Raw genomic sequence first — 115,931 nt, 5'->3', positions numbered from 1 at the left:
ACGCTACAAATAAGAAAAAGAAATTCAAACAAAGTAACAAAAAGGTATTTCATTTACAGAAGCGCGAAAAATAGTAAATGACAGAACACCGAAATCATATCTCATATTCATCAGCATCAAATTCAGTCATTTCATCTTCAGAACCCTGTAATTCACAAAATCAGCCATTAATAAATACAAAAACAAATACTTTTACAACCCGCACAACAGCAGACCTTGACACCATAATTATAAAGAAAACTCACTATCATGCACTTCTGGAGATAAAAAAATCTTGGGAAGGAACTTCTTCCTCATTTCTTAAAAAGACAAAATCGAAAAATGTTTTAATGAAGGAAAAAAATACTAAAAGGAAAAATGGTAGCAAAAGCAAAAGAAACAAATAAAATCAAAGAAAAAGAAGAAATTTAAAACTTTAGCCATCTGATGACAATATAAGTGATATGGATGATGACAGAGTGGATTTTGTCCACACTCACAATCCAGACTATTTTAAATCAAAAATTTTCAAAAAACCAAAAGTTGATGTTCTCTTGCCTACACTCTTTCCATTTACTTAAGGCAATTTCCCTTTCCCGTTTTTAAATCTTTATATCTTATTTTGTGTCGTGGAGTTGCCGAGGCTACATGAATAAATCTTCTGAATTGACGGCCATTATAAACCAATACCATCTCTCCTACATTGCACTCCAGGAAACACCTTAAAACAGATAAGCAGAATATCCGGCATTACAAAATTTTCAGCAAGCATAATATTCAACAAATTTTCTATGGGCGCGGCAATTCTTGTCGCCACAGATATCCCATCCATGCAATTAAATCTGACCACTATTTGCAAGCTGTGACTGTACGGATTCAGATGCAAAATTTAATGAATGTCTTCAGCTCTACTTGCCACCTAAAAACAAATCAGTCAAACGGATCTAAACTTGATTTGCCAACTACCATCCTCTTTTATTATTTCGGGCGATCTTAATGGCCATAGTCCCCTTTGGGGAAGCACCGATTCAAATTCGCGTGGTCAGCAAATGGAAAAATTTCTTCTAGTTCACAATTTATGCATTTTAAACTCTGACGAAAAAACGCATTTTTATTTACCAACACGAACTTTTCATTCAATTGATTTCACCATTTTTTCTCCCTCTTTATTGCCTTTTTTTCAGTTTAACTTTTGACAATGATCTTTATAATTGCAACCATTCTCATTTAATTTTAACTGACCGTAGACACATTGCAACTAGTTCTTTCCGACAGACCAAATATGTATTAAATGCAGCAAACTGGCAAAAATCCACCTGTCTGACTAATATCAATTCAAAAATATTTAAATTATTCACTGTTGCGGAAACTCTGAAACCTATTATCGGCATTATAATTGAGGCAGCTGGTAGCTCTATTCCAAAGAAATCTGGAGTTCGTAGGAATCAAAACAAGCCATGATGGGATGCTAATTGCCAACAAGCATATAAAAGACAAAAAAGAGCCTGAAATATTTTTCGCCGGTATCTTTTTACTGAAAATTTTATCAATTTAAAAAAAATCTAGAGCAGAATCCAGAAAAATTCAACGACGTAGGCAAAGAATTTCTTGGCAAAAAGTCGTTTCTAGTATCACTTCAGCAATATCTAGCCATTATCTGTGGAATAAAGTTAAAAAAGCTCCAGGTGCTTCTCATTCCAATACTGTTTCAATTTTAATTCATAAAGGAAACACCATATCATCCACAAAAGGTACTGCAAATTCCAAATTTTTGACATTAGCTCATACATCAAGCAGCAAAAATTATTCTCCTACGTTTTTGAAATATAAAGAGAATGCAGAAAAACAAAAACCAAATTTTAATTCTCAGACTAATCTGCCCTACAACAGCGATTTTACGTTTTTAGAATTCCAATCATGTCTTGCCAATGTCTATGATTCTACTCCCGGTTTAGACAAAATTAGTTACTCTGTAATCAAAAGCTTAACAAAGGAGTCTAAAAAAAGCTTATTATATCTGTAAAACCGTATCTAGGAAGAACAATATTTTCCTCTTTTTTGGCAACAGGCTATAATAATTCCTTTATTTAAACCATGCAAAAATACAATGAATTCATCAAATTATCCACCCATAGCTTTGACCTGCTGTCTTCGAAATTTCTCGAAAGAATGATAAATGGATAGCCAATTTTTTATTAGGAGGCAAATAATTTACTTTACCCATCTCAGAGTGGATTTTGAAATGGACGGAGCACTCTCGATAATCTTCTTGCTCTCGAATCCGATATTCGCCTAGCATTTTTACAAAGGATGCACTTATTTGCCGTTTTTTTCGACGTCGGAAAGGCATACAACCGAACTTGGAGGTATGGAATTTTAAGCGACTTGCATTCTGTTGGATTAAGAGAAATCTTGCTATTTTTATTAGAAACTATTTAAAAATTAGAAAATTTCGTGTTAAGATGGAATCTGAACTTTCGGATCCTTTTAGAAGAAGGTATTCCTCAAGGCAACGTTTTAAGCGTCGCTTTTTTATTTCAAAAATAAATAATATTTTAAGGCAACTTCCACCTTCTGTGAAGGGTATTTTATATGTTGACGATCTGTACATCTTTTGTACTGGAATACATATGAATTTTATACAAATACAATTGCAGATTGCAATCAATAATGTTACTCAGTGGACTAATACTAATGGTTTTGCCATCTAAACATTGAAAACGGCTGGTGTACACTTCTTTCGGAAACGTAACTTTCAATTTGACCCTGACCTGAATGATGTGAAAATACCGTTTTTAGATGAAATTCATTTTTTTGGGCATTACCTTTGAAAAAAAATTAACTTTTCACCCTCACATAAAACTTTTATAGAAAAAGTGCGAAAAATCTTTAAATATTTTAAAACTATTATCAGCTACAGCTTGGGGAGCAGACAGAAATTCTATAGTTAAAGCGTACAAGACCGTTGTACTTTCCAAGCTGGATTATGGTAGCTCAATATGCGGTTCTGCTAGAAAAATCATTTTACAAAAATTGGACCCATTTCACCATATAGCTCTTCGTCTCTGTTCAAGAGCTTCAGGAGCTCTTGAATTAAGAAGACAGTCTTTGTCTCTTAATTATTATTTTAGAATCCAGTCAAACATTAATCATGCATTTCATGATTTTAAACTTCGCTTTTTTTTAGTTTGCTTGCAGGATGCCAGAAAATCATTCTTCCTGTCTTTTTTACAAGAGTTCGTAACATTCTTTTAGACTTTAATCTACTGCATCTCCATGCAGCTTCTCAGGCGGAAAATACTTTTCCCCCTTGAAAAATCCCTGAAGTGTTAGTTAGTTTGTGATTTTTTGGCGCAAGGGCCATATTTGGCCATGCTGCGCCAATAGTATGGCAGAAGTTACTTTTCTAATGGTATGGTGAATTATTTAAGTAAAAATCAAATGCAAATTTTAAAATATGAAGTGTTCACTATAGTAAACAAGGTTAAAAGTGTAAAAAGATTTGCTATTTAAATATGATGATAAAATCCAATTGCTTTCAGAAATGTAAAAATGTTACAATGGGGATTTTCTCCCACTAAGTCACTGATACTCGGACATGATGTATTAAAATAGCGTATTCGTTGATGATTGAAGACAGGGCATTCTGATAGTATATGAATAACCGTAAAATCGACATGGCACGTTGTACATTTGGGACACCCTTCACCAAACAAAAGGTGTTTGTGTGTGAAACGGGTGTGACCGACGCGCAGTCGAGTTATTTTGATATCATGCTCTCGCACCGGGAGATTCGGCCACAAATTGATAGAAGGATGAATAACCCGTAATTTGTTAGAGACCTGCAAATCCCAAGATTCTTGCCATAATCTGTGGATTAATTTGCCAAGGTGTCTTTTTACGTCTGAGTAGGGAATTGAACATTGTAATGAAATGGTAGCTGTCTTTGCGGCAGCATCGGCTAATTCATTGCCGTAAATACCAACGTGGCTAGGTAGCCAACAAAATAAAATTTCGAGTTCCCTAGCTTGTAGAGTCCACAAGTGAGATAGAATTCTTAAGGCTATGGGGTGTGTTCCATTCCGAGGATGGCTGAGAGCCTCAAGAGAACTCTTACTATCTGTATAGATACAGAATTTACGCGCAGGGAGATTAGAGATTTTCTCTACAGCAATCAAAATAGCCATCAGTTCAGTTGTCAAAACAGAGCACAAATTATTCAGTTTATAGCTGAATGCATCTTCTGCAGTAACGACACTACAACCGACATAGTTACTTGTTCTGGACCCATCAGTAAAGATGGGAGTGTAACTGGCATATTCAGTTCGGTGATAATGATAAAGTTGTTGAAAGATAATCGATGCATTAGTAGATTTATCATATGTGGAAAAAGGATTTAGATATGAAATTTGGGGAACATCCCATGGAGGAACATCAAAATTGGTATTTTGCTGTATTTCAACGTGTAAAAGATCTGAATCTACGAGAAATTGTTTTACCCTTTCGAAGAAAGGAAGGATATTAAAAGGACGTGCATTATACAGTCTCGAGAGGCCAATAGGAATTTTCATGCGACCAACTGGATGATTATGACAAGACTGCAAACGGAAAAAATATCGGGTATTTAACTTTCTACGACGCAGATATAGGGGCAATTGTTGACAGATTACATATAAACTCTGCACTGGCGATGTGCGGAAAGCCCCCGAACATATTCTTAAGGCAGAGTGGTGAACAGTGTCCAAACTACGCAAAACACTAGTTCGAGCGGAACCGTACACCTCGCATCCGTATCAATAAGTGAAAGAATCACAGCCTGATAAACACGAAGTAGAGATGCACGATCTGCTCCCCAGGATGTAGTTGAGAGGACTTTCAAAATATTGAGGGACCTCTCACACTTCTTCCGCAATTGACGGACATGTGGAAGGAAAGTAAGCTTCCGATCAAACACTACTCCTAAAAAGCGTATCTCATCAACAACTGTTATGTTAATACCACGAATATGAATTACAGGGTCTGCATGGAGGCTTCGTTTCCTACAGAAATGGACACAACGGCTCTTTTCAGGAGAGAGAGTGTGCCCATTTTCATCACACCAGTTTATAAGCTTGTCAACAGCTTTCTGAAGCTGTCGCTCAATCAAGGCCATGTTAGATCCCTGGCAAGAGATCTGAAGATCATCAACGTACAGAGTGCCAGTCACAGATGTTGGTAAAACATGAAGCATTTGATTTAAATGAAGTATAAAAAGAGTGACACTTAAAACACTTCCTTGAGGGACACCCTCGCTTTGAACAAAAGTCTGAGAAAGCGTTTGTCCTATCCGAACCTTAAAAATACGAGTTTTTAAAAAATTTTGAATAAAAACTGGCAGATTGCCTTTAAAACCCAAGTCAAACAAAGAGCGGAGAATACCAAAACGCCACGTGCGATCATACGCCTTTTCGACATCAAAGAATATAGAAACAAGATGGTTTCTCTGGACAAAGGCGTTGCGAATTTCCGATTCCAGAATGACAAGGTTATCAATCGTAGACCTTCCTCGACGGAAACCGCTTTGAGAGGGTAAAAGGTACTCATTCCTCTCTAATTCGTATACAAGGCGTGCATTAATCATACTCTCTAATGTTTTGCATATGCAACTAGACAGATCTATCGGTCTATAATTCAAAGGATCGTTAGAAACTTTTCCGGGTTTAAGAATGGGAACAACAATTGCTTCATACCATTGCGAGGGAAAACTTTGTTCGCACCAAATTCTGTTAAATAATCGCAAGATTTGCAAAAGAGAAGTTTCGTTTAAGTGGCGAAGCATGCTGTATGTGATCCCGTCAGGACCTGGACTAGTGTCGCGAGCCTGAGAAAGAGATCTCTTTAATTCCAATAACTGAAATTCACAATTATACGAGAGAGGTCTGCGGGTTTTGAAATTCAACCGCATATGCTCAGCTCGTCTCTTAGTCGCAAGGAAGGTAGGATTGTATGAATTGGGGCTTGAAATTTCAACAAAAGTTTCACCAATAATATTCGCAATATCAAAAGGTGAAGAATATGAATTATCTCCCCTTTTCAATACAGGGAAAGCAAACTCTTTATAAATGCCATTTGCCGCTTTTACTTTCCTCCATAATTGTGCGCTACTTGTTGCTGATGTGATTGAACTGATAAATTTCCGCCACGACTCTTTTTGACTAAGACGTCGGATTCGGCGAGCATTTGCTCTTGCCAGCTTGAATGCAATAAGATTTTCCGAGGTCGGATACCTGCGGAAAATGCCCCATAATTTTCTTTGTTCCTTATAGGCAGTCTGACAAGCGTCGTTCCACCATGGTTTACGAAATTTTCGTGGATATGTTGAACGTTTTGGAATTGTCACATTAGCCGCATTGAGTATACAATCGATGACATTTTGCATAGCATCCGTTATATTAAAAGAAGAAACCATTGTATCGGTAATCGAGGCATGTCTGGAGAATGCTTCCCAGTCTGCCTTTTGGAATATGTATGTCGATGGACTTTTAATCACTTTGCCACCATCAGCGAAAGATATGATCAGGGGAAAGTGATCGCTATTATGAAGATCATCTTCAACTGTGAGATTCAATGAAGGAAATAGTGCTGGAGAACACATAGCCAGATCAATAGAATGAAACGTACCAGTAGATTCGTGAAAGTATGTTTTTTCCTCATTATTGAGCAGACAGAGACAGTTATCAGAAATGAATTGTTCAATCTGTCGCCCACGGAGGTTAATACTGTCGGAACCCCATAGGGTACTGTGTCCATTGAAGTCACCCAGTAATATGAAAGGTGTTGGAAGCTGGTCGACTAAAATATTTAGTTCATCTTGGGAGATGACGTCATTTGGCGATAGATATATGCAGCAGACCGTGACTAAAGTTCTAATATGAACCTGGATAGCCACAGCTTGCAAAGAAGTATGTAAGTTTAGAATAGTGCTGGGATAATTGTTTGAGGTGAAAATACATACGCCTCCAGAGTTTGAGATATCGGTATCAATATCCCTACGCACGCAACTGTAACCCCGTAACTTCAGAGAAGTATCTGGTTTCAAGAGCGTTTCTTGCAATGCAACGCAAACGGGATGTGAAGCATTAATAAGAGCTTTGACGTCCTCTAATTTCGACCGAAGACCACGACAATTCCATGAGACGAAACTAACCATTAAGGAATAAGAGGGGAGCTGTTATCAGCACCAGTAGGCAGAGTTGCTGGTGGTTCGCAATTCATTTGTAAATCGTCATCATCCTCTTCAGAAGGATGGATTTTTAAAAGCTCGGTTCCTGTTGTTGAATTATTAAATAAGGTGGACAAATCTTTACCAGCCAGACCGGTTTTACCCAATTCCAGGGCAACCGATTTAATGGATTTAAGATCTTTAACAGAAGATCCTCGTCTTGCAAATTTCAAAGCAAGAGATTTCTGTGATGTAGACGCGAGTTTTTTCTTTTTACTTTTTGATGATGTTTGTTCTTTTATTGGACTAGAAGAAATGTGATCCGATTCAGTATCGGTAGTCAAGATAACGACTGGTTTCGTTTGTGTCCCTGATGCAGTAAGAGAGAGTTTTGCTGCAGTAGCATAGCTTTTGCCTTCTTTAGGAGTCTGTGCTTTCACAAGACGCCGAGCTTCAGGAAAGGAAATATTTTGTGCAAATTTCACAGAAATAATATCCTTCTCAAGCTTCCATTTTGGGCAGACACGTGAAAAAGAGGTGTGATCACCTTTACAGTTAATACATTTTTCCTTTTGTAAACATTCATTGCTTTCATGACCAGCGGCTGCACAACGGGCGCATGTAAGGGTCCCGCGGCAGTTTGTCTTTGAATGACCAAAACGCTGGCATTTAAAACATCGCAATGGATTTGGCACATATGGCCTCACAACCAATTTCAAATATCCAGCTTTAATTGAGTCTGGAAGCTTGGGAGAATTAAACGTCAGAACATGGTGTTTGGTTTCCAGGAGTTTACCATCACGCCTAATCGTGATACGGCGCACGTGTGTGACTCCTTGACTTTTCAGCTCCTTTTCAATGACATCCAGAGGTTCATTTAACAGCTCTCCACATGTAATTACTCCTTTAGAAGAGTTTAATGATTTATGGGGGGAGACAGAAACAGGTATAGTACCAAAGGTTTTTAATTTCAAAATCTTTTGTGACTGTTGACGAGATGACACTTCAACGAGCAACTCTCCTGTCCTTAGCTTACGGACATTAGCAACTTCGCCGACACTAGAGGTGAGGGCTTTCTCCACGAGAAATGGGGAAACACTTTCAAAGGTTGCGTTATCAGAAGAAACACGTTTTACAATAAAATAAATTGCAAATGGTTTTTCAGTTTGTTTTGGATGAATATGGTGCCCACTGAAGGGACCCTTCTTGCGAGGAGCCATACGATATTGCAAATGATTCAGGCCCGACGGCACCGCCCACCACGGAGCCCAACAAGGGAAGGCAGCCACCGGCTCTGGCCATTCCCAGCCTCGGCGCTTACCTTGGTGCTAGCCGGAACCTATACGCTCGGAGTTACCCCCGGGGACAGTGACCACCCTTAACGCCAAGCCCAAGGAGTAACCCCTTTGCTTGATCCCTAGCAGACTAGCCACTCAGGTGACTAGCTACCAGCCGATTGATGCACAGGGGACCACAGTACACCACCCGTCTTTCAAATGGGTTGCCACGCACGGCCAACACGTGGGACTTTGGCTGTCCATGAGAAGCAAGAAGCAAACAGAGCGGCGACAGCTTCTCATGGAGAGCCCCCTCGCTTGCCGTCGAGGGAAGAAAAAACACAGCAGAAAGCAGAAGGCGTAGGGGAGTGGAAACGTAAAGGGAGTATAGATCCCTGGGTACCTCGGGAGTGGGACACCCGTATTCACCTATAGTAGGTGAGCCCCTGAGGGGAATCCCTGAAGTGCAATATTTAAATCCTTTTTAAAATTTTACAGAGGTTGATACAGCTGATATTATTTTTCAAGAAAATTTCTTCAAAGCAGTTAGAATTTTCAAAATTTTAATCCAGTTTTTACAGACGGGTCAAAATTAACAGCTGAAGTCTGTTTTGCTGTGGTTTTCCTTCATATGTTTCTTCTTTTAAACTTAATTTATCCTTTTCAGTTTTTAACTGCAGAAATAAGTGGTTTTTTTTTTATATTTCTTAGAAGAAATTTATAACAGCCTGGATAAAAATTTTATCATCTACCCGGACTCACGTTTTACATTCTCTAAACTCATGTCATCCTCATCTTTTGGTTTTAAGAGTCTAAAATGTTTTTGATAAACTAATTTCTCGTAGTTATATATTTTATTCTGTTGCGTACTATCTCATGCTGGAATTTTAGGTAACGAAGAGGGAGACAAGGTTGCCAAATTGGCGACTACTTCAATCGCTGCTACTATTCGTGAAAGCGACATCAAGAAGCATATTAAAATGCTTCTTTATTCTAATAGGGAGAGATAGTGGGACTTTGAGGCAAACAACAACCTTCATTCTATCGAACCCCATCTACAACCTTGGCCCTCATTAGCGAATAGGACAGCAGATACTGTTTTAATTAGCTTACGCATTAAACACACTAGATTTATCCATATTCACTTGTTGTTAGGTCAACAACCACCACTGTGTTCGCAATTTCATTGTCAAATGTCTGTCCAACATATATTGTCAGAATGTCCAAATCTTAATGCGCAGCATTTACTGTTTTTTCAAGTCTTTCACTCCATTATCTCTTGCTTGATAAGATACCTCATGTCCAACTATTTGCATTTTTAAAGTCCATAAAGTTATATCCATTTATTTGAATCTTGATTTCATTTTAGTTCCTCCTCATTTTCCCTTTGATGAGTGCTTTAAAATGATATAATTTTATCTATTGTTTACTCAGCATAGTCAACATCAGGGCTCTTGCGCCAGAAAACACCAAACAAACAAACAAATTCAGTTGACAGACCAAGAAGTTTCATTAAGCATTATGAAAATTTCAATTAAAAATTATTTCTGAATCAAACTAAAAAAAGCACAATTGTATTTAGAAAGGGCTAATGCTACTACGACTAAAACACAGATTAAAATAACCTACTTAGTAAAAATAAAAAGGAATGAAAATAGAATCAAAAGTACAAACAAAATACATAAATCAGTAAATAAAAAAGAAAAGAATCCGGCCTGAAGACTTTCTCAAAGGTCACCCTCAGGATGAGATTCAAAAAATGGGATTTTTTTTCTCTGAGGGGTCTGACTTTTTGCACAACAATATTGATCCCTCGTGATCCGAAAATCCCCAGAAATTGAGGCCTAAAAGATACACCATTTTTAACAGAAATAAAACAATAAATTACAAAAAATACAACCTCCAATTTAAGCGAAAAGTACAATAACATAATATAAACTATAAAAGAACACTCACAAATAATAATTAAAACAAAAAGGAAAGGACATACCAGTAGCAGGTGAAACATCTACCAAATAAAGTCTCCCATCGTGTTCAATTTTGTTTCCCACGTCTTATAACTGTTCCTGCTTAGAAATGCCATAAATAATTGGAGAGTCCCAGCGCCATCTATTGAGTTAGTTAATATGTAGCGGAAAGTCTATATTTATTTGTGTCAAAAGATTAGAATCAAACCAACCCTTCTTTTCTTCAAGATTGCAGTAGTTTCTGGGAAATTCATTAGTAGTTAAGTTTTTGATGAGATTATTTGTTGCTTCAATATAGGAAATTTTGTTATTACAAACTCTTTTAATCCTGTTAAACTGTGAGAAAATTAAATTTTTGAAAATTTTGATTAGAATGATGATTACTAGTTTTAAAAATTTTAAAGTTCAATTAATCTATTATGAAAATTCAAAATGAAAATTATTTCGGAAACAAACTAAAATTATTAAAAATCAAAATAAAAAAGTACAATTGTATTTAGAGAGCGCTAATGCTGCTACTACTAAAACAGAGATGGACATAATCAACTTAGTAAAAATAAAAAGGAATCAAAATAGAATCAAAAGTACAAAAAAAAAAAAAAAAAAAAAAAAAAAAAAAAAAAACCGGCCTGAAGACTTTCTCAAGGAGGGGATTCAAAACAAGGGATTTTTTCTGTCTGACTGTCAAAGGGTCTGACTTTTTGTCCAACAATATTGACCCCTCGTGATCCGAAAAATGATAAATTCAACTGTAAAATGATTAAAATCAGTAATTATTATTCTAATCTAAACTCCAAAAATTTCAAAAAAATTAATTTTCTCACAATTTAACGGGATTAAAAGAGCTTGTAATAACAAAATTTCCTGCGTTGAAGTAACAAATAATCTCATTAAAAACTTAAAAACTAATGAATATCCCAGAAACAACTGCAATATTGAAATATTAATAAAAGAAGGGCTGGTTCGATTCTAATCTTTTGACACAAATAAATATAGACTTTCCGCTACATATTAACTAACTCAATAGATGGCGTTGGGACTCTCCAATTATTTATGGCATTTCTAAGCAGGAACAGTATTAGACGCGAGAAACAAGATAGAACACGATGGGGCACTTTATTTGGTAGATGTTTTACCTGCTACTGGTATGTTCCTTTCCTTTGGTTTTAATTATTAGTTGTCAGTGTTCTTTTATAGTTTATATTATGTTACTGTAATTTTCGCTTAAATTGGAGGTTGTATTTTTTGTAATTTATTGTTTTATTTCTGTTAAAAATGGTGTATCTCTTAGGCCTCAATTTCTGGGGATTTTCGGGTCAAGAGGGATCAATATTGTTGGACAAAGAATCAGACCCCTCACAGAAAAATACCCTTGTTTTGAACCCCTGCCTATGGGTGACCCTTGAGAAAGTATTCTGGCCAGATTCTTTTTTTATTTTGTTTATAATTTTGATTCTATTTTTATTCCTTTTTATTTTTACTGAGTTGGTTATATATATATATTCTTGGATTTCAAATGTAAAAATCTGTGTACTCATTACATTTACGACCTTGCCGAAGAACCCTAGTTTTTGCTGCTGAGATAGAGGTGACAGTAATTTTATTACAGGATATGCAATGAAGTATCTGAAAGACATTTTCAACGTGTTTCACATGCGTTGCAAAACCCATTATGTCAGTTCTTCTAATGTAGCAGAGTGATGTTCTGATACGTTAGAAAGAAAGGAATTTTCTTTACCTTTTTATGGTTTTGATGTATGAAAATTTGTAAAATAACACTTGTGTTTTTGAAAGTTTTGAAAGAAAATTTCTGATTTGAAGTTATTTCTTCTGTAAACTGCTGATGACAGTGTGATTTTTCTAACAATATGTCTTGTGCTGCAATTGATAAAATGGGTGCATGCATAAGAGGGAACAAATTATTGAGACTTAAATTTATGCATTTTATGTTAATATTTAAATAAAATTAGACCCTTATTTATTAAAAATGAACTTAATTTATTTCTTCATAATTTCATTCATCAATTCGTAATTCTAAAATAAAAAAATACTGCATAAAATTTAGTTTTTATACTTTCTATAAAGGTGCTTGAATAGTGCTTATTTTTTTAAAGATAAAATTAGTCTCCGCACCGTTATATAGCGTGTAAAAGGTTTATTGCGACGCGTTGCGATGACGTCACTTTGTAATTCTATAAGCAAAATAAAGAAGAAATTATATTTTTTGTTGTTTGATTGAATTCAATTTACAGCTGAGATATTGGACGCAATGATTATGTATATATATTGCACAATTATTATGTATATATATTGCGTTCTCCGTAGTGTTCAAATCCTTTTTCTTTAATTGGATTCTCCCCGATTCATTTATTAGTTGTCTTTCAACTTCCAAGTGTGTAAACTCTGCATCCTTCATTCTATAGAGTATTTGAACAAAGTGATCATATTCAGCTGGTAGTCTTCTGATAAGCTGCAGTGCAACCAACAGATCAGAAATTTCGAAGCCTGCTTCCTTAACTTGGTTTTTCTTTTCACTGACACGTTTGCAAAAAATACCGATCTGTTCTTGTTCTGGATTAAATCTTAGTTCTAAAAATTCATCGATTAAAACAGCTAATCGAGCTTTAGATATAGGTTCAAAGTTATCTCTTAAAATATTCCATGCTTCTTTCCCATCAGTGGTGTGCCGTATCAATGGAAGAAGTTTTCTTTCGACTCCCTGGTTGGTTGGTTGGTTGGTTGGTTGGTTGGTTGGTTGAGTGAGTTTTACTGGAGCAAGAGACAAATTTGGCCATACTGCGCCAAACTTATGGTGGATAAACAGGATCGTGGTTTAAAACATATGGTAATGTACTATAAAAAGTTAAAATTCTAAAAACATTTTAAAATTACAGCGAAATTGAAAAATAGTGAAATTTAAAACCTTTTTTCTTATCTGATTCCAATAGAGAAATTGTCAAATTTAAAAAACTATACAAAATATGCTTAAGAAACAATGTTGGAAAAAATTAAAATATCATTAGAGATGCAAACATATAGATAAAATTCAATATATATACACATTACAAAAGCAAATATAATAAATTTCAAGATGTGAATCTTCTAATGTTGAAAGCAAAAAAACAGCATCGAAAAGACAAAAAGGTAAGGTGCAAGTTCGCTACGAGTTATATTTCGTTGGAATAAGGTTTTTTTTCTTTTCTTTTTTATATTTAATCGAGGGAGGAGGACTTATAGTTTCTGGCGAGTCTTCTAAGTCCTCAGACATACGATATTCCAACATATCCCCATCTGATGCAGTGGAAGAGCTCATTTCCGCATCAGCATCAGATTGACTAGACTGTTGTAAATTTGCTCCTACTAAAGGAAGATTATCTATGGATTGTAGTGCCGTATCAGAAGAAGGTAATTTTATTTCAGCCGTAATTGGCTTATTACATAATTTTGGGTTTCACAGTTGGCGCAATTTGCGATGCAACAGTGGTGGGAACTTGGTGAGGTGAGGTAGAGTAAAATTTTGAAATTTTTTCAGCATTGATTAATGATTTTGTTTCCACAGGTGAGGCCTTTTTAAACTTTTTAGTGTGTGTCACTAGTTGAAAACCAGTTAAATCCGGCGAAGCTGAAGCATTGTCACTGATTGGTGCAACAGACACAGGTGAAAGATTTGGCAAATTAACTGGAATAGGAGCTCTTTGAGTAGATTCTAATGGTTTTAAAACCTTACCAGAAGATAGATCATTCAGATCCCACTGAGTGGATGTGGTAGCCGACATTTTTGTAACTGCAAAAGCGTAATTTATCCCAGCTGAAGGTGTTTTCGATTTTATGAGTTTGCGAGCTTCCTGATAGGAAATTTTATTTTTGATCTTAGTTGAAATTATTTCTTTCTCCTGTTTCCAAGCATGACAGTTTCGGGAAAAGGAAGTGTGCTGATCTTTGCAATTCACACACTTCTCTTCGGCAGTGCAGTTAGTACTGTCATGACCAGATTCTGCACAACGGGCGCATGTTAGAGTCCCGCGGCAAGAAGTTTTAGAATGCCCGAAGCGTTGGCACTTGAAACAACGCAATGGGTTTGGAATATATTCTCGGACAGATAGGCGCATATATCCGGCTTTTATGTGCACAGGTAATTTAGGAGAATCAAAGGTCAATACTAAATGTTTTGTTTTTAGGAGCTGGCCATCCCTTCGTATAGAAATACGCCGTACATGGGTCACTCCCTGATTTTTTAAATCTTTAGTTATATCTTCAACAGAAACATTTAATAGCTCTCCGCAGGATATAACTCCCTTGGAGGAGTTTAATGTCGGGTGGGGACTAACTTGAATAGGAATTGTAGACATATTTTTTAGCATAGCAATTTGTTTGGATTGTTTGGAGGATCCAACTTCAACTAGCAAATCGCCAGATCGAAGCTTCTTTATAGATTTAACCTCACCTACATTACCAGAAATGGCTTTCTCGACAAGAAAAGGGGACACATTATGGAAAGACCCTTTTGCATCAGATACTCTATGAACTAGAAAGAAAGATGGAAAATTGTTAGGTTGTGAAATCGAAATGGTGTTTTTGTTTTGTTTTTTGCCCATACGACATTGATGGGGATTCGGGCCCCGACGGCACCACCCACCATGGAGTCCAACAAGGGAAGGCAGCCACCGGCTCTGGCCATTCCCAGCCTCGGAGCTTACCCTAGCGCTAGCCGGAACCTATACGCTCGGAGTTACCCCCGGGGACAGTGACCACCCTTAACGCCAAGCCCAAGGAGTAACCCCTTCGCTTGATCCCTAGCAGACTAGTAACTCTGGTTGCTAGCTACCGGCCGATTGATACACCGGGGACCACAGTGCACCGCCCGTCTAATGGGTCGCCACGCACGGCAAACACGTGGGGGTATTTGCTGTCCATGAGAAGCAGGAAGCAAACAGAGCGGCGACAGCTTCTCATGGAGAGCTCCCTCGCGTACCCTCGAGGGAAAGAAGAACAAAGGAGACAGCAGAAGGCGCAGTGTAGAGTAAACATAAAGGGAGTAAAGATCCCTGGGAACCTCGGGATTGGGACACCCGTACTCACCTATAGTAGGTGAGCCCCTGAGGGGTTCGACTCCCTGATAAATTGTTGTGTAACACCGCTGCTTTCTCCATTCATACTCGAGTTTTCCTTTTTCTCTAGCTTCTTCTAGATAAGGCTTTTCTCCACCAATTGCAAAATTCCAACAGCCGCGATCCATCAACAAGACTTTCATGTCTTCTTTCCATGACGAATAGTTCGAATCGTCGAGTTTCGGGAACAAAAAAGACGAAAAATCTGAATTCATCTTTTCTTCGGCTTGGTAAAAATTCACAGCAATTAGTAGCACTTATTCTTTCAGTTCATAAACACGGATCTTACGGCAAAGGTTTTTGGTTCACCTGGGCCCATAACCATGTTGGAGTTTTTCTCAACAAAAATAGCAGAGTATATATAAAAAAACCCAGGCATTTAGATTAAAATCAAATTCTTTTAATGAAAAATTAAACGGTCTGCATCTTGCAGAGTATACAGCTACGGTATATACACACAGGCGGTGTCTGTTCTTTTTATTTAAAAGGAACAAACATCCAATGACAGTTCATCCGGAAATACAACGTACTTCCGGTTACAAAATGATTATCCAATAATGTTGCTTCTCTGGGACCGACCTCTGCTTGATATGAATATGCAACAAGAATTTCTCTCTCGCACACACACACACACACACACACACACACACACACACACACACACACACACACACACACACACACACACACACACACACACACACACACACACACACACACACACACACACACACACACACACACACAAGCGTTTCGTCGCTGAATACAACGTATTTATATTTCCTGGTCCAATGCAAACGTTATCTCTCCGTTGCCGGCGTTAAGAATTTTTTTGGACTGGTGTTCTTGCCCATCTCCCTGCTTCAATAAGCCTTCGTCATACTGTTGATGAATCAACGCTTACACCAATAGCTAATAATTCACTCTGAAGATCTGTACTTCTTTCACGAGGATGCATTTTACTATTTCGTTCAGGAAATTGGTCAGTCTTAGTTGTTGACTCGTGTTTGCGTCCGTATTTACTTTTTCGTTTTGGAGAAATTGTCTCAAACTTAGTTTGCTGATTAGTAATCCTAGAAACACTGGATTTTCAGACTCCAACTGCTGTAGCAATATCCCTCACATAGAAGTATGCTGCCTAAGTGTAACAATTCTCGTCTTTTTCCTATGGCACCTTAGGGGTTGGTTGGTTGGTTAGTTGATTTTACTGGCTCAAGAGCCATGTTTGGCTATGCTGCGCCAAACATATGTTAGATCAACAGGATCAAGGTATAAAATATATAAAATTTTAAAAATATTAAAATAAATATCTCTTAAGTACATAAATAGAAATGTCTAAAATCATTGGAAACAAGTACTATACATATGAAACACTTGAATAAATTTACGGCAAAGATTAAAAGGAATTAACCAAGTACATAACGTCATACAATAAATGTAAATTTTAAAACCGACAGATAACTACGAAATCGATAATTTTTAAAAACTAAGGTTGAAAAGAAGATGTATATTTATTTATATTTTGTTGGAATAATAATATGGGAGTATCTTTTCTCCCGTTTGCGTGTAGTAGTTGGTAGAGGCGGAGTTGGAGGACTAGTGTCTTCAGATGTATCCTCTAAGTTTTCTGACATATTATATTCCAGTGTATCACCTTCCGATGCACTAGAACACATTTCTGCGTCAGTATCCGATTCCTGACGTAATGGATCACTGGAGTTTCCCGAAGGGAGGTCAGCTAAAATTCGAGTTTCAGTATCAGCAGAATAAACAAGGGCTGGAGAGTTTGTAATCAAAGCAGCACTTGTTACATCATTCGTTCCAGAATTGCCCTCTACGGAAGTGGAAAGGGGAGGCTTTCTTAGTGAAGTTTTATGAAACTTTGTACTCTCTTTTTTATCCAAGTTCATCTTGTGAGATTCTGAAAGATGCGAGGTTTTATAATGTCTCGGTGCGTTATTAATATTTAGTTTTTGATTATCTTTATTAATCCTATAATCTTTTTTGAGCTTTTTCCTGTAATTAACTTTTTTGAAACCAGAGCAATCAGATGAACTTATATTAGATTCTGGGACAGTGGGTTGATGGATTTTCTCTCCACATGTACTGGGATTGAATGCTGCTATAAAAGATTCGTCATATCTAGGGCAGGTCTCCGAAGGTATGTACGATATTTTAAATCGAGCAGAATCGGATGGTAGGACTGCAGATAAGATCTGAGTGCTTGTGGTTCCGAATGTTTTATTCACCACAGATGCATAGCTGACTCCTGGAGGTGGAGTGCGAGACTTCACAATCTGTCTGGCTTCGATATAAGAAATATCTTTTTTTACCTTCTCAGCAATCACTTCTTTTTCAAATTTCCAAGCAGAACAGGAACGGGAAAAGGAAGTATGAGAATCTTTGCAATTTACGCATTTCTCTGGTTTAGTACATGCAGAACTGTCATGACTAGCTTCCGCACAGCGGGCACAAATAAGAGTTCCACGGCAGGAAGCTTGTGAATGCCCAAAACGCTGGCATTTAAAACACCGCAGGGGGTTTGGAAAATATGGTCTAACTGCCAATTTCATGTACCCCGCTTTAACTGACTCGGGTATTTTAGGAGAGTGAAAAGTGAGAATTAAATGCTTAGTATCAACTAGTTCACCATTTTTTCTGATTTTGATCCGACGCACATGTGTAACGCCAATTGCCTTAAAATCTTTACAAATTTGCTCTACCGGAACATTAAAAAGTTCTCCACAAGAAATCACACCCTTTGAGGAGTTAAGAGATGCATGTGGAGTAACAGAAACAGGGATAGTGCTTAGAGAATTCAATTTAAGAATTTGTTCTGCTTGCTTACGAGATGCTACCTCAATAAGCAGATCTCCTGAGCGTAGTTTCCGAATAGACTTAGTGTTACCAAGATTAGAGGATATCGCCTTCTCAACCAAGAACGGAGAAACAGTATGAAAAGTCTCATTTGTAGTAGAAATACGTTTCAAAATAAAAAATGTATCAAAAGATTTGTTAGATTCAACTTGATTATTGAAGTGTCCACTGAAGTTAGAAAAGTTTTTGCGGCCCATATGATATTTATAGAGGTTCAGGCCCAGCGGCATCGCCCACCACGGAGCCCTACTAGGGATGGCAGTAACTGGCTCTAGATGTTCCTAGCCTCAGCACTTACCATAATGCTAACTGGTACCTATACGCTGGGAGTCACCCCCGGGGACAGTGACCACCCTTAACGCCAAGCCCAAGGAGTGACCCCTTCACTTGATCCCTAGCAGACTAACAACTCGGGTTGATAGCTACCGGCCGATTGATACACCGGGGACCACAGTGCACCACCCGTCTAATGGGTTGCCACGCACGGCAAACACGTGGGGGTATTTGCTGTCCATGAGAAGCAGGAAGCAAACAGAGCGGCGACAGCTTCTCATGGAGAGCTCCCTCGCGTACCCTCGAGGGAAAGAAAAAAAAAGGAGACAGCAGAAGGCGCAGTGGAGAGTAAACATAAAGGGAGTAAAGATCCCTGGGAACCTCGGGATTGGGACACCCGTACTCACCTATAGTAGGTGAGCCCCTGAGGGGAGGCACCTTAGGGGCTCACCTTCTTTAGGTGAGTACGGGCATCCAAACCCCAAGGTACCCAGGGATCTTTTCTTATCCCAAGGGGTTTACTGTCTTTGGTACCCCTCAGGGGCCCACCTTCTTCAGGCGTGATGGACTTCAGTGGTGGATCACTAGGGACACCCCGAGTTTCCCTAGTGATCTGGTCTGCATTCCAGATTCTCCTCCTCTCAATCTGCTGCTTTTTGCTGTCGTTCTTCTTTCCCTCGATGGCAAGAGAAGAAGCTCTCCATTTGCCGCCGCTCTGTTTGCTACTTGCTTCACATGGACAGCCAAAACTCCACGTATTAGCCGTGCGTGGCGACCCATTAGACGGGTGGTTTACTGTGATCCCTGCTGTATCAGTCGGCTGGTAGCTAGCCACCTGAGCGGTTAGTCTGCTAGGGATCAAGCGAAGGGGTTACTTATTGGGCTTGGCGTTAAGGGTTGTCACTGTTCTCGGGTGTAACTCTGAGCGTATAGGTTCCGGCTAGCACTAAGGTCAGCGCCGAGGCTAGGAATATCCAGAGCCGGTGTCTACCTCCCTTTGTTGGACTCGTGGTGGGGTGGTGCCGTAGGATCAGAATTATAAACAATGTCGTATGGGCAAACGCAAAACTGCTCCCTTAAATGTGCAACAAATCGCATCTTTTACACCTTCAACGCAAGTAAATTTTCCAACCTTTTTCCTGATTAAAAGAATTTTCTCTGCAAATGAAACATTTCATTCCGTATCTCCATTTCTAGTCTAAAAAAGTATCACTAACCATCTTGGCGAAGTAAAAAGTACTAAAAATTTCGATCCGTTGATCTACTTGTTGAAATACAATCTCGAAAAAAATCGCAACAAATTGTAAAATTAAAATCTTTTGGAAGCATACCAGTTAATGTCTCTCCACACGCCTTCCAAAGCAATTATCTCTTTTAGAGAATTACTAAATGTTCCGTAAGAAGAAATTGCTAAAGAATTGCAAGCATAAATAGTGATCTACCCTTGATTCTCCCTTATTGTGAGAGTATATTTAAGTGGGTTACATGTATATTTCTGTTAGACCATATATGCCCAATCCGCTTCGTTGCTTTAAATTCCAACGTTTCGGTAATTCGAATACTTCATGCCATGGGACACCAACTTGCACCCTCTGTGCTGAAATTGGCCATGACAGTGCTGAATGTACCTCTACAGAAAGATGCGTGAATCGTAAAGAAGTACACATGTCATATTCGAGGAATTGTTCAGCTTGGCAATCTGAAAAAGAAGTAATTAATACCAAAATAAAAAAAACCTGTTTTATACCGAAGCCCGGAAACTTGTTAAATAGCAAACTCCTGTAGGCATTAGCTTTGCTTCTGTCGCTCAGACTAATGTTAAGCAGCCAATCTGTATAAACATACCCAAAGATTGAATTACTTTAGAAAATCCTCTTAGGAGCCCTAAAATACATACTATTTCAGATTAGTCTAAACCCTCGGCAACTCAAATTAAGCATACGCCTGATCCAATTTGTGATGTTGCTACAACTTTACATAATTCGTCTGATTTTCAAGTTGTTAAAAAAAAAAGAAATCAGTTGGTTGGGTGGTTAAGTTCTTTTGACACAACAGCCAATTCTGGTGATACTGCGCCAATCAAATGGAAAAAATTAAATTAAATAATATTAAAAGGTTCTTTTAATTAGATAAAAGTAAAATTATAAAAATAATCCAAATTTATTACAACGGCACTTTAAAAACTTTCATGAAATAAAGTAAAATTGCATTAATTACTGACATATGATTTTTTAAAATGTATATGAACCTAAATAAAATTTAACAAACCAATGCTGTGTAAAACTGTCTTCCACCAGTTCACGCATGTCTATGAAAACTAAATGAAAAAAGCGTAACCGTTGATTATTAAAAAAGAACAATCAATTTAAACATGACGTACACTTAAAACTGTATGGCATGTCGTACATGTTTGATATGGTTCACTAAATAAAAGGTGTTTTTGGATGATGCGAGTATAACCAATGCGGAGCCGAGTTAATTTAACATCGAGCCCACGCACTAGGATGATAGGTCGAAAACGAATCATTGGCTCGAGCGAATGCAGTTTGTTGGAAGTCTGTTGATCTCAAGATCGTTGCTACGACATGTAGACCTGATGAGCAAAAAATGTCTTTGCATCTCCATGTGGAAGTTCTTGCTGTAGAAGAAAGCTTGCCGCTTTTGCTGCAGTATTGCACTCTCTCATTTCTCGGCATTCAGACATGAAACGGAACCCAGCAAAACAAAATTTTAAGGGTGCAAAATTTCGATGATGAGAAGAAAAACCACGATTTCTAAAGTAACTGGATGTATTCGATAACTAAAATCGGAAAGAGACTACAAAGCACTCATAATGTCGGTATAAATTCAGAAATTGCGGGAATAGGAAGTCGAAATCACTTGAAGGGCATATATTATTGCAACTAGTTCAGAAGTCAGAACTGAGAATGATGTGGCCTGAGAGTAGTTATGCGTCTCATTTGATAACAAAATTCCTCTGCCGACATGTCTAATAGATTTTGATCCGTCAGTGAAGACCTCTGTGTAGAAATAATACTGACAGCGATGATAGTTAAAGAGTTGCTGAAAAATAGTTGGTGCGGTTGTGGATTTATTAAATCCTGAAAATGGATTCAAAAAATGAAAATTTTGGAATATCCCAAGGTGAGAAAGACTAATAATTAAAAGTCTGAATTACAACATCATGAAGTAGAATTTTAACTCTCTCAATAAAGGGAAGAATGTGAGAGGCGCGTGCACCATAAAGTCTCAGAAGACCAATTGGATGAGACAACTGGCTAACAGGGAATTTCGGTATCGACTGCACGCGGAAATAATATTGTGCAGTTAATTTCCAACTTCGCAAATCTAAAAGCATTTGATTGTGTCATACAGTCTTTCCACAAGTGATGTGCGTTAAGCACCAGAGCAAATTCTAAGAGCAGAATGATGCACTGTATCAAGTCTGCGCAAAACAGAAGGGCGTGCAGAACCATACACCATGCACCCGTAATCAATGCGGGATAAAATGACGGCTTGGTATATTCGGAGAAGGGATGGGCGATCAGCACCTTAAGAAGTATTTGACAGCACTTTTAGGATGTTAAGAGATTTTTCACACTTCTGTCGAAGATGTAGAATATGCGGAAGGAAAGTGAGCTTTCTGTCAAAAATTACACCCAACAATTGTACGTCATTATCAACGGGGATAGCGATTCCTCGAATATTAATTATAGGGTCTGGATTCATGTTTCGCTTCCGGCAGAACAATAGGCAACGACTCTTTTCTGGAGAAAGAATGTACTTATTTCTTTCAGGTCAGGAATCTGGTTTGTTCACTGTCGTTCAATCAAGCGCATATTACAGCTTTGAGCAGAAATCTGTGAATCGTCAACATTTAGTGTTCCTTAAACAGATGTAGGAAGCTGGCATAGAATTTCGCTAAAGTGAGTGATAAAATGTGTAACACTAGAACACTTCCTTGTGGAACACCCTCGGCTTGGATAAAAGGATCGGAATAAAAATTACCGACAAGTACACGGAAAATTCGAGAAGTCAAAGTTTTGAATAAAAACAGGGAGATTTCCCCTAAAGTCCAAATTAAAAAATGTATGAAGAATACCGTAACACCACATACGATCGTAAGCCTTTTCAATGTCGAAAAAGATGATTCCTGCAAACAAAGGCATTACGAATTTGGGTTTCAGGTAGGACTATGTTATCAAATGTTGAGCATCCTCTTCGGAATCTACTCTGTAATGGCAAGAGGCATCCATACTTTTCTAATTCAAACACTAGGCTGGCATTGACCATGCGCTCAAGCATTTTGCACAAAGAACTCGTCAAAGCAATTGGCCTGTAGTTCAATGGGCGAGCAGGATCATTTCTGGGTTTAAGTATTGGAATCACTATAGCCTCATGCCATTGTGAGGACATTTTTGAGGGAATCCATATTCTATTAAAAAGTTTTAGCAAATTAGATAGAGAGATCTCATTCAAATGGCGAAGTATATTATAAGTGATTTCATCAGGACCTGGGCTAGTATCATCGGCGTGAATCAATGAATTTTTTAACTCAGACTAAAAGGCCTATTATATACAATATATCTGCTAGCAGTGAAATTTAAACAATTTTATTCCGTTCGATTTTCAGTCACAAGGAATGTAAGACTATAAGAATCAACGGCGGAGACTTTTTAAAATGCCCGCCCTAGAACATTAGTAAATTCCAGAGGTGAGGAATATATTATATTTCTCGATTTCAACACAGACAGTGAAAATTCAGGATAAATTCCATTGGCTGCTTTGACTTTTTACCATAATTTTTTACTAGGTGTAGAATATGTGATGGAAGAAACGTATTTCAGCCAGGCTTCCCTCTTATTAATCCGTCAAATGTGGCGTGCATAAGCTTTGACTCGCTTAAATGCAACAAGATGTTCCGTTGTTGTGTATCTACAGAATTTATTCCAAAGCTAATTTTGTTTCTTTAAGTCGTTTTTGTTAGTAAATTTGTAACTGTCGCAACAAGCCTTGTTCCATCATGGTCTGCGGAATTTCCGTAGACGGAGTGCGCTCTTGGGGATACTTTTGTTTGCTTCTTTTAAAATGCAGTCGAGGACAAGCTGTACTGCAGCCGATACCAGTGTTCGTTCACCAGAAGTTGGCCCTTGGCTCCGCCCTCGTCACGTGGGATCAGACGATACTATTTCGATGATTTCGGAAGGAGAAAGTGATAAGTGTCAAGAAAGGTTGCCAACTGGCGATCGTTAGCTTTTATCCTTTTTTATATTATCATTTCAGTGAGACAATTGACGAATTACATGAGTTATTGACTAACATTCAACATACCACACAAAATGTACATCTTTTAAGAGATTTTAGCCTTAATTTGTTGTCTTTTTCTAGCTGAAAACAATGCTGAATAAAATCTTTGTTTTCAGCTGATCAAAATAAATAAATAAATTCTAGCCATAAGGATATTTATTTTATATTAGCTTGGCATATGCTGTCTGTAATGTAAATAGCAATAACACTAACCACTTCTTTTAAAATTGGAAAATATTTTAAAAATTTTTTCATTACTGCATACCAAATTATCAAAGAAAATTTCTAAAAAGAGATAGACATCAATTTTATCAATGCTACTATATTTTATAAAACAGTTTATTATTTCATGTTTAATCTGTGCACTATTAAAAATAGATAGTTCTAATTTTAAAATAATATACAATACTTAGTATAGTCAACACTGAAATTTTGTTGCTGAAGTTGACATTTCCATTTATAAAATTTATTAAAAGTTGCAAAAAATATAAATTTGGTTTAAAATATATTTTTCTTAAATTTGATAAATAAGTTACAGTTATTTTTTGGAATGAGACATAATTCAGAATCTAGTTATAATGAAGAATCCTGATTTAAATTATTTCATGAATAAAAATAGTATTTAAAAAAATTGCATTACCTTTGTAATATTAGAACTTACTAATAAATAAAACATCAACTAAGCATTTATTCATACTGCTTGAACTGATTAAATTTTATTCAAATGTTTCTAATTAAAAATAACCAAGACATTCTTAACAAAGGAAATGAAAACTGTAGGAATTAGAATTAATGTCCATCGTCATAACTATCATCAGTGTCATCATCATTAAAATTGCTCTCGGTATCAGAATCCGAATTGATGTTGAAAGAAATGTTTTCCACGACTTCTTCGACAATGCCGTCAGTTTCCCAATACTTTTTTTCAATGTGTTCTATATGTTGGCAATGTTTTTCCCATCTCAGATGTCCAATATTTATCATGGCTTCGGAAGCAAGACTTTCAAGACGTTGAAAATTCATGTCGGCAGTCGCATTTCTCTCTCGCACGTAACGTTTAACATCCGCCCAAATTAATTTTATTGGGTTTAAGTCACAGTGGTGTGGGGGAAGTCTCAAAACATCTGTCCTTGTTCTTTTAGAATTTCGTCAATGAAATTTTTTTTTTTCGCCACTTGCATTTGCAGCAATCAGTTCAAGTAACTGAACTTTTCACATTTTTTTTATCATATGGGATTTGCTTTTTTTCCAACCAGGCACACATTTTATCCTTTTTTGAGCTTTTTGTGGGTACGGGATCCATCACTTTTGTGTGATAAGCTGCATTATCCATAACTATTACCGAATTCGTTGGAATATTAGGTAGAAGCTTCTCAACTATCCATTTTTGAAAATTATCAGAGTTTATCTGCCCGTGATAATCTCCAGCTGCAGTTTCAGCTTTAAATATTAATCCGGAATTTGGAACGAAACCAGATTCTGATCCAGCATGAACCACAATCAGACGATGACCTGAGCTATCTTTGATGGCAGCGCCAATTTTTTCATCTCACCAACATTTCTCGAATGAAAGATTGCTGTCCAACCATGTTTCATCTATATAAACTATGTTTCTCTTTGCTTCTCGGAATTTTTTCATTTCCCTAAGAAAACGAAATCTCCAGGCTACAATGTGCGATTTTTCAATTAAGATCTGTCTCTGGTTTCTGCAACGTTTGTACTGAAAACCTGCAATGTGGAGGTATTTCCATATAGTTCCTCTTTTCCAAGGAAAATTTATTATTTCCTTCACCACGGGAAGCAATCGAGACAAAGACGGAATTTTGTTGTTTGCATAAAACTCATTCACAATATTTCGAAGAACACACAGATCAAAATTGTCCAATATTGCATTTCGAGTCTCGGGACGCTTTCGATGTTTCCCCGGCTTAGATAATTGTCCATTTGTAGAAATATCTTCATTTTTAATTCGCTTAATTGTTCTAAGTGAAACACCAGTCGCTGAAGCAGCACGTTTTTGGGCTTGGGAAAGGGGAAACAAAAGTGTTCCAGCTCTAGCCTCATCTTCACAAAATTTAGTAACGTTATTTATTATATTTATCTCTTTCGAGTGAATAGTTCTCCCTTTTAAAGACATTTTGCAGTTGTTTGCTTTGAAAAAAGCAGTTTTGAAATTTAATATATATTATTTATTAATAATTAGCTAGAAGAACGAAAAGTACGACAGCAGACGATAAAACAAAGTAAGTGATAAAGCGTAAACATTCGCCTTTTGGCGCGCATTTAGAGTTGTCTCATTAACAAGAGTGGAGGAGTTTACGCGTCTTCTCCGCGCTGAAATGAACTCTACCTCCAAGAAGGCTTTCCGAAGTGCCTTATCCTGGTGAACATAGAATATCTACGGTGTTAATCATTGCTTCGGTGATTTGGGACAATTTCTTGAAATAATCCCATTCTGCTCGCTAGAACCGGAAACGAGGTGGATCTTGGATCGCATTCCCACTATCAGCATAAGACACTATTACAGGTAAATGATCCCTATCATACAATTATTTTCAACAATAAAATTCATCAATGGCAAGATTACGGGGGAATATATGGCAAGATCTAAATTGTGGAGAGTGCGTGTGAGTTGGTGAAAGTAAGTTTTTTCATCATTGTTAAGCAGTCATAGGCAGTTATTATTAATAAATTGTTCAATTTGCCGCCCACGAGAATTTGCATTTTCCCATAAGGTACTATGATCACTGAAATCACCAAGTAAAATAAATGGCACAGGGAGTTGATCAACTGAATTGTCAAGATCTTGCTGACGAACCGTAGAATTGGGTGGTAAATAAACACAGCAGACTGTAATAAGTGTTAGCACATGAACTTGAACAGCCACTGCCTGCAACTCAGTATGGAGGGAGAGAGAAGTGCTCGGAAAGGAATTGGAGGTTAGAATGCAGACGGCCCCAGAATGCAGACGGCCTCAGAATGTAGACGCCCCCGCTTATGCGAGTCATTGTCTGCATCTTTTCGAATAGCATTATATCCCCATTTTAATTTTAGTGGAATATTAGTTTTCAAGAAAGTTTCTTGAAGACAGAACTAAGTGGGATAAAATTTGTTTAGAATGGTCCCGATTTCACTTAGTTTGGACAGAGTGCCACGACAGTTCCAAGAGACGAAAGTACCCATCAAAAAATATCGCTTGAGAAGTACTAGGAGCATTCGATGAAGTTGGCGATAAATCACAACTCATTTACAAATCATTATCACCCTCTTCAGACGAATGAAATGAAATGCGATCGGGACTTTTGGGTACGCCACAAAAAATGGATGATAACTCCTTGAGGACTATGCCCTGACTCGCAAGTCCCAGAGCGAGACCACCAGAGGTTTGGAGTCTGGGAAATAACTTTACGCCTAGTTTCTGGATAAGGAATATTTTTTTAAAATTTGATTGCTACTATTTGCTTTTCCATTAACCAACGGGGGCAAGATTGAGAAAATGAACTGTCGTTACCAGCGCAGTTCACACACACCTCTTGTGCAGAACATTGCTGCCTATTATGACCTTTTTCCGCACAATGGGGGCAAATGAGAGTTCTGAGGCAGTTGACCTTCGAAGACCGGAACGCTAATTTCGCATTTGCAGGTCCCGATTTCGGTTAGTATGAAGATTGATAAAACCTCTGCAAATGCGCTAAATCAAAACCAACGTACACATGAAATCAATTCTGCACCAGTTTCCGTCGTCTCCGAACTTGTGCCAGTAGATGATATTTCTAATGAAAAAAATTGATATTGTGTCATATACAGCGGAAGATACCATACATTATGACCCGAATAAAACTATTGAAGATACCACAACTGTTGAACAGTAAGAACCACCACCACCATTGCCCTTTACAAACCCCATATTTGTTGATAAACATACCCTTAAGAAAAATTAAAAGAAAGCCCAGTTCGATAGGTTAATTATAAAGCATTTTACCCCACATTAAATACTCCTGTCCATGAGAGATATTTAAAGAAACATAACGTGAGAAGTTTACAATAATTTTCTTATCCCTTTTATCTTCTGACATTGTTTTTCATTTGCATTTTGGATTTTTTAATGATTTAAACCATTTTCTTCCTTTTTTACCACATGCTCATTTTAACTAGCTTGTAGTTTTCTAGAGATTTGACAGTATGCCATTTATGATTGATCTTAAATTTATATAGATTTTAAAATACATTTCAGTTTTACCATTTGATTGGATCAGTTTAGCCAAATCTGGCGCTTACGCCATTAAATCCCAACCAACCAACCGTCTTTGGTAAATACGGGTATGGTGTTCCCGGGTTACCCTAGCGATACTTCTCTTATTTTTATTTTCTAATTTCCATTTTTATGAGTTGAAGTGATATTTCATTTCTATTTGTGTTGGTGTTTTGATTTCGATTTTAGTTGCATATTAAACCCATGTGTTGAGCGTACATGGTGACCCGTTAGGGGCAAAATGGGATCCTGGGGTCCCTTTGTGTTCCCTTTGACCCACACTGCTCCGTAAGTGGGCGACAGGAAGGAGACCGTTCCTGTCGATCGGCCGGTGGTGCGTTTTCTTTAGGAACGAGAAACCACTACTTGAGGGTTAGACCTGCAGTCTCTGTAGTTCCATATCCCAGTACTATCGCTAGGGCAAGTACCGAGGCTGGAGAAAATCAGAGCCAGCAACTGCCTTCTCTTGTTGGACGGGGGCGTACCGGGATGAACATCACTTGAAATTATGGGTTCCCAGAATTTTGGTTCTGACGGAGACATGCGTCCGTCAACCTCTCCTATAAAGGAATGTCATGTGAATGACAAATTTTTTGCAATAAAAAGAAACGATGGATCGTTTAATGCTATATCAGCTCTCCTACTTCATAAAACTATCCTAGCAAATGTCGGAGATGTTAAATCAATTTAAAAAATGGAAAAAGTTACTCTCTTGATTGAATTCAGCTACGAGAAACAGATTACACCCCTATTGAAAATGAGAAATATTGGTACCCATGAAATAACTGTTGTAGCTCATATTAATCTAAACCAATGGAAAGGAAAATGAGCTAGAAGTCAGACTTCTGCCCTCGGGAGCTCAGGGTCTTTACCCTCAGAAGCTACTTAATCCCCTTTTCCGTTGTAACGCGGGCACGACATCACCATGAAGCCTATATGCTAACTGCAATCAAATGCCTTTAAATCTGCGACTTCGGAAATTAAACGCATAATATTATTTCCGTATACAATCGATTCCGAAACACCCTGTTCATTTTTCTCTTCCAGTTGATCTTCGGTGACAGTATTATGCACGCCCCTCTCAGATTCTTCCCTTTAGAGAGAGAGTTAAAATTCTGCTGAAAGATTTCACGATGTTACAATTCAATCTATAAACTGCTTTTCTTTCCCACCTTGGGATATTCCTAAATTTTCATTCTTGTATCCGTTTTCGGAATTTGGTAAATCCACAACAGCACTTACTATCTTTTAGCAGGTATTTAAAGATCATCTCAGCCAGTATTTTTCGACACAGAAATATTCACTGATGGGTCAAATCTATTAGTAATGTTGGTAGCGGAGTAGTATTACCTACTGAGACATATAACTACAGTTTGCCCACATCATTCTCTGTTTTGACTGTTGAAATGGTTGCAATAACAGACGCCCTTCAAGTGATTTCGACTTCTTGTACACGCACTTTTCGTATCTATACTGACGGCAACAGTGCTTTGGAATCTCTTTCCAAATTCAATAATCTGATGCATCCGGTTGATTTGGAAATCCTGGTTTTTCTTCAATCCCTTGAAATGAGAGGATTCAAAATTCTATTTTGTTGGGTTCTGAGCCAAACCCGAGTACCTGTAAATGAAACAGCAGATGCTGCAACGAAACCGAGAGTCACTTTTCATCAGCGATCGCTTCCACATGGCGATGCAAAGACATGTTTTGCTCAACCCATTCACATTTGTGGAAACGATCTTCGGATCAGCAGATTTCCAATAAACTGCATTCTCTCCATCCACTGATTCGCTTCTGGCTTACCATCTCAGTGCGTGGGCTAGATATAAATTTAACTCGGCTCAGCATTTATCATACCCGATTCAGCCATAAACACCTTTTATTCTGTGAATCCTGTCCAATATGTATGACATGTCATATAGTTTTAAGTGTAAGTCATGTTTTGATTGATTGTCCTGTTTTTAATAATCATCGGTTACGGTTTTTTAATGCAATTTCCATAGACATGCCTGACCTAGTGGTTGACAAATCTCGCCCTAATATTTTTTAAATTTTTACAAACCATTGGTTTGCTGCATTATATTTAAGATTTTTTTATCCATTTGAAATCTTTTTTCGAATGTCAGTAATGAATAAATTTTAGCTTTTCTCATGGATGTTTTTTAAATGCCGTTTTAATGCATCGGCTTGCTATTGGAATTTTACCCTTTACCTAATTTAAAGCACCTTTTAATATCATTGAAATGCTTTTTTACTATTTGATTGGCGCAAAATGGCCAAATATGGCTTTTGTGCCTGGAAACCTAAACTACTAACCAACTAACCCAAAAGCCCGTCAAACTACCGTCGCATTGTTTTGACCTGTTGCCTTTGTAAATTACTTGAGTGTATGATGAATCGCAGACTAATTTATTACCTGGAAATAAATAACTTTCTTCATACATCTGAGAGTGGATACCTGGAAGGTAGTAGCACCATAGATAATCTTCTGGACCTTGAGACAGACACCCGCCTCGCAATTTTACAAAGAAATCACTTAGTTCCCATATTTTTTGAAATCGAAAAGGCATATGATCTGATCGGGATGCGTGGTGTGCGGTGCCGTCGGGTGTGAAACGGTATCAATGTCATATGAGCAAATCCAAGAGTTCTCCCTTTAGTGGGCAACACAATGCTTCAACTTCTGTACAGAATTTTCCGATGTTCTTTCTGATTCAAAGGGAATCATTGTTGTTGTTTTTGTTGTTTATAATGGCACTTGCCATGGATAAGCTCGCTGATGAAGTCAGCGATTTTAAGCCAAGAGAGCTTCTCTTGTTTTTAGTAACGCCAACTAGGGCCAAGAGTACGTCTTAGCTACTCGCGCATAACATTCGCTTGCAGAACCCCTTTTTGACAGCAGGGCACATTCACATATCTCACAGATAGAACAGATGAAGAACAACCATGCCCGAACTGGGACTCCAAACCAGGACGTTCAGATCACGGGGAAGACGCGCTACTCCTATGCCAGGAGGCAGGCAAAGGGAATCATAAAATAAAGAATGGTTTCATGGTGTGTATCCTTTATTGGCGGAGAAAGCTATATCTAGAAGTATTGGCGAGGTGAAATCTATAAAGAAACTTTGATCTGGTGACCTGCTGGTCGAAGTTAAAACTCCAATACAAGCGAAACATATTGTAAATCTGAAAACTTTATCAACGATTAGTTTGTCCCCATCCTTCATTAAATTCATCAAAAGGTATTATATCTTGTGGTGAATTATTCAATTTCCCAATAGAGGAAATTACTGAAAAGCTAAAAAGTCAGGGAGTGATCCATGTGCGGCGTATTAACAATACGAAAAGATTGTCAGCTCCTGAATACTAAGCATCTGGTATTAACTTTCTGTTCCTCTACTTTACCAGGGTATATTAAGGTTGGATATGTGCGCTTATCTGTTAGAGTATATGTACCAAATCCCTTAAGGTACTTTCAGTGCCAACGTTTCGGGCATTCGAAATCATCTTGCCGAGGGACGACATGCACCCGTTGTGCAAATGTCAATCATAACAGCACTATCTTCACTGGTAAAGAGAAGTGCGTCAATTTAAAGTGTGACTACACATCTTTCTTCCGAAATTGTCTTGCCTGGAAACAGGAAAAAGAAATAATATCAACAAAAATAAAAAAAGCAATATTTCTTATCAGGAAGCCCGCAAACTCGTTAAGTCAAAAATGCCTAATCCTGGAAATACTTACACTTCTGTTGCAAAAACGATATCTGCTACCATATCTACAGAATGGGATTTGTCCGATATCTCAACTTATATCAGTTCAAAATCTCCTGAATCTGTTACAATGGCATCTAATGAAGTTGACTTATCAAATCCTCCGTCACTGTCTTTTGTACCTGTTTCTGAAGATATTTCTGGTTTACCGGACCTAAATGGTTTTCAACTTGTGACTAACGTGAAAAAGCTTAAAAAGACCTGTCCAACTAAAGCAAGTCCAGTTACCAATACTGAAAAAAGTCTAAAAGTGTTATAGTATTTCTCCTCGTCAAATTCCCACTACAGTTTTATCACAAAATACTGTCTCAAATGCGAAACCGACGTTGAATACTAAGTCAATTATCTCGGCTCAAACTCAATTGCTTCTTTCTGCCAAAACTGCTCTACAATCTATAAATGATCATTCTTCAGGAGGAACCAGGGCACAAAAATCTCGGGAATCCGATGCCGATGCAGAGATGAGCACTTCCACAGGATATATTAGAATATATGTCTGAAGACTTGGAAGAGTCATCACAAGTTTTTAGTCCTCCACCCTCTACCAAACTTAAAAAAGAAAAGCGTAGATATATTATCCCTACGAAATACAAGAATTTGTAGCTTTGTGACAAACTTTTGCTTTCTTTTGCCCTTTAATATAAAAAATGTGTTGCTAATTTTTTTACCCAAACTCGTTTACTAACAAAGCGTTTTACCATTATATTTATATTGTTTTCACCTTTTGTGCTATATTTTTCCTTTGCCAAAAATTTGATTTTTAGACATGTATTTAATTTACCATTTTACAATCTGAGGACTGACAAAATGTTTTTTATCCATTTATAAAATTCACCTCGAAAAGTTTCAATGTTTTAAAAATTTTAACTTCTCTTATCCATCATGACCATATGTTTTATACCGTAAACCTGTTTATCTACCATAATCTTGGAGCAGCATAGTCAAACATGGCTCTTGCGCCAAAAATTCCCCAACCAACCAAGAGGAAGGTGTTTCTCAAGGCAGCGTTTTCAGTATGACGCTTTTTATTTTAAAAATCAATAACATTTTAAGATAACTATCGCCTACTGTGAATGGTCATTTATACGTTGACGACCTGTACATTTCATGTACGGTGATAAATGGAAATTTTATGCAACGACAAAAGCAGATTGCAATTATTATCACACAATGGTGCAATACTAATGGTTTTAATATTTCTACATCTGAAACTGTGGGTGTTTACTTTTGTCGTAAAGGAAATTTACACACTAATCCAGAAATAAAAATAAATGATAAAATCATTCCATTTTTAGACGAAATTCGGTTCTTGGGTATAACCTTCGACAAAAAGCTAACCTTTCTCCCTCATGTAAATTTATTACGGAAAAAATGCGAAAAATCTTTGAATATCTTAAAAGTATTGTCATCTACAGTTTGGGGAGCGGTTAGAGACTCTTTGATTAAAATATATAAAGCCACAGGTTAGATTACGGCAGTGAAATTTATGGATCTATAAGAAAATATGTTTAAAAAACTGGACCCTATTCATCACACAGCACTCCGACTTTGTTCCGGAGCTTTTAGAACATTGTCTGTGAAAAGTCTTTATATCGAATGTTACGAGCCTTCTCTTGACGTAAGAAGACAAATACTATCTTTGAGCTATTATTTTAGAATTCAGTCAAACATGAATAATCCATTTTCTAATTTTAAACTTCGCCCTATTTAGTGGGATTGTAAAAAGCTAGAAAGTCGTCCACACCAGTGCTTTTTTACAAGATTTCAAATCTTCCTTTCAGGAAACTCCTTAAGCTACATGTAACTCCACAGCTGGTAAATGGCTTTCCACCTTGGAAAAATTTTAATATGCAATTTTTAAACCCGTTCAACACTTTTAACAAATCTGAGACAACAGAAGTTATTTATCAGCAGATTTTCATTGAATACATATAGCAATACAAAGACTTTCTTCCAATTTATACCGATGGGTCAAAATCAACTAATCATGTCTCTTTCGCTGTTGCCTTATCAGATACAGTCATTTACAATTCTTTCCTTTTGTTCAATTTTTACGGCAGAAATACGTGCTGTTTTATATGCATTAGAAGAAATTTCTGAGAGACCGGAAAAAAGTTTATTATCTATACCGACTCTCTAAGTGCTTTACAATCACTAAAATAATTTTATTTTCGTCCTCATAATCATCCTTTGATTTTAAAAATTCTAGATATTTTTAACAAACTGACTTCTCATGATTTTATTCTATTGGGTACCATCTCATGTGGGAGTTTTGGGCAATGAGGAGGTAGACAAGGCTACTAAATTGGCAAGTCGACTAAATCTATCCCTGTAAGCTACAGAAGCACACTAAAATGCTTCTTTATTCCAAATGGTAAGCTCAGCGGGAAACTACATGCTATTAAACGTCATGTGCAAATGTGGTCTTTACCGAATCGAAAAGCAGACACAGTGTTAACCTGTTTATGCATTGGGCATACTAGATTCCCCCACCTTAAGTTGTTGCTTAGTGAACAACCACCTCTATGTTCTCAATGTGACTGTCAAATGTCTGTCCAATATATAATGTCAGAATGCCTAAATTTTAATACTCAGCTTTTGCTATTTTTTCAAAACGCGAACACTCCATTATCTTTGGTTAGACACCACAGGATCAAATGTTTACATTTTTAAAGTCTATAAAATTTTATGTCCTCATTTAAATCTGGTTGGTTTTTAAACAATCGTGTGTGCTATCCGTTTTTGATTATTGTACATTGATACGATTTTAACCCTAGTTTGGCACAACATAGTCAAAACCATGGCTTTTGCGGCAGAAAAATCCATACAAATCCAAAATCTCTCTTGATATTTATTGTGGTTTAATTGTCTTATTGCATTATTTGCAACACTTCTTTATGATTTTTGCTTTGCTTTTCTCATCTTTAATAGAAGATAAATTACTTTTCATATTTCAGTACATTATTTAAAACATACTTTTAAAAAGATTTTCAATGAATTATTTTTTTAATTTCTCCTCTTTAACCTTTAAAATTAGTCTTTTAAAATTTTGTAATTCATCATTACAATTATTACAGTATTTTTTAATCAAATTTACTTAAATAAACTGTCAAATGACGTACCTGTTATTGAATGAAAATTAAATGATATTAAATGATTAATAGATAAGTACTGAAAATTATCAAGACATTGTATTTTCATTGAGGTCATTCAACACTAGAGAATTTTAGATCTGTAATATATAAAGAAGTTAGTGAAAATTTGATTAAATTATCAAATTACCGGTATTATCAGATTACCGTTACAAACAGGATCAAAATAAATAAAGAGAAATAAACTCATGAACAAGTGCTCGCTTCGCAGTTACTCCAGGGTTCCTTCGAAGGCAGTTCTTTATGTCTCATATTTTAGAAGATGCTAATGAACTTATGATAAAAATAATATGAATTGTCTAACCGATTAGCAAAGATTATTGATTGTTATTTTGATAACTTGTACGCATATGTTCCGGTTTGCAAAAGTCATGAGGGATAGACTTTTAGAATTTAGAAACAGATTTATGTTGGTTACAAATGCGATTGATTAAAATTATCTTAATTATTCTCTGGATTGATCGTAACTTAAAACTTATTTTAGGATGATTAATGTGAAAATAATGCATAGAATTCGTAACCATTTTTATATGAAATATATAGTAAAACACTTTCAGGGTTTTTTAAAGCCATCACTTTGAAACAATTTTGAGATTTTCTTTTAATCATCTTTGAAACCAATCATCTGGAGAAATGAATTCTTATTTCCCTCTTCATTACCTATAGACAAGTTTCTTTAAATAAGTTTCTGTAAGTAAGTTCAAAGAAAAGAATGATTTTCGGAATAATCAAATTGTATAAAAAGCATTATTTTTCTTGCAAATAATTTTTTCTTCTAATTTGCATGTTTTTTTATAAATTATTTCATTTTTTAAAATGCCAATTTCAAATTGTATTGTTAAGTGCTTTATTTGACACAGGAAAAAACAACAACCGGCATTTAAAATGAAAGCGCAGTGGATAAAGAATAATTTAATATTAAAAAATTATCCTAATAATTCTAGTTCTAAATATAATTTTTATTTAAAATATGATTTCCTTTATTTTTATCCTTGATTTTATTTAATTCCCGAAAGTTATTTAGTTGAAAATATTTCGTTCTTTTTATTCATGTCAACCTTTTTTAAAGAATTGCCGAAGAAAAAGAGTATTAAAAAAATCTGCTACTTGATGTTTATGAATTAACATCTAGAAGGTGAAATAAAAGCACCCAAACCAAAGTAGAAAATTAATTCAGTTCTTATTTTCAAAAGAAATCTAAATGGTTAAGTCAGCTCAAAAATTATTAGAACGAAATAACGATACCTGAGATAAGAGTATAATCTCTTTCTAATAAATACATCCCTATAGTCATTTTTCTAATTAATAATGAATGCAACACATACTCCATACTACTTGCTTCCTGAATGAATAATGATGAAAAATAAAACAGAGCGGGCATAATAGGAAATATTTTGCATGATTATGGCGAAAACCCGCCACTTTCCCAAACTGGGTGAGCGATCAGACAATAAACTGTGGAGGATTTGCCCAATGAAGACAAATCGCCGTGGGATCATTGGAGCATAACATCCCATTGAACCTTTGTTAGCTTCTCCATAGCAACGCACGTGCCCGGAATGGGCAGTGAATGCCTAATAGTTGCTGACCAAGCTCTTGTTTTAGAGCAGATTGAGCGTCTCCAGGCAACACAATAGGCAATGAAGCCTTTGGCCTACTTTTGAAATTCAGTAGCCCCTGAGTCCCTGAGGAGAAGGTCCCGTGGCAGCCATCTGTACTGAATGAAACTCTTTCAAATCCCTCTGGAACCTGCGTATCCAATGGCTTTTCAAGCCGTTTCTGGACCTCCCGCTTCCTCGCCAAAGTGGCAAGGTTTTGGCTGCAACAAGTTCAGAGATGTCCAGGTAAAGTAAATGCTTTAGTGGTTATCCGCAGTTGGTACTGAAAAGAGCAAATGTTTTCAGATATTCAGTTTTGAGAAGTGTTTTCCAAAATGGTTGTATTGTCAGATGTAAATTTATTTTTTTTAAAACTATTCGTGGCAAATTTTCATTTTGAACCTTACTGTCATTTGATATTGGAAGATGGCGATTACTTTTCAGACTATCAGTATTAAAAAAAAATTATTGGAATACTTTCTAAAAAGTTCTACATGATAAATATAAGCATCAAAAAAAAAATAGAGTTGTCAGAAATAAAGTAGTAAAAAGTAGTGAAATGTTGTAGTTATTTATGTTTGTAGAATCTGAAGGTATGACTTTATTTCTACAATTATTATTAAGATGTTGCTAAAAAAATGAATTTGCTTTACATTTTTTGTAATATATATATGTATATATAGAATGCATTTGACTGTTTCCTTACCCAAAGAAATGGATTTTGAATATATATGCTGTATTAAAACTAAACGGGTAAATCGATGTTATTTGTAAAATACGAAGTATATGAGTCAGCGATGCTGCGAAATATTCAAGACATTTGTTGATTGGAAGAAGTCATCATTTTTATCTGTTCAATGGATTTGAAAACCCTCAAACATCGAGTTGTAGATTTGCTGTAGAGTGAGATATTGCTTTGAAGGAGAATATTTTTACTTTGGAAATAAAAAGGATTTTTCAAGGAAACAATAAAAGAATTTAAGAATTAAGCTCAATGATGATTCCATTAGAAAAACTGACTTTCCCCTTTTATTGCATCATCTATCAGAAGAAGCCATTTGTATTTATTTATAAGATTTCAGCTACTGGACAGAGATTCTAATAAAAATTTTTCATCCCGTGATAAGTAGGAAAAAACAAAGTAAAATCTATGAATTATTTATAGCAAACAATTAGTTTTGTCTAGTCTTCTGTTTTGAAATGATTCCTGTCAGTTTTTGCTTGCAAAATGAATTTTAATATTCTAGCTTAAAGCTATTCTTATTTAAAATTAAAGTTCAAACTCCATAGATGAAGAGATTAGGAGATTCTTTTTCATTTTGTCAATTTGTCACGTTAAGTAGATTGTGATATTTGTTATTAAAAGTAAACCCTCGATGGAGAACAATTTCTTTTTAATTCTAGAATGAAGTTTACCCACGGAAAAAAATTAATTGTTAAATAGATTGCTATAGAGAATAAAATTAGAAAAATCACAGCAACTTGCAATCAATTTGCATCAGTTTTGTCCTTTTATTTGTCCTTACTAGTATTTCAGTGTAATATTGATATAACTTTTATTAACTATCATAGTGTTCATGTCCCCTTTTAGTTTAAATTTGCAAAATAGTAAATTAATACTATATATATAAAACAAGTTTTGAGGAAACAGTGGTGGAGCTCTTTAACGATTTCAGTTCTTCATAATTTTAAGGAAATATTCCAATTTTTGGTCATTGCCCAAACCACGGCGAGAGCAATGCAAAGGATCAAATTGAAAGGTAGAAAGTATGAAAGAGAGAACCACGTGAAAATACCTGATCTTGTATAGATATAGAAAAGAATTTGTCGATACAATTCCGTGGGAAAAAATAATAACATGAGCAAATTAGATGTAAAAGTTGCAGCAAAGATGGAACTTGATTGATTAGTAAATTTTTTTCAGAACATTGATAGATTATATAAATTTTCATACCTTCATTATTGATAAGAAATTATAGCTTTAATGAAAGAAAATTATGAATCAAATAAAGTGATAAAAATGTGGTTATTGAAAACTAAAAGAACAAACAATATATTATAAAAACCGCTTTGGTTCGGATTGCTGTCAAACTGAGATGTTTATTTGGAAAAAATAGTAAAGTGTTTTGAATAAGATCTCTAAGGCGTGTTCTATCAAAACGGTTTGCAACTCCTTTAATTAAGCCTTTTCACTTCTGTCGATAAAAATGGTTTCAACGTTGTTATAAATAATAACATTTTTGTTTTAATAATAGTTCTTGAAAAATAGATTCAATCATAATGAAGGATATTTTTCATTAAAAAAAGGCTTTGTTACCTGGGTTATTTTGTACATAAGTGAAAACTCTACTCTCCAAAAATTTCATTTATAGAGTTAAGATAAAGTATTTAACTTATTGCACCAACTTTTGTTATGCCTTAATGAAAGGATCCATGAGATGAATGAAGTCCATTAAATACACTTTTTGAACCGATTACTAAGCAAATTTCATGACAAAGTTTTCTTTATCCCCCCTCTCTCTTTTTTAAAAAAATATTTTCCAAGAAATATATTTTAGTTATTCTCCGCACGATTTTTCTTTGAAATGAATCGTTTTTCGTCTCGGGTACTATAATGTTACAGGAATATGTTCTTGAAATATCGAGAACATATTCCTGTAGAGCAGCCGCCTTTCTAACATTCAGTCTGCAGTTCACTTCGAGAATTCAATGAAAGTAATAAATGACTTCCTATTCTGGAACTATTTATCGACAGCATTTTTTGCTCTCCTTCCGGATTGTGTCGTATATTTTGGCAGATATTTTCTCCGAAAGAAGTTCAGAAAGAAGAAATGCGTGTCCGAATAACCGAATTAAAATGCTGCTGCAGTTCGAAGAATATTCGATTGAAAATATCTCGCAAGTCATCTTCTTGGTGAAGAAAAAGAATATTCAGCTGTTAGAAAGCTATAACATAAATAAATAAAATAAAAGATGAATTTAAGTTGAGATGCCATATGAAATGTTACAATTTTTTGATTAGATATATTATTATTTCGTCCAGGGCCGTGCTTTAAAAAAATTGTTAGATGCTGAATATGGCATGGCAGTGTTCAAAAATGGCAAAGACAGTAAGAAATAAAAATTCACATTTCTGTGAATTACAAAAAATTATAAAATTACTTTGTATACACAACAATTTCTTGTGCAGAATCAAATGAAACGAGCCAAAGCATTTGCAGCATTTATTTTGAAACGTCTTCATGTGCAACTAAGCAATCGCTGATAAACGTAAAAATAAGCCATCAAGTTATCTTAAATGAGTCATACCTAATTAGATGATGCCAATATTTTTTGATAATTTAAATAACAAATGTTAAAAATTTATGAAGGGGTTGTTCTTCATAAAAATGTACTTAAATATCAAATTTTTGAACAAAAGATATTTTTAATGTTTACATTTTGTTATAAGAATACAATAAATATAAAAATTGTGTGATGTATCTAAAAGCTGTTATAATGCTCCTTATTAAAGAATGATTAATTGGCTATTTCAATTCTAATGGCAGTGGGTTTTGATATTTTGAAAATAATGGTAGAAATATTTTGTTTTGAAACTTCTGCTGTCTCCACGCCTTAACTACATTCAATATTCCCCGACATATAATTTCTAGGGCTGCATAATTAATCAGGTTGCTTCATCAAGCTTACTAGAGGAAATAAGAAAATGCGGGATTTATATAAAAGAATGTTCTAATTTTGTGGTTTAGAGATCTATGAATGCAAATAAATATAATAATTTTCATTGAAAGTGAATTTTTCCTGGTTAGTAAAACTGATATTTGAATGAGCTTCTTGGGTTGATTGAATGTGTTGAAAATAGATGAGAATGAGATTGAAATTTTCGTAATCGAAGTTAATTTCAGGTTAAAGCTGGCACGGAGTACAGTCTTATCCTATGTTCGCTTTTAAATTCGAGCATAGGAAGAAAGGCAATCCTTTCTGAGGGACACAGAGGAAAACCCTATCTCCTGAAGGTACGGTCTTAATCTATTTCCACACCTAGCAAAAAAGAAACAGCTTTCTCACACAATTTTATTTCGCTCTTTCCTTTCAGTATGGTAGAAAAGAAAGGGGGTCCCATGCTTATCGTTCAGTCTCACGAATAGATGCGATTAAGTGTGGGGCAGTCTTAGGATTGATTCGATCAGTCTCAGTTTTAATTAATTATATTAATGAATGTTATCTTATCTTTGTGTATGCTCACGGTAAGTGTGGGAATCTCTTTGACAGCATTGTTATCTAATCTGTGATTATATGAGTATAGTCTGTTTAAAGAATGAAGAGCTGGGTCAAAAGAGTGGAAGAAGTAAACAAGAGCGATATTAAATGAAGAATAAGTTGCAATCTAAAGATACTTGAGCAAATAATTGTATATATCACAATAAATGTGGCAATTTTGACTCCTCTTTGTTTGGACAGACTATAATTCATTATAAATGAAGCATTTGTTATTCATCTGTCTATTGCAAATGCAAGGAAATTATCACTAGAGGGTTTCTGATCTGAAGTTTATATCAGATATGAATCAAATATTGTTGAAGAAGTCATTGAAAAAGAATGGACTATTTTAAATTGAAAACTAGATTCATAAGAAGATATGAATGAAATGTTTATGCATTCATTTAAAAATGAATAAATATTTTGTTCTTTCTCAGCATTCATAATTGTTGTTTTAAGATAAAGCTGAAATAGTAAGATTAAATACCATGAAAACTCGAAGTGTCATATAATAATTTTATAATAAAATCCAACAATAGAATGAGTAGCCTTCAGACCCTCTTATCAATACAACAAATAAGGCATTCTCTTTGATTCCTTCTTCTCTAATCGACTCTCGGCTGTACTAGAAAAATAGACCTTAAGAGTCCTCTTAATCTTTTGATCGCTTCGAATATATCTGAGAAAAGAAATCATTATTTGGCGGTATGAGAAAGAGAATGCACTTGAAGCAAGTTTTACTAATATGGGATTTTCTAAATAAAAATAAATGAATAATAATAATAATAAAAAAAAACTGGTACTTCTCAAGTTTTGTTTGAATTTCATTGTTAGTAGGGAATTACCTTCGTAGATATAGGAGAAAACACTATTCATCATTCCATCCCAAAGGTTGCACACTTATAATATAAAAATGAGAAAAATTATACAAAGACAACAAATCATTTATAAAGAAAACTAAAAAAACCCTGCTTATTAAATTTAATAATAATGATGAACAGAAAACATGTATATAATAAACTATGAGCCAGAAGTCCTAGAAAGTCAAAATAATATTAATAATGGTACGTAAATATAAAAAAAAAATTAATTACAAAATAAAAAAAAATTTACCCTACAATATAAGTAAGCATATGATATATGAAATAAAATTATACCAAAGAAAGAATCAAGATAATAAATATTGGCAAGCCTCCAAAAAATGCAAATCTGAAACAGAGAAAAAAAAATTGAGCAATAAAAGAAGATTGGAATTTCAACAATTTCAATGGTCTACTCAAAATATTGAGTTTTACGCTTAAGTTTACAGAATCTCACTTCAATTCACTCATATGCTAAAAAATAAGAAAGAATAATTCCCGAAATGTAACAAATAGTAAAGACTGTAAAAGGAATATTCGACAATAAATAACAGTAAAACCATAAGAAACTTCTGATCCAATGAAAAACAATAGATACAGTGCAACCAATTTCAGATGAACAGATTCAGATCTACTTTAACGAACCTTATATTTAAGTAGGAAGTAAGAAATTCTTTAACTTTACTAGTAAAGTACACTAGAAGTAAGAAGTCATTATATAAAATGCAAAGATAATTAAGTAAATTATAGTTGATTAAGAAGAGAATTGTTTCAAGATTATGAGAAACGAAGCAATTCATATCCATCACCAGTCTAGATTCTACACATTATTTTCGAATGCTCCGCATAAAAAGACCATCATAAGCTTTCAATTATCCACTAGAAAAGTTTAAAAACATTCTTTTTTTATTTTCAATAACATTTTATGTGTTAAATAAATTAAAAATATTTATTACTGTAAATGAAAAAATATTTATACTTCGGTTATTTTTTGAAAAAAAAAAAAAAAAACTATAGTTCATGTTATAAAAATATGTATGTTTCTCTAAATCGCCGAAATACAACGATGAAAATAATGAACATGTCAATGAAAAATTCAATATAAATCAGCAAATGAAATAAGAGAAGTAAAATTAGGAAGCATCGAACAATAAACGATTGCTCAAAAAATTGCACTAAAGTAGATTCCTGAAGTTTTTTTTAATTTTATAGAGAAAGTATTGTAATCATAAAAAAAATTCAAACTCGATATTTTGATGAATCTTCACATTTTAAATCTCCCTGAGTTTGAAAAAAAACCCCTTTTTTTTTGGTGTTATGTTTGTCAGTTTGCGACAAAGACGCTTTGAGCTAAACATATGAAATTTGGTATACGGGTTTTACATCAAATGTGTAGATTTCTTTAATTGCAAAAATAACTATGATGCTTTATTTAATTAATTTTATTTTTAATTTCTTTAATGCTTAAATTGCAAAAGTTCACTTACTTCTTTTTCTTGGAACTGTCCTGCATGGCATCTAGTAAAAGAAATTATTAATACAAAAATTAAAAAACAAATTTCCTACCCTGAAGCCCGTAAACTTGTTAAATCTGCAACTAATCGTATTGAAAACATTGGAGGCAATTGATTTCTGATCCTATTCCCGAATACACCATCGCTGCCAGTAACTCTCAATTGTAAATATTGTTCCTTTGGCAACTGTTTCCATCAGGCAGACATCTTTGCTGAAACTGTGGATCCGTTCATTGTTCATGAACGTGAAACATCTGAGCCTAAGCCAAGTGAAATTTTTGTTTGTTTGTTTGGTTGGTTTACTGGTGCAAGGACCATAACTGGCTATACTGCGCCAAGCATACGGTAAAATCAGAATCAAGTTAAATGCCACAGGACTTGCATGAATTCAAAACTGTTACTTCTAAGAAAAGATATTAGGAAAAAGATCACAAGCAAACTTCTAACGCATTTTAATTTCCTCGACAAGTCTCTAATTTTACCTCTGTGCCAATTATTAATTCTTTCAAATCAGCTAATAAAATGGATGAAGCTTGAAACACTAACCACAGATGATGAGCCTCATCAAAACATTGACAGAATCAGCCCATGAAACACCATTTGTTCTGGAGCCTTCTACCGATTCCAACGCAGTTGATAAAACTATTTTTAAACAAAGGCTTCAAAAATGTCCAGTTGAATGAGTTGTCCTTTTTACAATGAGCCTTTAAGCGCCCCTATTCATTACAAAAAGCATCGAATTAAAACACTCAATGATTTTTTTTCTTTTCACTTGATTTTGAAATGTATTATTAATGTTATGACAATTGACCTTATTCACCTTTTAAATTTCAATAGATTATTTGAATCTTTTTGGAAAAAATCCTTTCCTGGATGTAATTTAAATTTTTAAAGACGCTGATACTGCTCATTATTTGATCTCTTTCACTTTATCATCAGAATTTATTTTAATTGTATGTGACACATTTCTATTAGTGCCAGCTGTTTGGAGCAATGTCGTCCTATTTGGCTCTTGCAGCATTAAATCTCAAATACCAATCAACCAAGGTGTTATATCAAAGGATGTTGTCATTTCCGTAAGTTGATGAAGGACCCATAAATCGAGTTTCTTATAGCCAAGTTGTTTTAATATTTTTGAATGCATGTATATTACACATGCAGTATATATATTGTATAATACTATACAATGAGCTTCTCTGCCATTTCACGTGTTGTGTTATGCCGATCTGAATGACCTGGTTCTTACCAACTTAAATTGGACGGTTTTGTATTTTTGAGTGAAAAATGAGCCGAACCAAAATGTTGTCATCTGCAGCACATAACTTTGCGATGCGTTCTTGACTTTTTTTGAAATAATAGGCCTTTTGCTCTTTCATTTTTAAATTGGGGTGAAAATGGAACTAATCAATATTTCAACTCTCCATTCCATTTTAATTAAAATGACTCTGCTAATGAAAGATGAACTCCTATAAAAATACTGCATCGAATTTCTTGACATTTTAAAAAATACTTACTGGAAATCTTTTGCATCACGAATGTGGCCTTAAAAATGCTTGAAAAGTCATTGAAGTGAACAAATCTTTTTTAGAATTATCAAAGCAAAACCAAATCCTATATCATACGTTGCTGTATCATTATTTTAAATGATATTTGAATGTATTGAAAGAAAATGAATATCATCTAGCCAAGAAATGTGTCGATAGAAACGATCTCAATAAAATGTCAACTATTTGCAGTCTTTTTTAGGAATTTTAGTTCCAATGTTGCAATAAGTTATCTTAATAGAGTGGTCCCAGATAATCATTTGATTCTTTTCTATTTTACAAATTCAAAAAAGAGTATTGTATTTTTAGCCACACTTTGTAAGCAACATACTTTTTCTTTAAGTTTATAAATGAATAGTAAAAATATATTTTCAATTATTACGAATTTCACCATCATATTGTTACGAAAATTTTTCTCCTACAATAAATACCGCCGATAAAGCGTAATAACTCAGCACATTTAATTGCTATAGTTCAGCAGTTTGTTTGCTGTCTCATCCTCTAATTTCTCTTATTTGTCGGCGACTCCGACTCCTCTCACACACACACAACTTTTGACGATCTACGCAACTTCTTCTGAAACCCACGACTCTCGAGTGCCTGTCTTTTATAGTTCCGGGAGGCGGGGCTAGAGTCTTCCAGACCAATCAGAGCGTACCTGGCTGTACCTCGGGTCTTACTAGATGGATCGTGAAACTTCTCGAACTTTCCGGTATTATCCATTTAGTAGCCAAACTCGCCAAATTCGTCGCCAAGCTCTCAGGTCATTTACGCGGCAGCTGCTCAGCACAGATCTTACAACGGTCTTTCTCACGATGACACTATTCATGGCCGAGTAGCAAAATTACAGATTTGTAACATTGCTCCCCTCTTTAAAGACTGACGTCCCGGCAGTCCCATTTCAATGCAGCAGCTGGCGTAGGCTTCCGAGCGATGTGATGATGTTGATTCATTTGGCGACTTCCGCACTTTCGAAGATGGCATCATTCGCTAATTTGGCGGCGACTAACGATCCATCCGAACCTTCTCAATGCTTTTGACACGGATCTCTTTGTCGTTTCGGATGGTACATCCAGACTTGATTCCGCTCCTTAAAATGCAGGATGTCCCATGGAGCCAAACATGATATCGCAACATAACTCTCCGAAACGAACTAAAGCCAGGATGGTAGGTTGGTCATTTTGAACTTTCTCCATCGAACCAACCGAATATCAGGCTGGTCCAATAGTGCCTTCAAGTGTCCCCTTGAAAGCCAGGGATTCGCCTTCATTGCCAGATCTTCCACGGGATATTCCCGCTCATTTCCAGTTCATTCTCGGCACTCGAGAACTGTCCACAACTCTCAGTACAGGATCCTTTGAAGAGCGCATCTGCCTTTGCTGGAAGGGTTCTTCTGCGGCGACGTAATTTGTCCGGATACACAGGATATTCATCGGCTCCTATTTGCATGACACTCCTCGAAAAATCCACAGCAAGGCCGGATTCTCGAGGGAAGTCGAGGCCGAGACTACAGGAATCAGCGATTCCACCCACGTAGTCTTCTTTCGTATCATAATGCAAGGAGACACTAAGAGGCTAGCTAAGAGGTTGTCCCATTGACCTTCGGGATGAATCCAGTCCAAACAGGGTCTCTTTAACACCTGCATTCATAGGCAGCACGGGTCGCCACTAACAGACCCGTCCAAACAGAGTTCATCTTCTCCATCCCCAAGTGTTTGCACCTTCGATTCCACTTCAGGGGACTCGTTCGGAGAAGCCTGTTTCAGCCCTGCAGATATTTGACAGTCTCCCTGTTCGTGCACCTCCTCATTGAACTTCGGTTCATCCTCCGGATGGCTAAGCTCCATTTCGGTGACACCGGTCTCCATTCGATCTTCAGTCTTTTCTTCCACTTGGCTCTCGCTGTTTCCTTCAATTTCTTCTGTGATATCATGGACGTCTTCGGTTTTGTTACTTTTATCTTCTAAAATTTCTTTCTTTAATTCATTCTTCATTTTCTCATATCCGGCTTTCAATTCCTCTTGTCCTTTCTTTATCTCTGCCATCATGGCAAGTAGCTCTGCAAATTTTTCATCCATTAATCTGTTTCAAGGCATACGCAGGAAAATCCAAATAACCCCACTTCTGACACCAAATGTTACGAAAATTTTTCTCCTACAATAAATACCGCCGATAAATCGTAATAACTCAGCACATTTAATTGCTATAGTTCAGCAGTTTGTTTGCTGTCTCATCCTCTAATATCTCTTATTTGTCGGCGACTCCGACTCCTCTCTCTCACACACACACAACTTTTGACGATCCACGCAACTTCTTCTGAAACCCACGACTCTCGAGTGCCTGTCTTTTATAGTTCCGGGAGGCGGGGCTAGAGTCTTCCAGACCAATCAGAGCGTACCTGGCTGTACCTCGGGTCTTACTAGATGGATCGTGAAACTTCTCGAACTTTCCGGTATTATCCATTTAGTAGCCAAACTCGCCAAATTCGTCGCCAAATGGTCACCAAGCTCTCAGGTCATTTACGCGGCAGCTGCTCAGCACAGATCTTACAACGGTCTTTCTCACGATGACACTATTCATGGCCGAGTAGCAAAATTACAGATTTGTAACAATATGTTTCATAAGAGAGGGGATTTCTAAAAATAGAAAGCCTTCTAGAAATGTTGGGAGTTTTTAAATCAATCTTCCAGTCCGATCAATACTTTTACCAGCAAATACAAAACCAAAGCATCAGTTTTGGCGATTCTACATACAGTGAGTGTAGCTTTTTGAAACTGTCATTTTTGCGAGTTCATTGGATTGAATTTTTTCAATAGGAAAGAATGATAAGACATTGTTTTCCAAATTCGAATAGATGAGAATGAATGTTGGATGAGTGGAAAACTGAAAATGGACGATTTATTGGTTATAAAATTTTCTGGGAATGAAAAATATTACAGGCTGAAACTAAGTCAAATATTTGCTATCATTGTGTAGTTATTTTAGTCAGATTTTCCTTAATAATTGACTTCACTTACTTTGTGAAGGGCTCTGGTGTCATTTTAAACTTGATAAATTATTTGAAAATTGATAAGAGACTTAAAAGTAAAGAAATTTGTTTTCTGAAAACCTAACCATAAAATTTAATTGCTAAATTAAATTTTACAAAGAAATTCCAAATGTATTCGGCGTTCAACGTGCAATATATAATTTTAAAAGTTATTTCCTTTCAAATCGTACAAAATCTGAACAATTCTTCACGAATGCTTTATTGTAAGTCGTTAAAGGAAGACCCGAGATAAAACGTCCCTACAGAAAGCAAAGGCCGTATATTCTATTCGAATGCAACATGAACTTTGTTGAAAGATGAATATTTAGGGTGAGTGAAAGCTGATGATTCTTTGTTTAGAATGTCAAGAGTTCTAGATTTTTTCAAATTCTTTGGATTTGGTTATTGAGGAGAGAAGGAAGTAATTGATTAAAATATGGAGGAGCTTCCATTATCCATCATTAATAAAATTAAGAAGAATCTATTTTCGACTAGTCTTTAGAAAAATAGCTTACAATCTAAGGCGAGAAAAATAGATTTCTACAGCCTTTTCATATACGATAATAATCCTGAGCATACAGCTCTAAAAACACGATCTTGTAACAATTTTTAATGAATGATTTAAGAAAAATGTCCTCTTCTGTCAACTGTCTCCAATAGCAGTGAATATTGGTGGGCAATTCTTAGATAAAATATTAGATCCAGGTATATTTTGAATGGAAACTACTAAAGAACTGTTCTTAAACAATTCTGAATCTGAGAGAGAGGAAAATAGCACGCGAAGGAAATTGAAAGCAGTTAAAGAATACCTTACTATTTAAGAAAACATTTAATATTATGCGCAATATCACAAGACGATGAATTTTGTACTCATGTGTGCAATTGCTTTCAAGTTCATTTGGCATGGTGCATTTCATTTGATATATTATTGTGCAATTTATAGTTCTTTAATCAAATCTTTTAATGCACAAATACTATCTACACCCATAGTACTTGTTCATTTTATATAAATGAAACAAAGCATTTCTCCAAAACTTCGCCATTAAAATTGTTTCCGTTTTTTACAATTGTACTTCCAGCTTCTGCTCGTGTTCCTGGATTTTTTTCTTGTAAATTTCGAAATATTTTAGAGCATATATGATAACAAACAAATCTTCTTCCAGATACCTTTAGACATAATATTTTGAGGATACCGCGTAATGTACAAAATTTTTGCGGAAAGACTGACATTTTTCTTCCATTCACGTTGAATATAGTAAAGTGATTATAAATTTCTTCAAACAAATTAAGGCAGAAGGGGTGATCTCCTCGAAATTTGAACGCAAAAAAGGTGCTACCCCCATCCCACTTAAAGCTGTGGATCTTTCATATGGCTATGAATGCCACGACTGCTCAGAATTTTATTTTCACACATAAGGGTTATGGGTTTATGAGGTTTAATGGCACAAGAGCCAATCTTGGCTAAACTGCGCCATACATATGGTTAAGAATAAATCATATCCAGCAACAAGAGTAGTATTTAAAAATTAAAACACAAGTTCAATGAAACTATAAATATAAGAAAATGCCTCAAATATGAAAACAAGATACAACTGATAAAAAATTACAAAGTTAATAAAAAGAGCGCAATTGAAAAAAGGATTAAGTTTATCCAAGATAAATATTTATCATATACACGTAAAAAAGCGAATATCTTTTAAAAAATTAAAAAGTTTTGGGTGGTGTTTTTCACCCACCAAGTCCTGCATAGTTAGAGACGATGACTGGAAAAATAACTCACGATGTGATTTAAAATATGGACATTCAATAAGAATGTGTTTCACAGTAAAATCTGTACTGCATGTAGGACACATGGGTTTCCTCTCTCCACAAATGAGATATTTATGAGTAAAACGTGTATGTCCTATACGGAGGCGGGTCAATTTAACATCCAACCCCCGTATAGGGAGTACAGGCCATAATCCAGTGAAAGGTTTGATGGTATGTAATTTGTTATGAACCTGTTCATTCCAGTTTGTCTGCCAAGTGGAATAGAGATGAAGAATAAAGAACTTCTTCGCATCACTGTATGGGAGATTTTGTGAAAGAAATGAAGAAGCAGCTTTTGCAGCACAGTCTGCTGCTTCATTTCCCGAAATACCCGAGTGACTCGGTACCCAACAAAATAAAATATTAAATGCCTTATTTCGAAGAAGGCATAAAATGTTCAAAATTTCTAAGGCCACAGGATGCATTTGATTGTCGGGGTAGGAGAGCGTCTCCAAAGCACTCAGACTGTCAGTATAAATAACAAAGCTTCGATTAGTAGATATCGAAATTTCCTGAAGTGCATAGGAAATTGCTATTAGTTCCGCAGTAAAGATTGAAAAACTGGTATGTAAACGATAGCTCAATATAGCAGATGGAAGTACAATGTCAAAACCGACATGCCCATCCGATTTCGAGCCATCTGTAAAAACAGGGATGAAAGATGAATACTGACAACGATGATAGAAAAATAACTGTTGAAAAACCACAGATGCTGTTGTGGATTTTTCAAAACCAAAAAATGGATTTAAGAAGGAAAATTCTGGCTTATCCCATGGTGGAAAATAAAAGTGATTAATAGAATTAATTGTGGAATTATTAAGGCCCGAGTTATGCAGAAGCGTTTCTATTCTCACACTGAACGGTGGAATGCAGGAGGAACGAGCATCATAAATTCTCCTAACACTTGCTGGAAGTGTTAATTCGGATATAGGGTGCTTCGGAAGAGACTGCGTTCGGAAATAATATAAGGAGGTAATTTTTTTACGCCTTAAATAGAGGGGTAGTTGGTGGCAGATGTTATACAAGCTTTCTGTGGGGGATGTTCGAAAGGCACCGGAGCAGATTCTCAATGCAGAATGATGGATAGTGTCCAATCTGCGCAAAACACTAGGGCGTGCAGATCCATACACCATGCACCCATAATCAAGACGGGAAAGAATGACTGCCTCGTAAATTCGCAGTAAGGAGGTTCGATCTGCTCCCCAAGAAGTTTTGGAGAGGACCTTCAAGATGTTCAAAGATCGTTCACACTTCTTTCTCAAATACAAAATAAGGCCGCGGTGGCCTGGTGGTAAAGTCTCGCCTTCGGAACCGGAGGGTTTCAGGTTCGGGACCCGATTCCACCGAAGAACCGTCGTGTAAGGGGGTCTGTTGCACGTTAAATCCGTCATGACCAAACGTCCTCCCGCTGGTGTGGTGTGGTGTGGAGAGGGGGGTGCCAGCTCAGGTGTCGTCCTCGTCATCTGACCGCGGTTCAAAATTACGAGGTCCGTCCCAAAATAGCCCTAGTGTTGCTTCAAACAGGACGTTAATATAACCAAACCAAACCAAACCAAACTCAAATACAAAATATGAGGAAGGAAAGTGAGTTTTCGATCGAATATAACCCCCAAAAATCTTATTTCACTCACTATGGGAATAACAATGTTACGCATGTGAATGATAGGATCGGGATGAATATTACGTTTCCTACAAAAATGGAGGCACCGACTTTTCTCTGGCTAGATGGTGTGTCCATTTTTATCACACCAAGCTACCAGCTTGTTCACAGCACTTTGGAGTTTCTTTTCTATAAGTTGCATATCATTACCTTCGCATGAAATTTGAAGATTGTCAACATAAAGACTTCCGTTAACAGACGATGGCAAATGGTTTAAAATTTGACTAAGATGAATAATAAAAAGAGTGACACTAAGGACACTTCCCTGAGGAACACCCTCAGCCTGAATAAAATAGTTAGAATAAAAGTTTCCCATACGAACTCTAAAAGTGCGATAAGATAAAAAGTTTTTTAAAAATACAGGTAAATTTCCTCTAAAGCCTAGATTAAAAAGTGTTGAGAGTATGCCATATCGCCAAGCACGATCGTAAGCTTTCTCTATATCAAAGAATATAGAGACAAGGTGATTTCTCCGAACAAAGGCATTACGAATTTGGGTTTCCAACAAGAGGAGATTATCGGCTGTAGACCTACCTCGACGGAAACCACTTTGCAACAGGGGAATGCATCCTTGTCTCTCTATTTCGAAGATAAGACGGTCATTCACCATGCGTTCGAATGTCTTACATAAACAACGAGTCAGGGCAATTGGTCTGTAGTTCAGAGGATTTGATGAGTCTTTGTTGGGTTTTAAGATTGGAATCACAATAGCCTCTTGCCACTGTGAAGGATACTTTTGCTCGATCCAAATTCTGTTGAATAACAATAACAGATTTGAAAGGGAAGCTGTGTTCAAGTGACGAAGCATATTATATGTGATTCCATCTGACCCGGGACTTGTATCATGTGCTTTAGATAGAGCCGTTTTTAATTCATACATTCTAAACTCTGAATTATAGGGAAAGCTGTTATGGATGTTAAAAGGCAGATGAATATGTTCAGCACAATTCTTAGCTGCCATAAAGGCAGGATTATACGAATCGGATGCTGAAACCTGCGCAAATGCATGCCCAAGAGCATTGGTTATGTCTAGTGGGGCGGTATATTTCGTATTTCCTGTACAAAGTATAGGAAAGGTAAACTCACTATACATACCATTAACAGCTTTAACTTTTTTCCACAATCGTTTACTTGGAGTTGAGGATGTAATAGAAGAAATAAACTGAATCCATGATTCCCTCTGACTACGACGACGAATAGAACGGGCAATGGCTTTGGCACGTTTAAAAGCGACAAGGTTTTCTGTTGTTGGGTACCTCCTGAAAATGTTCCATAATTTCTTTTCTTTCTTTCGACTTTCGTAACAAGCCCTATTCCACCACGGCCTACGAAATGTTTTTAGCCGAGGAGAACTTTTTGGAATAGCGCTTGCAGCAGCATTTAAAATTGTATCTACAACATATTGTACTGCTTCGGTAATGTCCGCAGTACTGACCATGGCTTCGGTGATATTTGCTAGTTGGGAGAAAGCAGTCCAGTCTGCCCGCTGGAATAGGAAACGCGGAGGACAAGGAATCGCACCGCCGCTATCAGCATGGGAGATAATAACTGGGAAATGATCACTGCCATAAAGATTATTACTGACTGATAAAGTGAGGAATGGTAACAGTTCAGGTGTACAAATGGCCAGATCAAGTGTATGGAAGCTACGTGTGGGTTCGTGAAAGTAAGTTCTTCTTCGCTGTTGAGCAGACAGAGACAGTTGTTAGAAATTAACTGCTCAATCTGTCTTCCGCGAGAGTTAGTCTTATGCGAACCCCACAAAATACTATGCCCGTTAAAGTCGCCTAATAAAATGAAAGGAGTAGGAAGCTGATCCACCAACTTGTCAAACTCTTGCTGACAAATAACATCGTGGGGCGGCAAATAAACGCAACAGACTGTGACCAAAGTTCGAATGTGAACCTGTACAGCCACAGCCTGTAGAGAAGTGCGCAGAGTTAGATGTGTACTCGGGTATAAGTTTGATGTTAGAATACAGACACCCCCTGAATGACCTGTTTCAGATTCGGTGTCTTTACGGACACAATTATAGCCGCGCAATTTAAAGAGATGATTAGGTTTCAAGAATGTTTCTTGAAGACCTACACAAACAGGATGAAATGTGTTAATGATGTTCTTAATGTCATGCAATTTTGACCGAAGACCGCGACAATTCCACGAGAGGAAAGTACCCATTGAGAAATTAGTTTCGCTTGAGAATTAGTAGGAGCAAGTAGATGAGTTGCCGAAGCTTCGCAACTCATGCGTAATTCTTCATCCTCATCGGATGGATGGAGTGACAGACGATCAGGACTTTTAGATAAGCCACCAAATATAGACGATAAGTCTTTGTGGGCTTTACCTTTAGTCGCAAGTCCGAGAGCGACTGAATTTTGTTTTGTCAATTTTTTAAAATTTAATCTCAGTTCTTTCTGTGAGAGTCCCCGTTTTGAAAGCTTTAACTTAAGAGCTTTTTCAGAATTTGATTTTTGTTTTGTCCGAACAAGTTTGTCAGTTTCAGGTGCATTATTTGTTACATTTTCCGTCTCAGAATCGGATGATTTTTCAAAGGTAGTAATTTGCGTGTTATATTTGATACAATTTGTACAATTACAATTTAGAAAAAAGGGAGTTTTCACGACAGAAGCATAACTCACACCAGGTTTGGGTGTTTGAGATAAAACTTTTTTCTTGCTTCGGGATAGGAAATGGATTCTTTGAATTTAACAGAGGTTATTTGCCTTTCTAGTTTCCAGCGTTCGCAGGATCGAGAAAATGATGAATGTTTGCCACCGCAGTTCACACAATTTTCTTCTGCGGAGCATTCCTGGCTATCGTGGCCTTTTTCTGCACAACGGGCGCATGTTAGAGTCCCGCGGCAATTAATCTTTGAGTGACCAAAGCGCTGGCATTGGAAACATCTCACAGGGTTTGGGATATACTGTCGGACTGGTAATTTAATATAACCAGCATATATGAATTCTGGGATATTTGGACTATGGAAGGTAAGGACAAAATGCTTAGTGGGAAGGAGTTGTTCGTTCCGCCGAATAGTAATTTGGCGTACATGAGTCACTCCTTGTGGTTTCAATTCCGAAGTGATCTCCTCAAGGGGGACATTGAACAGTTCACCGCATGTGATTACTCCCTTGGAAAAATTCAAAGATGTATGAGAGGCAGCGATTACTGGAATATTAGCCAAAGCTTTCAATTTCATTATCTGTTGTGCTTGCTTTTTGGTGGAGACTTCGACTAGCAAGTCACCAGAACGCATTTTACGTATGCCAGTGACTTCACCAATTGTTGCAGTGATAGCTCCCTGCACAAGAAAAGGTGACACAGAATTAAATGTTTCATTTTTATCTGAGACTCGTTTAATTAAAAAAAAGCGATCGAAACGTGGAAGATTTGTAATTGGAATAGTTACTTTGCGACGCCTACTGAAGGGAGATTTGGTTTGAGGTCCCATACGACATGAACAAGATTTCAGGTCCGACGGCACCGCCCACCACGGAGCCCAACAAGGGAAGGCAGCCACCGGCTCTGGCATCTCGTTATATAGGCTCAAAAACCCGACCAACAACTGCGACCTTCAAATTAGCGAACTAGAAATAGACTGTAAGATTTCAGGCTGGACTTCTCATCCCTCGGTACACCTAGAAAATCACCAGATTTCACTTGACGACGGAGGCTTGAGATCGGACCCGAATGGAATTTACACAGATGGATCGAAGACGGACAAGGGAGTAGGAGCAGCGTACTGTGTCTTCAACAATGGAGTAACTACAACAACTTGGGCAACAAAACTGGCCCACCACAATACAGTATTTCAAGCTGAGATCCTGGCCCTATACAAGGCCGCAGAATTCCTGAAGTCCACATCAGCAACATCTACCATCTACGTCGACAATAGGGCCAGCATCTTAGCAGCAAAAAATCCAAAATCCAATAACAAATGTGCCAGGAAAATCTTTGCAATACTTTCTACAAATGCAAACATAAAGATATCCTGGATTAAAGCCCACGCCGGATATGCAGGTAATGAGAAAGCGGATAGACTTGCCAAACAAGCTGCTGATTCAGACAGCCCTATTCAGCCCGAACCATACCCAATTTCATTCATAAAGTCCAGTCTAAGGCGAAACATGTTGGAAAAGTGGCAAACGGAATGGGACAATGGCGAAACTGGAAGACTCATCTACCAGCTTCTTCCAAAAGCCACTCAACAACTTACGCCCTGGAGAAGGGAAGAAATTCTCTTCTTCACAGGCCATGGCCCATTTCCCACCTACTTAAAAAGGTTCAATTTAGCAGACGAACCTTACTGCACCTGCGGCGAAGTGGGGTCACCACTCCACTACGCAACAGAATGCATTTTAACTACATCTTATCACCTAACGAAACCATCAGCTAACCTTCAACAGGTCTGGTTCTCCAGGGTAGCAGATAACTCTCTCAGCAGGGCCAAGATCAGAAAAATGGTTCAATTCCTGCATGAAGAGTCACAGCTGTTCAGATACTGACCACCACTCCTATAACATCGGAAAACCCATCTCACCACCTGCACGGCAAGACTTCCGCCAGGCCCGGAAACTCCAACAACCAACGCAGCGCATCCTCAAGCTCAGACAACTCCATTCAGTCCTGCATAGCCCATGACATCCCTGCTCCAACCCAACCTAAAACCAACCATTCCTGCTCTAACCCAGCCAAGTCAGCTCCTCACCAGTCTAACCGAATTCAGCTCACCTACTCCAATGCAACCCACTGCAGCTTAAAAATCTTTAACCCAGCCAACTACAACTCTGCCAACATCAGCTTCACATCATCAGCCCAATCACCATTACCTCCACATCATTAGCTTAGCCATCTGCAACTCTCACTCTCCATGTCCACCCAACTGTTTAAATAATCGTTAAGATTATAGTCGCAGGGGCATGGAGAGGTGTTAAGTGTTAAGCCACCGGCTCTGGCCATTCCCAGCCTCGGCACTTACCTTAATGCTAGCCGGAACCTATACGCTCGGAGTTACCCCCGGGGACAGTGACCACCCTTAACGCCAAGCCCAAGGAGTAACCCCTTCGCTTGATCCCTAGCAGACTAGCCACTCAGGTGACCAGCTACCAGCCGATTGATGCACAGGGGACCACAGTGCACCACCCGTCTTTCTAGTGGGTTGCCACGCACGGCCAACACGTGGGGTTTTGGCTGTCCATGAGAAGCAAGAAGCAAACAGGGCGGCGACAGCTTCTCATGGAGAGCCCCCTCGCTTACCGTCGAGGGAAGGAAAGACACAGCAGAAAGCAGAAGGCGTAGAGGAGAGCGAACTGAAAGGGAGTAAAGATCCCTGGGTACCTCGGGATTGGGACACCCGTACTCACCTATAGTAGGTGAGCCCCTGAGGGGTTTCACACATAAGAGTTGTGTGCTTCGTTGCAAAAAACCGGCATTCGATCTTTGGCGGGAATCTAGCATTTTTACTGAATCTAACATTCGATCAGCGGCGAGTAATTGCGGACACACGCTCGGAAAAATCGAATATGCACTTCATACTGAAACAAACAAAATTTGACATTCAATTGCAATTGTAGTCACAAGATGGCAAACTAAATTTCATCCAAGTAATTGCAGTTTTCAATTATCATGTTTACATACCCGAGAAAGCACATATCAACAGATGGTCAACCCCTTGATGTATTTGGTTACAAATTTGATACGTATCTATACTTTAATCTGTGTACTAACTTTCATCCATCTAGCTCTTTTCATTTTGTAATTATAGTGCTCACTTGTACTCGGATAGCTTCTCATGCATACTTACTCTCATTAGATTTCGCTTACAGATTTTGTTATGTTCATATATCAAATTTCATTTATCTGCCTCGAAGCGTTTTTGAGTTATTTTGTTCACAAACATACATAATTACAAGAATGTGGTTTTTAGACAGAGGGAGGTCTGAAACAGGAAGATTCATCAAAATTTCGAGTTCGAATATTTTTTGACGATTACAACATTGTTTCGTAAAAGGTAAAAAACACAGGATTTCTCTTGTTCAGCCGTATTCTTTCTTTCATTTTACTCGCTCTTGAACGCCATTCAGGGGCACACTTTCTTCAGGTGTGACAAGCTTCACCGCCCCAAGGTACCTTAATGATCTGGTCTATCTGCCAGATTCCCCTCCCCTCAGTCAGCTGCTTTTAGCTTTCTTTCTTCCTTCCCTCGACGCCAAGCGAGTGAGCTCTCCACGAGAAGCTGTCGCCGCTCTGTTTGCTTCTTGCTTCACATGGACAGCCAAAAAACCCACGTGTTGGCCGTGCGTGACGACCTATTAGACGGGTGGTTCAATATGGTCCCCGCTGTATCAATCGGCTGGTATCTAGCCTCCTGAGTGGTTAGTCTACTAGGAATCGAGCGAAGTGGTCGCTTCTTGGGATTGGCGTTAATGGTGGTCACTATCCACTGGGATGACTCTCAGCGTATAGGTCCGGCTAGCACTAAGGTGGATGCCGAGGCTAGGAATGGTCAGAGCCGGTAATTGCCTTCCCTTGTTAGGTCCGTGGTGGGCGGTCTGAATCCCCATCAAAATCGTATGGGGGAAAAATCTAACTTACTTCAGTGGGCATCTTACAATACTAAAACAAATTGAAAAACCATTCGATGCTTTTTTTTACTGTCAAGTGGGATGAAGAAACTTTCCATTATGTATCACCTTTTTTGGTGGAAATATCAACTGGAAGCATTGTAGAAGTAGCATCCGTTCGAAAACTTCGCTCGGTTGACTTACTTGTTGAAGTGTCATCGCGACAATAGTCCCACAAAATCCTAAAACTTAAATCTTTTGGACCAGTGCCTATCACTATTACTTCTCATGGTTCGATGAATTCCTCAGACGGTGTTATTACTTGCGGGGAGTTATTTAATGTTCTTTTGTAGGAAATGCTGAGAAGTTGCAAAATCAGGGAGTGACACATATCCGCTGCATTGCAATCCGACGAGATGGATAGTTACTTAACACGAAGCATCTAATTTTAACGTTTAACTCGTCAAAACTGCCAGATTCATAAAAGGCCGGTTACATTATATTGCCCGTAAGATCTTATATACCAAATTCTTTAAGATCCCTCAAGTACCAGCGTTTTGGCCACTCAAAGGCTAACTGCCGAGGGACTTTGATTTGCCCCCGTTGCGCAATAGCTGGCCAAGAGAGCACTGACTGCAAATCAAAAGAAAAATATGTAAATTGTAAAGGGGAACATAAGTACTTCACACGAAGCTGCCCTAAATGGAATGTTGAAAAGAAATTATAACAACTAAAATGAAAAAAGGTATAACATACCTCGAGGCTAGGTGTTTGGTAGAAAGGCAAATGCCTCAGGAAGGTCGAATTTATGATTCTGTGACAAAGGCATCCCTTGCAACGTCTGGAACATAAACAACGCGTGTTGTCATAGTATCTACCGTCTCTGATTCAGATAAACTCTCCAGTCCCAGAAAAGAAAAAACTTTAACAAAATAAAAGGAATTTTTTTTTATCTGAATTGCAAAAGGCTTTAAACTTTAAGCTTTCTAAAAAAAGGCAACCAACTCGGAGCATTAAAATCAAAGCGATCGCTTGCTCTTGATTTAGGGAAAGCTGGTCTTGCTACTAAAGATTTACCCTCATTGTTTGGAAATCCATCAACCACCGAGCCTTTAAAAATTCATCCTTCTGATGGTGATGGCGATTTCCAAATGAGCTGCGAATCATCAGCAACTAACCTTACTGGTGTTGACAAAATCCCTCCAGTTTTTTTCGTTTCATGGAATTGTCATGGCATTAGGACAAAGCTCATTGACATCAAAGTTCTCATTAATAATTCAAATCCTGTTTGCGTTGCTCTTCAAGATATATTATTGAAACCAAATGCTCACTTCTAGTTGCGCGGTTATAATTGTGTTAGAAAGGTTAACGAAACTGGTACATCAGCGATTCTCAACCTGTGAAGCGCGCCCCCCTAGGGGGCGCGAGCACACTAGAGGGGGGTCGCGAAAATATCCAAGATAAAATATTATTTAAAAAATTGATCAACTGACTGAAAGGAAAGCTAACATACACATATAAAACAAAATACATTTCGACATATTTAATAACTTATTAAAATAAAACAACTTACTAAATCAAAATTTACTTAATTAAAACATACTAAATTGAAAACAAATTTAATAATTATTAGTGACTTTCTTGGACCTGTCTTTCAGAGCAAAATTTTTCGAAGGAAGGCTTAATATTAGAAATAGCTACTCTCAGTTCTGTTTCTATACTAAGCCGAGATCTGTATTTTGTCTTCAAAGAAGCCACAGCAGAAAATCCAATTTCATAATGGTAGGATGTTGAAAATGGTAATAGAATGCGAAATTCCTTTGTTTTTAGTGCAGAAAAATCATCCTCTACTCCTGCCCAAAATTCAAATAGTGATTTATTACTAAATTGTCTTTTAGTTTCGCCACTTGTATTGTATTGAAGTCTATGAATTTTTCTTTCTCATGAATTGAGGGTCCTTCGGGAGTCTTATGAAATGAATCCCTAACCCACTCGTAACTTGCTATCCATTTGTCGTCAACAAGAAAATACCTTTTAAAATTCTTTTCCAGCATGACTAAATGATTTTCAATAGGTACAAAAACAACTTTTACATGTTCTTCTTTAGCCTTGTAAGTTTTAGTACAATCATCCGCATTTGCAAACATTGTTAGGTTTGTTTTTTTTTGCTTTAAATTTCTGTTAAACAATTCCAATTTTCTACAAAAAGCATTAACTTTATCACTCGTACACAACATAGGTCTATTTGCTTCTTGGAGTTGAAGATTCAAGTTATTTAATTTCTCGAATATGTCGACCCAGTAGTTCAATTTCATCACAAATAAACCATTGCGAAAATTCTCGGCCTCCAGTCTGTTTTCTTCTTCTAGGAAAATGGCGAATTCTTCTCTTAATTCATAAACAAGTTGCAAAAATTTTCCACGCGATAACCATCTTACCTCGCAATAAAATAGTGACGCTGAATGTACTGAACACATGTCTTTACAAAGTGCGGAAAAGATTCTCGATTTCAGGGGTATCATTTTTATATAATTTACTACGGTTACAACCGTAGTTAACACAATATTCAAACAAGGATTCATTTCTTTCGAAACCAAAGCTTCTCTGTGGCTCATGCAATGTATCCAGGCTCACTGAGGCAATTTTTGCTTTACAAGTGCTTGTATACCTTGGAGTCTTCCAGACATTGAACGAGCGCCATCGGTGCATATTACGACGCAATTTTTTCATTCTATGTTTGCCTCATTCATAAAATCATTTAAAATAGCAAATAATGCGAGCGCTGTTGTTTTGTGTTCTATTAGTTTGCAGAAAAGTAGTTCGACTACTGACATATTATCACAAAATCGAACATAGGCAATTAAATGAGCTTCTTTATTACTATTTGTTGCTTCATCAAGCTGAACTGAAAAAAAATTGTTCACGCGACTTCGAGAAAAGCTGATACTGTACATCTTCGGCTATATCACCAATTCGACGAGCAACAGTAACATTTTAAAGAGGTATGGACTGCAATTGTTTTGAAAAATTCTATCCAAACATAGTTTCTGCAATCTCAATTGCTGCTGGCAAAATAAACTCTTCACCAATGGTGTGAGGGCTTTTACATCCGGTTATTTTATATGAAACTTTGTAAGATGCAATTAAAGCTTTTTTATTCGCAAAGTTTCTTTAAAAAGGAATTTTTGCTTTTTGTATGATTTTAATTTTAATTCGAAGAATTATCTAGGTTTGTTGTACTAACTATGAAGGGTTTCCAAATGTTGTCGTTTAAGTTCATTAGGTTTCATGCTGTCTGCAGCCAACACTTTTGAGCAAATCATGCACATGGGCCTTTCTTCTTCATTTACTTCAGTACTGATAAACCCAAAATTTAAGTATTCTTGAGAATATTTTCTTGGTTTTATTTTCTACGCTCGTCTGTGTATTTGTTGGTGCTTGACTATCGTCTTATTCTCGCTTACTTTCGCTTAAAAATTTATCCACGAGTCTGCATAAATCTACTGCCGTGAATATTTAATAATGCAATTAACACGAAAACATATATAACATACACATTCACGATAGATTCGATAGCGATAGAAGGATCGACTCCAATGAGACTGGCAGGAATTGAAACTTGAGTTATCGAACATTTTCCTTCTTTCTATGAGAAAACATGTGCACTGCGCCTGCTCGAGACGGCATCGGTGGTGTGGATTCCCTTCCACAAACGTAACTTTTTGTTTGTTTGTTTAGTCGTGATTCTGTTTTATTTCTTTTATTATTCGAAAACATTTATTCCCAGTTTCTAAAAAAGTTTAGCTCCCCACGTCTAGGTTAACTTTCATTAACGCATTTTTCTACTTTCATATTCTTTTAACGTTATCTCCCTGTTTGGCTTTCATTTCAAATGTAATATTTAAATTTTCCCCGCTTTCATTCGCTTCATTTGTTCACCATCCGCTTGGCAAAATGCCACATTTGGTTTCTCGCCAACGTTGGCTCGCCTTTACTCTTGTTTTGGCAGTTAGTTAAAAATAATTTAAAAACAGAATCCAAAATACTCAATATGCATTATTGTTGTGTACATTTTATTGTAAGCGGGAGGCGCGATGAAAATTATGATTGAAAACTGGGCCGCGAATACTGAAAGGTTGAGAAATGCTGTGGTACATGATTCTTTGGTGAGTATTTCCCTCAATACTATTTTCGAACACTTTGTGTCCCACAACATCCGATTTCTCATATTCAGTTTCCTGCTTCCTTCCTCAGACTTTATGATGCTTGCCCCTCTCACATACTGCCTTTCAGTGGGAGGATAAAAAACATTGTATATTATTCGAACCTGAGCTACGTTACCTTCCAAACTACTGACCCCTTGGCTTTTCCTTCAAGAGAGGAAACCAGATTTTACCAGATTTTTCCTTCTTAATCATTTATCCGGCTTTGACAAATCTACAACAGCACCTATTGTTTTCCAGCAAATTTTTAATTTTCAATGCAATCTTTATCATTCCTACACACCGACGGTTCAAAAGCAGATGAGCATGTCGGCTGCGGAATAATTTTTGGATCTGCTGTTCGCAATTATCGTCTGCATAACTTTTGTTTAGTCTTTACTGCTGAACTGCCATTTTTTGTGCACTTCAGCAGATTGCACTTTCTGTCCAACGTAAATTTTGTATATATTCTGATAGCATGAGGGCCTTGAAAACATTTTCTTATTTTAACAATCGGATTCGCCCAGTTGCTGTTAATATTTTATCCTCTTTTCGTATCTTCGTAATATTATTTTCTATTGGGTTCCGAGCGATGTCGGTGTGAAATGAGTTGGCGGATAAAGCTGCAAAAGAAGCCTCTTCGTTTCTGCAGCAATCTCTTGTATATACTGATGCGAAGAGATCATTCTCTGATTTTATTAATCAGCTAGGGTAGAAAGACTGGGATACATAGGTCCATAATAAGTTTCAATCAATTAAAACTTATGTCGATTTGTGGCCTGCTCTACCTATGCGAGAGTTTGATGTAAAACTGACTCGTCTTCGCATAGGACATACCCGTTTTACTCACAAACATTTGTTGTTCGGAAATGAAGTACCGATATATGTCCAACATGTCGTGTAGACTTTACCGTTTTACACATTTTAATACAATGTCCCTCTTTTAATCATCATAGCAATCATTTGTTTTCTTCGTCATCATCATTAACACTTCTAGATTTAGTGGGTGAATATCTCCAAAAAATTATTTTTCGCTTCTAGAAAATCATTGGTTTTTATAATTCTATTTAGATTTTACTACCTTTTTAAATCGCCTCTGCTCCAATTTCTTGTTTTACTTATTAATTTTACATGTTAAATTTTAAAAGCATTGGAAAAATTAGTCTGTTTTTTTATCTGGCTTTTAAACTGCTATTGAATTGATTCGAACCATTTATCTGGCACAGCTTAGCCAAACCTTGGCTCTTGCGCCAATAAAATCCAACCAACCATTCTCTGGTGGAGTGTGCATTTTAACCTCTAAACTTTATCCCAGTACAATGCACTAATTTACAAACTGTGGCTATGCAGATTCATGTAAAATTCTTGATCACGGTCTGTTGCCTTTACCTGCCTCCAAACGAGGTTATTTCTCAGGACGATTTAACATTTTGGGTGATCAGCTTCCAACTTCTTTCATTTTGCTTGGGGATTTTAACGGCCATAGTGGGGGTTTGGATAGTACCAACTCTTGTGGGCGACAGATAGAACAATTCATTTCTGATAACTGTCTCTGTCTGCCACCAATAATTACGAAAAGACATATTTCCATGAACTGACTGGTACTTTACATTCTCTTGATCTCGCTATTTGCTCTCCTGCATTTCTCTCATTATTGAAGTTAGCAGTTGAAAGTGATCTACATAGTAGCGATCACTTCCCTCTTATCGTCTTTCATGATAATATTAATATGGCACAAAGTCCACCGACATATATTTTCCAAAATGCATATTGGGCTTCATTTGCTAAACGTGCATTATTGCAAAAACAATGGGTTCATCTGCCGATATTAGTGAGGCTGTCCAAAATGTCATTGACTGCATCATTAGGGTTGCTGACGCTTCAATTCCAAAACGTACCCCTTTTCTACTCAAATTTCACAAGCCATGGTGGAATGATTCATGTCGCAATGCCTATAAGGAATAAATAAAATGTTGGAGTATTTTCCGAAGGTATCCTACCTGCGGAAAATCTTATAACATTTAACACTATGGGCTCTGAGTCCCCGATATCGCCCCTTTAGACAGGGGCCTGACTCAGGCGCTTTGGGGCGGTTAAATGAGTTTAAATGTGCGCTTGTCAATAAGTACCTTTCCCCTCTTAAACTCATTTAGCCGCCCCAAAGCGCCTGAGTCCTGCCACTGTTTAGCGGGGTAATATTGGGCAGTTAGGTCTCATGGAGTTAAACGAGCAATAGCAAATGCTCGTCAAATCTGGCGCTGTAGTCAAAAAGATTTATATCAATCACCACTTTTATTACATCTACTACACAACTATGGAAGAAGGTCAAAGCGGCAAAAGGGATTTATATAAAATTTGATTTCTCTCTCTTAAATACAGAAACGGCTTCGTATTCCACGCCACTGGACATTGCAAATGCTATTGACGAAACCTTCGCAGACGTTTCAAGTTCTTTTTCTAATAATCCGTTTTTTCGTGCGATTAAGGAACAAGCTGAACAAGTGTCATTGAAATTTCGAACCCACAGAGTCCTTTCTTATAACTGTAATTTTAAGTTATTAGAAGTAAGGAAATCTCTTTCTCAGACTCGAGATACTAGTCCAGGTCCCGACGGGATTACATATAACATGCTTTGCCATTTAGACGAAACCTCTCTTTTCATCTCCTGCACTGGTTTAACAGAATCTGGAGTGATCAAAGTTTTCCTGAACAATGGTATGAAGCCATTGTGATACCTATTCTTAAAGCTGAACCACCCAAGGGGCAGACTTTCTTCAGGTGTGACGGGCTTCATGACCCCGAGATACCCTAGTGATGTGGTCTGCCTTCCAGATTCCTCTTCCCTAAGCCTACTGCTTTTATCTCTGTTTCTTCCTTCCCTCGACAACGAGCACTGAGCTCTCCATGAGAAGCTGTGGCTGCTATAGTTTGTTTTTTGTTTCTCACGAGCAGCCAAAAACCCATGTGTTGGGGGTGCGTGGCTACCCATTAGACGGGTGGTGCAATGTGATCCCCGGTATGTCAATCGGCTGGTATCTAGTCACCTTAATGGTTATTCTGCTAGGGTTCAGGCGGAAGGGTCATTCTCTGGGACTTGGCGTTAAGGGTGGTCAACGTTCCTGAAGAGGACTCTAAGCTTATAGGTTCTTTCTAGAACTGAGGCTAGTGCAGAGGCTGGGAAATTCCAGAGCCAGTAACTACCTTCTTTTGTTGGATTCCGTGGTGGGTGGTGCTGTTGGGACCTGAATTACTTTTATCTTGTGTAGGGTTAAATCTAAGAAATCTTCCTTCAGTGTACGTCATAGTCAACAAAAATTTTGCACGAACATTTTGACACATCTTTCATTGTCACACGAAAGACTTTATCTAACGAGACATTCTATACAGTCTCTACATTTTTAGTAGAACATGCTGTCTCTAAATATGTTGGGAAAGTTCCTTCAGTACGGAAACTTGGTTCTGGTGACTTGCTTGTCAAGGTCAATACCCCAAAGCCAGCCCAGACTATATTGAAAGTAAATAATCTTGGCCCCATTCCTGCTACCGTCAGTGCACATAACACACTTAACTTTTTCAGGGGAGTTATTTCGTGTTGAGGAAATAATTGAAAAGATTAGAAGTCAAGGAGTAACTAACGTTGGGCGTATCACTATATGGAAAGATGGACAAATTCTTAACACTAAACATTTAGTGCTCACATTTAATGCCTCCAAAATACCAGATTCTATAAAAGTGGGTTACATGAAATTGGCCTTCCGGCTTTATATTCCGAATCTCTTACGGTGTTTTAAATGTCAACGCTTCGGTCATTCTAAAGCTTCCTACCATGGGACTTTTACTTGCTACCGTTGTGCGGAAGCAGGCCATTATAGTACATGTCCTAACTGGATATTTGAAAAGGAAATCATCTCAGAAAAAGTGATGAAACAAATAATAAGCAGAAGCATAGTGAAATGTCAAAGCCCGTTTACCGGCACCTGGAATTAGCTATACAAGCGCGGTGCAAAAAGAGGTTCAAGCAAAAAGCACCCAAGTGGTCCTTGTGGTCTTACCTTCCATTTCCGTAGTATTTCAAGTATCACATATACCTTCTGAAACCTGCCCGAAATCTACTGAGGCTTTTGTAAAGGTGCCTTTAAATAATACTCCGAAAGAAATAAGTTTATCTAAATCTGGAGTTCCAGATTGTACTGCTGATCCACTAGATTTCTATAATTTTAAAACTGTTCACAATATGAAAAAAAGATGCTAATACTAATAGAAATAATTTGCCCAAAAGTGAGATGAAGGATCGAAATTTTACGTAGTGCAGCAACATCCAAACTCAGTTCAAATAATAAGCACATTTCTTAGTGTGGGAAAACTTCACCAAGACAAATTTTAAACACAATTTATAAAGAGGCTAACCCTTCCTCTAATTCTCCAATGAATAAAATCATAGTTCCTGATGAAGTTATTCTCGTGTTCATGATGACTCTTCTTCTAAAGGAGTTCCTTTAATAAAGGAAGCTGAAATTTTGAAAACAGATGATGAAATGAGTACTTCGGGTGCTCCGGAGGACATTCTGGAATACAACATTAGGGAGGATTTAGAGGAGACATTTTCAGATGTTAATACACTTGCTCCCCCACCTCCCAAAGAAAAAGAAAAAGAAAAAAAAACCCTTAAATATACAATTTCAATGAAGTACAAAAATGTATAACTTTTTGTCTATGCTTGCTACGTTTTCTCCTTTTATTCTAACAAATTACTCACCCCTCATGGGTTCACCTTCTTTAGGCAAGTACTGGCATCCCAACCCCGAGGCACCCAGGAATCTTTTCTTATCCCAAAGGGTTTATTGTCGGGTCCCCAGGTTTCCCTAGCGATACTTCTTTTATTCTTACTTTTCTAATTTCCATTTTTATATGAGTTGTATTGATATTTTATCTCTATTTACGTTGATTTTTTGTTTGGTATTTGAGTTATCCATTAAACCCATGTGTTGGCAGTGCATGGAGACCGTTAGGGGCAAAATGGGATCCTGGGGTTTCTTTTGCTTTCTCTTTGGCCCACATTGCTCCATAAGTCGGGTGGCAGAAGTGAGACCACTTCTATCAATAGGGTGGTGGTATCTTTCTACGGGAACAAGGAAGTACTTCTGGAGGGTTAGGTCTGCAGTCTTTGTAGATCTATATCCTGGTACCAACCCTAAGGTAAGTACCGAGGCTGGAGAAACCCAAAGCCGGCAAATGCCTTCCTTTATTGGCTCCATGGTGGGTGGGGCCGTACTGGGATGAACATCGCTTAAAGATTACGTGTTCCCAAAACTTTGGTCCCTACGGAGACCGTCAATCTCTTCTTTTTAGCACCGTATGTGTTTTGATAAATTTTTCGTTATTAAAGAGACTGAAGGCAACTTTAAAACAGTTTCGCTTATTTTGATACATAAAACCTTTTTGGGAATGATTGTTGAAGTTGAATCTATTAAAAAAACTAAAACTGGTAACATCCTAATTGAACTTAAATCCCTAGAAAAAACACAATTATTAAAAACATTGAAATAGATGAAATAGATGAAAACATTGAAAAACACTGTTACTCCTCATAAATCCTTAAATAAAACGTGGTTAATTCCTTAAATAACACGCAAAATCAAAATGTATCATCTGTAAAGAGAATATCTATTTAACGTGATAACCAGATAATTCCAACTAAGCATCTAATACTCATTTACAGTGTCCCTACACTTCCCAAATCATCTCGTATAGCCTACATAAACTGTCTCGTAAAGCCATATATACTCAATCCGTTAAGATGCTTTAACACATTCATCGCTACGGACGAATTAGATACAAATTCCATAAAAAAATAAAAGCAATTCTTCTTACCGTTGGCATTTTTTATGCAAATAAATAAATAAATAAAAAATAATTAAATGAAAAACAGCGAAGGCATTCTACATTGTATTAGAAGGTTCAACTTGTCTAAACGGGCATAAGAGATCAATTTTCGCACTCAGAAACCTGTAATTGGTAATACCTGAAAGACAAGATATCTCGTCTGTAGCGTAGAATGTGTTAAGTGCTCATAATTTGGCTATTCTATGGGAGCCTGTCGTGGAAAGGAAACTTACGGCAGGTGCTCAGAAATTGGTCACATTAGTAAAACTTGTATCTCTACCCTTTGTAACTGTAAAGCAGACAGACCATGAATCTTACTCCCGAAAATGTTCTCGCTAGGTTCAAGAGAAAGAAATTCAAATAATAAAAATCAAACAAAGAATTTTTTTTGCTGATGCGCGAAAAATATTAGTATTTAGAACTCTGAATGTTGGAGTATCTATCGTATTCCTCAATGTTGAACACCTGTCCACACTTTAAAAATGTAACAGATATACAAACAGAAGTTTCCCGTGACAATGGTAGTCCAATCTCATTACTTACAAAGTCTCCAATAGAGTACAGTAGCAAAACACATTCTAAAATAGAATCTGCTAAATCGATCCAAAATATAATACACTTAATCATTTACAATCACACTTGGTCAATTAGATCAATAAAATTAGCTGAGGTCATAAATCCAAACACTATATCTCGTATTCCTACAACAAACAATAAAAAAATGGACACACCAAGTAAATCTCCAAAAGGCTTCAAAGAAACAAAAGCAATGCACAAGACAAGACTCCAAACAGCGAAAAATAACTTAGATGGAGGAATAAAAGGGTCTATTAAAAAGTGAACCTTAACAAAGCAAGACTTGTTAAAGGAGTCCATGTTTGATGAAAATTTCGATACCGATAGCATTAAAATCCTTCCATCTGATGATGAAGCTTTGTCCACGTACGGGGAAAAATCAGTAACAAAACATAGTTTTTTCAGTATGGCGTTTAGTTTAATTCCTGGAATTGTGACGGTGTTAAAACTCACATTGACGATATCAAATCAGTTCTTAATAAATACCAGCCCGTCTGCCGTCTACAACAGACATATCTTTCTCCTGGAGAATCTATTAAAATGAAATATTACAATACGATAAGGAGCAATTCTGTCCAAGGCGCAAGAGCATCTGGAAGTGTTGCACTGTTAATTTCGAATGTTTTTCTCTTTATTGAGGTCTCTTTAAAAAGCGAAATATAAGCTATATCAATCCAGGTGCAAATCGACATCTTATTAACAGTATGTTTTACCTCTACCTCCTGTATACCTGTATATCTACCTCCTAATACGAATTACCAATTAGACAGTTTAATTTATCAGCTACCAAAGTCTTTTTTTCTCATGGGATATTTCAATGGCCATAATCCAATTTGGGGTAGCCCGGATATCAATGCAAGAGGGCAACAGATTGAGATTCTAATTGACGATCACTGCATCTGTATATTAAATAACAGCAATCCTACTTATTTTCATCAACCTTCCCGGACACTTCATACTCTTGATGTAGCTTTGTGTTCCCCCTCTCTAATCATCAAATGGAATCTTAAAGTAGAAGACGACCTGCATAACAGCGATTATTTTCCTATCATAGTATCGTATACAGATGATGATATTAAATCTCCGGAAAAACCAAACAGATATTTTTTCAGAGAGTCGATTGGCCTCGTTTCTCACAACTTGTTATACACTATGGTAGAAGAGTCTAATATAGATGATGCGGTTGATAAAGTGCAATAATTTGAGCAGCAGATGAAACCATCAGGGAAATTTGGAAAGTCTGGTGGAATGCAGAGTGGCGAACAAGTGACTGATACCCAACTAGAACGAACCTAATCGCTTTGAAATTGGCGAGGAGCAAACCAAACAGCATTCTTCACCTCAATAAATACTTCCAAAGAAATTTGGGATCAAAAGATTTTCTGGTAAATATAATGAAAAAATATCAATATCATTCTTAAATAAAACTGCAATAACCTTAGCCAAACGCTAGGGCTATTGCAGATACATTAGGAGAAGCATTTTATTTCAGTGCTAATTCGTATACACAGGGTTTAATTTTGCAGAAAACAAATGAAGTGAGCCATAAATTAAATTTTAACATCGAAACAAACGATGAATATAATTCTAATTTTATTTTAATTGAATTTAAAAAGGCACTATCTAAATCTCATGCGATTTCAGTGGGTCTCGATAATATTCATCTAAACATGAAAATCCTTTCAGAAATTTCATTACTCAATATTTTAAGGTTATTTAACAGAATATGGATGGAACAAAAATTTCTTAGTTCTTGAAGAAGAGCCCTGATAATCCCTAGTAAAAATAGACCCTAGTAAAAGTTCTGCCTTACTCATAGTTTATAAAGCTCTCATTCGTTCCAAGCCGGGTTACGGTTGCATTATTTATTGAGTCTGCTTCAAAATCTGTCTTAAGAGCTCTCAACACAATGCATCATCAAGGTCTTTTAGAACATACCCTATTCAGAGTATTTATGTATTAACTAATGAACCCTCTTTAGAGTTAAGATGAGAGAGGCTTGCTCTCAATATATTTTTTTAAATAAAAAGTAATCCATCGCATCCAATGCATTATAAAATTTTAAACCCCATCTATAGATCGCTTTTTGTGTAACGGCTCTCATTTACCCCGACAGTTGGTTTTAGAGTCGGAGAAATTTTAAGAAACCTTAATATTATTGACATTCCAATCTTGGACAAATCTGGCGAATTCCCACCTTGGGAAGATATTAAGCTTAGTTTTAGTGAGGAATATGAACACTTACCGAAATTCACAACATCCTGTTTAATAAACAAAACCTTATTTTATGATAATCGACAACGCTTTTCTAGATATGAACCTGTTTTTACTGATGGTTTTACAGACACATTTCCCGTAGGGAGAGCAGTTATAACAGGAAATTCAGTTATAGCTGAAAGATTGAATGAATTTTGTTTGTACCTCGTATATACAGGGTGGTTATAATTAAAGTTACCCTGTTTAAACCTACGTAGTGTCAGCTCTAGTGGAAGGATGTCGAAGAAATTTGATATTTAGGTTGTATGGATCATGGGGAAAAGAAATCTGTAATAAAAAATAATTTAAATTTCGGCCGATAGCTGGTGGTTTTCCTGTACGATAAAGGCCGTTATGCAAATTTAGAGTAGTTTAAAAAGCGAGTACTCACTGCTGCAAAGTCATTCTTCGCCATCCGTTAGAGAAGAAAGGAAGAGCTTTATTGATAAAGTTGTTTTATCAGAACAGCAGTAATTTGTCATCTGCACTACGCGAATATCGGCGCTTTAAAGACTTATGGAAAGGGCTATGTCCAGGCAGGCTTTGAAAAAGATGATTATTAAATCTGGAGAGTTGGGTGTGGTACAAGGAAAAAGACGGAAACGGATTTCAAATGAAACTGCGGAAGAAGTCGCTATTGCCGTGGTTGAAAGAGCGTCCGATTCGCAATATTCTTCATCAAGTGCTAGAGCAGAGGCACGCGATTTGTCCCACCCTTGGTCTACAGTACGAAAGGTTCTTCAATCCATTGTAAAGTGGTATCCATACAAGATCCATCACGTGCAAGCGCTGAATCTTGCAAACCCGGAGAAACGAAATCAGTTTGCTAGAAATTTTTTTAGCCAGAATAGCCGTTGACAAATCATGGCCTTGGAACATTTTGTGGTCGGACGAGGCTCTTTTTACCCTACACGGAGTTGTTAATACTCAGAACTGTCGCATATAGGGTACTGCAAGCCCTAATGATGTGCATGAACAGTCTCTACATCCTGATTACATTACTGTTTGGTGTGATTTTACTTCTGATTTCATTCTTGGTCCTTTTTTTTTTTTTTTTTGAGGAGGACACTCCTCATGGCTCTTAAATGTGTTCCGTTACGGGTGCCCGTTACTGCGACCTTCTTCAGCAGCAAGTCATTCCTGAGTTACAAGAACCAAAATGTTTAGGGACTACTGTCTTCATGCAAGATGGGGCACCACCTCACAGTGCTCGATCAGCGACGGCATTGCTTCGTGCCCACTTTGAAGATCAACGGGTAATTTCAAGAAGTTTTCCGACTGCCTGGCCTCTGCGTTCTCCGGACTTGAATCCCTGTGATTTCTAGTTGTGGGGAAAGATCGTAGTCCTGAAAGATCGTGTCTGTAGAGGAAGCATACGGACTCTGCATGAATTGAAAGCAAGCATAGCACGGCATTTTGCTGCAATTGATAGAGAAACTCTTTTCGCCACTGTTGAACACGCCATAATACGCTTTGAACATGTGCTTGATGTAAATGGAATGCACATTGAACATATATTGTAATTAAATAAAGTTTTTAAGTTACAAATTGTGTTTTTTGTTTTTCATGCGCTGCCTTCTCACCTGGCGGTTGAAATTTGAACTAATTTTTTTACTGCAGATTTCTGTTTCCCATGATCCTTACAACCTAAGTATCAAGTTTCTTCGACATCCTTCCACTAGAACGGACACTACGTAGGTCTAAACAGGGTAACTTTAATTATAACCGCCCTGTATAATGGCATTTATTTAGCTTTGCAAAAAATGAAACTTTTTAACACAAACTTTATTGTATGTACGGATTCGAAAATTCCTATTGAAGCACTAAAAATATAAATTCTGTCAGCCATCCTTTAATGCTTAAGTGTGCAGAGATGTTTCATTATTATCAAATAAGGTTATTGCTTTTTGTAGCATTCCTGGACATGCAGGAATTTTAGGCAACGTGAAAGCTGATCGGGCTTCAAAAACTGTTTCTCTAATACTTGAAAATTTTGTCCCTTTAAATGATGGTCTATAGATTGTCAGGGATTTAATGGTGAAAAAATGGCAGAATATATGGGAGGAATAGCAATCTAACAAATTACATGATTTCAATCCTTTTGTCAGACACTCGAATAAATTTTTTATATCGACGCATAAGAATTTCTTATAATGACGCATAAGCATTTACTTTGTTCAGAACTCCCTGCTACGTGCCTACGTTGCCAATGTATTCTTTCGATAAAACATATCTTAATAGCATGTCAAAATTTTGACATTAGCAGACTCAAACATTTTGGTAAGAAGGATATTACCTTAAAAGACTTGGTGAGAGAAAATCCCATTAAAACCCCTTTCTTTTTATATAGGTATAGATATAGGTATTGACAAAATCTTTTGAGTCTTTTTTTAGCATTTCAGTGAAAGTTCATCTAAAACACTTGTTTCATACGATTCATTGTTCCTTTCAATTGACAGTTTAAGAATGAAGTGGTTCTATTTTCTCGCGGCATGGTCAGATATGGCTCTCGCACCAGAAAACCCAACCCAACTAACAAATTATTTAATAATATTCTAAATATCAATTTCTTTATCTTTTTTGACAATTTTAGTCTTTATATTTTAATTCTGAGAAAAAATTTAATACTGGTTTTAAAAATTTCCTCATATTTGATTCTGCAGGTTTATTCGCTGAGATTCGGAATTTTACTTTTGTGTTAATCAGTTTTTTAAAAACTTTTTCATCCATGTTTTTATATCCATTGACGAAACTTTAAAATATTTTACATTTCAATTTCAGGTTTTCCATAATACCGTATACTTGGCGCAGTATTGTCAAATTGGCTTTTGCGCCAAAAACCCTCAACTATCAAACAACCAAACTTAAACCTGAGAAAGTTCCTACGAATCCCTCAAATTATAGGTCAATTGCTTTAAGTAGTTGTCTTTGTAAAACGCTCGAAAGCAGGGTAAATGCTCGTTTTCTCCATGAATTGGAGAAAAATGGGTATATTTCACCTTTCCAAAGTGATTTCTGTTGAGGATGTTCCACCAGTGACAACTTGCTTATGAATCTCAAATTTCAATGCATTCGTCCGGAGAAACCATCTAGTTTCTATATTCCTTGATATAGAAAAAGTATACGAACGTACGTGGCGGTATGATATTCACCTCACTTTAGACGATTTTGGTTTTAAAGGTAACTTGCCAGTTTATATTCAATTTTTTTTTTAAATTTCGTATATTTCGAGTTTGTAATACATTTTCTCATCCTTTTATCCAAAGTGGGGATGTTCCTCAGGGAGGTGTTTTGTGTCACCCTTTTTACTCTTCATATAAGCCAAATCCTTCATGTTTTACCATCATTTGTTTGTGAAACATTATGTGTGGATGATTTACAAATCTCCTGTCAAGGGTTCTAATATGGCTTCAAAAGAGCGACAGCTTCAGAGGGCTATTAGAAAACTTATTTCATGGTGTGATGAGAATGGAGACACGCACTCACCTGAAAAGAGCCATTGCGGACATTTTTGTCGGAAACAGAGTCTCCAATCTGATACTGTGATACAAATTCGAGGTATTGATATTCCAGTCGTTGAAAGATTCTTGGGGTTCATATTTGACCGGAAACTCACTTGCCTTCCTATATTCTTCATTTACTCAGGAAGTGGGAAAAATCCCTCAACATTCTGAAAGTCCTCTCAACTACAAGATGGGTTGGGGGCAGATCAAATTTCTTTAGTTCGAATCTATCAGTCTATTAATCTGTTAAGCATTTATTATGGATGCGAAGTACATGGTAAACCTCGTTCTAGTGTTCTTCGAAATTTAGATGCAGTACACAACAGTTCTTTGCATATGTGTTCGGGAGCCTTCCACACATCACCAGTTCATAGTTTGTATGTGGTTTGTCATCATTTTCACTTTACCTACGAAGCAAAAAAAAAAAAAAAGAAAAAAAGTGAACAATATTTTTTCTGCATTGAATCTTCTATCAATCACCCTGTACGTCGGGTGACTATACCCATTGGTCTGGAAAGATTATATAATGCACGTTATACTAATATCCTACCTTTTCGTGAAAGGATAACAAGGTCTCTTGTCAATGCAGATATATTAAATCTCCAAATTCATAATACTAGTGCTCTTGATTTTCCACCCTGGGATGTCCCAGAAATGTCAAATTTTAACCCTTTTCTCACCTACGACAAATCTACCAGTACTTCTATTGTCTTTCAACAACTCTTTCTATGCCACCGTAATGAATATTATACGTATATTCCTGTTTTTATGAATGGCAACTTGTCATGTGGGTGGTGCTGTCGTCATTGCTGACGACATAAGCAGCTTTCAATTGAGTACTTTGTGCTCTGTTTTTACTGCTGAACTGGTGGCAATTTTTATTGCTCTTGTGAAAATTTCGAATCTTCCTGATCATAAATTCTGCATATATTCCGATAGTATGAGTGCTCTGGAGGCCCTCAGTCATCCTCATATTAAAACACATCCCCTAAATATAGATATACTTTATCTTTGGAGAAGTTTGCAAACTTGGGGCTACCAAATTTTGTTTTATTGGTTACCTGGCCACGTCGGCATTGTTGGCAACGAATCTGCCGATGCTGCAGCAAAAGCAGCATCTACTTCTCTACAACGAGCTATTCCACACACTGATTTTAAAAAAATATATTTCACAACGTGTTTTTCATTTAAGGAAAAGAATCATGGAATTTGCAGATTTCCATAAACTGCCTACCCTTCAGCCTGACATTATTCTGATGCCTGTGTCCCAGTGCGTGAGCTGGACTTGAAATTGACTCGGCTTCGCATTGGCAATACTCCTCGCACTCATAAATATCTTCTGTTTGGTGAACGATGTTCCATCTGTATTGAATGTCTTTTTGACTGTCATTCATATTTTATCTGAATGTCCAATTTTTAATCTCCATTGATTATGTTTATTTGTTACATTATCTTCAAACATTCGTGACTTGATGGGAGAACATGCTCATCTAAATATTTTTACCTTCTCGAAAGAGATTGGACTTTTTCATTTTATTTAACCAGAAACAATTTTATCTCTACATTTTTTAGTTTTTGGAAATTTTTCTTTTTTAACACTTTACTGTATACTTTTTATCTTCAACCAGACGCAACATAGCCAAATATGGCTCTTGTGTCACAAAATTCTAACTAACTTGCTCTACATATTTTTAGAATAATTTCTGTCTTTCACTGAACTCTCTAAGTGCAATGAATAGAAACTCCAATTGCGTATTTTTATTTAACTTTAGACAAAATACATCATTTCAAAATACAACACTCGGATTGTAGATCTGTATCAAACATTCGTCATTAACCAAAAAGTTTCTATTGGATAGGAACATGAAAATTTGAGATTTTGAAACTCTTTTTTCACTCTCAATTCATTTGGTATATCCTCAGCCAAAGAAACCGGTTATCTTACAAGTGAAAAAATAATATGGAGAATCAGGCAAAGAGTTTTCCTGGACAAAAAAGAAAAAAGCTGATAGATGAGTTTTGTGAGTCAAAAGAAATTCATGAAATATGAAGCAATAAACATGCTTGATCATTTCTTACACACCTAAAGTTTTCATCTGGATATATTTTACTGCTTATTTTAATAGTTTACTGAGTTTTTTGTTGTTGATATTTAAATAGAAACGTTTCCGCTTACTGAATAACTGATTAAAGTAGAAATTTGTTAGATGCTACCTTTCGAGCTTATTAAAGCATAGAACAGAAATGAGTTGTAGATTGTAGAATTTGTTTTCATTTCAACAGATTGCAAATTTAATCTGGAATACCAACATTTAAAACGAAACATTTTAGATAATCTTTGAAGAAAATTATAAACATTTAAAAAAATCTAGACTAAAGAAATATTGAAAACAAAATTGAAAAATTTTTGTTGAATAATTCATTGGTAATAGTTAACGATTTTGATTATTTTTGGAAACGCAAACAATCAGTTCATTGAAAGTGGTTAACAGTTGCGTAAATACTGTTGATGAAAACGAATTGAATCTACTGGACAATCTGTTCTTTTTTACTACCGTTCATTTCTAGACTGTTCAGTCTTATAACGAGGCTTTCAGTTTTTATATTTATAGATTTTTTATTTCATTTTTTTTTTTTTACTGATAGAGATACAAATATCTGAAATTTTATATATTCTCTTTTTACATATTAAACATAAAGTAAATAAAAATTTATATTTTATCGGATATCTTAGAAGAAAGATTTCCATTTAACAAAAATAATTAATGCAGCAAAACTGAAAAAAAAATAGCTCCTCAATCACTAGAAAAAAAGGTTTTCAAAATATAGCAGCTACTATTTACGATAAGCAGTGGAATTAAAAATCATCTGATTAAAAAATATTTCATTTCGAGGCAGAAATAGTTCTATACATTTTTTATTACTTTTTTTACAGAAGCAAAAAAATGTCAAAAACAAATAAAAGTGTTTTTTTTAACTAGCGTTAAGCAATAGTATTTAAGATCTAGACAACAGAAATCCATTTGTCGTTATTATATACCTATAAAATAATTTTCTTTTGAATTCGGGCATCTGGTAGGAAACACAAGTAGATATTTTGCTCAAAATTGTTTCCTTAGAAAATTAGTTTCCAAGTGTCCAATTTCAAATCCTGACAGAGAAATTCTATCACATAAATGAGAATCATATTCAGCGATGTTTATTCTAGCATGCCGTTCTGTGCACTTTAATATTTTTGGAAAAGTGGAAAAAATATTTGAAGTAAATTTCTAAATAAAAAAAATTGCTTCTCTAATGGTGCAGAAGTTTTCTAAGGTATATCGACGTCACTCTGAAATAGACTGGTAAGTTTCTCCAATGGAGAACGAAGTTTTCAGTCAAGGGGTGAAAAAAAAATTAAATATTGATCATATTGAAAAATGCAGTAAAACTTAACGTACAATTGATATCAACGATGCTTAAAAGTACCATAAATATTTCAAGGATTTAAAATCAAGTAACAAATAATGGAATATCATTATCGATAGAAAAAGAAAGAAAAATTTTCAATAGAAAAGTTTGGTTAACTACTACAGGATTAATTGCATGTTTTCAAAGCTTTCGATTTCATAAAGCAAATTGTAAAGTCTACGAGGAAAGACAAATTTCCCAATATCTTTGATTTAAAGTTCTATAAACGCTTATAATTTTTTTATCCAAGTTTCATTTATCGGACGAAACATGTTTCGTTATAATCAAAACATGTAATAATCATGAAATAATCCTTATGAAAAAAAAAAGAAAATGAGTCATTTTTGTATATTACAAAATTATAATAAAGATGTCTTTTTTAGTACATCTGAGCTATATCATATTTATTTCAGAAATCGTATGTACTGAATCCATTTCATTTTTTTTCTGCTTGCAATAGATTAGTACATAAATAATATTAGAAGTCAAACTAAGGATTCGTTTGAAAATTTGTCGTGTTGCTTCAACTCTTTACTTACAGGCTCTCTCAACGATGAGGGATACGCCTTCCATGGTCCAGAAGCTCTTGGAAGAAGAGAGAGAGGCAGTCAAGGTAATTATTCCTCTTACTAATTAAGGCTTGCAGTAAAGATAATGATTCTTACAATGCTGTGGTAATTTCTAAAAAATTAGTTGTTTTGTGATGTAAACCATCAAATATAGAAGAGCACAGCGTCTTTAGCGATTGACTTATTTGAAATTCATTACAAAATTAGTTTACTAATCCATTATCCATGAAAAATTTCTTAAGAGAATTAGTACACTAAAGGAAAACTCCAATGCTCAGAACAATCGTTACTTAATGACATTTAGAAACCTTCAGACTCATGAAGTTTACCGAGCTATTGCTGTATTCAAAAAATTTAATGATGGAAACCTTAATTTTGAGCTCTTTTCAAAATGCACTTTCATCTTTCTTGGAATAGATTATTCTTATCCGCGGAATTAAAATTTATTAAGGGCTGCTGACTTAAAAACAGAGTTCCCTGAATGAAATAATCTGCAAAAATTTAATAATTTACATTAATTTTTATTTTTGATAAGCAGCAATCATTCTGTCGATCGGAGAAGCTCAGTTTTTCTTCTTCTTTTTTTCAGCAGCGGAAAGAGTGCCCCTTGTTAAAGCGGTGGATTTATATTTGTTTCCGAAACTTTCATCCAGATGAGAAACCACGATCAGAGTTCCTTTGTTCAGTCTTTGAATCAATGTTAAAAAACACTTCAGATCAGAAACCTGAGATTATACATTTCGCACGTTGTAGGGATGATGGCATCCTATGGCATATGCTTTGTCGATAGAAGTTTTAATAATTGGGGTGCAGAATTATCCACACTTTATCCATTTGTTTCGAAGATTGAAGCCGTTCTCGTTTCTGATGAGCATATTTCTACTTATTTTTTATCTATGTTTTCCTTTACTTGCTTTAGAATTCTTTCGAATTTTTTGAGATATGATTAATTGACGAAACAATATTATTGTCAATAATTGCACTTAAATCAATCATTAGTAGCAACAACAGCTTTCTTCCGCACTGAAGTAACGAAGATGCGTAACATTTGAAGATGTTCATGGCAAAGCATACGACGGACAAGTGCGTGGTTTATTCGACATGTTGAGCGTCTACTAAAATGGCGATTCTTGATTTGATATCCTGAATATTACTTGCAACTACATGTGCCAAGGGATTATATGCATTATCAGATTTTGTTAAATATCCAAGACCTGGCAATTGTTGTGTCACGGCACTAACAGTTCTGTAATCCACTAAGTGAAATGAATCTACAATCCCAGCCGTGTCTCAGGATAACAGTTTTAAGAATTTCCACACTTTATTTGGCAGCAATATTTGAAAGCAACCATTCTAACCATTTTGCGCAATAATACTTCATAATAAAATCAGTATTTTTTCCGATTTTAGATGATGGAAATAGTTATAAAAGGCGACGATTTTTAAACCTTTAAGAATGTGCTGTTATCTGAAGTAAACTAAGTGATTTTAATTTTTAGACTTGTATCTATTGCATTCAGCGCAGTTCTTGACATAATTTGGGATAAATTTTCTCATTCTAGTCCAATAATATCAAAATTATATGCAATGAAACGTATCATTGCATATCATCAACATCATCGGTATCAAAACATCAGTATCGTTATGTGCTGAGGTAGATGCATCTGAATATTCTTTCATTAAGTTCTTTCTTTCATGATTAATTAATCAATGACTCGACTTACCTCACTCTTTTCTGAATCCCTGCGAAATTGCTTTATTCATTAAGTAACCTCGATTTGTCCAGTTCGCGTATTCTTCAACTTTATTATCTTTTCAAATATTAGATTATTTTTCACAGCTTCGATGAATGTTCTTTTTTATAACCTTTGGACTGTGGGATGAGATATCCCTAAAGATGACGTATGTTTCACAGGCGATTCTCTTGTATTCAAATTCAGGGCACGATAACATTTCACGAATCCCGTTGGATCTCCAAAATACATGCTCTATTCTGAATAGCTTTATGTATCGGTTTTTTTTAGACCTGGACTTCTTCAATGCCTCAAAAACAAATTGTTCTTTATCACCTTATATCCTTGACGCTTTTTTCCTCATGGAGATGCTTGAATATTTGGAAATATCAATAAAATTCTGGATTTGTAGGCAATACCATGAAATTAAATGAGAGTATTTGAAGGTGAGATTTGCGAAACTGTTGAAGATTTATTCTTTGTGTCTTCGGCAGTCAGCAAATCGGGATAGCTTGGCTTTGATCACCGCAGGAGCAGCTTAAAGTGATTTCTTACTGAAATCTTTTTCTAAAAGATCACCAAGCTAATTTCATTAATGTTCTTTCTTTTCTGAAGATATTCTGTATGGAGGAGTAAACACTAGAGTATTACCTATTTCGATGTAGTGTTCAATGTAAGGGATAGCTACTCCCCCTATGAAAGGTGTTTACATAATATTTCTGCAACAAAGTATTAAGTTCAGACTTTTGCTCAAAAGAGAAATATTCTCTCTTCTATACGCCAATTGAAGAAATCGACTGTCACATTATCTTGTTCATTAAAAACCGTATCTAAATGTTTTCAAAAGGGAAACTCAAAACATGGATCTTAATTAATGTTCTATTCTTGATTTTATACTATATGACTACACCAGCTGTCGGAAGAAAATATAGAGATAGAAGAGTTCTATTACCCTTGACTTTCAGCAATATTATACTGTCCGAACCTTTTTGCCTCGAATTTCAAACCTGGCAGGGGTAATATACGCATTGTTAGCTTTTTTCTGCTCATCTGCTAAGACTATAACTATGTTAAACTTCTGTCTGAAATTATATTGTGTGTGTGTGTGTCTGTAATAAATCACACATTTTTAAAGCAGAGTCGTGACCGAAGAGAGAGACACATTTGAAATTTTAAAACTTCGTTTTGTTCTATTCCGGGAGATATAATTTATATACAAGCAAGAAGCGACGAGGTACGTCAATCTACATCACAACACAAGTGCGGAAAGAGAAAAGGGCGAGAATGATATCCCCCCCCCGATGTCTACACATCCTGAGGCCCTAACAGGAACCTCCCCCACACGCGTCGACCCAGGCAAGGGGGAAATCAGCATCCTCTAAAAGAATCTGCCCAGGTTGGCAGACCCCTATCCCTCCACTCGGAGAGCGGGAACTTGTCAATTACAATACTCCAGACCTCGTGCTCTAACAAACCAGCTAAACAAAAAAGGTGGAACCGGACCAGAAAACATTCCAGAATGAAGCCAATATGGGTCAAATTAAGATAAAACGTTGGGAATTAATTAGGATTTAATTTGAATTTAGGAATATTATTACATAATTCTCCCCACCGCAAGACATGAAGTGCGTCGGGACTCTTAGACACAAACCATACCTTACAGTGGAGTCCAAGTTAGAAATTTAAATGCATATTAAAAGTGACACCTAAGTTTTCCTTACCCTTACATTAATACAGAAATCATATTCATCATTTAATCTAAGAATTATAAAAAAGATAGATTAACAGTCATATTTGTAAAATCTCATGAAGATCTAAATAATCAATAATAATATAAAATATAAATAAATTAAATGATATTATGCGCAAATGTATTCTGGCCATTTTTTTGTAAAAGGTAAGCTGATGAACTTAATTTGGTGAATATAGTCAAGGGAATATTATTTCTGCATTATTCTTAAATGTTTGGAAATCTTACTCAACAAAATTATTAAATTAATTATAAAATATTAAATAAAATATCAATATTGTTATGATTTCACCCAAATGAAATATCAAAAGAATGATTTTAAATGAAGTATTTGGTGTGTAAATAAAAAACACAAGATTCAAAAACTTGAATTAAGAAACTTGGAAATGAAAATAATGAATGCTTGATTGAAAAATTTCATATAAAAAAATTAGAACTGAAACTAATAAACGTACGATTCAAAAATTTCATATAGAACACTTGTAAATGAATGTAACAAACCCAAGATTTAAAATACTCTTATAATAAATATTTGGAAAATAATGCTGTTAAAAAATATTTGGGTAATTGAAAAGAAAAAACATTTGTATTTGCAAACTTGAGAGTATTTCTGTAAGTGATAACAGAAGAGAGTTTAATTACCGTCACCTGAGGTATCACGTGTCATTTAAGAACCTTGGTCTATTATTTTACTTCATCCACAAGGTTTGTATGGACACTAAAATATAAATAAACAATCAATATCAGAGGATTGTTTAAATTACAATCACAAAAATTTCCTCTCAGGTATTTACAAATTTTCTTTGACTATTAATGTCAAAGAAAATTAGAAAGTCAAAGAATATTAATGTGTGTCATTAATTTTATTTATTTATTTTCATTTAAAACCTTGGAGTGAGATAAATTTAATTTATTTGGGGAAATCATTTTTCTTGATGAAGGTAAATTTCAAATAAAGCATATTTTAAATTTATGCATAAAACTTTCAAAATAGATTTGATAAAATACACAAAAATTTAATATTTTAAATAATACAATAAAAAGATGATTTACAATAGTACTAAAATTTAAACAAGCAATTCAAAATAAAATAAAAATCCATAATATAAATCTTGAATTTCTGTAAGGAATAATAATATTGTGGAGGAATTCACTTTGAATTGTTGAGTCAGGAACTTCTGATTTTTGAACACTCATCACTTCTTGATGAATCGCAGGAAGGCAAAATTTTGAGCACTGGAATGTAGAGCAACACTTTGAAACTTGAACATTTTCTCTAATGTTTTGGTAGTAACAATCTCATTTTAAAAGATTGGCTGGATTAGAACCCTAACCAATATATATATATATATATATTCTTACAAGATATTTGAATTGAAAAGCATATTTGAGTTTTTTTATTTCAATTTTATGCATTGTTTTTTGTTGTAATAAAATGGATTTTTGAACGAATCTTGTGTTTGGAACAACATGGCCAAAAAACCGTAAAACCAAATCATTTTCTTCAAAAAATTTTAAAAAATGCATAAATGAATGCATTTAAGGTTTCTATTCTATGAAAGAAACTAAAACCAATTATTCAAAAGTAGTTTAATATATTTCAAATTTCGAACTATATCAATAATGCACACATATTGATAATTTTTTTGCCTTTTTGGGGCACTTCTTATAAGTTTTTAGTTATAGTTTTCTGATTTCTATTGTAATGTACCGATGGAATTTATAATTCCATCATCTATTCAGTAAAACGGCATTTCGCATATTCGTTATCTGAAAAAAAAAATGACATGTGTTTATGATAATTTGATTTGAAAATTTTTGTCTTAAATTAAGATATGTAACAAATAAAAGTATAATCTGAGAGTTTTTAATCTTTTGATTTATTCTGAATTATGATACGTCTATTTAAAACAAAAGAAACAGGACTCGAATTCTTCAATCAATGAGCGTCTAAAATGATTTGAAAGGAATATTTTTCTTTTATTTGAATAGTACAAGAAAAGAAACTATCTCTATAGAGATTTTTTTTTTTTTACTGTAATAAATTATTTAGTGTTGTGATATAGATTGAAAGACAAGTATGTAGGCCGCGAATTTATTTTTTATTAAATTACACTACGCAAGTCGTTTCCGTATGCTATAAGAATAATTTTAGGAAATGAATTCAATAATCAGTTTTAGCTAAGGAAATTCTTATACATAATTGTACGAGCATGATGTTAGATCAACTGACAACCAATGATAAGATTTCAATTCAATATTTACTGGTGGAAAAAATATTGATTCCTTCCACTATTTTACACCCGGAAATGGTAAAATTAGCGATTCGAGTAATCTTTCAGGGATAGTCTTCTCGGGTCCAGTTAATTTCCTAATGGAAAGCACCGATGCATTTACAACTGGGTCAGGAGGGGCAATTACCTCATCTATGATGCACCAGTGGGCAGTACTGTGACGATGATTCACCTGTAGGTTTCCTTTATTACAGGAAATCTATGTATTACAATGAATGGTATTTGACCACACCCATTTTTTTTTCTTAGACTTACCGTTATTGGTTGAAGGCATGGAAGGTGTATTCGCTAACTAATTCTTATGACCAATTGTTTACTGAAAATAAAATCAAACAGTTTTCTTCAAAATAAATTATTATTATTTTTATCTAAAGTATGGAACTAATATATTCATGACGTGGATACGGAAAGAGATTTGCTTTTCAGGATACATTAGCAACATGCACACTGAATGGCTAAATGTCTAACTTATGGGTTATAATCAAGAGCCCATATGTATATTTGTAGTTACCTTCCAGATGATTTATAATCAAGAAATGAAATTATGTTTGTTGAAATGAATAAAATATTTTTTTTAAAAATCCGATGGATTGGTAAATTTTAACCAAAGGATTTCTAGCTACATCTTTCTGTTTCTTTAGGTTAAAAGATTTGGGTGTAAACGCTTTACAAAATGATATTTTGTCAGATATTTTTCCGGAAATGAAAAAGATAAAGTATATTCGAAATATCTGAAAAATAAACCAAAAAGTGCGTCTTTTTCAAAAGCTATATAGTTTACCAACCAACAATTTGTAAGAAGGAAATTTTGAGAAAATGTAGCTAAAAGGATTGTTGTAAGGACTGTACGTGAAATGACCACTTTTCTTGCATAGACAAGATACAATTTTCTAAAACTCTTCCGAAAGTTTGATATATATGAATAGACTTTATAGATGTGTGAAATATTACACAGCAGTTGTGTTGACGCTCGAAAGTAGATAGTAAAAGTAATTGAAGCTCACATTCAAACATAATTGTGCTGTTTAATACAGATGCCTATCATCAACATTTTATTCTCTTTACATTGATCTTAATCTGTGTGAACAATAAAAAAATCACTTTTGCAAAATTAAAAAAAAAAATGATTGTTGTACAGGAACGTTTTCTTATTAATATTTCGAAGTTGTTTTAAAAATTTTAAGAAACTAACAATAGGTTATGTTCTTTTAGAATTACAGGATTTTCAAATATTCTGGTTTGGACATTCATTGCCTAAATCATGGGAAGTAATCTGAGCACTCTCGGTCAAAATTTACAATAAATAATTGAAATAAAACTAATTAAATGTATCATAAAATCAAAACAATTAACACAATTTAGATCACTCATACTCTAAAAATGCAAACGAAAAGAAATGATTCTAATGTAAGTTGAAAAAGATATTCATTAAAGAAGACAAAATTTTGGAAATTACAAGAAAACTCCATTCTTGATTAAATTTATTTTGTATAGGATAAAGTTATATTATCAAAAAAAAAAAAAAAAAATAAGAAGCAAATAAAAAATCTTTTACTTTTACCAGCCGCAGCTGCACTTTGTGCAGTCGATTTAAAATTTGATTTGATGAGAATTATGACTCTTTTATCATGTGATCATGAACTGAACCCGTTAAGCAAACAACAAACAAATCTACATCTTCCACGTAGTCAGAAGAGTTCTTAATGTAGAAAATTGCTTCTATTGTTCCTTAAAGGGAAGAAAACTCTTAAAAAGTATTTAAAAAGTTAATTTATAGGCATGCAGAGATTCTGATAGAGTAAGTTTCAGAAAACTCAAATATATACATTATTCTTTTGTTTAAAAATTAAAATTCTATTGAATTATATAACTAACAAAATTTACCACCATTCACATTAAATATCATTTATCTCAATCATAAACGTTCTCTGAACTTTACAAAAAGAATCGATTTGTGAATTTTGGCTGAGAACTACTACTTCAAAATATATAACTGAAAGCCTTTAGATTATATTTGTTATAAATAACTGTGATCACTCTAGTAACTGCTGAATTTCAAGTTATAAAAATGCATTTCATTTTAAAAAGCTTGTTTTAAAAGCTTACTTTTGAAACTGAATTGCGCTTCAAGAATTTAAAGTTATAAATCTCTAGAAGTTTTCCAAAACACAAAGGGTTTATTAAAGTGCTTACTTTGATTGAGAAAAAATACAGAAATATTTTCTTTATATCTTCTGCAATCTCGCGACGAACATTCTTTGATTTTTATTTCTTTCTTTGTAGTCCGCTCTTCAAGCAGTTGATGAACATATGCAACTGAAGAAAAAGGAAGTGGAAGAAGTGCATCGAAAACTAATGAAAGATGAATCGATTAAAGACCCATTTCGTCCCGCTTTCAGCATGGAAATTTCAAGAACTACAAACCGAAATAACAGAGTTTCTTCTAGTTATACACCAGTTTATAATCCTCCAGCAAAAATGCAGGTACTTTCCCATATTTGATGCGTCAATGAAACATTTTAATTCAAATATTAAATAGAAAAAATAGGATAAAATAAGAGAACTTTGGCCATTTTACAGCTATCAAATGATAAGCAGCATTAGTGAAAAATGATTTTTATAATACAAATATAGTTGCTATTAGAAATCTGTGCATTTTCAAGAGGCCATGTAAAGAATGCAAGTATCTCAGATTATCCATATGAGGTCCTTTAATTTATCGGCATACTTAACCTCTGTAATACAGTTCTTGTCAAAATATAGATCATTTTAAGCACAAAAGCCTTTTTGATTGATTATTTTCCATTTGCATGAGTATTGAAGGTTAATTTCCTTCAATGTCCTTCTTTTTATCAAATGTAAAAATTTGCTGTACAGATCAAAGAACAATAAGACTAATATTTCTGAAAAGCTAAGAGATGACTTTTTTTCTTACAAAATATTTTTTTAAAAAGGTATTCAGGGATTTATTCAATTCTGAAATAAAAAATCTTTTAGGTTATCAACGACAGAGGGAAATAATCTCAATTTATTGTCAAATACCATTTAAAACTCCTTAGAAAGTTGGGGTTTGTTTCGGAAAGTGTGTGTCTTATTATCATCTTGGATAATTTAACAGACCGATTAATTATAGGTTGAAAAAATGTTTCTGCAAAAATGATCTGTCGAGTACGAAGAACAAGGGGCGACGTCCTCTAATTGTTTAGAAATAGGATGCAAGTTTAAATATTTTCACCGCCATCTAATTAAATTACGTCACAACAAGATGCTAACTAAGATTAAAATAAATTCAACAACTTCATAGAAATTCCTTTCTCTGATGTTAACATTTTTTGTTTATAAATGCTAAGATTTTGTTTAATATTTTTTTTTTATTTTAAAAAGCACGAAATAGAAACAGTTAATGGAACTGTTGAAAGAAATTATTGATGATTTTTATGAAAAATATTAACTGCTGGCTTAACATTTTTGAAAAGATTTGATTTAAGTTTTGAGAAATGAAATCTTGGTCAATTCCAGTTTTTTGGAAATTCAGATTCTTCTATGCAATTTATATTTAAAACAAATGTTACTATCATTTCAATAAAAATATTAAGTAAGATTCTTCTGGAAAAAATTCAAGAGATAACAATTTTGACTTTATATCATACTAGATGAATTTGTAATAGATATGTTAAAAAATTCTACGAATTCTGACTATGCGAATTTTTTAATTATATTAAATAATTATTTTGTAAGATACTATACTTTGATAAACTTAAGATCACCGATTCAGTGTAAAATTAACAGAGTATTGCTTATAACGCTGGTAAAAAAATTCATTTATTAAAATTGCATGCGGTTCAATCCAAAAACATTTTTGAGCCATATATCTATAAAAAAAAATTATCTTTGATTAATATATGCATCACACATAAAAATCATTTCCTGATAGCAGTGTTCTCATACCTCGTTTCTTTTTTCTGCTGAGTTGTTATAAGATTTTGAGTTTTGATTATCTTTCAAAACACAAAAAGGTGCAAGGTACTAAACTTTCGATTTGAAACTTTTCTTTGTTTATTTCATTTACGACATTTGAATATATTATTCTATCGTCAATTAATGATCTAAATACCCATCATTTTATGGCATCCGTATGATTTTTCAGCCCAAGCCAGTTTTCTTGGAAGCTATCTATGAAGAAGACAATGATTCGGCCGCCATGTCCATGAGCAGCAACAAGAACGAAAAGCGACCAGAAAGGATTCGTCATAGCGCTATGCCAAGCCGATCAATGACAGCCAAGGTGAATTTTTATCGAATGTCTGTGTCAATGAACCCTGATTTCCATAATGCATTACCAACAAAAAACTTAATTTCTCCTGAAATAAAACACTTCTATTCTTTATGGTGGTCTCATTCTAGAGCCGGTGGTATGGTCAAGTTTTTGGTAAAATTGACAGATTTTAGCTTGTACAGGTTTTTGGAATTCAGAATTAAAAATTTTGGCGATATTTCTATTTTGAATTTTGCCAACGTTTCAGCGCTTATTACGCTGCTGTAAATCCATGTATTCTCATGAAACTGGTGTCATTTTAATGAATTTTTGCCGTTTTTTCAGAATACAGGCTTAAGTTGCTTGAGAATGTGCCCAAATTTTTTATTAATTTGGATTTTTCATGATTGAGAAAAATCAATTTATTCGCCATAACTTGCAAACGGTTGGAGATGGGACGGTGTTGCTATATTATTTTTATGATCCCCATGCCACTCTCTTTCGTTTGATAGAACTCACTCTGTATATCTCCCATCCTTTGGACATCGGGGTATTATTTTTATGTTGTTACTGCTTTTTCTGTGTCTTTTTCAATTTAGTCTCTTGAATCCAGAATTGATTTGTTTGCTATTTTATTTCAGTCAAATGAACTATAATATATACCCTTAATTACCGCCCAGATTCTGGCGAAAATGTAAGCCTTTCAATAAATAAATAATGGTCACCTTCCCGGCGATCCTACCCCATTTTGGATAGATCAAGGAAAGAAATAGAAAGATGCAATTTATGTTTTTATGAATTCTAAATAACAAAATTAAAAGGCTTGAAACTTTTTTCAATGGAAAAGAAAAGCTATGCACTTCTACACTATTCTATCTCAGTATTTATGTTACTTTAGTATAATCGGGAAACCTTTTTGGAATTCATTCATTAGGCTGTAAGGAAGGACGAAACATATTGTTTAAATTTCGTCCTGTACTTGACAAGGAATAGCGGGGGCGGCAGAAATTCGTGCAAACTTCAAAAAAAAAAAAAATCATAATAAAAAAAGTTATGCTCGAAAAAAATTGCGGTTTTCGGGAATATGTTCAGAGAGCCTTTGGATTTCGTTATTTCCATTAAAAAATGTTTTAAAATGACCGATAGATGGCGCTCAAACGGTCATACCGAGACGGTTTATGCAAATCAGGAAAGCAGAGCACAGTAACATTATAGTATTTTAAAGCAAAAGATGCTCAACATGACTGCCACAACAAGGTATTAAGCAATTGAGGCGCGTAACTACGCCTATTACAGCTGTGTGTAACATGTCGGCATCGATCCCACTAACGGCCAATTGAATGGCATCTTTCAGTTCCATCAAAGTGGCAGGAGAGCCCCGGTAGACACGACACTTCAGGTATCCCCACAACCAAAAGTCCGCTGGAGAAAGATCTGGCGATCGCGAGGGCCACTCGTTCTTACATCCTCTGCTTATCACTCTGTCCTCAGTGAATGTGTCTAGGAGGAACGTCTTAACAGAACTAGCAATGTGGGGCGGGACACCATCCTGCATGAAGGTGACGGAAGATAACGCACGACTTTGTTGCAAAGCAGGCATAACGTGCTCTCGCAAAAGCCTAAGATAGCGTTCTGCAGTGACGGAACAGGTTTCCCAACCGGATACAAGAACGCTCTTCAAAAAAGAAAGGGCCTATAATGAAGGACGCAGTGAAACCGCACCAAACAGTCACGTGGTAAATGTAGTGGTTTGGTCGTGTACGCACGAGGGTTTGATGCTGCCCAGATACGACTGTTTTGCGTATTGACGTCACCATGCAATGAAAAGTGGGCTTCATCTGTCCACATGATGTTCAGTAACCATTGTGGGTCACGTTCCATTTGTGCGAGCACCCATGTTGCAAAGGCTTGTCTTTTCTCGCAATCTGCGGGCAACAACTGGTGAAATGCCTCTATCTTGTACTGATGCAGCTTCAAGATTTCGTGCCGAATGCGTCGGATCGACCTTTCCGGAATTCCTGTTAATTTACCTGCTTCACGCGCACTGGAACTCCCAGTTGAAGTCTCGGCTGCCACATTTCTTATGATCCTTTGTTAAACAGGGACGCGGTCAGCTCTGACGGATTGTCTGCCACTTCGTGGACGATCCTGTAATCTTCCCGTTTCCTGAAAACGGTGAACTAAATTCAATATCCCATTCAATGAAATTGGGTTTTTCTTCGCCTAAACTCCTTCCACCGTCCGTAACTGTCGCAATGCTTTAGTCGCGGATTCACCGTTCTTATAGAACAGTTTCACCAATAATGCTTGATCCGGCAGCGATAGCATGCTACTGGCGTCGAATGACAGATCCATTTTAAGTCTTGTGTCTTATAGCTATACTGATTTGCATATGACTTGTCTCGGTATGATTTGTGAGCGCCATCTATCGGTCATTTTTTAAATATATTTCTTAATGAAAATAACAAAATCCAAAGGCTCTCTGAACATATTCCCGCAAACCGCAATTTTTTTCGAGCATTACTTTTTTGATTATGATTTTTTGAAGTTTGCACGAATTTATGCCATAGCCGGTATATAAGTTTTTTTATTTAAAAATATTTTATTTTTATTTTTAAAAGTTGCTAATTTTAATTAATTAATATTTATGTTTTAAGTTATTGTACTTACGAATAAAAATTGGGTCCGATAGTTGAATTTATTAAAAATTAAAGAATAAAATCCCTTCAACAATTCCGTTGATTCAACAATCCAAATATTGAGTGGATTTGTAATGATGTTGACTTGTCATGCATCTAATAAGATTTTAATGTAAACAATGTAGAAGTAATCGAAATCGTCGTTTTTTAACTATAAAACGTACTTTTTTGTATTATAAAAATTACTAAAAGTGAATGTTAAATAGGTTTTTAAAAAGATGCAAAACAGTATTACAAAAAAAAAAAAAAAAAAAAAAAGATGATAAAGAATGCTTGGTCGTTTGTAAAAATATACATTTCTCAAAAAGTCTTGTGTGACGACAGATTTTTATTATTAAGTTGTGTGTTGAACGACATAATAATCAGATACTTAGCCTGAAAATTATCAAAATTGAAAGGTCTAAGAGGACTTTGAACATCTTTTGTAATACGCCCATGCTTGATTTTCCTCTCATTGCAATTTGTGTGTTATTGAAAACCACTATCTGATTCCACACTTTTAATGTTGTGCCATTGTAGACTTTATTTACAGACACAACTTCTTGTGGAAAAATGTCATTGTCTGTCATGTATTGGGTTGGCAACTAAGTAATTGCGGATTTCACTCATAGATGGCTTCAGTTGAATTTTTAGGTTTGCAGACGTAGTACAAATGTAAAACACATTTTGTTATTTGAAAGTTGGCAATTCAGCTGTCAATCAGTAAAAAAAGTTTTTTGATCGGTTGCGTAGTTTTCGTTTGGCGTTCGTTGAAAAATGTAAAATCAAAAGGAACATTTTCTTCATATTTTGCTTTTTTATTTCCGCAAAGGGAAAAACCCATCGCAAGCTCATAAAAAGTTATGTGCTGTTTATGGTGACGAAGCCTTAAAAGAACGGCAGTGTCAAAATTGGTTTGCCAAATTTCGTTCTGGTGATTTTTCACTCAAAGATGAAAAACGCTCTGGTCGTCCTGTTGAAGTTGATGACGACCTAATCAAAGCAATAATCGATTCGGATCGTCACAGTATAACATGTACGATTGCAGAGAAGCTTCATGTATCACATACATGCATTGAAAATCACTTTAAACAACTTGGCTATGTTCAAAAACTCGATACATGGGTTCCTCACGAACTGAAAGAAACGCATTTAACGCAACGCATTAACAGCTGCGATTTGCTAAAGAAACGTAATGAAAATTATCCATTTTTAAAACGACTGATAACTGGCGATGAAAAATGGGTTGTTTACAACAATATCAAGCGGAAAAGATCGTGAAGCAGGCCAGGTGAACCAACTCAAACAACATCAAAAGCTGATATTCATCAAAAGAAGGTTTTGTTATCAGTTTGGTGGGATTACAAAGGAATTGTCTACTTTGAACTCTTACCACCCAACCGAACGATCAATTCTGATGTCTACATTGAAAAACTAACGAAATTAAACAATGCAGTTGAAGAAAAGCGGCCCGAATTGACAAATCGAAAAGGGTTGTATTCCATCATGACAATGCAAGGCCACACACATCTTTGGTCACTCGGCAAAAATTATTGGAGCTTGGTTGGGATGTTTTGCCTCATCCACCATATAGTCCTGACCTTGCACCATCTGATTACTTTTTGTTTCGATCTTTACAAAACTCCTTGAATGGTAAAAATTTCAATAATGATGATGATGTCAAATCGTACCTGATTCAGTTTTTTGCTAATAAAAACCAGAAGTTTTATGAACGTGGGATTATGATGCTGCCTGAAAGATGGCAAAATGTCATTGATCAAAATGGGCGATACATTACTGAATAAAGTTATTTAGTTCTCTGAAAAAATTGTCTTTGATTTTCTAAAAAAAATCCGCAATTACTTAGTTGCCAACCCAATAGTTTCATGTCAAATCAACTAACTGATCAGTAACTGTAATGATTATAAGTGCAGGACAGAAAGCAGCTTTCTGTCTGTCATGTATAGTTTGTGCGCAATCTTTTTATAAAGCTTCTATTAATTTTTTTTAAAAAATCGTTAAGAACTAAATGAAGAGGTCATTATTGAATTTATTTCATTTTAACTCAAATGAAGTCTGATGAAAAAATTTAAAGGAAAAATTACTGATATTCTCTTCCTCGTAACATTACCTCTTCATAATCGCCATGTATGAATTCTGAATTCACTTAATTAAGAAAAGCTGGCTATAGATGTATTCGGTGAAATTTTTGTAAAAGTCAACAAATGAATTGTGTTTTTGAAATTACCTAGGATGTTCAATAAAAAATAATCATAAATTAATAAAAAATAATTACCGATATCTGTTCCCCAAATTTTGATGGTCTTTCAAAATTCGCCTTATTGCATGCAATGCATTTATCATATCTTTTTTCCAGTCTTCAAATCGGAAATGCCAGACCACATGCCGGAAACTATTTTCTACCAATGCCTTCAAAATTGCACCCTTAGCTTTTATCACTACCTCTGATGGTGGAAAACACTTACCCCGGAGGTGTTTCTTCTAATTATTAAGAAGAAAAATCACCAAGTGCTAAATCAGGGCTAATGAGGATCAGGAACATATGTAATGCAATTTTGAAATATGTGCCTTTTTTCTGTGAGCAACATGTGAATGACACCCATTGAAATGCTTAGTCGTTCTAATAGGTCTCTTAATATGATTTGTCTGTCTTCCCTCACCATTATAGCGGCTGTGCTGAAATTTAGTTCTGTTAGAGTAGTCATTGAAGCGCAAAGTCCATCTTCTTTAGAAATTGATTTTCTACCTTTCTTAAACGTTTTAAACATCTTCTGGCTGTGCTATATGGAAAGACAGACTCTCCATACGCTTCTGTAGCATCATACAGACTTCAGCTAATGAAAAAATACCAAATTTTTTATGTGTTTGCCGTATGTCACATCCATTTTAAACCTCACGGGTCCACTTTCTTTAGGTGAGTACGGGAGTCCCGATCCCGAGGTACCCAAGATCTTTTCTCATCCCAAGGAGTTTACTGTCTTTGGTAGACACGGGTCTTGCGATCCGAGTTTCCCTAGCGATCCTTCTCTAATTCTTATTTTTCTAATTGAGTCAAACTTAATTTGCGATTTTAGTTTGATACTAAACCCATATGTTGGTCGTACATAGCGACCCGTTAGGGGCAAAATGGGATCCTGGGGTCCTTTGCGTTCCCTTTGGCCCACGTTGCTCCGTAAGTCGGGCTGGCAGGAGTGAGTCTCTCCTGTCAATCGGCTGGTGGTGCCTTTCTTTGGAAGCAAGGAAACACTGCTTGAAGCTTAGGTCTACAATCTTTGTAGGTCTATATCCCAGTGCCACCCCAAAGGTAAGTACCGAGGTTGGAGAGCCCCAGAGCAGACAGCTGTCTTCCCTTGTTGGGCTCTACGGTGGACGGGGGAGTACCGAATGGAGAAATTTTGCTCGTTAAGGGTCCCTGAAATTTTAGTCGCGACAGAAACAAGCGTCCGTCAACTTCTCCTTTGGAGCGCCATATAAATTTTGAATGATTTTTTGTTATTAAAAAAATGATGGTAATTTTAGAACTGTTTCCCCAATTTTAATCCATAAAGCTAATTCTTGGAAGAGTTCGTGAAGTCCAATCTTTGAAGAAAAAAAAAAAAAAAAAAAACTAAACTTGGAGAGAAAAACTTTCATAGAAGTAAAATCCTCTAATAAAGCTCGTTTATTACAGACCCTTAAATCAATAGGAGTGCACAAAGTTACTGTTTACGCTCATAAATCTTTAAATCAGTCTTGCGGATTGTTTTTGAATCCGAAATCCAATCTGTCTCTGAAGAAGAAATTCTCTAATTTTAAACACACAAAATGCTTCATCTGTTAAAAGAATCTGTATCAAACGTCAAGTGATAGTAAACAAACACCTCATACTTACATTTAATACTGCTACACCAGTTCAATTTGAATACATTAATTGCCCAGTCAAACATTAGATACCCAGTCCGTTACTATGCTTTAAGTGCCAAAGATTCGGGCATTCTATGGTAGCCTGCTTTGGCAAAGAAACGTGTGGACATTGCTCGGACATTGGGCAAAACAGAAAATCCTGCTCCTCTACCCCAAAATGTGTAAATTGCAAATGCGACTATCCATCTTATTCTCGGAAATGTCATAGGTGGATTGAAGAAACCGATATTCAAACTATAAAAGTAACTCAAAATATTCGTTTTGCTGAAGCACGCAAAATTGTAGTTTCTAGAACACCGACTATTGCAGCCCTCAAAACCTGTCGACACTGTTCAAATAAAACTTCCACAAACAGAAATGCCATTTTATAATAATCCATCGTCTTCATCTAGACAATATCCAGTTAACCGCAATAGAACCAATAGTCTTGGAAAAGAAATAATTCAAAACAAAACTGAACTTTCAAATACATATGAAGTAAATGACCTGAGAAATCAAAAAGTAACTCACTTAGGAAACTTAAATGACAAGAGTACCTTAAAAATGCCACCAATTATTAATAGTGGTAAAACAAGCGACAGCATTATTCATAAAAAAAAAAAAAAAAAAAAAAAAAAAACGTCTCGTATACCTACAGCCAATAATAAAAAAGCAGAAACACGTAAGAGAACGTTAAAGCTTTTCAAAGAGACAAAAGCAATGAAAAAATTTAGAATACAAACACTGAAATAAAACTTGGATTCACGTGCATTGCAATAAATAGAAGATCGTCTATCCTTGAAAAAAAAATAAGCACCAGTAACAGAATTAAGCTTTCTAAATGTGGAATAAGACCGGAAACTTCCATTAGGCTTAGGGACTGAGATAACAAGAGATGCAAAGCCAATTCATGAAATTCACTGATTTTTTTTTCACTCAGGGGCTCACCTACTATAGGTTAGTACGGGTGTCTCAATCCCGATGTACCCAGGGATCTTCACTCTCGTTACGTTTTACTCTCCACTACGTCTTCTGCTGTCTCCTTTTTTTCTTTCCCTCCAGGGTAGGCGAGGGAACTCTCCATGAAAAGCTGTCGCCGCTCTGTTTGCTTTCTGCTTCTCATGGACAGCAAATACCCCCACGTATTTGCCGTGCGTGGCGACCCATTAGACCGGTGGTGCACTGTGGTCCCCGGTGTATCAATCGGCTGGTCGCTAGCCACCCGAGTGGTTAGTGTGCTAGGGATCAAGCGAAGGGGTTACTATTTGGGCTAGCGCCGAGGCTGGGAATGGCCAGAGCCGGTGGCTGCCTTCCCTTGTTGGGCTCCGTGGTGGGCGGTGCCATCGGGCCTGAAACTTTGTCATATCGTATGGGGCCTCGCACCAAATATCCCTTCAGTGGGCAAAAGCATCATGTTTCTATTCCAATTCCACCTCCGTCATTCTTTATTGTAAGTAGAGTATCATCTGAAAAAGAAACTTTTCATACGGTGTCACATTTTCTTGTTGAAAAAGCTGTTACTGGACATTTGGGTGAAGTTAAAGGCATAAGAAAAATTCTATCTGGGGATTTAATTATAGAAGTAGCTAATCGTAAGTAGGCGCAAAAAATTCTGAACATTAAATCTTTTTCCACGATACCTGTTTCTGTTAGTACCCACCGAACCCTTAACTTCTCTAAAGGAGTTATTTCTTGTGGGGAACTATATAATATTGATACAGATGAAATTCTGAAAGAATTACGTAGTCAGGGCGTTACTGACATCAAACGAATTAATGTAAAAAGAAATGGCAGCATTTTGAAAACAAAACATTTAATTTTAACTTTTGCTTTTCCAAAAACATCTGAATTCATTAAGGTCGGTTACATGCGTTTGGCTGTAAGGCCTTACATTCCGAATCCTCTTAAGTGTTTCAATTGTCAGCGCATTGGACATTCCAAAGCTAATTGTCGCGGGAAACTTACTTGTGCCCGCTGTGCTGAAGCTGGACATGAAAGTACTGATTGCACTGGTTCAGAAAAATGTTTGAACCGTCAAGGTCAACATAGCTCTTTCTCACGTTCTTGTCCTAAGTGGCAGTTTGAAAAAGACGTACTTACCGTCAAAGTCAAAAATCAAATTTCTTACCCCGAGGCAAGGAAAATTGTACGAGCTCGTACACCTGTATTTACTGTCAGCTTTGCAGATGTAACAAAGCCAATTAACCTTGCTCAAAGAAACCCATCAGATACACCTTCCGATGTTCAACCTTTTGTTCCTGACATTGAACCAGAAAAAGAACTGGATACTTCTGAAACTAGTTGGTCCTCTGAGACCAAACCTAAGAGAAAAAAGCTGCCTTCCAAATCGCAGAAGGCATTTGCTCTTCAACTTTCAAAACAAGGTCGTTCTGCAAAAGATGTTGCTTTTTCTCTGACTACTAAAAAATCTCTAGCCTTGGATATGGTAGAAACTGGCCTTGTCCAAAAAGATTTGACCTCCTTGTTCAATGATGGACCAAAAAGTCCGGAGTTATTACAACTCCATCCTTCCGATGAGAAAGATTTTCAAATGAGTTGCGATGCATCTGTGGCTCCAACAACAGGCACTAACAAAAATTCCCATCAGACAGCTTAATGGTTAATTTTCTCTCTTGGAATTGCCGTGGCAAAAGATACAAGACTGCAGACATTAAGGCTTTACTGAATTCATTTCAACCTGTTTACTTCGCTCTTCAGGAAACTGACCTGAAGACAAATATTCCATTTAAAATTCGTGGCTATCATTCTGTGTGGAAAGATGTTGACACTGGGAGAACTAGTTCTGGTGAAGTTTGTATCTTGACCTCGAACCTGTATCCCAGTACAACGCTCCCTTTATACACCTCTCTGCAGGCTGTAGCTATTCAAGTTCATGTCAGAACTCTTGTTACAGTCTGCTGTATTTATTTACCACCAAATGAACCAATTAATCAAAATGAACTTAATGCTTTAATTGATCAGCTTCCTACACCACTTCTTTTACTTGGCGACTTCAATGGACATAGTCCTCTATGGGGTTCAAATAATCTGAATTCTCGAGGACGACAAATGGAACAATTCATTTCCGAAAACTGCCTCTCCTCAATAATGACGAAAAAACTTATTTCCTTGAACCTGCTCGTAGTTTTCACAGTATCGACCTAGATATTTGTTCTCCTTCACTTTTACCTTTGTTGAATTTTATTGTCGCATGTGACCTCTATAACAGTGATCACTTTCCAGTGATTGTCTCCCATGTTAACAGTACCTGTAAGACGCAACGTCCTCAGCGATACCTATTCCAAAGGACAGACTGGGAAACTTTTACCCATCTTGCTGTGATTACAGATACAATGGTCAATTGTGAAAATGTTACCGCTGTTCAGAATGTGATCGATCATATAAGACGGGCTGCTGATGCTACAATTCCCAAGAACTCACCCCACCCCAGGAGATATCATCGGCCGTGGTGGAATTATCAATGCCGCGGCGCCTACAAGATTCAGAGAAAATTATGGGGAATTTTCAGTAGGTATCCTACAACGGAAAATCTTATAGCCTTTAAAAGAGCACGGGCAACTGCACGTTGCATAGGTCGTCGTAGACAGAGGAAGTCTTGGATTCACTTTGTTTCTTCCGTCAATTCTTCTACAAGTGCACATCTTTGGAGGAAAGTTAAGGCCGCTAATGGGGTTTATCAAGAGTTCCCATTTCCTGTCTTAAAAACAGGAAACGTTTGTTACTCCTCTCCAACCGATGTTGCTAATGTTATCGGGCAGTAATTTGCGAGAGTTTCAAGCGTAGATTCATATAGTCAGACATTCCTTGCGACTAAGAATCGCACTGAACAGGTACATCTTCACTTTAAAACCCGCAGTTTCTTGCCATATAATTGTGCCTTTCAGATGCATGAATTAAAACGAGCTTTATCGCAAGTTCATGACACTAGCCCCGGACCAGATGGTATTACATACAGTTTGCTCTGCCATCTGGATGACGATTCTCTGGCAAACATTCTGTGTTTGTTTAATAGAATCTGGAATGAACAGACATTTCAATCCCAGTGGCATGAAGCAATTGTGATACCACTCCTAAACCTGGGAAAGATCCCTGTAACCCTCAGAACTATAGACCAATTGCTTTGACAAGTTGCCTTTGCAAACTTTTCGAACGTATGATTAATACTAGGCTTTTATATGAATTAGAAAAAAATGAATGCATTCCTCCACTTCAAAGTGGCTTCCGCAAACGCAGATGTACTGTTGATAATCTAATCCACCTAGAAACTAATATTCGTAATGCCTTTGTACGCCGAAATCATCTTATTGGTGTTTTTTTCGACGTGACTAAGGCGTATGATCGTACGTGTCGCTATGGGATCCTTCGCACTTTATCTGAACTTCATTTTAAGGGAAAATCTATTTTTATAAAGAATTTTTTATCTTATCGCCTTTTCCATGTTAAAGTCAGTAATTATGTTTCAAATCCTTTTATTCAACAGGAGGGCGTTCCTCAAGGGAGCGTGTCAAGTGTCACCTTGTTTATTCTTCATTTTAATCAAATTCTTAGTGTTCTACCGGCAACTGTTACTGGTACCCTATATGTGGATGATTTACAAATATCCTGCCAAGGGTCGGATATGTCTTTGATTGAGAGACCGTTACAGGCCGCTATTAATAAACTTGTAGCTTGGTGCGATTTGAATGGACACACACTTTCTCCTGAAAAAAGCTGCTGCGTTCATTTCTGCAGAAAGAGAAGTCTTCATCCAGATCCTATAATTTTTATAAATAATATAGCTATCCCTGTTGTTGAAGAGACGCGCTTTTTAGGAGTTACTTTTTATCGAAAACTCACTTTCCTTCCGCATGTCCAACTCTTGCGGAAGAGATGTGAAAGAGCGCTCAATATTCTCATAGTTCTTTCTAACACATCTTGGGGAGCGGATAGCGTTTCATTGCTTCGCATTTATCAAGCACTAATACTGTCCCGCATTGACTATGGTTGTGAAGTTTATGGCTGTGCTCGAGCAAGTATTTTGCTGAGACTTGATACATTACTCCACTCTGCATTGCGGATTTGTTCCGGAGCATTTAGGACTTCTCCTGTACAAAGTTTATATGTCATATGTCATCAATTACCTCTACACTTACGGCGGAGAAAGCTATCTGTCCGATACTTCTTCCGCATTTTATCTCTTCCAAATCACCCAATTCGAAGTACCATTGTGCCTATCAGTCTTCGAAGACTTTATAGTGCTCGTCCACATAATATCGTTCCCTTTTATGAGAGGATTAAAACTGATATTCAAGTTTTGAACCTGGAGAATATTGAAGTGTATCCAGTTAATCTTTTATTTTTCCCACCTTGGGGTCATCCTGACTTTTCATATTTTAACCCATTTTTAAATTTTGATAAAGCTACTACTGCTTCAGTTGTTTTCCAACAATTATTTAATTATCATCAGCATCGATTTTCTTCCTATACACAGATTTATACAGATGGATCAAAATCGATACAAACTGTTGGATGCGGTATTGTTTTCCCAACAGTAACGTATAGTTACCGCCTGAACAATTCGTGTTCTGTTTTAACTTCTGAATTATTTGCAATTTTGTTGGCATTTGAAAAAATTTCTCTTTCCGAAGAGCGCCTTTATTGCATTTATTCAGATAGTATGAGCGCCTTGGAGACATTGTGTCATTTTACAAAATGCAAACATCCTGTTGCAATCGATATTCATTGTCGATTAAAAACTCTTCAAACAAAGGTATTCAGCATACTTTTCTGCTGGATACCTAGTCATGTAGGTCTAGTTGGCAATGAAAAGGCTGATTGCGCTGCGAGAGCGGCTCTACATAGTCTGTCACGACCATGCACTCATTCTGATCTGTTTGCCACATATGACAAGTACATACTTTCTGTTTGGCAAGAATCCTGGGATAGAGAAATGCAAAACAAATTGCATTTTATTAAATCGACTATTAACTTGTGGCCTGCTGTCTCGGTTAGAGGGGCAGATTTCTAATTAATCAGACAACGCATTGGTCTCACCCGCCTTACTCAGAAACATATTTTGTTTGGTCAGCGTCCACCGATGTGCTCAGACTGCAATGTTAATCTTACAGTTTTACACATTTTAATTCAGTGTCCTAAATTTAATTCTCATCGAGCTGGATTTTTAATTCATTAACATTGGAAATGCATGAATTGGTGGGAGAACACCCTCACATGAATATCTTTGAATTTTAAGAGCTATAAATTTTTTCCATTTTATAGGAATACTATTGGGATTTTAAATATTTTCTTGGAATTTTTTCCATAATTGGCGTTATAATTTTAAGATCTTTGTCCTTTAAAATTCTTGTGCTGTCTTTTTATAAGTGTAAAATGTTGTTTGTATTTTAACCTTGAGGAAAGGTTTCGTTTAACAATCATACGGTAATATACCATACCACTTGTTTTGGCGCAGCATAGCCAGTTTTGGCTCTTGCGCCATAAAAATCCAACATCCATCCACTGATTTTTTTTCCCTTTATAAGACAGTTTATCTCACCTTTCAGAATTTCTTTTCTGGTTATTGACACTCTACAGGAAGGAATAGTTACAGGTGAGAATTTTGTGTATTAATATGATTTTCGGCATAATGTATAGGTTTTCCCATAGTCTGAACACTTCTTCATTTATTATAAAAGTGGGAGTTCTCTCCCACCGATTGGTAAGCACAATTTCCTCATTTTCTCATAAGAACTGAACCTGTACTTCTGAAAATTACTCTGTGGATGATGTCGGAGGTACGTAAATATCTTTTAAAAGTTTTCTATATAGGCTATCAGAAAAATACAATGCGTAATAGCTCTTAACCTGTTAACCGGGTAATTAACTCATATTCAATTAGTTTTGCATTGAAATGTTTAGTCATACCCAGTAACAGGTTAAGGTCGAAAATCAGACTTGAATTCTAAAGAAAATCAAGATCTAACAATATTCTGTTACCGTTACTTTGAGGCAGAACAATGAATTTTATTTGTATAGGTCTGTTCTTTATCTGAACATTTATCTGCCTGGTGGGGACTTCAATAATAGAAGATCGTCCATCAGCAAAAGTTAAACTGATAGATTCTGTGATATATTTAACATCTCCAACAGTAGAGAACAGAGTTCTGGAGTTAGAAGAAACCGTTCCTTTAATTTGATTGATTCTGGTAAGAAGAAAAACAGTTAGCTCAGAAGATTATTTGAGTATTGACATGATATTAAATTTCGTTCTGCCCCTTGTAGGAGAACAAGCAGACCACTTTAATTTAATGGCATTAAATGTGGTACAACCTTAACAGGCCGAAAAGAGTTTGTCTTCTTCAGGTTTGTCAATGCTTCCTTTCTGTGCTTCACGGAGTTCCTCCTCGTTTGACTATCGACTCCAGAATCCCGCCTATTGTGATCAGGGATTTTAAACAGAGGGTACTGATCATGCTATATATTAGAACATTCTAAATAAAAATTTCTTTTTATGATTGTTTTTTTATAACTGAAATTTTATATTTTAATCCTGAAAAATACAATTTGGCGCAGCATAGCCAATATCATGGCTCTTGTGCCAATAAAATCCAGAAATCTTTTTATGATTATTTGATTTTTATTCTGTTTGTTTCGAATAATACTTCTATCCGCGCTTGACATTTATGGTTCTTTCTTGCTTGTTCGTAGATTTTCATATGTGTCCAGCTTCTGTAAAAAGTTATCAGGTGTGAGCAAACTACACCATACATCTAGAAAATAATCTTTTACTTTTGAAAGAACTCATTTTTTCATTTGGTCAAGGATCATAAGGGTTTGCAGTCCATCGAAGTCTTGAATGTTCAGTTATTTCAACTAACCTTCAAAGTAGTTTCGGAGACTTAATACGGTTTAACTGTTAGTTCTTCAAGGAGATATGCGACCACTTTTCTTCTCGTTTATTAAAAAATTTCAGTTGAAATAAGCTAAGGATAATGAAACCTCATATTCCTTTGAATCGAAATTTGAAATCAAATTCTCTAATTGTAGATTTGGTTGGTTGTTAAAGGCAACTTTCATATCAGTAACTTCGCAGTCTGAGCTTCGATTTCCAGACAAAAGTTGTTCGTTTTGTCTTTCAGAAGAACAGGAAATTCTTTCATTGAAAAGTATTTCCTGTTCTTCTGTTTTTTCAGGACTTATTCCCCCTCAGGGGCTCACCTACTATAGGTGAGTACGGGTGTCCCAATCCCGAGGTACCCAGGGATCTATACTCCCTTTCAGTTCGCTCTCCCCTACGCCTTCTGCTTTCTGCTGTGTCTTTCCTTCCCTCGACGGCAAGCGAGAGAGCTCTCCATGAGAAGCTGTCGCCGCTCTGTTTGCTTCTTGCTTCTCATGGACAGCCAAAACCCCACGTGTTGGCCGTGCGTGGCAACCCACTAGAAAGATGGGTGGTGCACTGTGGTCCCCTGTGCATCAATCGGCTGGTAGCTGGTCACCTGAGTGGCTAGTCTGCTAGGGATCAAGCGAAGGGGTTACTCCTTGGGCTTGGCGTTAAGGGTGGTCACTGTTCTCGGGTGTAACTCCGAGCGTATAGGTTCCGGCTAGCACCAAGGTAAGCGCCGAGGCTGGGAATGGCCAGAGCCGGTGGCTGCCTTCCCTTGTTGGGCTCCGTGGTGGGCGGGCAGTCGAACCTGAAACTTCTATCAATGTCATATGGGCAAATCCAAGCGTCCTCCCTTCAGTGGGCAACACAATGCTTCAACTTCTATACAAAATTTCCCAACGTTCTTTCTAATTCAAAGAAAATCGGAAAACAAAGAATCGTTTCATGGTGTGTCACCTTTTTTGGTGGAAAAAGCAATATCTGGAAGTATTGGCGAGGTAAAATCTACAAAGAAACTTCGATCTGGTGACCTGCTGGTCGAAGTTAATTCTCCCAAACAAGCGAAACAAATTGTAAATCTGAAAACTTTTTCAACGATTCCCGTCTTAGTTAGTCCCCATCCATCATTAAATTCATCAAAAGGTGTTATATCTTGTGGTGAATTATTCAATGTCCCAATAGAGGAAATTACCCAAAAGCTAAAAAGTCAGGGAGTGACCCATGTGCGACGTATAACAATACGAAGAGATGGCCAGCTCCTGAATACTAAGCATTTGGTATTAACTTTCAATTCCTCTACTATACCAGAGTATATTAAGGCTGGATATTTGCGCTTATCTGTTAGAGCATATGTGCCAAATCCTTTAAGGTTCTTCCAATGCCAGCGCTTCGGGCATTCAAAATCATCTTGCCGCGGAACAATGACATGCGCCCGCTGTGCAGAAGTCAATCACGACAGCACTAACTGCACTGGTAAGGAGAAATGTGTCAACTGCAAGGGTGACCACACATCTTTCTCCCGAAATTGCCCTGCCTGGAAACAGGAAAAAGAAATAATATCAACAAAAATAAAAAACAATATTTCTTATCAGGAAGCCCGCAAGCTCATTAAGTCAAAAATGCCTAATCTTGGAAATACCTATGCTTCTGTTGTAAAAAAGATATCTGCTACTATATCTACTCAATGGGATTTAGCCGACATCACAGCATGTAACAGCTCAAAATCTTCTGAATCCGTTGCAATAGTATCTAATCAAGGTAACTTGCCAAATCTACCGTCACCACCTGTTTTATCTGTTTCTGAAGATACTTCTGTTTTACAGGACCTAAATGATTTTCAACTTGTGACTAACGTTAAAAAGTTTAAAAAGACCTCTCCGACTAAAACAAAACCTGTTACAAATATTGAAAAAGTCTCAAAATTTTATACTATTTCACCTCGTCAAATTCACACCACAGTGGTATCACAAAATACTGTCTCAAATGGCAAACCGACATTGAATACTAAGCCAATCACTTCGGCTCAAACTCAGTTGCTTCCTTCTGCCAACACTAAAATAAGTGCTCAATCTTCAGGAGGAACTAGAGTACAGCAGTCTCGAGAATCGGATGCAGATGCAGAGATGAGTTCTTCCACTGCTTCGGAAGGGGATATATTAGAATATGATATGTCTGAGGACTTGGAAGAGCCACCACAAGTTTTTAGTCCTCCACCCTCTACCAAACTTAAAGAAAAACGTAAATATATTATCCCTACGAAATATAAGAATTTGTAGCTTTGTGACATGCTTTTATTTTCTTTTGATCTTTAATTTAAACGAGTTGTTGCTAATTTTTTTTTAAAACCCAAACTCGTTTTCTAGCACAGTATTTTACCATTATATCTATATTGTTTTTACTTCTGCTATATTTTTCCTATGCCCAAAATTTGATCTTTTAGACATGTATTTAATTTACCTTTTTTACAGGCTGACAAAATGTATTTTATCCATTTATAAATTTCACCTTAAAAAATTTCAATGTTTTTAAAGTTTTAACTCCTTTTATCTTGTATTACCATATGTTATATACCATGAACCTGTTTATCTACCATAAGCTTGGCGCAGCATAGCCAAACATGGCTCTTGTGCCAGAAAAATCAAACCAACCAACCAATCAGGACTTATTCTTCCTTTCTTTTCTTTCTTTCTTTTTTTTAGCTAATCTCTCTTCTATAATTTTGTATAAATAATTACGCAAAAATTTCCATCATATTCTTCTCATTTTGTAATTAACTTATTTGCATTACTAATAATCTGTGGTTTACTTCCAACTAGGCAGCTGGACTAAAGGGAAGGGGTGCTTTGGCAGGTCGATTAAAATATTTATCAATATAGCTATTAAATAAATGAATTTGTAAGACGACGAGTTATAGAGGAAACCACATAATGAATGTTATCTAGGGTTGCAAAATACCTAAATCTCGCACTGTTAATGATATCACTTCCCTTATCTGGAACTAAAATCATGAGGTCCAATTTTTTTTATCTTTATCCGGGGTTCATTTTATAGTCCCTTTTTAATTTTTTTCTGATATTTAATGGCTAAGTGATTAATTTTATTACTTTATGAAAAACGTTTTTTTTATCACTTTTCACTACTTAACATATTTCATTATGAAAGCAATAATTATAATATGTATTAATATAAAACCAGTGAATATAGTTTCACTTTTAAAATAATATATTCATATATTTTCTTTTATTTTTTAATCAGATAATGTTTAACAATATTCATTGAACAAAATAAAAGAAAAAAATATAAATATTTATTTATAAAATACGATCAAAATTGTTCATAAAATTCTTTTTTTGAGCTCAGAGTTAGGAAAACTTTAACATTTTATATTCATTGAAAGAGGAAGTGAATAAATTATAGGCAGTGTTTCTTTTCTTAATCTATTCAATAGAACAGTGAGGGATCATCAGCTCAGAAATAATGAGTACTGCAAAAAAGTATTTATCAAGAGAGCTCAATTATTAAAAAAAAGCTATTTTGCACATAATTAGCCTAGGATGTTTAATTTCAAAAATATATATAATTTTGTTGCATTTATAAAACATTAAATAATTAGTTTATGATATAAATTTTTTGTAGTTTCGTCAACAGAAAATTATGTGACAGTTGTGAAGTGATGATTAAGTAGATAAAGATATCACAACCTCCACTCCCCAACACACTTATATCTTTGCCTTCTTAAGCTCTTGACCAAAGATGAAATAAAATGTGCAATAAATGATGTGCAATATTAATCATTTTTTACATGGAGGGGTAAATAGTAATTGATACCTTCTTATAAAAAAGAAATACGTTTTAGAAAATTTTCCTCGTACTTTCCTTTCGAAGAGTGATTTCTTACAAAAGAAATGAATATCCAAATGTGTTTCTGTCCAGACAACAAAAATCGAAAAATAGGACTCATAAATAGCCACTGAGAAAAAGAAAGGAAGATAACAAAGGAGAACTTTGGATAGGTGTAAAAAAAAAAATGGAATCAGTTTGCCGCGCTTTGTAGCATTGGAGCTTCTAAATTCAAAGGGAGGAAGCATCGAATCAATCATTGAGTTATGTGTGCATTCTTGAGTTACTCTCAGGCAACCGCGACCTCCGTTTCCTTTGCTTGTTTATTCATTTTCTGTCTTATTTTCACAATTTTGTTGCCATTATTTTCCTTTTTCGTTACTCAAGGAGTGAAAAATTAAGCAACAAGCATTAAACTCTGAGAGTAGGAAATCAAGCAAATTAGACCTTTTGACTCAAAAATAAAATAAAATGAGCGAACATGCCACTTTGGAAAATAATATCAGCGGATGTTACAACTCTGCAGGCCTTTTGACTAACTCTTCCTGCAATAAACTAAAAAGCAATTGGATATTTGCATTCCAGCCGCAAAAGAATAAGTCCATCAGAATACCTTCTCAAAGCCATATTATTGCAAAGGAAGCAAAAAAAGAAAAAAGTCAAAGTTATCTATATGATTCATACTTTTTTTTTCAAAACGGAAGCACTTACTTTCGAAATTTCAACTTGATAATTATTAAACATTCAAATAGAAAATTTGTAAATAAATTTGTATTCTAAAATAAAATGATCTTACCATTTAATTTCACACAGAAATATAAAACTATCAAAAGAAAAGATTTTAGAAACATTTCATTCTTGATAAATTCAACATTTTTTAGTACAAAAAAAAGAACTTATAATTGATGAATTATCATGAGTTCTTCTCAGCAAAATCATATACAATTTTAGCATAAAGTATGAAGTAATTTCTTTGTTTTAGATGCTATCTAATAGAAAATATTGTGTGCAACGTTTCCATATTTTTCTTATCTTGTAGGTTCTATATAATATACAAAATTCATACCTCAACTATCCTTCAGACGAGGATTTTGGCTCCATAAATCTATAACTTTTATGTAGAGTGCAAAATGAAACAGGAATACTTCCTTTTAAATACTGAAAAGAAACTACCGAGCAAATAGCAAGCAAAAAATAGTTTTTAAATTAATGTTGGCCACTCGAGAGTAAGAAACTACCAAGAAAAAGATGCTTCTGGCCACAAAAGAATCTGTTTTTTTTTAAAGATTCTTTTGTGACCAGAAGCATCTTTTTTTTCCCGGAAGAGTTTTCTTTGGCATTTCAGAACTGCATCCATTTTGCGGCTTTTGACAACACGAAAATGTCAGCTACCAGATTTATTTATTACCAATTTCATGATCTTAATACTTATTATATGTTTTGATTTATTAGTTTTATTAATATTATTGTATTTAATTGACGTGAAAGTTTATATTTAGAATTAAACCAAAAAAAAATTACAAAGATGTTGAAAATTGATGTTTGAACAAAACTTCATATATAATAATTGTTGAAAGTTTATTTTTAAATGGATGAAACTCTATTAGTTTTGGCATTTCTGGCAATGAAATGAAACATTTTATTAACCTCACGATATGTTTTATACGTTTCTGATGTTTCAGAAAAAAGTAATAAAGAGTTAATTTTTAATTCAAGTATTTTTTTAAAGGAATCAAATTCTTAAGTCTATAGTACTGTATGGTGAGTTTTTTGAAAGTTTAAAAGATTTCTTATTAATAACTCTATGCGTGTTAATTATAGTCTATTTATAAAATGAATGCTCTTATATTCTCCTGCAACCCATTAGACATAATAGTTCATATATTAAAAGCAATACTACGTAGAATCAAATATATTTCTCTATTACCTGAATTACTATGTTATAATAAAACAAATGCATGCTTGTGTCTGTTGGTGACCTACAGGACAGACCTTTAAAGACAGACCAAATTTGGTACAGATACATTTGAACCCCTAAAAATAATTTTTTAAATTTTGATTTGAAAAATTCGGCAACTTTTTGGAGTTTGTTGTTGATATCTTCTGGAAATATTGCAGAAAAAAGATTTTTGAATATCTTAAAATTCAAAAAATTATTTTTTTTAATGATTCGAATTTAGAAATTACTGTCACCAGATTTCTCTTGATTTTAACATTTTTTTTTCAAAATTTAGCTGGTACACAGGACCTCTCAGTTACAGATAGCAAAGAGTGGCATTATTTATAGCAATACGTTTTTAAAAATTCAAAGTTTTTTCATAATTATAAATATTTAATTGTGTGTTTCTCTTCCATTGTTAAAACCTAAGATAATATGCTAATAGATTTCGCTTTCTTTTCTTGTTTCATCCTTGTTTTCATTTTATATTTCTTTGAAATCTGAAAAAAAAAATTCGAAGATAGTAAGTAGATTAAAAAATATATTCAATGTGCTCAAAGATTATGATTATAGATTCCATTTTTTTCGTCATCTTACTCTTAGCCATAAAATATTTTTCAAAAATTTTGATTAGATTTTAATTTTTGAACCTATTTGCTTTTATGAAATAATCTTTTCTTTTGTTTCTAGTCCCGCTGCTCTATTAAGGAGAAAGTAACATCGGCTAGACCTCGAGTGTCTGAAGTATCTGTTCTGCCTCCAATAGATATGGGATGGGGTAACAACCCAACTGATGGCTGGTACACGGGGCCACTCAGCTACAGATGGCAAAGAGTGGCGGATAATTACATCGACAGTGATGTCAGAGTCCGAAGCAGGTAATGGTTCGTCGCCTTTTCAATGAAAGGAATCTTAGAATTTTCTTCAAGAAAGAAAAAAAAGGAGAGAGATGAAATCTTTTAAAATGCCAAAAAAAAAAAAAAAATCTTTAGCTATTTAAACTAAAATTTTTTAAAAAATAGTTTATAATTATCGGCTCAGAAAAGAAAAATGCGATTATTTAAAAATGATAAATGCTTAAATCATCTCTTTAACTACGTTGTACAAATAAAATAAAAAAAAAACTTTTCAGCAACACACTTTTATAAGTGTACTAACATATATATATATATGGAAGTCAAAAGAAAAGCGGATAGACATGAGGTGCTGATAGAAATACAATAAGGAAACTGAAATTTTAATCACATACATAATGTATCATTTTCATTAACGAATTTTTAAGAGTTTACTTTCTTATAATATTCATTTTCATATTCTTTTGTATTGCATTGCTGTACGGCATCGTTTTAAACTTCGAGCAGAAAACTATACTACACCCTAATCATAATTTTTGTGACGGTATTTAGTTTATGGCATTAAGAGTTTTGTGCTCTAAAGATAGCAATCTAAATCTTATTGCAGCCGGTCAACATGAACGATACCATCTCTAATAATAATCTGAATTTTCTTCCAGTCTTAATGAAAATGAAACCTTTTGAAGTAGTTTTCAGCCGAAAAAATTTACATTGTTTCTTGTCTCATCTTAAACAAAGTAATCATTTGGGGGGAAAAAACATAGTGTTTTGCTATTGAATATTCTATGAGATCTTACGAGAAGTCTCCCTACTGTTCAAAATAATAAAAAAATGACTAATTAGATCATTTTGAATATATACGAGGACTTTTTATAATGTAAATGAAGTACAAATGCTTTTTTAAAACCTACTGTGATGAGGATTTTTAAAATTGTAGACAAACCTCTCTCTAAAGCATTCATTTTATTTTTCTAGGAGACGGTGTCGTTCTCGAGCCATGGAGACCAAACTCCGTCTAGGTTATCAGGAGGAAGACGATACTGAAGATGAAAGCAATGGACTGGTAGAAATGGAACTGAGACTTCCGAGGAAGAGGCAGATTACATTCGGCCCGCCGCATAGCACATCGTACAGTCGATGGTTTAGCCATTTCAGTTGCCTGGACAATCAGTACAATTAAAGAAATAAACAGGCTATGTGGAAGTGTTGATTAACAATTGCTTTCATAACGACGAATTTATAGATTTTCGACACAGTGGTAATATCTCATTGGAGGAAGTGAGTGATATTTAAACGCAAATAGGAATGGACTGTAAAGATTCAATCGATAGCCTCAAAAATAAGGCATCTTTGGAATCTATGGAAGTTGAAACTTTTCAATTATCAGTCATCAAGTAAGGATTAGGAATTAAAGTACCCAATTACAAACAAAAATAATTTGTTAAAAATTAATTATCTCTATTTCATTCATCTACACTAAAATATCTTAATTTCCAACACCTGTAAAACGGGACATTCATTCAGTTTTTTTCTATTTAAACCGTCTTTATTTTTAATGCAGTTTTAAAATATCATATTTTGAGTTTTTAGCGAAATTTTCATATACTATATTATGAATTCCAAGGAAATTTTCATAAAGGTTATTAAAAAATAACTCAATTTTATAAATTCCTGCATAGAAAACATTTTTTGGGGGCTGCTGCAGAATGTCACTTCATCTTTATTTTCGACAGCCAGAAATGAATGACATGTTTCTTGCTTTATATTAAACTTAATGACGAAATAGAAACAAATAAATCTCCTCTCATTCACTTCCTTCTCTTTTCACTGTGGGAAAAAAAAAGATTATTGTTCTTATGCATTAGTCTTGTTAAAAAATTGTGGATGAATATTCAACGTGTGAATATTTTAAAGAACTCTGGATGGATGGTAATATTTGATTTTCACCAGCTCTCTGCAACCGTATGCACTGATTGAATTTTGTAACGAATCATTTCTCTTATATATATGCTGTGCGTGAGCATTGAAATCAATCTTCTCTTTTCAAATGTCCTTCGCCGGATCTTCTATTTATGCACGGTTGATTCGTCGCCAAAGTAATAAAAAAGGAATGATAAATCAACTATTTTCAGCAATCATCAAATGAAATCGACATTACCTCTAATAATAATTATTCTACACAAAAAGCTATTATAGGGTAGACTATTGTAGCTTGGATCACTCATTCTTATTTCGGCATGAAATGATATCGTGCCGCAAGCAGTTGAACTATCTCAAGCAATACTCATTAGTACTTTGTAGAAACCTGTTGTTGTTTACTATTCACATCTTGGTAATGGGTACAATTATAAAAAAAAAATTTCTACGACGAAGTACAATTTTTAAAGAATTTTCTTCCTTTCTGTTCAAGCTTAAGAATTGCTTGAGGATGTTCATAGTATTCTAGCTTATGCAATATAATTTGGTAAATAAGCTTACATATTGCTTGTAAATTCGAAAATAATCTGTAAAGATAATCCTATTAGAACTGTAAACTATTAGCTCTTCTACCTTGGATCACAAATGCATTCTGTCCCGTGGATCATTGATCCAAGATATATGATGTAAATGATCGTGAACTGTTTACAATACCATTCCACTGAGAAAAAATCTGGAAATACTGATCTTGAAATTAGAAAATAAGAAATGGAATCTGTGTGAAAACAAAGAAGAAAGTTTCAATTAGATAATCGATTCAAATGTTGAACTCTTCATTTGTAACATTCATTCGGTATTTAACTGTTTTAGAAAAATTGTGAAAAAGAAACTCAAATATAATGTATAGTACAACACTAAGAAACGTATTTTCTTGAAAAAGAATTTTGTGTCAAAGAATACTCTTCTAAGAAAAGAATAGTAACAAAGTGAAAAGATGAACTATAGATTGACGAAGACGACTAGCTTATAAGATTGCAGTGCCCTAAAATAAAAATCAACTTGTGAAGAGGAACGATGAAAAAGCAGCGTAATCGAAATTATTTATGGCATGGTATGCTGTAGAAAGCAAAAATAAAAAGGCAGGTTTCTCAAAGGCAATCCGATGGATGCTGATAAGCACAGTTGACATGAGACCTTTTTTCTCCTCATCGCATCTGGAATCAAAAGGAAACAAAACAAAAAACAATACAGTCAAAATTATGATACAAAATAATGAAGTTACTATTCAAGGTAGAAGACCATCTTGAAACATAAATGCCTGTGCAGGAAGTTGTAATTTTTTTTAAAATTAACATTCCTTGCTTTTTTATTTGTAGGTAGTAGTTAAAAATACACAAAACATGATTAATAAAAATGCAAATTGTTAATTTTTAGTAATATAATAGAAAAGTGATCTAAGGTGCAGCAGTCTTCCCTGCAATAAAATCAGATGGATGCATTTGCCTTAACGGTATGTTCCGAATTTGCTGAATTTGTGATTTTTGAATATGTTTAGATCCTTCAAAATTAGATGTATAGATGTATTATAAAAAATGCTTTAAAATAATATTTAATTTCCATGTTACTACACTAAGGCAAAAAATATTTCGAAACTATTCTTTTTTATGACAAATTTCGTAATATTTATTTTGAAAAAGAATAGTTTTGCATTAAAATGTAGATTTTCTGGTTAAATGAGCCACTTTTATTTAATAAACATTTATTATTTATTAAGCTTATAATATCATAGAAAATGTAATTTTTAATTCTTCTGCTGATGCGTATGTGAATATTCAGGATGGCCAACCGACCGGGAATCGCCAGGGGATTCTGGGAAAAGTAAGGGAATAAAACTGGAAATATTCCTGGTATAATTCCCTGGTAATTTTTCATAAGTAGAAGGAAACATCGTTGGCAGGTAATGCAAATCCAACTTTTACTGATAATCAAATACAGAAAAGATTAACCCCCAAATCTAATTTATTGCATATATGTATAAATATATAATATTTTCACTGAAAGTTTTTCAGAGCTTCAAGTTATCTACAGAATTAGCAAATTGGTTTGGGAAAGGTCAGCGTAATTAACTGTGACTCTTATGATTTGAAGCTCTTTTATTTAAGAAGAGATATATGGGACTGTCTCCTTTTATTCCTTTGAATGTCAAATCAAACAGATTACGTAAGCGGGTATTAATATTTAAATCTGGATGAAAAATATTGACCCATTATTACAATTCCAAAAGAATTTATTTTAATTAAATAGGTATTTTACAAAAATTATTTTTTGCCTCTTCTCGGAAATCGTTTTGTTGAATTATGAAGCATCAGACATAATTGGTATTATTTTCGTAAAACATTTTTTTGTTTATTTTTAAAATTACCAAATTCTTCATATGAATGGATGCTATGGACGACATGAAATGAATGTTATTGCTAATATTTTCTTTTAACATTTTTTTTTATTTTATGTTCGCGTAGAATTCTCCAAACATTCAACAAAATGCTTTATAATTTAAAAATAATATTAAAAACGAGAAATTAAATTGTTTGATACATTATAGGTAGATATTCCTAGTAATTTTTTCAAAAGATGTTTTAAAAAGGCAAGGGCAGCATTTGTCTTATGCGGTTTGATGTATATAAAATTGTTTGGCACAAAAATTTACAAAATTCATTCATACTATCTTTTTTTGAAATCTATACCTCTAAATCATTTTTCTTTTTATACAATAAAGAAAAAAATTAATAAGGACCAATTTTCCACTTTTTTCTCTATTTTACGGGCTAAACTTTGAGCCAGCATGCAAGCGATTTTTTTATTATAGTTGGTGAGCTAAAAGTCAATGCAATTTTGATATTATTGAAGAATTTTTCTTATTTTAATGCAGAAATTTCATTTTGTATTTCTAAATGAACTCTTTTTTTCTGTTAGTAAAATTATTGCCCATTTCTGATTGGCAACTCGGTAAACAGTATGGATAGGGGCGACCCCACTGGAAGGAAACAAATCATTTCATTCTTATGCACTCCATTCTTATGTGTATAGATTCTTGGACTGCATTTTTCGGGAGTATTTCTGAGATTGACTGGTTGGCTAAAAGTCGGTCGAGATGAGCATGTTTTTATATATGCAAATAAAGGGAAGGGGCTTGAAGCTTCTCTGAAATTCAATAAGTAAAAATTCGGGTTTTTTTTCTTTCTTTTCTGGGAATTAAATTTTATTTTATATTGATTTTAGTTAAAAGAATGCAACAATTTTTCAAATACAGTTAAGGACATATTGTGCAATAATTAAAGAGAATAAAATAAAGCGATATCGTTCTGAAGATATTAGAAACGTTCGAAAAATGTCAGGGAAATTTCTTAAAAAAGCAAAGTCAGGGAAATTCAAACAGCAAAAATGCTAGCCACTCTGTTATATATATATAAATAGAACTGTAAATCAATATTAAAATGTGGGCACAGAGTGTGCGAATTAATTTACTCATCAGAAGATGAAATCAAAGGGAATTGCTGCTGGCAATGATTCTGTCTTCATCCCAATGCTATAGCAGACCAAAGCTCTAGCGACAAAAATTCAATATAAAATAAATAATATTAATGCAATAATATAAATATAAAAGGAGACGCTCATTATAACAAGGCTAAGAAAAAATGAAAATAAAGACAGGTAAATAACGAACTCTTGGTGTGGGTGGAAGTTGACCGATATGTCTGAACTGTGTACAATTTTTTCCTCTCTACTGGCCAATCTATTTTTGCACTTCTTTAAAAGAGGTGAAAGCCTTCAGATACAATGATTACTTAATTCTATTTAACATCCACGATTTCAGCATTTTTACCCAAAAAATTTATCCGGACAAAATATAAGCTAAAACTTATCAAAACCAGTAATCATCAACGTCCTACATTTTTTTTAGTTATGCTATCATCACTTAGTGTTATGCAACTGTTTCCGCCTTTTCTAATATGGTTCTATAGTTTACATAGTTTCTAATATGGTTCTATAGTTTAGTTAGACCTTCAAAAATTTAGAAATGCCACCTTTAGATTTCCACCAATTGTCGATTTAATTTCATTATAACTGAAGTTCTGTTTATGCTATAAGAAATTTTTATACCGTTTTTTTAATGTCCAATAAACTCTTTATGCAATTTCTTTCCTTTTTTTTATATTTTGACAAATCACAAAAAGAGAAATACAAAAAACAGTGACCAGGGTGAGAGCATTCACAAAAGGCTTGAAAAAGCAATCTCGTCTCAGCTACAAAACAGGATCAATTGCTGAATTTTTTTGATAACAAGATGTCACTTTGTTGGTTTCCTAAAAACTTTTTCTCAGCTGAAGTTAAAGGAAGAAATGCTATGCCTTATCAACTTAGCGAGATGTTCTTCTTTATTGTTATT

The 115,931-nt window shown here is 35.5% G+C and overlaps 2 protein-coding genes across 2 annotated transcripts; one reads left to right on the top strand and one right to left on the bottom strand.

Annotated features, from left to right (window-relative positions):
• Positions 1-7,167: 7,167 nt before the first annotated feature.
• LOC129958481 (uncharacterized) lies at positions 7,168-8,400 on the bottom strand. Its single transcript, XM_056070977.1, has one exon. The coding sequence runs from the start codon at positions 8,398-8,400 to the stop codon at positions 7,168-7,170; it is 1,233 nt and encodes a 410-aa protein (XP_055926952.1).
• Positions 8,401-11,532: 3,132 nt separating this feature from the next.
• On the top strand, positions 11,533-110,747 carry LOC129958479 (uncharacterized). The gene is made up of 6 exons (XM_056070975.1): positions 11,533-11,569; positions 78,412-78,483; positions 86,500-86,700; positions 88,364-88,501; positions 109,404-109,591; positions 110,543-110,747. The coding sequence occupies exons 1-6, from the start codon at positions 11,552-11,554 to the stop codon at positions 110,745-110,747; spliced, it is 822 nt and encodes a 273-aa protein (XP_055926950.1). The 5' UTR covers positions 11,533-11,551.
• The last annotated feature ends 5,184 nt before the right edge of the window (positions 110,748-115,931 follow it).

This window comes from Argiope bruennichi, chromosome X1 (assembly GCF_947563725.1).
Source record: "Argiope bruennichi chromosome X1, qqArgBrue1.1, whole genome shotgun sequence".
Taxonomy (NCBI): Eukaryota; Metazoa; Arthropoda; class Arachnida; order Araneae; family Araneidae; genus Argiope; species Argiope bruennichi.
The sequence above is the reverse complement of the archived record's forward strand: the minus strand, read 5'-3'. Positions and strand labels throughout refer to the sequence as shown.

Excerpts from the sequence above, each read along its gene's own strand:
- LOC129958479 (XM_056070975.1), top strand. Across the intron at positions 78,484-86,499 it reads AAGAGAGAGAGGCAGTCAAG|TCCGCTCTTCAAGCAGTTGA; the intron begins GTAATTATTCCT and ends CTTTCTTTGTAG. Across the intron at positions 86,701-88,363 it reads ATCCTCCAGCAAAAATGCAG|CCCAAGCCAGTTTTCTTGGA; the intron begins GTACTTTCCCAT and ends ATGATTTTTCAG.
- LOC129958481 (XM_056070977.1), bottom strand. The coding sequence starts at position 8,400 with ATGGCTCCTCGCAAGAAGGGTCCCTTCAGTGGGCACCATATTCATCCA.